Below are 105,556 nucleotides of genomic sequence, written 5' to 3' on the forward strand. Positions count from 1 at the left end.
CAAAAGGACAGGCTGACATTGCTTTCCACAGAGCCGCACTGCTAACACGGATAATATTCTCCCTGAAGCTATTTCAGTTTTCAATAAGAGTCTGCACGGTCAAAAGGGAAATGATTGTTTCTGAGCCCACTGACATCATGATCAAACATCAGGCATCATCACAGTCCAAATGGAAGTTAGTGTGTGTGTTTTGGGGGTTTTAGAGTGTACACATAATACTGAGGCGCTTTGGCAGCACAAACTCATCCATCCCTCACCTGTTGCTTTCATAGTTTCCCTCGCTGTGGATGCTGACTGTTGTGTTGCTGTAGCCGGCCACACTGTTTTCCACCCTGAGGTCAGGTCCTGCTCTCTCCGATAAAACAACAGTTGGTGTCTGCTGTGTGCTGCGTACTTCTCCAACGTGGTTCCCCTGAGACAGTATTTGGAAAGTGGAGTCAGCATCTGTTCATTTTTATTTCTTGATGAGGTTTGTGGTTTCAGAATAACGTTTTTAAATGGGAGAGCAGGTAAATTGATTTTGTTTATATCTCAATGCCCAAGACAGCAAAAAAAATCAAGATGATATACACAAATATAATGAATACCACATTTAGAATCTGAAGGAACTCCTGAGGAGGAATCAACATTTTTAAAGTGGAGCTAAATAACCGCTTCTGGACTGGATATATTACATGAGGAGCTAATGTACTGAAAACACTGAGCCAACTGTTGCCTTTGGTACAATACACTAATGTTACAGCTCATAACAGGAAGTAGAATCTAATATTGCATGATACAAAGATGCATAGCCATTAGAAAAGAGCCTCAAAGGATATAGACTCACTGCTTTATGTCTCGTGTATTCTACTGAAATACTGTATGATGCATCATTAATGAGTTCTTCAAGCTATTTCTGGATTTGGATTTGGAGTTAGACAGGATGAGGATCTAGTAAGATGATGTGAGTGTCTGGAATAAGCAGCCTGAGAAACAGATCTCATGAATGTGGAGTTGGAGGATGAAACTCACGGGAACAGCGGGGAGTCGGATGTGCTGCAGGAGAAAGGTGCTGTGGCAGCTGCAGCTTGGTGAAATTTGTAAAAGCAAAGGCCAGTCCATTCAGCATTTATGGCCAAAAATTATTCAGAGAAGGACATCTGGAGTTTCATTTTATTGTTTTCATTTCAATTCAATTCATGGGCTAATGATTCTTTTCATTTTGGACTAATCAGGTCGTTCAAATTAGGCAGCACCTATGTAGCAAATAGACTCTAACATAAAGAAACAAACAGAAAATGATGGATGGATCCCAAAGTAATACATTTCTGACCACATACAAATGAATAAATAAACACTAAAATTGGCCCATTATGAACTTCGGCCATTAACATTTTTTCTTCTGATCATTTCAGGGTTTTTTTTTTTTTTTTAAAGCTTTGCAACATAAAATAAATCCACATGCCCAATAAATATTTCTCTGTGCTGTTGCATACACCCTCCTGAGATATTTATTCTCTTTGGAGGAGCTTCACATTCCCAGTGTTGATGAATAAGAATTGAGAGGACCAATTTAAAACAGACAACATAGATTTTTAAAAATGATGCAGTGTTTGATTTTAATCCAATTATCCTACATTCTTCTCCCAATGATCACAGTTTCCACTGGTGTTCAATGCAGACGTAGCATGAAAAACAGGGAAATGAATTCTTGGCCAGGAGTCTAATAGGCAGCCCCTTCGCAGACTGAATCATTTAGCATCACCACGATTCACACACCAACGTGGAGGCAACTCAAGTCTTTTTATACATTATATATGCCACATACATTATATATGCCTCCCTGCAAGGCAAGCATCTTCACAGCAAGACAAGAGTGCTCCAGAATGGGGCCAGCCTCTTGATGAGGCCACTCACTGCACACCTTACAATGACAGGCAGTGCAGTATGTAGGCCAAGGCCTCACTAAATAAACTGACTGAATATATTCCTTCCCCTTCAATAATGAGTCATGGTGGACACGATGCATTCATAATGCACTGTTACTCTGGTCGAATCGTCACTGCTAAATATCACCAGGCTTCTTCTCTGAAGTAAGAACAGTACAGCAGAGCAACTACAATGACCTGCTAAATACTGGAGCATTGGTGCTCTACGACAGCAGTTCACAAACCGGGCATCCGACGTGAGGTGGCAGTTTATTTAAGTGTGTCTATTTACGGAGTCAAGGTTGGACATATTTATATCCACTGACAGAACAACACCTTCTCATTGTGAACATCTGGTGTTTAATACAAGTGTAGAGAGGATACATTATTAACACCGCCACAAAACTCATCGAAAACAACATAAACATGGGTTATTTGAAGCATCACTGCTTGATGAAGTCTATTTTAAAATCCGCACTTTAACTTTGACTCACGGCCAAATTTTGCAAGATTGTGTGAAACGATAGGTGTACACACTGCTTTGACAAATACAGTGTGCTACAAGTGATTTTCTGTTGAGCATCTCATCTAACCGGCTTCATGACCACAGTGGTAAAAAGGGAATCAACCACAATCTGGATATAACCACAAAACCCCTCCAATGTTTACCTGAGATGAAAGTCGCAAATACCAAATCAGTCAGGACTTGGTCTAATGATATGTTAAGCTGTTTAAGATTAGTAGACATAATGTTTACCATCAGCATACAGCTGAGAGACTATTAATGACTGAGTTGTTGAACTACTTCACTAGCCAAAAGTTTGGACAAACTTTTCCCATTGAAGAAGAGGGTTTGTCCAAACAAAAAGTTTTTTTTTATTTTGATTTTATTGACCTTTTCCTGTTACTATCTTTTTGAGAAGATTTCTACATAGGCAGAGTGCAGGATTATGATTCAGATTATTTGATGTTATAAGGATGAAACACTGACTTTGTGCTCATATGCTCCAAAACTAACCACTAAATATATTTTAGATGCAATGCCACATTCAATCTCCTACAGGACGGTCATCATTTGTTTCATTGAGCACTGATGATTTTTTTTTATTGGCTAACAGCACAATGAGTCATTGAGGACTTCACCATCATCTAAATTAATGCGCTTCTACTGCACAGGAATGTGTGTGTCTTGCGAAGCCTGAAATTTGTTTCTATGAGGTGGGTGTCTCCTCACCTCTTAATAGCATTGTTTGTTGGACGTTGTTATATAGTTTCTGTACAACTGTTATCACTTTTCGGGTTAATGATCAGTTAGAGTGAAACCTGGGTGCGCCAGAGGTAAACACCAATGGCCTATGAGTCAACAGCCGCAGGTAATGTGAGGTGGTGGGGGCACGGTGAGTAAGGCATGAGAATCGAAACCACGTGAGCCTAAGAGCCTATACTTGAAGGAAAAAAAAAACAAACAAACAAAAAAAACAACAACAACAAAAAACTAAAATGTTACATTATACACAGTAATACTGCTCTGGCTTTAGTCTTTATCATCTACCTGAAAAAATAAAAATGCAGAAATAACCACAAACCATGGGACTTCTAAGTCTTTGTGTCAGTGGTATAAACTTTGCATCAATAGGTTTTCAAGTAAAATGCAAACAAGCTCACTCCAAATCTTTACTTACTTTTAGCTGCCATCTATAACAGCTGACAAAACCATTCCTGGTCACTGCCTGTTAAAACCCAGAAGAGATAAATAAATATAAGAGACAGAAAATTGACTTACCCAGTCATGCATTTCGTGCCCCTCTGACGGCCTGAGCTGCTGCTGATCCCAGTAGATGTTAGCTTTGCCGTGGCGCCAAATCTTGCTACGAGTCTTGTAGGCATAGTAAGCAGACAGGGACAGAGCCAACACCACCAAAAGACCCAAGACTAATGCTACTGCCTTGGACAAGAAAATACATTATAGATCAGAGTGGGATAGAGCACATAAGAATAAAACAGAATAATCCAACTGACCTCCTCGGGGTCCATGTAGCAGTAGTGGTGCAGGTATTGGTTGTACATGGGGAACCCCCCCGGAAAACCGGCCCCTACACTGCCGCTGAGGCTGGGATTGCCCTGGATGTTCTGGCACAGCATCAGCATGGGGTTGTACAGCATACTCTGTGAACTCTGGGACATCGGATTCACCCCGATCACAAAGATAATGTCAATGATGCCCTAAGAAGAGAGATAGAGTCAGTTTATTTGGACTCGTGTAATCAATCAAGTATGTCAGGATAAACCAAAGATACCAAGTTAAGTGGAACGTCTGAACATTAAAGCTCTAATGAAATAGTGTTATTGTATCTCTATAATGTATGATAGTACGACAGCAGAGTGGCAAGTACTGTAACTTGAGTGATTTGATGGGATTGGCAGCAGGTTAGCATTGTTGATCAAATGATTTTGAATTTTCTGGCTGAGATTTCAGAAGATCTGTAAAGCCGATATGATGAGTTTTTGGAACAGAAAGTTTTCTGAGCCAGCCCATTGTTTTGCTTTTACAACCTCCCACTTGTCATGTTCAGCCCCAGAAGGCCACTGTTTTCAAAAAGGATGTGCTGAAACTGACAGCACGGTACCTTCCCGAGCACCAGGAAAAAAAATGCAGTGGCTAAATAACAACATCAGGTGAGCATGTAGCACCTGATAGATCCTTCAGGAGCCACATGCAGTGAAAGTTGAACTTAAAATCATCAAAAGACCAGAAAGTGGCAACTGTTGGAGAGCAAGTTTGCAAGGCCAATTGAAAAGTTTGGGATGCCAACTTTTAATTAAAAGAATAATTATGACATGATTTGATACGTGCACATTGTACACCTTTCCAGACTCACCTGAAGCACAGCTAAGATGATATCAGAGATGAACACAGCCAGGTAAAACCTACATCCCCTCATCATCTGGGAACGTGAGAAGCTCCCCACCAGGAAGCCCAGCGAAACCAGGAAGTTGATGGCTGCCATGGAGATCATAGCCGACTTGGCAGAATGTGGAGTCATGTATGAGCTGCCGTAGCCGTAGCTGCCTCCATAATATCCCGACCCTGTCCCCGCGACGCTCCCTGCAGCCCCAACACCATAACCATTGTACCCAAATCCATTCATGTCCCACACCAAAGTGGAAGCCACAAAGGCGAAGATGAGGAAACACATGAGCACAGTGACTCCCTGAAAGGTCTTGACAAAACCAGGAGGAGAAAACCAGCGGTAGAAGTGTTGCGGATTTCCCTCCCTGTAGTCTGCAGGGACATGGTAGGTGTAAGGGACATACTGGCTCTGAAGGGAATGGATGCTCCTTGGAGGATAGAAGTGGTGCGATGTGGTGCTGTAAGGCGGGCTGTACACGGGGGGATTATCATGCATAGCGGATGTTACTGCGAGCTCAACTGGAAAAAGAGATAAAAATAAGCAGAATGAATTCCCGTTCATGATACGATGGTGCAATGTCCCCATATCACTTCATATTGGTATTCAGGAAAATACTTGAAGGTGCCAAAGTGTCAAATTCTAACCAAGTAGTGTGAATCCCGATGCCTTGATTAGTATAATGATCTTAAAATGAAAAACATGAGTGCAGGAAATGAAATAATGTCACTCCAAATGAACGTCCTTTCAGCACCTTTGTCAGTTTGATGTAAGTCCGTCTGTGCCCTTCATTCACCTCAGCCCATCCCTGAACCCTCCAGCTGGTATTACTGACCTGCACCTCATCACTCCTGAGGAACTCAAGCCAGCGGCCTTCAATAATTCAGGCTGACAGCAGATAAGAGGCGAGCCGGGGCAGCCATGCGTGGTGTTTACTGCAGGGGAGAAAGGAGAGCAGTCCCCACCCCCACCCATCTCACCCCAGCTCCCTTTGCTGCATCCACAGCGAGCTTCCTGTGTGCACCTGCTGCATGTCGGGCCCCTGGGGGGGCAGCACAGGGGACTCCACATGGAGCCCAGTCAGCCACAGAGCAGCTGTCCTCTCTTTATTCATGTACCTCACCCACCCTGCTTCATCCATACGGCCAGAGAAAACACATTCAGCTAATCTCCAGCCAACCAAGTCTGACCACTTTGGCTGAAAACGTGTCAGGTCGTTCCCAGTTCAACTTAAAGTCCACTATTGATGCTTCGGGGTCTGTACAGGCTCAACAGCTGAGACAAGTCAAGAGCCCTGACAGGAAACGCTCCACAATATAGACACAGATCGCACAACTCACCCAGACTCTGAGGGCTCAGCCGCTCACGGGTCTCTGCCGACAGCCGCTTCAGAAGTCGTCGACGGTCGATGGACACTGTCCTCTGTCCTCACAGTGAGACGGAGGACAGCTGTGTGTCTCCGGGGACTCAGTCCACCTGCTGCTGCCTGCTGTCTGACCGCCGGCCGCTTTAAGAGCTGAAGCTGCAGCAGCAGCTCGACCTCAGAGCAAAGTCTCCTTATGAATACACATCAGATGGATGAGGACAGGTCATGCAGATTAACATGCATATATATTTCAGCTACAGAACTGACATGACCAACCGAGTAATAGATTGATAAAGCAAAAAAAAAAAAAAATCGTTATATGTATATTTTTATATACCAACATATTCTTTTTTCATTTGCATTGTTTTGTATTATTCAATGATGTGATCAAACAGAAAAATAAAGTTTCTAAGAATCTATCCGTTTCAGCTGGAAGGACATGCACTGAAGTGTCTGACAGAGAAATGCAGATTGGGTGGAGTTATGGACACGTATTAACATCAGAAGGTAAAAGCAAAACACATTGTCTGACTCTGAGCGCCTGTTTTGGGCTCCTCAGTCAGTGATAGACAGGCTCAACAGGCTCAAGGTCAACTGGGAGCTCACACACCAAGGAATGCTGTTCCTCAGTGTTCCTCAGTGTCTATAATACATTTTGCTCATATAAAGTTCACCTTATTCTGATGAACATTTTAAAGACTGTAAAAATATACAGACAAAAATAATAGTTTAGCAGCCCAGAGGAATGGACAGATTATAGTGTGGCAAAACAAAATAGGTAGCAATAACCCAACTCTCAGCACAGGGCCAGGAAGGAAAAGATAATATACAAATATTGGAAGCAAAAAAAAAACAACAACAAAACTTTATTGTACAAATGTTCACAACAGTGACAGATTTCAAACATCAAATCACCAGAGAGAGAGACAATATGGCAAGAACTGATTGTTTTCTGGCTGTTGATATGTTTCTGTCTGGCTTTCATGCTTCACCGTTTCCCGCAGCCTCCTGGTCGAAAGCACGGATTCTGTTTTTTATGTGGCTTAATTTGGCTTTCAAATAGTTACAGCGTTCCTTCTTCTTTAGAAAAGCAGGATCCTGTAAAACACAGACTGATTAGTGGCTGCAAACTCTTTCTTCTCTCTCTGTGCTCTGCTCAAACGCTGTTGTGTCTGATTCATTCTTTAATGTAACTGTGAAACGTTTCCAGACTTACCTACCTGCCACAATAAAACACTATCATTTCCATCCGTGGACAGATTTACTCGTTGGATATAAATATTGCCTGTGTGTAGGAACTATGACCTTGCTTTTTTAAAAAAGCCATCACTTACACTCTTTTTTTGCTGATACTGCTTCAAAATGCTTTCAATCCGTTGCTGTTCCTGAAGGAAGGAAGCACACAATTATCCAGGTGATTTGGGCACAAAAAGACAAAAAACATAGACTGGTCTGCACCATAATGCGTCATGGAGAAACCAAAATACAATCAGATCATTTTTCAGAAAAAAATGTGAAATAAACTATGACCTTTGGTTTCAAATTGTTTCCTGGAAGCATGGCATATAAACGGCTCGTAAAAAGTTTAAAGTTACTTATAAACCCATCTCACCTTTGGGCTTTTTCCATCTCCGAGGAGTCGTGCCATCACGGCATCTAGCTCTCTGAACTTAATGAGGGTGGTGCTGACGTCTCGGTGAAGGTCTTTGTATTCCTGATACTGGTCATTGAAAACAGCTTTGTATTTTTCCCGCTCTTCCACACAGCTGATCTCTGGATAGTTCCTGTAGTGACAAGTGGCATGGCATGCTGACAACAAACTGTCTCTCCTCAGTTGTCAAGTCTATGCACAGTGTATATACATAGAGAGTATAGCTTTAGAAATCTTCATGTGTTGCTTTAACGTTCACTCACTTGATGTAGTCGGCGACAATGTGTGCTTTGGGGAGGTATTCATTTGCTGCGTCTCTCTTCACACTTGCTGGTTTTTCATGGACTTCAGGGTTGAATGCATGTGGACTGATGTAATCTTTACTCTGAGACTTATCCATTTCATCCTTGAATGATATACATTTCTTTTTTGGGCGGGCTAGTGGGATGGACTGGTGAAACTCCTCATGAGACTGAAGGTCAAAGATAAAGACTGCTATTCAGAAAACATAATACTACCTATGAATAACTTGTGTGTGTATTCAAAACACACACATCACAGAAAACAACGTCTCAGCGTTGTTACACACACACACACACACAAAGGAATAGTAAGGTTACCATCATTTACATTTACAACATAAATTGTATTCCTCAGAATTCAGTATCAGCACCAGTGTCACTTTAATGTTTTACCTCTTAAGTCATATTAGCCATGATCCAACAGCCATACCTACATAAAAAAACATCACACACGGTAACAGAATAAAAATGCTTTCCTCACAATTAACTCAGCTATTCAGTTTTCGTTGCAGGAAAAGCGGCAGACACGTCCAACCTGTGAAGGTTCTCAGTCAGACCTTTCCCCCGCCCACTCTGGGTTCAATACCTGGGTTTCCCACACTGACCCTCAGAATTGAAGGCAAAAACGTCTTCAAACAAGATAAGAGGTCCAGTTGCTTCCCACTAAACATTCCAAGACAAAGAGGAACTTCCTACTTCTTCTATAGCCATTATTTATTGAATCAAGTCAAACTTCCTTTCCTGTATTCAAAAGGAGTACTTCCCATATCCAGCTGTATGTCCCCACTCTGACCTTAGAAATGAATTGTGTCATTGATCAAAAAATTCCCACCGTAATAATAAACCATACCTTGTTGTCAAAGTACTCCCTCTCTCTACGTGCAGCCTCGTGCCTCCACATCTTCAGACATACCAGGAAGCTTCCAAGATACATTGTCATATTGATGAAGATGAAAGCTGTTCCTGCCATTTGTCCTCCGTCAACCCGACACAGATTGGCCATGATGGGGTTAACGCCTATTGTCATGTAACATAGGCCCCCACGGTTCAAGTCATTCAAGTATACAATCCCTGCAGCCATGTAGAGCAGGAACATGGCCACATTGATGAAGCCCTCTGTCAGAGGCCACCAGGGGGAGTCAAGAAGGATGGTGCGATAATACATAGTCATTCCCATCACCAAGAGACAGAAGGTAATGATCCAGGAGACTCCAGCAACGGCCAGAATAAATGGAGTCATGGGGCCTCTGTAGCTGTATCCAGACATGCCAAGCCCATTGTTATATACTCCATTATAGAACCCGTAGCTGTTGGACCACTCACTGTCTTTCTGGATGTAGGCAATGATACAGGCAAAGACCATTCCCCCAAACAGGAGCTCAAGTCCAGCAAGAAGTCTAAGCAGGCCTGGCCAGGATTTCAAATATGAGTATTTCTGGTTATAGACCTCCAGTTTCTCTGCGTAGTACTCTGCAGGGTGGATGCTCGAGAGTAGAGACTCCTCTCCTGGGCCTTGATGAAACAACTCATCAGCGGGGCTTTCCCTTAACAAAGGCTTATGCCAGCTCAGTGAGTCCCCAAAGCTCTTGTGCTCAAGCAGGGGGCTTACAGGAGGGCTCACTCTGGTCCCATTGGGGAGGATCTGGAGCCTAGTCGTGCTGGGCTCAGAGTCATTAAAGCTGCCACTTTCTATTTTCCACTTATGAAGGACATCCCCCCAAGACTGAGGGATGAGCGATTTCAGTCTATCCTTCATGCTGCCTTTTTTGTCATCATCCTCCTTTTCTGCATACGGTGGAGTGCTGGATGTGCGAACTGTAGAGCTCCCATCGTCTGCCATGTTATCTGGTGTGGGTGTGTGAGTAACCCACACAGGAGCTGGTGGATCACTGACGGAGTTCCTGCTGCTGGAGGAGGATCCAGCTTCACCATCAGGCTCTTGCCTCTTGAATTTCCTGCTCCAGCTTTTCATGCTGCGTGCCGATTTTAGTAATTCATTAAGAAAGTAGTAATCACAGAATCCTTATGAGACGAGTGGGAGAAACTGTAAGAAATAAAAAAAAAGAAAATAGAAGAGTTTCTTCTTAGATATCCTGATCTTATGCTCTGATATCTATAATTCACCCACCTGCACGTCAGAAGTGTGTGTTATTCTTCTAAACTCACTTCTAATCTTTCTCATATTATTTAAATGAAAATACTTGTGTCCTCCATTAATCTCTGACTAACTAAACTTTTAGGTGGCATAATTGCCTTTGTGGGTTTTTGTTGTTGTCGTTGTTGTTGTTTTGTTTTGGGTTTTAGTTTGTTTTTTTTTTTACCTTCTGGGCAGCGACAAAAACTTCCACTTCTTCAGCTGATGAGGCAAACTAGCTACTATTTACAATCCATCAGATATGGACCAACATTCAAGGAAAGTTGTGTTTGTGTCCACCTTATCAGTATCAGGCCAATATTTCCTTTGTTCCACTTTTCACTGAGGGACCTCGTTGTTTTAACAAATAAATTCTCCACTGTGTTTACCAGATGGGGATTGCTGATAGATTGTGAGTCAGGATTTTATTGTCACTATGAAGAATTTTGGAAGGATTTGATCTGTTGTTAAAAAAGAAAACAATGATATCAGTACTTTTGTGGATACTCTCAGACAGGAAAGCTGTTTAAGTGCACATTGATTTCATCACTTTCAAATCTGAAAGGCAAACAATAATCCAAAGTTTTGTGAAACTTCGATGTTAAGCCTGTGCTGTTAGATTTGCGGTTCATGGCCCAAAACAAAGGAGAACCAACAGAGTGCTCCTTCAAACACATATTCCTAATGTTTGGAGCAACATCTGAGAAATGTCAGGCTGTCAGACCGGACCGCAGCCTGACTACAGCACAAATTAGACACAAATAATAACAGAGAAGTTTAAACTGAGCTATGACTCACAGGAAGCTGCTGCACAAGCTCGTAACACAAAGCCACAGTCGTGACATTGTCACGGCAAATCAAAGTGGAAACACAGTAACACATAATGTATTTTTTGAAGACAGTCCAAACCAACAGCTTACCTGTGTGACCTCAGCTTTTCTACGTGGATGTTGGCCTCAACTGTTTGTACTTATTAAGTGGGCAGGAATTGATACCAACTGTAAAATGGTTGCTGTGTCCACAGGGCCCACTCAGCTCACACTCCTCAGTCTCTCAGGTGACTCACTGCCGGCGCTGGGTGCTCAGGTCCAGATACGCAGGGCCATTGGCCAGTGTGTGTGTTGTGGGGGGAGTCAGAGCTTAAACATTAGACCTGAACCGCCCCTGACCGGCACTGCTAGGTTAATCTGTGGAGGAGAAAGACAGGGCGAGAGAGAGAGAGAGAGAGCGACAGAGGTGAAACTGTTGACATTCTCAAAACAGAAGGGAAGCGGTGGAGAGCCAGCCCAAAATGACACATGTGGCCCTCAGCCAGTGCTTAAAATGGGCCTGGGTAGCCATCAAGAGTCCAAATGCTGCATGAGAGACTCCTCAATACAGCCTCAGGGACTCTTGTGTACATGCACCAGCACAGCATTGTGTCGTGGTACTTCCCTTATTCAGGATATCAATTAAGACTATCTGAAACATCTCAGAGATTAAACTTATTTTCAAAGACAACGATGCGCTTGATATCTGCTCGAAGTGATCAATTACATCTCATATCTGAGATCTGGGAAATACTGCTTTATCATCACATCATTTATGAATAATTCATTCTCATCTCAGCTGTGTCATTTTGCTGTGGTTGAACAGAAGGGGCTGGAGCTTTTGGCACTAGAGGGCAGCACAGTCCTGTGCTTCTTACCAACACTCTGAGGGTTTGGTTCGCCTCTTCATCCCATTCACTCTCTTTCTGTCTCCCACTCACTGTAGAGTCTCTCTTTAATTGTTTCCATGCCTGGCCTGCATTTATGAACATCATCTAGACTCTGGGTTCCAACATCTTTCACCATTTCACCAACTACATTAAATTCAGACTAAATTAATGAGATACATTCCGGTATCAACAGACACAGCAATGACACAACAGCTAAGATGTTTTTCATATTCATATTTATAGTTGTTGATTCCAGCCAAGGGTTGAACCAGAAGACTGTGGTGTGAATATGAGCTTAAAGCTCTGTTAGTTATTCATCGTGTTTTTGGTGAATGGTTGGTTGTTGCATCAACAAACTTTCTGAATTGCTTCCAATAAAAACTATATGAATATGAAGAACAGTTTTGTACTTCTAATGGCCTGACTTTGAGTGAGCCTAACTTAGTCTCATTAAATGGTGCCATATTAGTTGATCACTAACAGGTGAGGCAGAGATGAGACAGTTCATTTGTAACTACTGAAAATGGCTTTTGATGTGATGATACCTCTGAATTTCTGGCCTTCTGGCCTGAAATGATCCTGTCAAATGGAGGACACATGCATGCATTATGTGTGTATGTGCAAATGTAGACACGCACATACACACATTAGGCGTATACTCACATGCACTTTCATGCTTGGCATCCTGACACATGACTTGAGGGCTCCGTACAGGACTTCTTTTATATTCCTCTGCAGCTAAATGAAGCAGGAAAGCTACGGCAGCCTCCAACAGACAAGCTCATTTATATCAGTTCAATTGGCCTCAGATCGCTCTGAGAGAGAACTGGACAGCTGAGCAGGAGATGAGGAGATGAGGAAAGATGAGGATAGAGGGATAGAAAAACAAAAGGAGAAAAAACACGTTGTAATAAATTGCTCTTGAAAAAAAAAAAAGCATAAGTAAAAAATAAAATTCATACCCACTCTCCACCACTACAGGACGGTGCATAAAACAACAAAACCCAAAAACCAAGATCAATACTCACATTCGCTCCGATTTCCCAAAGTGTAACCGCGATTGTGGTTTGGGCATCAAACATGATGCAGCCTCTAGCTGTTAGGCCCAGGACAGGCAGAAACCTGTTCACACCACTGGGCTGATCCCAAACGTTACAGGAAATCTGTAGTAATTTGATTTTAAACACAGGGAACAATGGCAGGTTTACCTACCCAGCTATCTGTAACTAACCTGGGTGTAGTTTTCCTTTTTTTTGTTTTTTTTTTTTTTTGGCTCTAGCTTGCAATCTTCAATAATATTTCATTCTGGTAATGCATGCTTGAAATCACAGGCAATCTTTATCAAAACACAGGATAACAACAATATTTAATGAAATGATTCTGTCCCCATGGGAGGAGAGAGCAGCAGAGGAGCTGTGCCCTATGTCTCTACTGCTGTGAGTCTTTGGGGTTGTGTAGCAACAACTACAGGGTGACTGACTCTGCCATTATTGCGGGATATCGGTCTGGTGCCAAGTCCCTCCTGGTTTGCCTGTAATTAACCAGGCTGAGCCTTGTTTGTGCTTGTGGACATGAATAGAAGCTTGTTATTTGACCATTAATGGCTGTGTGTGTGTGAGTGTAGATCCTGTGCAGCACATAGTTCACCTTGGAACAGCGCCCCAGCAGCTGTGTGTCCTCTGGAGCAATGTTTATGTGCACATCAATACGTCCTCCTGTAATCATGTTTTAGGACGTTCCTGCATCACCTCCTGTGCAGGGACGTGTAATGTCTGGGCCCGTCGACACACGACAGAGTCACAATTCACTCTGGCCGGCTGCCATTTTTCTCGTCCATCAGGTGGAGAGAAAAAAAAAAAAAAAAGGCGATCATGCAGGATTTTAGGGATCAGATTAGATCATTTTGTAGATTTAATAAAAAACTTAAATGCAGAAAGCTATTTTAAATTTCAGCTTTGTCTACAGCCTGCCAAAAAAAGACAAGAGCAATGGTCGTAGATGAAGATAGTCTTTAATGGTTTCACCTTGATGTCTCTCCTTGCTAGGACAAAAGTTCACCTGCAAAACGAAGGGACAGCGAACAGTATACAGAGTTGAACCCATTTGCCATCCTTTAAAAGTTGATTTATTCCAGTGCTACTACGTACATTATGCATCATGTGGCAGTGTATACAGAACAATGATGGGGTTACATTTCTGCACTTTTTGGGGTTTTTCACTCTTGTTATTGTTCAGTAGTTGTGTGTTCTGATGCCTGCTCTATGAGGAAAGCATACTTTTTCTGGATAATAAAAGACTCTGGGATGTGTTTATCACTTTGATTCATCTACTATTGTCAGAATAACACCATGAATGCCCCTCACTTCACTACAAATTGCTCTCTTTTTTTATTTCTAGTGGAGAAAATTGGGTCACTATTGAAAGTTGGAATGGTGTTTTGGCAGGTCTTTGTTGATGACAGGATAAGAACTGAAGAAAACTAACTTTTACAGCTGGATTAAAAAAAACAATAGACCCTGATCATACCTCCATCAGCAGAAGAAAAAAGAACTTCAAACCTTTCCTATCCTTTCTAGTATTTCTACTGCATACCTGCAACGTGCTGTGCATTGCACCTTTACCCCTGCAGTTCACCATTTGTCCCGTTCACATGGTGACATCTACAATGAGGTCATATTTACAGGACACCCACTCTGGCTGTTCACATTCCCCCCTGAGCCAAAACACACGTCTGTCAGTAAATGAGCTCCGACTGTCATCCATCTCTTTTTTTAATCGACTCTCCGTGCTGGCTGATGAAGGACGAAGTCCTTAACACCAGCACGGTTACTCTCTGGGGGGACACTCCAGCATCTGTGATCCCTCCTAGGGCAACTGAATAGCGCACCCTGAGTGCGACATGGAACACGACCCTGGGGTTGCCCTTCCTGTTTATTCCTTTCCATTAGTTTTTGGGTTGGTTTTTTTTTTGTTTGTTTTTTTTTTTTTTTTCATTTGAACCAAAGGCCATTTTTTTTTGCAGGCCATTGGGAAGCCTCTTTGTGTCGGGGGGGGGACTGGTGATGACAGGTGGCATACACGAGGCTAAAGCTCTGATGTAATGAAGAGGTGGAAACCTCAGATACAAACAGACAGGGGAGGTCGTAACCAAGCAGCTAGTCTTCCATTAGCCATTGTGACTCAGTGGAGGACACTGATTGAAACAGAGACTGTGATGGCATGATGGAGCCCCTCATATCAAAGGGGTGGAGTGTAGCACTGTACTAGAAGTGGCGAGAGGTGGGGGCAGTAAAGAGTCATGCTTCATCAACTCAAGTTGAAAGGAAAAAAGCTAATATTCATGCTTGATTAAGTTCCACTTGTAGCAAACTCACTATGATCTTAAATGAAGTGCTCTCTGGCCAGTGAAGAACCAGCGGGAGAGTGGACTCTCTGTCCCAAAGCAGCTTGGAAATAATTAAGGTCCAAGAAATAACAATGATCCTATTTGTCTGTAAGCTGAAGGGGCCAAAAATGATGATGATCTTCAGCACTAACATCTTTTTGAGACTCAGATTACCTACCATTCAAACTACAACAGCATGCTAGCCTGCTAACCCGCTGACTTCCTGATTTGCTTTCACATGTGCTTTTGAAAAAAACATTACTCATATTTCCTTTCCTTTTGAACTAGTCATCAAAACACTATGATACTTCAAACTCCATGCCCTTAAAATTGTCTACTTTGTAAGAGTGAATGCGTTTCGGTGTCATTTAGAGATACTCCTGACATTGGTCTCCTTCTGAAAAGATAATTCTGAAACTGCCTCTATCTTCTTAAAATGAAGGTTTAGTATTTTGAGAACTGCCCTGATTTGTTTTCTTGTTGAGTTAGATGTGAAGATTAATACATCTCTTGAAAATGTATAACAAATATAAAGCTGCTCCCAACAGCCAGCTAGCTTAGCAAAAAACTTGAACTTATTCAACCTGTCCAAAATTCAAAGGGTGCAACAAATTGTTGTTTGCATGAAGGGACTGTCTCCTGGAGTTTCATTGTCAACATGAAGTGATGCCACTTTTCTGTTTCAGCTATTATTAATAGTAATAGACTATATATTGCATTGATTTTGGACAGAGCCAAATTATCTGTTTCCTTGTTTCCAGTCTGTATGCTAAGTTAACTGGATGGGAGCAATAGCTTCATTTTTACCTCAGACATATGGCAATGATCTTGTTGTGTAAGTTTATACACATTAGCTCAAAGTTTGTCATACAGGTTGAAATTAATATTGAAAGGCCAAGAAAACAAAGTGAGTATTTTAGCTACTCCTTAAAGGAAGACAACACAAAATGGATTTCCATTGCATTTAGAAAATGTGTTCGCGTACAAGTACTTTTTTTCACATTACAAAAAAAAAAAAAAAAATCTATGTAGCTGAATTAGATTTGTAAACCACACGTTTTGAGTTGTCGTCCTTTATGACACATTGCCTGTGTGGTAAAAGATGTGCTGGATTTAGCAGTATCAGTAGCTGCATTGTCTGAATTGCAAGGAAGTTGTTCATTCATTCTTTCATTCATTAGTCGTTACATTGAGTTCACCGTTCACCAAAAGCCGTTAGCATGTTCATGCACTGTTTATCTTCTCAAATAACACTCAACTAGAAAATAAATGGGCTTCTCAAAAACGTGACCCTAATCCTTTAAACATGCTGAGGGAACAATTCACTATTCTGTAACCATCCAAGTTTCATCAGCATTTTTATTTTATCCTTTCAGGATTCTTTTGTTATATAGATTTTTTTCTTCACCTCATATTTTAAACAGGGAATGCATTACAGAATCACATTACTGCAACTCTCTAGTTTCTGCAACTCTAAAAATCCTAGGTATCTTAGTAAAAAAAAAAAAAAAAAAAAATTCTAACTTTAGTTAAAAAAATGTAAATAAAAGAAAGAAAGGCAACAAACAAACACAAGTATTCAAGATAAAATCAAACTCAAGAAAATCATCAAGCCAGATCGTGTGATTGTGAAAGTTGTGTTCCATTGTCATTCTTGCAAAGTACCATGCAAAAGGGCAGGTCGGTTTCTCAGTTCAGTCAGTGATGTGTGCCTGTGTGGCTGTATATACCAGCAGACCTCAAGCCATGCCATTATTCGAAGACCACAGGAAGCTCTAATTAGTGGTGGTGACGAAGGTAGGCTACTATTTCATATTTCATATGTCATTGTGGTGTGTATGAGTGTGCGGCATTGAGCTTAAAATGAACTCATTCTCTGACAAATAATAGAAATAATCTATTTGTCGCACTTTTGCTTACTCATATTTTTTTGTTTCCCACGGTGTTAGTAGAAAGAGAAAATAAAAGGTTTTTCAAAACATTTAGAGTTGCTATGTAATGGAGGCAATGTTATGCATTACATTAAGACATTTTCTTTAAATTTTTGGAAAGGAATGTATCTGAAAAAGGAATGCAATGCTGTATTCAGACTGTTAACATCGTAAAAAAGCTCTGAAATTAGTAATTAAATAACCCTCTACTATTTATACATTCAGGCACTGAAAAATCACATGTCAATATGTAACTAAAAAAGATAGTCGCTCTCATTTTCCCTTGGTAAGAACAAGGAAGCTGAAACCTCGAAGTTGGCAATTGTGTAAATTTTTCCTACCCAGTAGTAATGCCATATGCATCCCCTTTGCTCTTCTCTTGTGTGATAGTTTCCCATCCTGCTCAAGTGCATTTTCGAACACTGACCTGAAGACAAAGCTTTCATGGCCTCTCCTAAAGCTTTCACCCTAACCTATGGGAAAGAATCCATGACACTAGTCTTTTGAAGGGGAAATCCAATAGTTTGTCTTGCTCTCCTCACCGGACAGAAGTAGACGGACAGATGGGTGGACGGATGTCCTCCATGGCCTCTGAGGACCAGCAGGTGAGCCGAGGCCCTCAGCTCCACAGACCAACTTCCCCCCTTGTGGTTAAGGACTCTCCGGTGTGATAGCCAGCTCTCACCCCAGCGACCCTGAACTCAGTCATTTTTTTAACTATACAAGGGCTTTTACAAAAAAGCTAACTTGAACAGCCATACAATGGCTAAAACATAAACCATATCTCTACTTTATCTCAGATTTCAGTCATTTTTAATGTTTTTTCTATTTTTCTGTTTTTGGATGCATTTGTGTTTTTACTTGATTTAAGTCATTTGCCTTTCTTTGTTCTTTTGAAGTAGCTGATCCAGTCCTGTGCTGAGAGGCTCAGTCACAGAGAAATTGGTTGTTGGGATTAATGTTGGGATGGTGAAGGGAGAGAAGATGATAGGTGGGAGGGAATGTGTGGGGGCAAAGATAAGGTCAAGGGTCAAGATATGGGTTCTTTATTAGTCCACACATGGACTCTCCAGTGGTAACAGGGACAGGTTTGGATGGGACAGAGTGAAATGATTGTTGAATTGGGAAGGGTGGTGCTCAAAGGTGATAGCGGAGGATGTGTAAAGGTTATCCACTATCAGAGGAGGTGTGTGGTGCTGTGGAGGGTGAGCGCCGCCTACGGGCGGTGGAAGTCCAGGATCTCTCCGAGCGTTCAGATCGCTCTGAGGCTAGGGACGCAGGCCGAAAGCGATGAACAAAGCCGTCCAGGAAGTCCTGCTGCTGCTGGGTTATGGCTTGGGAGATGAGGCAGGGCAGCGCCTGCAGGCTGCCCGTCACCGAGTCCAGCTTGTCCTCCAGTGTGCCTATACGCTTATCCAGCTCCTCACTGCGCTCCTGCAGTTCTGACACCAGGTCGTACATCACATTCTGGGTCTAATGAAGGAGAGAAAGTAAATATGTTTGGGGAGATGCAAGACAGAGATGAGCAAAGGAGGAAAAGGAAGAAACAAGAGAAAGGAAAAATAAGTTCAATGCGGAGAGACATGCAAAGGGATATCCAATGAAGATACAATACATACAAACCCATTCACATAATAGGTCATCATACATTACACAGACAGTTTAAAGTTGATTAACACAATCTGACAAGAAATAATGACAGGAAGCAGTTTGCAAGGCAGTTGTACAGTTTCAGCAAGTCAGCACAGATTTTATCTTCCCAGCAATTTAACAACCAGCTCCTCCAGTCCATTTATAGTTGGAAAGCTTTTAATGCTTTAATGTACCTGCTTGACACAACTCATTCACATAATGAAAAGCGTCTCTATTATTTAGGCGTTTATTGTTCCAACTGTAGAGGCAGTGGGGCCATGTCAGTGTGATAACTATATTGGATTTTCTGTTTGCCCTATGAAAGTTCTATATTTTCCAAAATATAATGCAATATATTTAAATGGTAGCACGGTCACAACATTTCACACACACTTAGGGCCTTTCACATTTGAGCACCTCAAAAAGCAACTGATTTGTCTCTTTTTTATGGGACAGATATAAAAGGGATACTTCTCCATAGGGCTTGAAAAAGCGACATCGAGGTGTTGAACCACAGAAGGATATACAGATGGATCTGACCATCAAGCAGAGTAAGGGCAAGCAAACAGACATTAAAGGAGTTGGCATTACAACCTTTTAAAATACACACTGGAGTGCAAATGCCATCCACATCAAATGAGACTGCAGTCATGCACCTCCCTTTGAACTCCTCTCTGCTCTGCTCGACTGGGTCAGCTGACATCACTACAGTAGCATAGAGGCTGGATTTGTCCCCTTATAGCAACATACTGTTAGCTTACAGCTAAATCTGCTTTCCAAAGAGAGTCGCTAACATGGCACCAGTTCCTGGGCTCAGCTGGGCTCGTTTAGATGTTACAACATTTAGGATCAGCAATAAAAGACGCTGCCTCAGGTGATTTTTGGGCTTAAACAGGCCCCACCAAGAATAAGACCTTTGATCTACATGGAACATTAGGGCAACTTCAGACTTAAGTTTAAATGACTTGTGATTTAATAATCGGTTTTATCAGAATGGAGGATCCATATATCCAGCATTTAAGATACCTAAATCTTTAAAGGTCAAAGTTGCATGACAAGACAAATTTTCCTGAGTCATGCTGAGCTGGCACTGTTAGTTGCTCTGTTTGTTTTTTGTTGTAGGTAGTATATGAGCATACACATTAAGATAGAAGTGACAGTCTTGCTTATGATTTGCTGCTAGTTATGGTACCTCACCGGGAGATGTAGAAATGTGCTCACTGAGAGGATACATTCATTCATTCATCTTCTACCGCTTTTCAATCCCAGCTCACTCTGGGTGAGGGCGGGGTCACCCTGGACAGGTCACCAGTCCATCACAGGGCCAACACACAGAGACAGACAGAGACCAACAACCACTCACACTCAGACCTATTCACCAATTAACTTATACATGCATGTCTTTGGATGGTGGGAGGAAACCCAGGCAAGCACAGAAAGGCACCAGCCAACCAAACCAGCAACCTTCTTATTGTGAGGCAACAGTGCTACCCACTACGCGGCCAGTATTGTATTTTATTTTTATTTAATTTATTTAGTATGTTTTAAGTACCTGAAACCATCTGACTGTAGTTTTGCATCTCGTCTTTCAGGCTAGTCTCTGGAGCTCTAATAACAACAGGTCGCTGTGCCAACTGGCAGAAGAGACTGCCAATTACTCTATTCTGAGTGATCACTTAGTTTTTAAGTGATTCAATAAAGTATAGCAGATGTCAGATAAACATTAAGAGAAAGCACAAGCCTGGGGCCTGGATGAGTGTCGGGACTGCTCTGTTGCGGCATCACAAAAGTCACGATGTTGTGTTTTAAGACACAGATTCTGAATACAGGTTGTGGGCATTTCTCTGTGGACTGAGCATTTTGATACTTTTACAGTATCAACATAAAATCTAGACCTGCTTTATGATAAAATAAAAAACAACAACAACAAAAACAAGGCACATGGACATATACCTTTACCCCGCCCAAAAATGCACAACTTAACCATGTTTGAATACCATTTGGTAACTCCAGTGCCCAGTGGTTAGGAAGTTATTTTGTCTGATTAGTATAAGTAAATATAAGTATAAATGTACTGTATATAGTTGAGATTTAAAAGACTGACATATCCAGTTATATCTCATATACTTAGGAATAAGCCCAGCAAAAATGTTCTGGGAGTAAGTATCATACTAGACTGTAAGTAAGTTTTTATATTCTTTGAAGTACTTGAGAAGTCTTACCTTTGCCAGATCCACCAAGGTGTTGGCCTGATCATTGAGTTTCCTCTGCTCCATCTTCACACTGCGCAGTCTGGGTGGAGGCACAAGGAAGGGGAAAGAAGAGGAGAAGGGAAGGAGGTTGAAAAAGGAGGGGGGACAGAAAGCAAAGGAGAGTAGAAAAAGGCAAGAGGGGGAAGGGTGTGGGTTGCAGGAGTGGAGTATGAAGAGATAGGTTGTTTGGGACCATGAAGGGGCAGTAGAAGGAGGAAAAAACATATTTTATATCAGGAGTGCTTTCTCACTGATGGCACTGAAAAGAGACAGCCTGCATGCATTGTAAATGTATGTGGTTTATCAATATTTATACATATGTGTGTTTACACACACACACACACGCATACACTGATATAGACATCCATGTGGGTATATCTATATGTATACAGTACAGGCCAAAGGTTTGGACACACTGTCCTAATCATTTGAATGAGAAGGTGTGTCCAAACTTTTGGTCTGTACTGTATATACAAAGACACACACACAAACATTTCAGGTCATTTCAGGTCAATGAAAAACCACCCAAACATGCTAAATTGTGGAAGCATATTACACTCATCATCATAATAATAATAATAAATAAAAAATACAAGAACAGACTGTGTAGACAGCGTTTTATCAGGGTCTTTTTCTTGATATAACAAGATTTTTTTCTCATCGTCATTTGATAATTTTTTCCAGCAGAAATTTAACCATGAATATATTTCTGCGATGAGGAACAGTTTTGATACTGAAAGGTGATCTTGTTACAACCCAAAAAGCCTGTTTTTTGAATAAGGTGACCAAAATCCAACATCTCGAAATAACACCATGAAAATATAATATTTCTAAAGAAAACAAACAAAAACCAAAACAAAAACATTTGCACATTTCTCCAGCTAGAGTGCAATATGCTTCCATGCCAGAAAATCTCAAAATCTATGTTTGAAATGAACGTTTTCATTTCTTTCCACCCAAAAGTAGTAACTTAAAAAAGAAAAAAAGATGGCATGCCCTCAGTCATTCTTACACATAGCTCAGTGATAGGACTTTATATAGACATACTGGTCATTCAGTAAGCGTGCAGTGACTGTGAGTAACTTTGTGCACAATGAGGCATGAGTCTTTCATAGTGTTTGCATGTGAATGTGTGTGTGTGTGTGTGTCTGTGCATGGATGCCGCAGATAAACGATGAAACTTGCAAGAAATAAACTGTCTAATTAAGTTGTTAAACATCTTGGCACATAGACATTTTGAATAACTTGTGCAATGATACACTGGACATGTTTTGTGATGCCTCAACATTATGTCTCAGAACGTTGCGAATCAAATACATTATTGAACAGAAAGAACTGTGAAGGCTGATGTGAATAATGTGTCATTGTTAGCAGTGGCATCACACAGCCATCATCTGGATATGTGAGAGGAAGAATCTCCCTGTTCAGCAAATTATGAGACAGGATGACATTCAAGGGCATTTATTCATGTGCAAATCAGTATATCAGAGCGGACTGAGAGTGCTCGCTTACGGCTCTATCTGTGGGAAACCATTTCAGCCCGCATGTGTCTGTTTGCTCGGCTATATTATTCCTGGCTGTCAAAGAATTGGGACTAAAAGCTAAAAGATCATCTTATTAGTGTAACACATCATTGGCACAATTTGAATCTACAAAACCCCCGACCTACATGTTGTGTTGTGTCTTTTTGTGAGTCAGAAATGTCGTGTGAAAGTTTTTCTGTTGTCTCTTGTATGAAGAATTAAAACTGAACATTAATATTAATATAAAAGCACACGTTTCAACCTCGTTAGAGCCACAATATATTACAGTGTGTGTGTGTGTGTGTGTGTATGTGCGTGTGTGTGTGTTCATGTCATCACAAAACCATCAGGATGATTTCTGTCGATGCAGGTTAATATAGCCTCCAGAGCAGCTATATTAATCATGGGAAACATTATACAGTACATTGTAGATGATTATGGACCGCTGGCCAGGCCAACAAAGCTTCAGCTCATTCTGCGCAAGATGCTTTTTCTTTCACACATTTCTTTCACATCCAGACAACCCTCCACTATTAACACCAGTAGCAAAATGTTGATGCTTATTTTTGTTTCATTCCATATAAAGAAGGGATGGGAGGGAGGGGGAAGAAAATGGAACACTGAAGTAAAGAAAAACCAAAAATAATTCAGCATCCTGCATTTCTGATCTTTTTTTTTTTTTTTTTTTTGGCAACGGTTTTTTCATGCATGTCAAACGCAGACATGGAGAGAGGAGGAGTAGGAGGATGTTGAGGAAACAGCAGGAGGAGGATACATAGAAGACTCAACTTACTTCTGAGCTCTGCAGTGATAGAGCAAAACAAAGACAGAACACAGTACAGAGTTTTAACCTCACAACATTCACGAAACAAGTGAAACCATTACACTTCTCACTGTAAGCACGGGGTAAAAGGGGGGTCGGAGAAAGAGGGGAAGGTGAGGGGAATAGGAAGGACCATTACACTAGCTTGCAGTGTGTTTGTGTGAGAGAGAGAGAGTCTACATATGTAAAGCATAACAATCAGAGGAAATGGACGTCAGAGGACATTGTAATTAACCATTGAGGTGATGCTAGTTAAATACTCACACCTAAGGTTCCATTTTATGATTTTAATAGCAATAAAACTATTGATAATACAACCAAAACTATTTCGTACCATATTTCAATCATCTTAATGATTTTGAAACTATGTAATGGAGATTTTGTTTTTGGGCATGCTGAAAGATTCCCTTTAGTGGTTGGTGGTGAGCAAGCAAGTTATTTTACATTAGATTACACATAGAGAAGGCAGCACAGGACTTACTGGTGAATGGCTTGGAGAAACTTGCGCTGGTGTTTCCGCACCTTGGAATGATCTATCTTTTTGACCAACTTGGTGTGTTTATAGATGAGCCATGTTTCCCTGAGTACATTGGCAGCTGTGTTCTTTACCTGTGAAACAAGTGTTGAAAATGGCATTCATTGGTAATAGGACACTTTTGCTGGAAGGTAAAATGGACAGTTCCATCAGGTACAAAAAACGGTAGCAAAATGGCCAAAAATCTTGAGAATTAAGAAATAAAAAGGGATTAATAGAAAGCATTTGAACTTTTAAGTTATGAAAATACCAGAAAGTGTTTAAAAATGGGCTGCAACTCTCAGTGAGTTTCTTCTCTCACTGTCAGATTCACTATGTGATGCTGAGAGGAGTTCACAGGTTTAAAGTCACTATAATATAAGACAAAAGGATTAATATCAATAAAGTGGCTCAGTGTGCTGGAAGTCTGAAAGTGCAAATGATTTGTGGCTTGACACAAAAATATTTCTGCATCTATGTACCTTTTTTACATTTTATCTGGTTGTAGATTTTCTGAAGGACTCTGTTTCTTTTGGACTCCTGTATCTCTGGACTTTGTTAGCCCCTCTAAAAACTATTTGTTTTTCACAGTGAAAGGAAAAAACTTGTTACACCATGACTCTCCATGAAACCTTTCACGAGGGGCCCTTGTTCCCCCCCCCAAAAAAAAAAAGGACTACTGCAATGGCTCACTCGTTTGCAGAGTTGTGTGTCCATCATGAAGTTGTGGACGTGTTTCTCAGCCTTGGTCAGCTCCAGTTTCCTGGCCACCACTGCAACCACCAGCGCAGTGCAACCAGCGCCCTGTTGCAGAAAGATGGTGAAACAAACAGTGCAATATTTTCTTTTTGGGCTTTCACAATGCAATTTATTTGAGATGTAGATGGCAGCTCAGAGAAGACTACACAAATAATCTGCCTCATCATGACTCATATTAGTTTTTAATATTTTCACATTTATGTATTTCAGCTACCGTGGTCTGGTTGTGCAGCTCCAATTTTAACATACTGTCACTGAGTGTCAACTAAATATAGATAAAATCGAAATCACTTTAGAGACTTTAAATATAAGAAAAGGAAGATAAGTTCTACTTTTTGTTTCTTTTTGCAGCACATGGGAATGAAGGATGTGGAGCCGAGATTTGATTTTAAAACTATTGCAGTTCAATCCACCCTGGGATGGAGTTATATATTTGTTAGGTGAAGAAGAGAGGGACCTACCATAATCCCTGTAAGCAGACACACGCCTTTCCCACAGTACGTGTGTGGTACCATGTCCCCGTAGCCAATGGAGAGGAAGGTAATCGAGATGAGCCACATGGCTCCCAGGAAGTTACTGGTCACTTCCTGTTTGTCATGATACCTAAAGTGATGAAGATAAGCAGAAGTAGAAGACACACAGTGAGGAAAGCTGCACAAGGTCTCTGGAACGCAAGCATGCTGGAGAATGGCGTGGTGCTGTGTGAACCAAACAGGGGTGGCGGGTGGAGGAGGAGGAGGAAGAAATAATGGTGAGAGGTGTTACAATTGTTTTGTAAAGCCAGTTTGGCACACAGTCTAAAAAAATGTGCCCAAGTCTATTCTGAGCAACAAAAGTGAGAAACAATCTTGATTCAATGGATCTGAAATACTATTACTTATTTCTATTCTTGAAGTTGTTTCAGTTTAACAGTTTAATAGAGAAATGTGTTGAATGGGTAAGAAACCTAATCTCATGTGGGCTAGAAAAACGCAAATAGTGTCACTTTTGAAAGTATTTGATGGAAAGATGTCACAGTGAGAAGGGCATGTTCATGTTCACTTACTCATGCTGTGCATTAGCACAGACAGTGCATTTTAAGGAAACATGTTTCAAAAGACAAAGACATATGTTGCTGCTGTAAGTGACTGCTTTAAAAGTACCGCAGTTCAAACTTGATTGAATATGACATCCCAACAATTGTAATGTCAGTGCATCCGGAAATGCATACACTGCCACATTAAATCAACTAACAATTGGCTTATTGGTCAAAGTTTGCTGCAAATCTTCCTCCTTAGAGTTTATCCTGCCCCCTTAAAAAAAGGTTTGGCAATGCAAATCATCACATCAAACATGTTGTTTGCTGAAAATAGCTGACAGCCATGCTTGATTTGTCAGTCCAAGCCTGCAGTGAATTCACAAAGATACTTCTATCGAAAAGACACACTGTACAAAGCCAGATTGATGACGACATTCCCATACCTTTTGCAGCAAGACAAAAGTCCAGCATAGAGGCAAATCTGCCTTGTCAACCCACCCTCATTTAACTCGCCTGATTATTCCCAATGGGCTGTCTAGGAGGAGATCAGATCATAATTTAATTTTGGAGCTCAAATCAAATATGCACTAAACACATTCAGAAACATCTTCCTAACATCCTCCTGACAAAACAACAGAAACAAAGTCTAACTTCCTGGGATTTTGGTGAGGATTTTCTAAAGGGGATTCTCAAAAAGGCCAATGAAGGATTGTTAACAACTTTAAACTAACCAGCATGTGGAGTCATAATGGCTGGAACGACCCTCTCCTATTAGTGAACAAATAGAGTAGAGCACTTGGGGCCAGGTTATGAAGTTTTTCTTTCAAACCAGAAAAAAAAAAACAAAATTAATTTTGTAGAATTGCCTGCTCCTTTTCTCCCCCAAGACAGTTCACTGGTGTCATATATTGTAAATGGACTAATCATGCCCCCTGCAGTTCTTAAAACTGCCACGCTCAAGTTTCTAGTCATGCTCAAAGTTGCAGAGAGGTGGCAGGGGGCTGTGTCCACAAAAAAGTGTGCGGTATGTGGGATTCAGGCTTTTCGAATGACATGCAGAGAGGAGTCTGTACGACACCATGCAGGAATGAGAAAGATCTGGAACCTGCATGCTTCAGAGCCAGTATATTGAGAGCAGGAGAGCGATGGGTGAACCTGAGGTCCTGTTCAGAGGTAACACCACCTGACAAACACTGCGGTATCACTAGGTGGAAGGAGATTTTACGCCTTCTCAGGTGGGTTTTCATTTGTATACATTGGGGTAGAACTGGATGAGTAACAAAGGAAGAAGGTTATTGAATTTGACACCCCTGTCTCTTTTACCTGCATCCCAACACTGCAGCAGCTGCCCTTTGATTAGCTGCCAGGGGGCTAAACTTGATCAGCTGGCTAAATATTGTAATTACAAGTGACTAGTATGTTAATTTCATTTATCTTGTCATCAAGGCGTGCAGAGAGTGAGTCATGTCTTCAAGGCAGGCATAAATGTGCTGCACCTTTTAGCACAGCGAACAAAGGATTACAGTGTTTAAGGGGCCTTCTCTCCGTTTTAACCATAAAGCTTTGGACAACTCTCTTGGTTTTCAAAAGCAACACGGAAAGAGACAGAGGCTGAATGGGGAGCTAATCAATCACATTTTAAGGCTCTCAATATACTGTGTCAAGTTTTTGGAATAGCATGGAGAAGAGCTGGCACCACTTTCAACCTATTCCAGGACAAGAGGTATATAGTTTCTCAAGCAGACAGTTTTATTCCCCACTGTTAAATTCTCCCTGACAGAGACTCTGCAGCAAAGCATTATGCTGGCATCACTTCCTCAGATATTTCAGACATGACATTATTTATCCACTGCTGTATAAAATAATACAATAATTTAGTTCCAAAAGAGCTCTGAACTGTCTCCGTCTGTGGTGTGTTAGAGGAGCATATCATCGTTCACACAACACAGGATAAATAAGGATCAACCACGACTGGTAAAAGTGGCCTGTTTGCATTTGCTTCTTTATCGGTCTCTTCAAATCCCCATCAACAAATCTGGTCATCTCTGCATGTTAGGAAGATGTAAAACTGTTACCGGGATGTTTTTAAGAAACAGTATTCCAACATTTCATTTTTCAGCTGCCATGGTGTATAAGTGAGCTTATGATACACATAATGAGTCCCAAGAAACAGGAGCCAAAGCTGGCAACACAAACTCTTAACAGACAGAACAATCATGATGTGATACAGCCACACACATCCCTCTGCCAACACACACACACACACACACACAGAAGACCAAGAATATTTCAAACGTTCAATAGGCTATTTCTGTTTTCTGCTTCAAGACATAAGAAAGCACTTTGTACATGCAGCATTTGATAATTAACACCCTGAATGTGTCATATAACTTCAGTCTTGATGCTTTTCAGTGGAGGGTGTCAAATTCTTGTCAGCTATAATTTAAAAAGATTTAGGTGCATTTTACATGCCTTATCTACTGTAAGGTGAATCATCGATCACACACGAGTTCTGTGAAACCACCGACATGCTCGGCTTCAGAATGAGGATAATGAAGCATAGTCTGCTTATTAAGAAGAGACCTGATTAAGGCACACGTTATAAATGTGTTTCCCCCTTTGTTTATATAAATATAATTCGACATTATGATATATCCACAGGTCAGCTGTAATGGCAAAACAAAGGACTTCCTCACAATTCAAAACCTCCTGTTTACTACTCAGCAGTTATCACAACACTTCCCTTTGTCCGCCTACATTTTGGTTCTCATAGCAACAAAAATAAATGTAAAAGAATTTTCAACAAGTGCACATCTTGTTGATCGAAATGAGTTTGAGCAGTAGCTGAGATTACTTGGGGACACATATGTTGGGATGTTCCTCAGGGAGCGTGTTAGTTGCAGTAAACATGAGAAGAGTAAACTCAAAGTGATGATGACCTAATAAAAAAACACACACACACACACACACACACACAACACTGCAAACCTAACAGTGTTTTTACATCGCAGCCAATTTGCAAAGCAAGCAAGCAAGCAGGAGCGCAGTCAGAGTGCACTGTGTACAAATCATAAAATTTATGGACAATTATATGAATTGTGCATTCTAAAATATGTTTCCAAGTCTAAAACAAAGTATGTCCATCTTGTGGAAGAGTTAGATCAGTAGACTTCATCTTACTAAAAATATGTTTTATAATGTTGTACTTGCACAAAACTTTTACAATAAAATTATTTTGCATTATATTCAAACTAAAATATCAGGATTTCACATTTTAGCTTCAGTGTTGTTGAAGTTATAATGAGTCATGGTAACAACATAGCTCCAGCAGCAGCATTTACTCTTTTAAATGGATCAACATTAGATTTTGTACAAACATTCTAGCTGACTCCCTACAGGCGAAATCCTCTGACTAATTTGCGTGACCATGAGGTTTGTGGTTTGTGGTGAAATGTTTCAGCAAAGACTAAAAACAAATGAATTCTTTTTCCCCTACACAGGAGAAATTATATTAACAATAAAAAACCTTGACTTTTCATCCAACACCATCAGTAGGTCAAGTCATTATGATACTATCTCTTTGTTTTCTGTCTGTTGCCAATTTGAAGACATTCCTAAAAGCTAGCCTTTGACCTGATTAGCAAATGTTAGCACGCTTACACCAAGATGACGAACATAATTAACATACTTCCTTCTTCGTCTCAGCATGTAAACATTATCACTGATAGCATATTGGTGTGCTTACAACTAAATCAAGCTAAGAGCTGCTAGTGTGGCTGCAGCCTCTTGTTACAACTGTTAGAATCTGTAAAGACATGTTACGTAAACCTCTTTCTACCTTGGTTTCTTTCCGCGTGACTCTGCTCTAAGAAAGGCTTCATTATATTATATATCACATCTCTCTCTCTCTTTTTTTTTTTTTTTTTTTTTTTTTTTTTACATCACTTCAATTGAATGATGTATTCAGAAAGCAGCCATCTTTATGTCCTGGGTTAAAAACACAGTTTTCCAGCTGAGGGGCCCAATATTTCACATGGTGTGTTGTAATTGTACTTTAGCTAAGTAGTATGGAATATGAAAGAAGAGAGGCCTTTGCGGTAAGCATCTCTCTGCAGGCCTCTCACCTCTGTAGCATGATGCCACTCTCTGTGACAACAAATATATTATATTAGTATATTTGTAGCCAAGCATTCCGTTATTTTGTTGTACCAATGGCGATATGATTTCACTTTAATTATTATGTCTAATGTAATGCTGCCAGCCAGCTAAGATGTGATTCCAGAAGTGAAGAATGGCTTGGATTTGCTGACTTGCATTTCTGGCAGTGAGGCAGGCTTCAGTCGCACAAAATGATCGAGTATGTGTTTGTGAACCTCATCCAGACTAATTAAACTGCCTAAGAGTGCACTTTGGTGATATTATGAGTGAGATTTCCTGCAATTCACTGTATTACAAATGCTGGAGTAAAAGTTGCCAGGTTAATTCAGCCCCTGACACAGCCTTGCGGCAACACTCTTGCAAATGTTCATATTTAAACTGTGAAATTCAGTCAGGCCATCTTAATCTACAAGGACACCAGACAGGAAGTGTCGCTCATGAAACCCCTAATCTTAATGTTTCAAGGCTGGAGTGCGGTTATGTCTCTGAGGTGATCAGATAGCAAGTATTCTATTACAGATGCTCTACTGAATTTGGCTGGAGACACCGGGAAAAAAGTGTGGGGTAAGTAATGAGATCTGCTCCCTGCAATTCTGACCAATAAAGAGTACTGTAAACAAACCTGAGCTGGTGCTCAGTCTGAAAATACTTTCACATTAGGCCCAGCACATTTTTCCTTCCTGAAATATTACGCTCAATGGAATTTATCCAACACCCGATAGCGACGAAATTTACTTTGCTGAAAACCACCCTAGACCAACCTCCAGGGGCCACAGACAGATTTGAAACACCAGCACCTCAACATCTAACCACCTTCCATCATGTTCAGTCCTCCCAATGCACTGTGCACACATAAAACATTATTTAATGTCATTTGCTGCACGTCAGCCCACAACACCACAGCTGGCTTTGAAGTAACTTTACTAACCGCCTCCTTAATATAAACCTACATTTAAGTGCCCACTAACATCAACAGTTTAACCCTCTATGCTTTTTCTTTCCTTGGCTCAGCACTGTCTGATAAGCTGTTGGGTGAACTTGCATGGTTTGCTCAGATTAACTACCATAATCCAAAAGACAGACTCCTCAGACTCATGTTTGGTACATTTGGGATTTGGCCTGTTTGTGCATACAGACATGACAAAACAGTTCAATAATGTAAAAGGGTGGTGGAACCACTTTGATATGGTCATGTTATTCAGCGATTCAAGATTGTAGTTTGTTTTTTTACATTCATCATCTGCTATGGAATGAAAAGATTAGAAGAGCTCAACGCTTTATAATAGCTTTAATGTTAATTGATAACGGATTTGCAGTTAGCAGTTTACTTCCATGCATCGACACTAGACGTGTGGAGCTGTTTATTGTTTGGCCACATTTGCTTGGCAATAAACACATACACAATCCAACACATTTTCTTCCCTGACATGGCTCAAATTTTGCAAGAAAACAAATCTGGAGAGCATGGGGCTCAGCCTTAAATCGCTTTCTGCGGTGAGAGACCAACAGGAAAATCGTCAAAATATGACAAGTTTAGAAAATGCTTCAAAACTGAAAAAAAATGTTATCGCTTTCTATGAGTAGATGAGCATAAGTACCTACCAAGAAACTGAGACATTAGGCAGATTAGGCAGCATTTCACACTCACAGCAGCTACATAAGAGATATAATCCTTAAATGGGTAGCAGTAATGCTGCTATTTTCAGATTATTTTTTGCAACGATCAGACTGAATGTGATGCCAGGCGCCATGTGCACTTCCAAGACAAACTACAAACAATGGCAGAAATATGTAAAGAAACTTTTGACATAAAGCCACTATGTTTTTTTTTTTTAAGAAAGAACAGCACTGGTTCTGTTCATGATCCTCAGTGGATATTTTGATCATATCTTGGGACGTTTATCATTTCCACAATCCTTCTTATGCAAGCATCCTCTATGGGCTCTGCATACTTTGCCATAGGCATCAATCAATACTCTGCAGAGCGTGCACAGTTTAAAACACATTATCAGGTCAGGTCATCAAACCGTAGAGAAGCCACCTGTCCTTGAGCTCTTTGTGGAGGAGATGCTCATCATGTGAATGATTCGGCTGAGGTTAAAGTTTTATTAGAAACTTTGACAGTGTCCAAGATACGACATGTATGTTGACAGTTTATTTGGTTCTGCAATGTCTGACTTTTTTTTTTTTTTTTAATTTATGGACAGAGACTTAACTTCTTGGAATTAATGAACACATTTCAGTCTGGCTAGAAGAATCAAAGAGGTGATTTCTGTTTTCATTCAGAGTGTAATGTTGTTGCATGACATTCATTGTTTGAACCTACTGTAATAACAAACCAGAAGGAAGATCAACACCTTCAAATAGGTGCCTGTTCAGTGAGGGATGATTGTGTTCTCACACATCTACCTGAATATTTCATGTAAACCTGTTGCTGGTGTGAGAAAGTTCAGGTTGCACTGGTGTGCGTTTCTCTGGTTGGATGTTTGAATAGTCTGTTCTTGGCCGGCATGGTTTGTATCTCGTGGCTAAGCAATGACACAATCTGGATGTCACGGCTCGCGTGTGGGTGTAGCTGACTAGTTACTCAAGCCTGATAATCCGGTGCTGCGCTCTGAGGGAAAGTCAGATAAACTTTCTGAAAGCTTGTCTTTTACATAGCCTACGGGTCCTCACTGGAGAAAGCGAGGTGAGAAACAGCAGTCTCACATTGCCTTGAAATAAAGCATTTTTTTTCAGATAACAGAGTTAGAAGAGGGGAAGAAAAAAAATTAGATAACAGTTAAAGAGAAGAAGGAGCGAGAAACCAGGGAAGCAGGCAGGGCAGGCATGCAAGTGTGTAACTGAGTTCTGGCCAGATTTGGCCTGCTTCTTATGGATAAGGGAAGGCAAAGGGATAGGGGATCAGTAGTAAGGAGATGAGGGAAAAACTGTAAAGCATGCCACGTTAGATCAGTATAGTAACAGATCTGCAAAGGATCAGTCAGGAGTAAGAGAGGGAGGGAGCTGCTGGTGAGGGAGAAGTCAAAAAGCCTTTAGCTTAGTTAAGGAGCTTAGTTGAGGTAGTTTAGCTCTGAAGGTGGGCTGTATCAAGAACAAAGGGAAAAGGGGGACCAGTGGCCAGCCTTTAATCATTAGCAGTGCTCCCCTCACCACCCTCCCTCCACCCCTCCCTGATCCCCTGGTCATGTGTCTTTCATTCCCCCCATCTAGGCGTTTTCCAGAAAGACTCCGTGCTCGTCCAATCTCACATCGTATTGCCCCTCAATTGGCCCAGGTGTGTGGTCAATGTGACAGTTTAACGGCCCATTTAAAAGAAGATGCTAAATTCACACACAGCACTTTGTGAAACAAGCGCCTCTTCTTTTACCTCTTTTTATTTTGCTTGAAATGAAGGGATTGATCCGTGAACATGGAAATCCTCATGCTATTTCCATGTTTACAAGAGGAAGGGACAAAGGGGAATGAGGACGTCCGGTTCATGGATGTAAACAAAAACTGGAGACACTGTTTTCGGCACAGAACAAGCTCCTCCTACAAGAAACTATGCAACAATGGAAAGCAAAGCCCTAATTTCCCTCCACAGCTTTGAAGTGTCTAACATTAGTCATATATTGATTTGTGGTTGCTGGTGAAACTCATGCCCTACTTTGACAGTTAGCGAACTCAGCCCAAAATTAGATTAACAAATGCACAATGACTTAATATTTGCCCTCTGTTTGGATAGTAAAGACCGTTTTGGGAGATTATTTTGAGTACAAGATCTTAGCAGTAGAAGCCACAAAAGTCTGTGGAAAACACTGTTTAATTAAATTTGTGAAGGGAGACACATAATGGGATGGTAATGTGTGAACAGAAAGAATAGAAAGGCTTTTGCTCCTGTGCAAATCTTTGAAGTTGCTCTTAAAAAGATTTTTTGTGCAGTATAGATCTATAACAATTGCATAAGGAGAGAGAGAGAAAAATGAGAAGAGACAAATTGCCCTCTGGCAGACTCATGAAGGTGACTTGCAGGAGCTGCTCCATTTTAGTACAAATTTCCTCCTCCTCCTCCTCCTCCTCGTCCACCTCCTCCTCTAGTCCCTACTGGCCTAACACACACATCAGTTAGCAAAGAGACGCTTGCTTCAAAGTGCTGCTCACACCGTTGGTCTCCACTGTCCTCCTATAGCCACTAAAGCCTGTTTTCTTAGTACAATGATAATGCCACTTTCATGCCAACTGGAGGGCCTAACTATACCTCTTTTGGCATTTTGAGTTTGGAAAGGATAATCAGTTAATGGTTTTTGAGGGGCAGCCCCTTGTCCGCGCTATCACCCCCACCCCCGAAAACCCCATTCAGGACAGCAGTGGCGCCAGCTCAGTGCAAAAATGATAAGTTTGTTTTTTCCACGGCTAGAGAACGAGGACTCACATGGTATCCCTATGGAGCAGCATAGTGGGGAAATAGAAAGTACAACAAAACATTATACAAACACACACACACACACACACACACAAACACACCTACATGTGCATGCTTGCACCACTTCATAGTAACACACAAAGACATACGTCCTAAAATCCACACAGCTGAGCACACTTGTTATTCTGAAACTGAAACCAAAAGGCTGATGGCATGTACTGCTCATGGGAAGGTTTTGTCACAGAGTGCGCGAACACATGTGGGCAAACCAATCGACCGAGTCTCTGCCGGAGATTCTGTGGTTCTCACCTAATCAGCGATTTAAACTCAGATTTACAGATTGACACCAGCATGCTGTCAGACTGGATGTGTGCCATCTCAGAGGATCACTGTGCTACTACAGATCAAGCTATGGCAATCCTGTTCATTTTTGGATCATTCAAGCTATCTAATGATAGCATCTAAAGCAGGGAATAATAAACACAGATAGTGAAAGTAAGTACCAATAGCCATGGGCTGTACTGTAGGGGACGTACCTAATTGCATTCAACAGACCATTGTGTTGTTTTGAACAGAAGGAAATATCAAGTTAAGGTTGAACTTTGATGTCTATTACACCTCACTGTCCTGTCTCCAGTGGACATGGTCTTAAAGATCAGCTGAATGGATTCCCCCAGTAAAGTTCAAACCCACCAGCCAACAGTTAGAGGGGCTACAGGTCCAAAAGGAACCAGGGTCGGCCGTGCAAAGGGGGGATGGTTAGTGACAGGTGTTAACACAGGAGTGAGGAAGTTAAGAGGCGAGGCAGAGGAAGGGAGGGAAGGCACGTTGTAAAAGCAGGCGAGGCGAGCTGCAGGAGGACACTGAGCATCTGTAGTCAGGGCCCGGCTGAAAGCCTGAGAGCAAAGCCTTCCTCTGAGCTGAGGCTTAGCTTTTACACTGCAGCGCATTCACAGTATCATATTGGCCTTGACAAGAACGGCTGCTATAGATCTTCCATTCTCCACCCACCCTACTGAAGTCCCCCTTCCACTCAAACTATGCAAAAATGACTTTAAAACATCAAAGCTGGCATTAACGTCTCAGTTCCCTATGCAAATGCAAAACAAGAAAGGGGAAAAAAAAAAGCTTTTCATTTTTTTCCTGCCTCTTTCATTTTCAGAGAGAATCACTGCTGCCCCCTTGAGACGAAGCCCATGTGCAGTTTTGGGGGTAAAATGAGTTAGGGGATCCTGGGGGCTGCTCTGCATTACCAAAACAAACCATTCAGCAAACAAACAATTTGACACTCATGAATTATGGACAAGCAATCTAAAATAGCAATAAAACAAGGAGTGGGGAATCGTGGAGCATTTGCTGAGCTAATGGAACGTATGTCGGGGTGTTTTTAGACATTTAGGCAGCGGAGAAGTATGTGGGCATATCTGTGTATGCTTTCCTGTACACACGTGTACAGCTTTAACATGTAGCCTATCGTGGTGATTCCACACATCTGTGGACCAGTGCAGATGAGAGACAGAAGACTAGGTAACACTGAGAAGCGTGTGACAACACAGTGACCAGAATGAAGGAAAAAAAGTGTCTCGAATTCCACAACTTGTGATTGTGCATCAACCATTTTGTTTTTAAATTCGTTCATAATTTGGCCATTATTCACAATCGTGTGTTTACCTCTCACAGACGCGTACAGTCCATGCAGCAATGATCCAGGAGGATATACTGAACACCAGCAGAACAGTTCCTGGACAGATGGTCATGAGCGTCTTCATGACAAAGCGTGTGTTGAAGTTTATCTTGTTGAGGGCGCCAATGCTGCGAGACGAAGCGTCCGTGAAGAGCTTGCTGTGGAGTAACATGACCCTGCCAATTAGGTAGAGTCTCAGGAACATGGGGATGGAAAGGATGATGTCCACGTCAGCATCAGCCACCGATGGCGTGTAGGTAAAGGCCAGCCGAGCTGTCCAGGTGAACACGTACTGGCCCGGGATGGGATGGATGGCACACACCAGCAGTTCCAGCACAATGAAGAAGATCCGCTCATACGTCATGGCTATCCTCCAATCGTCCGCACCATTATCAACCATAAACAGCTGAATTCAAACAAACATACACCAAAAACTTCTATTAGTATCCTCCTTCATGTATGATTAGCCCTTAATTTTTAACTTTGCAGACAAATATTTGGCAACAAAAATGTTTATCTTTTCTAAAATTTAACAGGGATAAATTTTACACAACTTAGATCCAACATTACACTTAGCATGACATATAATATGAAAACAATTTGAACAAAAAAGAAAGAAAAGGTACTGTATTAAGAAAATAATATGATGAATCTGGTCTGAAAAAACGTTTGTGATACTGGACCAATTTTATGGAGTCATATTTTAAGTATGTTTTTAAACAAACATTTTACAAAATGTCCTGAACGTGTCACAGTGTTGCCACATTCATTCAAATAAGTTTATTTATATATCTGCAAACACATGTTAACATTAATCATCATCAATGCATTATTATATGCACACATTTATTTTTATAATAGTTCCTTGATGAGGCTCAGCTGCCATATCAGAGGTCTTCTTCCTCTTACTATTTTTATCATCATCATCACCTGATCCCAGACGGCATAATAAATAAAATGAGTACATTTTTTTTTATTGCAGACTCACCTGAATTTCCCGGGCATGGTACATTATTATAAGACCAAGCAATATAACAGTGGAAAGGCTGATAAGGCATTTCAGTGCAAATGAGTATGAAGATTCCTATGGTGGGAGAAGAAGAGAAAAGACAAATTAGACAGAGCCATATTAAACTGAAATAATTAACACATTTTATTACACTGAACAATCTAATATTATATACAATGAAAAATGTCATTGTCAACTGAACTAGTTTGCCTCAATAAATGGTAATATTGCCTGGTTACTGCAACAAGATGAAACAAAAAACTGCAACAAAATAGGTAGAATTCAAATGAAAGCTGAATTCCTCTTATGTGTTTTCAAATAAGCAGATACATACATACATAAATACACACAAGCGCATTCGCACAAAATCATAGATAGCTGCATACACACAACAGGACACACACAAAAGTGATCAACACACGAGATCATTTCTATGAAAACAGTGCAGTCAGAATGTTACTAAACAATGCAGCTGCAGGTGTGGGTATTAGAGAGCCTGTGTGTGTGTGTCTGTGTGTGTACATGGGGACCACAGATCGAGGATATGAGAACTTTAATAAATTGGAAAATGATAAATCAATTCAACAACCGTGATTTAAGAAAAACAGCTCTGTAGCAGGCTAATGATCATATGGTTAGTATAATAACAGCACCAGCAACCAAATGGAAAAAAGCAAATGCAGATCTTGTTCATAATTGTCAGAACAATGACAGAGAGCTGCACAACATTACTTTGTCTTTCTCTGGTCCATATTACAGAAAGTATTTTTAGCTGTCAACTAGATTGCTTTGCCCCTCAGGTCAGCTACATGTTCACGAGACATTCTAATGTCTGAAATTGTTTTGAGAAGTCCCTGGTGAAATAACATTGAGTAAACCAATTAATCCACCTGACAGAAGTTCAAGGATTTTTAAGTCCCAGTGCTCACTACCTCTTAAAGCATTTCTCTCCTTCAGGACTCAGAAATCCTTGTCAGAGCCTCGTGTGTCAGCTGTGTGCCGTGACAATCCCCTGCACATGGTACCAGCCTCATGTGAAAAAGGCGCTGTGCCGCTCAGAGATGGGAGGTCGTTTCCATTTCAGCTGAGCTTAACTTGATGAATGGACCGAACCCCACTCAGTAGCAGTCACAGACAAACCTATTGACTTTCTTAAAACCCCATAAATCATCATAGAGATTACCACAAAGATTCCCTATATTGTGCAGACACACACTCCCTAATGTGCAATCAAAAACACATTTGAAAATTCAAATATGCGTCATAGGAAACTGGGAGAAAAAAATCCACCAGTGGTTCTGCATGTTTCAGCCCACAGCTCGTATATATAAATCAATACTCACGGCTCCCTACAGCCTATGTCAGCAGAGATGTCAGCAGACAGCACATTTTTGTCAGTCTAGATTGTGAATTAAAAGCTTTTTAGCATAGCACTCAAACTTTGCATGTCAAAATACCAGTTTTGAAAATGGCCTCTTTTTCAGCTTCAGCAGCCTGAGTAACAAAACTGTAACCTTGACAGCAAAATGGGCAACTATATATACATCCCATAGACAATTCTGCTCACAAAAGAAATAGCCTGCCGAATTGTACTTATAAATTCAGAGACAAATCAACTAATAGTATGATTTTGTGCCCAACCTAACCCTAACCCTTTCAACTATCCCAACATTTTGTTTTTATGACCTGCAGCCATTAGCAAACAGCAATCTTAAAATCAAATTATATTCCTCAAATGTAGATCAAAAGGTAAAACAATTTTAGATTCAAATCTGTTTATATACTTGGATTTGGTAAATAAACTGAACTAGCGTCAGCAATTACTGACGCTGTGTTAACAGATAACTGTTTGCTAATATGTTAGCAATAAGCAGCCTCATCAATTGGGCTGAAATACAGAGATTGTGTAGTTAGCATGGTCGAACGTGACAAACCATCTATAAGTCTTCAGTAATGCTCAGTCTACCCACATACAGATTATGATGCTAAAAAGCTGAGAGGCGCCTGTTGCGTGGCCTGTCATATGCTGCAGTGCACTGCAATGTCAGCTCCTGAAAGCAAACAGTATGCGAACTACGGTGGTAGAAGCTGGATGATATTCTGTCATAAATACTCTGACACAGCACACCTGATTGACTGACACTAAAGGACAACTTCAGGTGAGGGGGTGATGACTTGGTCACTGTGACCATGAATACAAGCTGCCTGCTGATGTTCCTGCTACAGAGGTGCATTTGTTCTTGTTCCGACTAAAAGCAAGAGCGAAACATGTAGAACTTAATTCCAATCTTTTATTCATTTTCTCTTCCTCTGTACTTGTAAAGCTCTTTCCCTCTGTCTTTCTTTTGATTGGGTGTGATTTTCAAACGCCGACTGCGAAGGGAACGACGACCACGACTGTACCAGAAGGGAAAAAGTGTCCTGTGGGCAACTCTAATCTGTTACCAATCATGAAAATTCTCATCCACCAACAAAATCAGGCCCACTGTCAAGAAATGAATGATGAGAATATTTCAAAAAGATAAAGCTTTCGAGACCAAATCCAATTTTCAGACTATTAGTCATGATGCAGATCACATGACAGTCTTTTTATTTGTTTTGGTAATATTCAACACCTTTGTTAGATAATGTACGTCAGTGTCTGTACTAATAATCGCTCTTCATAAATCTGACAGCTGCCAACCCCACACAACTCAAAAACGAACAATGGCAATGACAACACACAAAGCTCCACTCACATTCACAGCCTACCTTAGTGTAAACCCCCCATGACAGTTCCGTCTCTGTCACCATGACGACGATCCCAAACATCCCGAAAATGAGTGCGTAGTCACTGAGCCGCTTCCGCTTTTCAAATAACGCCCTCCGGTGGCCAAGCTTGTAGCCAATGTCCCTGTTCTTCTTCTGCGGCGCCCTGCCTCCACCGCGCCCGCTGCCCTCCCTGACCAAGCTCTCGTTGGATGCCTTGCTGGGGTCTTCGCCGCCGTTGCCCTTGGACACCACCACCTCCAGGCCGGAGCTGTGCAGCGTCTGCAAGGGCTGCGTCTCCGAGTCTAGCTCCGCAAGGTTGCGGCGCGAGGACGCCAGGCTGCCCACTAGTGGTCTCACCACTCCACCATTGTACTTGCAGGTGTTCATGGCTATCTGAGGGAGTCGGCCGCTGCTCTCGGAGAGGGAGGGCTTGGATCCAGCATGGCTCAGCTTCTTCTGCTCGGTGGTGGCCTGCGAACGGGGAAGATAGAAGTAAATGCGACACCATCACAACAAAAAACAGGTGTCTGAAAACTGACAGGTGGCTGAAGAGAAACACACACAGGTGGACTTTAAATAGCGCATTGATGTGGGAGTTATATCTCTGTAGAGGGCAAAGAGAGGGGAGGATCTTGCAAAACACTTTTGGTTATGAAAGCAGACAGATTTAGTTCTCAGCAGGACATTTGGCCAACATACAGTATGAATCAAAAATATCGACAACTCTTGCCTAAACGTCCCAAACCCCGCATTCTCCTCAACAGCTTGTTGTGAGAGCTGGTAACAGAGAAGTGAAGAGGTTAAGTGAAGCGAAGGGTTAAGAATTATTTATACCTGTGTCAGTAAATAAAAATAATATCAAAATATTATAGTCACAGTTGTACAGTTACAACGGCAACTGCCAAGAAGTCACCCTGTGTTGTTATTTCATGTGAGCAAAGTTTTCCTTCAAGAAAGCTCTATCAAAACTAGATGGGTCAAACACGAATAAATAATACATGGACTTTGATGTATAAATAAAACCATATATCCAATAGTGGATCCAACAAAGTGCAGAAAATTGAATCTTTGCGTTGCACAAATTTAGATATGAATGATTAATGTTCGGTATGTCCCTGTTTCCTGTCAGAGAAACGCTCTTACCCAGTAGAGATGAGCCACAATCTTCCCAAACAAGAGCAGAAACGAGGAAAATATGGAGTCTCTCAACTCAGGCATGTCACTGAGACTAAATGTGAGATCCCAACTATTTTAGGAAGAAAAGCAAATGGGAACTGTATACTGTACGTGCATCTTTTTTAGAGTAAGGGCTGATTTAGGGCTGATGTTGGAGGAGACGTCTTGGCAATAGTATGGTCAGTGAATGAACTGTGCATTCTAAATATAATTTCCAATTTTGAATAATATGGGAGAGAATACATGAAACTGCACAATCGTTTTTCAGCCTGATGTCATGGCATTCTGCTCTCCTTGGCAGACAGGGGACAGTTTCTGACCCTGTTAGATGGATCTTCTATCCATGCAGAGGCCGTAGAGCAGTCGCCTCAGAGGCACCTATCAGCCTGTCTATCCACTGCCTTCCCAAGACTCAGTTAGATTATCATAATGGCTTATGAAAACTTCACATGGAACAGTGCTTTTTCCGAAACAAGTTGGGGGCCTGTGATAGCGCCATTGGCCCTTTTTATTCGCCTTGACAAAGCACGCCTAATGCCTTTAAATGTGCTGATGGGAATAAAGAAGGGCGGCCCTAATGGAAATTTACTAACTCCAGTCTTGTGATGCTATCGTCTTGCGCACACTGTGGCTCCATGAGAACAGGACTAAAGGTTAAGGATTAGTGCAGCCCTTAGTGTTTCTAATCCCCTTTTCTGTATTAAATTGCTTTTTAATCTGTGCCATTAGGACACTTTTGAAGACTGCAGTGAGTGAACTTTTGGTTTGAATGATGGGAAATACTATAGAAAAAGATATTAATATCCCAATTGTGGTCAAGATGATGTTCTTTGTAGGAGGGTAAAAATAGAACAGTGCTGAATATTTACATTTTAGTCGCAGTTCAGCAAATTAAAATAATAGCACCCTTCCAACTCAATAAGAAAGAAAACAAATGTAACTATGAGAATAAGTCACTTCATATTTCACTCTAAAATACAGCTTTTCTTAGCAGCAAGAAAAAACAGAAATATCACAAGCCTAACTCAGTATTAAAAAAAAAAAAAAAAATCAACTTAAGCACTCGTGCACAGGCAGAAAAACATATTATTGCAAAGTGTAGAAATATTGTTCAATTGAAGTCAAGTGCGTTGTTTATTTTTATAGGCTACTTTGATACATTTTGGTAAATGTTTTTGAAGTCTTTTCCGGTGCTTTCTTCCTGCATCAAGATTCACACTGGAACTGCTGTCAGCAGCGCTGACTGTAACAACATGATGTCATTCATTCTCAAAAGAGAAAATCCTCCTTTTGTGTAGGAAGTAAATAACTGTGATGTATTTTTAGCCTCAGTCAAACTTTCAGAGTGGTTCTGAGATGCTTGATATGCAAATATGGATCCTGAACTATAATATCTGGGAAACAATCCAACAGCTCCCTCAAACAAAGGTTGTGAATATTTATTAAAAAAAAAAACATTGGTTATATTATCTTTGCATTTATAGGAGTGTATTTTTTACTGTTGTTTTCTTGTCACACACAGTCACCAGATGCCGTTTGGGGTGCAGTACACTGCTCAAAGACCAGACTACCAACATTAGGCAAAGGCAAAGCGTAACAGGGACGACCACCTGACATAAAAACATACATTGTATGAGTTCTAACTGGACATTTGTCCAGTTTGTAATCAAACAAAGAGGCCAGAATGTTTGTAACCAGTGGCTGAAAAAGGCATACAATGTAGAACCCAAATGTGGTTTCCAATCACTAATTACATGGTGATAAATCAGCATAATATAGCCATGTTGTGACAAAGGACAAAGTATGAGCCGGAGATGTAAAAGGAGAACACACTGGGAAGTGTTCCTCCAATAAGGTAAATGAATAGGACTGATGAGGAAACTGTGGGTGAGCTGAGCTGTTGTTACAGCTCAGCTTTAGTTACCTGTTTATGGTGATCATTCGTCACTGAACCAGGTCACGACTGACCCAAATATGAGCAAATGTTCCATCAGTCAGTTTGTGTGGATGCACCTTTTGGCATTTCAACACATTAACGAAGGATTCGGTGGATTATCTAATAACAACAACAACAACAACAACAACAAAAAAAACAACTGTCAGAATACGGAAGGACAAACACCTTTTTCCTCCGTAAGAATGAGGACTCCTCACATCCTGATCCAAACCTGAAGCCACTCAGTCACTTCTATATTCTCACCGATTTAGTCAGCCACGCTCCCCTCTCTTTTCCCATTTCTCCTCCAACCTGACTCAACAGTGCAAGGGCACAGCAGACCAGCATTGCCCTTGTTGTCCTGTGATGCCCCTGCAGAGTAGACACAGGAAGGTTGCCCAACCAGTCAACCAACAGCTCACTTTCATTCCAAATGGTACGCTGCATCGTGACTCTATGAAATGGAGCCCCATAATCAAATTGAAAAAGCCCCAGTGCAGAACAGTTTAAATGAAGGCAACTTACTGTCTCACTCTTCTTTTTCTCTTTCTGTCTTTCTCTGCAGTCAGCCCAAATCTAATAGAAAATCCTCATTCTTCAGTCTTGTATGGGGCCACTGTGCTGCAGTTGTGAGGGCTTATAAATCCTAAAAATGGAATTGTGCCTTATAAACCAAATGCGTTCAATTCTGTGTGTCTGTTTGTGAGTTTGAGCATGTGGATGCCCGTCTGTTTAATAATGTGGTGTGTGTGGTGTGTGGTGTGTAGGTGGGTGGGACGTTGTGTGCATATGTGTGATAGTTGAACAAGCTGAGCCTCAGCCAGGCATTGGATTAGGTTGGACACTGATGCAGACAGTGTACAACAACAAAACAAGCGCAAGGAGGAATTGCTCTAGAGGATCCACGTGTATGTGTAAAATCTGAGAACGGTGGACAGATGCTGACAAGGCTGACAAAAAAGGAAGATCACAAGAGAGGAAAAAAGAAGAGGCAAAAGCAGCAAAATAAGGCAGAGATCTAAAAATTGAGGGAACACAAACAATAGAAGGGGTGAAAAAGAAAGCGACAAATGAAAGAAGAGGGAAGAAAGCTCCCTGTGGGTGTCTCTGCCAGCCCCGGGAATGATTGAGAGCTGCAGGCTATACTTTCCAGTTTGTCCCTGCACCCTAGACACTGTCACATTTCTCTGACAAGCTGGCAGGCATCAGGGCTCCTCCGTCCGTCCCTGACCAGCATGTGGATCATTACCCAGCAATTGTAAAGACAGAGGAAAACCAGAGGCTGTAGCCCCACACTAATAGAGGAAAATCCCCATCTGCACACTGCGATGATGGAAATAAATTGTGTGCCTTTAATGAAGAATCTTGTAATAGAATCAACTATTCAGAAATGCATACCATAATCCTACCAATTGCTTTTTTATGTCATCTTTATCAAAATACGATTTGTTCTCAAAAGCAGAAAGTGTGAGCGTCCAGTTTTATTAAGGGTATATTTATAAGGATATGTTCATTTACAATAGATTCGTGAGATATTATATTATGACTTAAAGCACTTTTACCCATGCAGTTCACAGTAGTATTTATATAAATTTATGTAACTAACCATCTCGCTCATTTAAATTTATAAATCGGACAGACATGATACAAATACCATCCATTATTGTCAAAATGTCTTACTTTCGAATTAATGATTACATGCATGGTCACGGATGGTTTTCAAAAGTTTGTGTGAATGCTTGCGATCTAGAGTAAATGAATCATCTGTAATGTAAGACATCTGTTTGTAACCTTCCCAGTAAAACTTTGGAGATCACCACTATCAGCTACCATTTAGTGAGAACGAGTAGTTGCAAGTGGAAGATCTGTGCTGTGTTATCAGTGGCCCCAATTAAATCCCTATGTTAAAAAAGAGAATAAAAAGAGTGATATCTACACATAACAAATTGTGGGCACATTATATATGTATAAAAATCAAGTTCAACACTACAATCGCCTCAGGGATGCTACAACCTTTACTGAAGCAAAGAACTAGCCTAGAGAAAATATGGGACAATGGAATTAACTGACAGAATAAAAAAGAGGAGATTCTCTTACTGTTAAGATTAGTGCTGGCGCCACTGAAAGATCGCATTCACTTATACTATGAATCATCTGAAACATGTTGTGTCCATAATTAGTTTGGCTTTAGTGCATTCACACAGCAGCAAAAATATACAACAATAAACAGAGATTTAAAAAACAGGCATACTGTTATGTGGAAATGAGATTAAAACAAGATTATAAAAAAGATTCTTTTCAAAATAAGGAAATAATAATATAAAAATATAAAAATGCAGTGTTGTCTTTACAACAGCAATCACGGATGTTAAGTCTCAAACACAAAAATGTGCTGATGCAGAAATTCAGTTTATGAATCATTGCCTGAACTTTCACTCGCTACACAAGCATTGTGGAAAATGATGGCAATTTGGTAAAAGAGACAATTATTTGTTTATTCTTTCATTCCGCAGTTAGCGATTTATAAGAAAAAAAAGCAGCCAAAAACAAAACAAGCCCTCTGTGGAGAAAAGGACACAGGTACATGCCTGTGGGAATGTGTTATTGTTACGACTAATAACATACTGTGTTCAAGCGAGACACATTGCTATTATAATTAGGACCCAACAAGGTTACTCCATGTGTGCTACTGTGAGTGTGTGTCGTATAAACTAGGTCCTGGGGAGATTGGGGTTAGAACGGAAGGGGGAGTTACTTTCCCTGTGGGACACCCCTGTCTCATTAGAAACAATTTTAATTTTCAGCAAATTAAAAGAGGGGGTTGTTAGAAACTTGATTTGTAGATCAGGGCCATAAAGGATGAGCCAATGCTGGTAAGATGGTTAACAAACTAAACCTTGACCTTGGTGATGTGTGAATCAGCCATTTCTAGTGTGTACAATACATAATAGTGTGATCAAAATGTATCATGTTAAACACATTTAAATAGACATGAAAAAGGCAGGTGTAAGGTGCAGGTTTTTCTTATCTCTTCCCTATCAATGTAATAAAGTGGCCGTTGTATCCACTGATATACTGCCAACAGAAGCTGCTTGCTTGTTATATGTTGTTGCCATAAAGTCTGCTTGGACAGTCAACAGTGCCTCCTGTTTTTCTTCCATCGGGTTGTCAGACTTCAGACCCATAAATAAAAACAACAACAACTGTGGTCTTGTTATGTAATATGATTTTTTGTTACATGTATTTTTACACAGTAAGACAAGATGAGAAAATGAGTATTCTTAATATCTGCACAACAAAAATTGGAGTATGTCTTTAATTGGTTGGAGAACGGAAGAAAGCAGAACTTGAAAATGTACAAGGATTATGGAAAATAATCACCTGTTCAATATCAATGTCAACTGAAAAATTCAGATGCGATATTCACAGTGTTGATGTTGATGCATGAATGCCTCCATAAAACCTTATCCTCTAGGTTTGACATTGTACATGGAAATGGTACAAGAAGAGCATTCCAATGTTGCACTAATCAACTCTCTAAAGCATCCTCTTTATTTTAGCTAATCAACAGTATTGCCCTATTCGCCTCCATAACTCCCATTACGGCTGATTGCTTGAATGATGCCAGATTTGTGCTGATAAACCCCTTGTGAAGAGGCAGACCCACTACTTGACATATTCCCACACAAACTCAAACTTCAGAGAGGAGGTTCAGGCAAGACATCTTCTCTCGTGCACCTCTGACATGCATTTAGCCGAGGACATTCTTTTAGAGCAGTGTGTCTCAGAGAGCAGAAGCTCAAGAACAAACAAAAGAATTCTGTACATACAGTAGATTGTGGGCTCTTACAAGATATGTTGAAAATGTCACGCTAAGTGTGACTACAGTTTAAAGAGTTTCAGGCATATTGGTTGTAACCCAAAACAAATGGTTTTACCTAAAAGGATGGCAAGCTATGGGTAAATTTAACTCATTTAAAAAGACATATATGACTAATGTTAGAGAAGTATATCCCCAGTCATCTCCCATTACTCCTCTCCCTGCGGCTTGTCCAGAGTAAAAACGTTGCACTATATTCTGCAATAGAAAAATAATAGATGGCACGATTGGGGGAGATATTTACTGTGTCGTTCAATGTGCTGAAAACAGAAATCATGACACATTGTCAAGTGACTAGTACAGTAATAGAATAGCAGTGCATGTGAATGACTACATTACTACCGTATGTAATATAACACAATAGTAGTGTAGTGTTTGTGTGACAAATGATAATGGTGTGTGTAAAAGACAGTTTATGTTGCATTATATGTTTCAGGACAAAAACCTATAAAAACGTTCATATAAAGTGTGATTGCAGTGGCTAGTGTAGATTAACGTCACATACTGTCCATTATCAGTTATTATGCTATATATTTTACAGTAGTGTCTGGGATGAGTATACTTATGTCTTTGAAAATAATGTGTGACTGCACACGTAAAGAGGGTACAGTAGTGTGTGGACAGGAAAGTACAGCGTAACAATATGTAATATTACGAGCCTGTACAGAACAAATATGAATTATGACCTAAATGGCCTCTCATACTTGTGTCATTTTTATCACCCATGAAAAGACCAATAATGCATGTGGCCAAAGATATACGATGCACACAAACACACTCAGAACATTTCGCACACACACACACACGCAACCACCAAAGCTTGAAATATAGTTTAGTCCATGGGACTCTGAAGACTAAACCATCTTCATTAGGTGACTGCTCCCCTGGCGGCTATTTGACATCCCAGCAGGACCACAGCGGCCATATATCCGTCACAAAGATTATCACCCTTAAGTGCTCCATAACCCACGCCACAATGCCACAGTCTTAACCTGCAATCAAGTCTGCATCCACTACTGGGAGAACAACAACGTCAATGTATAAATGCCACCACCTGACAACTTATATTTTCATTGCTAGGTGATTGTAAGTCATTTGAAAACGAGCCCTTGGTAAATTTAGGCCGAGGCAGTTTCTGTCTATTCCCAAGGCAAAAACATCAATAAAGGAGAGAGACGCCAGGACAACCTATAGCACAGGACAGATCGATCAGCCAACAAACTCAGTAAAGATTGACTGGAGAGTTGCCTGGAAACATCCTGCTTGAGATTTATGACGAGGGTAGGACACAAGCCAGCGGGAGAAACTGGAATACAAGACAGAGAGAAAAAGAGAGGCGGGGAAGCAGAGGAATTTTCATTCTGATTTCACCGATGTCTTCAGGAGAATATATAATTATATTAAGATATTGGTTTGCACTTGTGGGGACTTTCTTGTGGTAAAGAAACTAAAGAAACACTTGGACTTTTAATCTGAAAACCTTTCAGTTGCATTCCTTGTATTGTGTCTTTCATGTTTACAGGACCTACCTGTTAAAAAAAAGGAGGTGAAATCTCGTGAGTCAGCAGTATGCCTTTGACATTCCAAAGGGAAAATGACTGAAACAGTAACAAGATGAAATCAGAAGATACCAGGTTTCATTGCTCCTCCACTCCAACAGAGAGCTCTTACGTCCCTTATGTCACCGGCTCCAGGGTGCTCTTACTGGTGCAGCCGTCTTCTGTGGACTTGAGCTATTTGAATATTCTTATCTGGCTCTGAACCCCCTTCTTTTCTCTGGTCAAGTGAAACAGTGGCCAGTTGTAAAAGAAGTGCATTTATATTCACCCGCAGAGGCTTCTTGAAAAAAATAAAAAATAAAAAAAATAAAGTAACACACACACTGTATTTTTACTGCACTGCAGCTTGTTTTCAAGTAAGTGAACCTTAACCAGGCCACACACTGTACTGTAACTGGCCAAATATCTGACTTTAATACTAGTTTATTACAACTTATATGATAAAAGTTCTGGGCATTGTACAGCCTCCAGCTAGTTTCCTCTGTGATCTTTCTTTCTTTTTCTTTTTTTTTTTGGTTATGAAATTAAGGGCAGCAGTTTTCTAATGCCTCGAGGGCCCTTTAATGTAAATTGATTCTATTAAAAAAGAGGGAGAGCAAGAGAGAGAAAATAGATGGCTAGGAGCAAATGAATGATGATTGAAAATGGACCCTCAAAGAAAGAGGAGAGAACGAGGTGGAAGGCAGCTTTGTTGGTGAAAGGGTTAAAGAGAAAATAGCAGTGACAAAAGGGGAAGTGCAGGCCAGTGGCCCATTAATGGGTTAACAGTCCGAGGGAGGCTGATAATGGATGCTGGCTGGCACAGCTGTATAGGAACTACAACACAGAGAGCCAAACGCCATAGAAACCAAGAACATAAACCAGAGAAAAAGACAAGGAGATGGTCTCAGCAAGGAAAACAGGGCACTCCTCTTTTTTCGTGTCAGTGTGTCAGCATTGTGTGAACACTTGTGAACTAAATCGAAAGAATAAAAGTAGCGCTCATACACTGTGATAAAAACCTTTGCTTTCATCCACTCGCTTCTCAAAACAGTGCTGAATAAAACGTGCACTCTCATTAATACGTACGACACAGTTTGCCCTCTTTGTAAACATGACTGCCGATGCATAATTAAGCACAGAGACCAGATGCTGTGGCTCAAAAGCAGGAAATTGTTGGAGATGAAAACTCTGCAGTGACACAATGTGGGACTCCTGAAGAGGAGGCTCTTAAACCAGACGACAAGCTGTCATAGAGTAAATGTGGCCATCACCTTCTGTAGGCAAGACTGCAGCTTCTCCATGATAATGATATGCCGATGCTCTGCTCCCAGTTACTGTGTGTTTGCACATAAGAAATAACAGATCATGTGAATGTGCACAGACACACAAAACGAATATGGCAGCACATACACATAAATACCAGAAAAATACCCCATGGAGCAGATGTTTTTGTGCATCTTACAACGCCTCCAGTCAATCTCAGAAGACCAGCAATTGTGTTATCCATGAAAACTGTTTCATATTCTCCAGCTAGGTGATTTGAGGTAACGGGGGAGGGGACTAAGAACGCTGAAAGAAAACAGCTTCATTGAACTCGTTTTCGGTTCCGATATGTTAAGCATGTGTTGGAAAAGAGCCACTATGACTGGTAGCATAATTGCTCACAGACTAATTTGCATGTATTAGACACACAACCTGTATAGTAGACATACATGTACAAAGGCCCCCAGATTAGAGGCTGGCTAATGACTCAGAGGGCATTTTTGTTGCTACGAAAGTGTAAAAAAAAATAAATAAGTAAACCCTCAGATTTTCTATAAACAGCTGAAGACAGAGTAGATTTGACAAGAGGTAGATTTAACTAGACTTCCTATTCTTCACTAAATATTTGCCAGTGGACAGAAGAGCCTTTGATTGAGTTTTACAGGGGAATGGTGTATCATGCACTGTAAATGAAGCAGTGCTGCAGCTCAGGGGATCAAAAGACAAACTCTGACCTGAGGGGATAAAGACCTGATGAGAAAGGGGGGGTATCCAACGAGAGAGCACAGGCAGAGCCGGGTATCGAATACACACACATTTATTGACATGCAGCAGTGGCACAAGCACAAACACACACACACACACACACACACACTTTTACACAAAGCAAACACTAGCAGTATGAAATTTCGCAATGGCAGGAGCAGCTCTCCAAACTTACATTTTCAAGGGCAGGCTGCGAGCGAAGCATCAGCCGACTGTGTGAGCAAAGCATGATGAAATCACAACTCTCTCACATCTTGTTAATGCACTCTGCTCTCCCACCCAACACTGTGTTTAACAAACATTCGGAAACAGCCAGCAGGAATTTTGCAATGACTCAATGGGCTTACGCACTGACAGGGTAGGAAGCTAGAGAGGCACGCATATTCTCACTCATACAGTATGAAGCCGTCACTGTATATCTGAATCTCTTTCTAATGAATGGCAAATATCTGCTTAGAGCTGCATTACTCATACTCTCATCTCTTTGTGTTGCGATCATGCCCTTATGCAGGAACAGCCTCAGATCAATAACTTAATTAGCCATAAGGCATATGCATTGTGGTGATGTATTATATGTCTGACATCGCTTGGCGAGAACCTCGCAGGGATTACCATATAAATGAACTGTGGTCATTTATTAAGCTAAGAGCTGTGATGGGGGCTACAGAATAATGATAATAATAATATATAAAAAAAATATCAAACCTCCAACACACATTAGAGAAAGGAGACATCGTCAGAGGTTCAGCAGTCAAGTTAAACATTTTATCGACTGCTGGCAGAGCAAAAACATCTGCCATGCTGTGACTGTATCTGTGGAGTAAGTAACCACTGAGAAACCCCCCCCCCAGCCCGGAGCACGCTTTCTTTACACTCTTTGTGTTCAACTGGACTGCAAGTAATTCAATACACTTCTCCTTGTGCAGGCTCACTCAAATGAATCGCAAAGCGAATATTAAGTGGAGTCGTACACCACTTACAATAACATCACTGTTTGGGTGGGCTGCCCTACACTGTGTGTGTGTGTGTGTGCACGTGTGTGTGTTAAACACACGGGTAAAATAAATGTTAAATCCAAACGATAATCTTGTTCTGCACATGATTCTTTGACCAAACTCAATACCCCCGAGAGAGACAGATACACAATAGCAGGCTGATCTCTCCATAGCAACACACACGGTAACACAAATCTATTTCAGAGCAGCAGCGCAACCGTGCGCTTTAACACAGCAGATAACAAAAAAAAAAAAAAAGAAAAGAAAAATAAGGAAAACAGCAATCAATTTTTCTAAGAGCCTCATGTTCATACTTACTGCCTGTGTTTCCAGCTGCAGCCAAATCTAACAGGCTCCCAGCTCCGCAGCCTGCGGCCAGCCCTCTTCATACAATTGTGCGTGTTATCAGAGATCTGCAGCAGCGCCGCTCCTCCGTCATATGCAGAGGTTGTGAACTAGGATCTGCCCCTTGTCTGACATTTAATTGTTCAGCGGGGTGTGTGTTTGCTTTCAAGGTGTTGGCTGCCCTTCACGGACTCAAAAGCACAAGGCGGTGGAAACACGGGCGCCTAATGAGGGGAAAACAAACGGAGTCCCTGTACCAACAGCGCAGAGATGACCGATAGAGAGAGTTTACATCAACATAATGTTTCTCCTGGCATGGGCCTGTCTCCTAAATCATAACGCAGTAAGCAGATCTGTCGGCATCAATTGTTCCAGCTCCAGCATCCAGTGTTACCTCAGAGCCAACACAAACACACAGCTACTTTTTAAAGAGTCAGCAGCCCAATTACTGAAAGGGGTGGGGGAGCAGAAAGTATTCTCAAGTACTCTGGTTCTTTTCACTTAGAACAAATAGTCTCTGTCTTAATTAAAGGCAAACACCGAACACTTGAATGGGAAAACAGGATGATATTATTATATTATACAAATATTCCAAACTGTTTGGAAAAAGGCAGAAGATCTGTTTGATTGGCCCATTGCTGAAGCTACTGTTCCTTTTCCTGGAGGGACAAATTTCAGTCACAATCTATTCTTCAAAGCTTTTAAACATAACCAGCACTAAACATCCTACAGACAGCATCAAAGAGACACTAAGTTGGTTGCAAGTGCCACTTTGATATATACTGTGTTGACCTTTACTAGATCATATAGGGTGATTATACGCGTGTTGGACTGCACTTTGGCAGGAGCAGCACAAAAGGCTTTTCTGTAATAGCTTTCCTCCTTTTTCGAGCCATCCATTCTGCAATGACACATACAACCTTATGTTCTCCAGGAAGGTAGGCTGGCACTTGTCTGACACACACACACACAGTTAGAGCTGCAGGAGAGCAGCTTAGAGGCCCAGTGCACCCAGCAAACATGGGATGTGGCAGCAGGAGGAAGCCGTGGAACCAGGCTGTGAATATTTTTCTTATTGCTTTTAAGCCTCAATCTGATTGATTCCATTTGAATTGGCAACAAAATACTTGGTTGTTGTTATAACTATCAAATACTTGCCATAAAGCACACACTTTTTGAATGACCAAAAACCCATTAATCATTGAAAACCAAGCAAAATACCAAACCCAACGCTAACACTAACCCAATTGCAGCTTCTCAATTGAAATGGTTAATTTCTTTGTCTTGTATGATGAGACAGAAAAATTGATGGGAGAGAGATATTTAAAAAAAAAAATCTATTTAGCTTAGTGAAATTATTAAAGACATTTTTACATTTCTGACATTTTTAAAGATAATGATTAATACATTGATCAAAAATAATCAATCATAATTCTTTTAATTATCTGAAGACTTTCATCATCAACTATCCTGATAATTGTTCCGAATCTGCTCTGTAATTCTATATAATTAAAATGTTTAATTTTCTGGTTTTGAATAGTTGGATTAATCAAATGATCCATCTCAAAATGTTGACTTGACCCTACTTACAAAAATTATTCAAAAGCAATATAATCTTCAAATTGATTAATTGAATAATCTTTATTTGTCTGACAAATCAACATATTCATAAATAATAATTGAACTGTTTATTGTAGTTTTTATCTTGTGGAATAATTCACCAGTTTTGGGTTTCCACAAACAAGCGACAAAAGTCACATTAACATAATTCTAAAAAATATGAAGTCATAAATGTGAAAATTAAAGCACTTCCTATTTCTGGGACATCTCTTGTGTTTCCAAGTATTTCACTCACCCTCATTGGATCCTTTTTAGTTCATTCCTTGGACTGAATGAAATCTGACAAACATAGGTGGCCAATCATAGCTTGTTTTTTTTGGGTGGGGGGGGGGGACAACGTCTGTGTATCCTTAAAACTCTGCCTTGTCAAACCTGAGCAAATCCACCAGTGTTTATGTACTACAGTGACCTTGCAGGGGATATCACCAAAGCAGTAAGTGGCAGACATTATAGTACTTACACAGCCTATCACAATAGAAGCAGCAATGCACCTTTCAAAGCACAGTGTTATTGAGGCAGGACACAATATCGTACAACCTGCCTCCAGTCCAGTGGGCTAGCTATAGAGTTTCAGGCTGTGCTGTGGGATACTGTAATTGTATCCACTTTATCAAGCCGTTGTGTCACAAGTGTTTTGTTTAAGGGATTTCAAATGGAAGTCGGGGTTGGGGCTGTCTCATTAAGGCTGTGCCAATAAGATGTAACCACGATCCCGCAAATATCCGCAAACAGATAAGTATGTCTAGCTGTATCAAAAGACTTTTGCATGGTTGGATCTGAGCAAATGGAAAAGGTTTGATACTTAGGCAGAGTATGTCATGGGAGCACTTCTAAGATTTTTTTCCCTCAGATTTACTGTTTCATGACTGAAATGGGATAATATCATACTTGTGTAATAAATAGCTGTGTACAGTCCCACTACAAACTACTACTTTGGTTTACAGTGGAACAACTGTACTTACCACACACCCACATAACATGTGTTACAGTGCTATCTTTTGGTAATCTATCAGGAAACTAAGTGTCAGTTTTTCAGTTTCGTATTTCTGATAGTCATGCCGTGGATTTCTGTATGACGACCGCCTCACAAATACACCTTGTAATGTTCATATTTTATATTACAACCCATTTTCATATTAATGGAAACTTAATGACAGCAACAACAAAAGCAAAACAAAAGCAAAAAAAAAAAAAGTTTACTTTCCCCTCAATCATTCAGTCAGGCTGTTTTGTTCTGCTGATGCTCCAAAATCGAGCCAAGTTCAGAACAGTCATGTCAAGGTGGCTAGATGTACCACCCCTTACTACGGGTGCCAGCTCAGCCCCTGAAAACAGCACCAGCATTTTAAAGAGAAGTCTGGTGCTTTTATTTAAATGCTGCACCCTCATCAGTGCCTGCTGTTCTTTCCTCTCTCCTTCCCTGTGATAGAAAAACTTCACCTTGAGTAAATGCCAGGACAGGGAAAACAAAAAGAACGTTGGGCACTAAACAAGGGATCAGGTAATCAGGTAAAGCTTTAAGGAAAAAAAAAAAACAAACAACAAAACAAAACAATGTCTCAAACAATGTGAACGCCTGTATGATCAAAAATTAGCAGTGAAGGGGCTAACTCCTGACGGGAGATGATTTATCCCATCCTTTTGTCAGCCGACAAAAATGATTTGCAACAACTCACTTTTTTTATATCTTTAACCGGTTTGCCTTTCCTCTGAGCAGAAAGAAAAACCGTTTAACTCACTCATTTATCAACTCGATATTGAGCAAATATACAAATGATGATGAAAACTACTTTCCAAGATCAGTAACATTAACACCGCCAGTAAATCCACATCTTTAAATAATCAGAAAATAGATTTTACATCAGTTGGATGAAACTTATTTAAATGTTCCCTCAGAACAACCTTTTCTTCTTTGTGTCTCTTTCCTTTTTCCTTTCAAACATACATACACTTTCCCCTTGTAACCAGTTTTAAATAAACCTATGCTTTCGTTTTCTGCAGAAATATTTTATCTTGTTTAACAACCTTTGCTCCACAGCAGATCCCCAGCATGCTCCCATGTATGCAGTCATTTTCTCTGTCTGCCCAGTCAGCTCACTTATCCTATGGATTATCTTGTTCTAGCATGTTGGATGAGACGTAAAGAGCCCTTTATAGTTTATATCGTTTTTTCATTATTGCTGCAAACTGTCATTGTGCCAATGCTGTTGTTGGAATTATTAAAAAAAACGTTTACAGGAGTGTTGGACAGTTGTGCAGATCATACAGCACATGCTACTGTAGAAAGTGAGTTTGGGAGAGTGTTAAACAGCAGGCAGCAGCTGCTCTCCCCGACAACTACAGGCCTAATGATATAAAGCTATAACCATTATGTCAGAAACGGTGTCTGAAAACCAAACTATTAAAATTCCCCCGCTCCGACCAGCCTCTGTTCTGTGGAGACAACAGGCGCTTTGTTTCTGATTCAGCGGCCGCGGAGCGTCATTTGAATATTTTCAGTGAGCGACCCAAAACAACGCCGCAACACGGAACAGGTGTGTGTTCGAGCGCGCATTTGTGTGTGTGTGTGTGTGTGTGTGTGTGTGTGTGTGTGTGTGTGTGTGCGCCGCCGCGATGGCGTTTTTCGTGCGTGCACTCGCCTGCTCGTGTGACCAAATGAAAGCAGCAGGTTACATGGGAAATATTCCGGAGTGAGATGCCCGGCAGGTGCATAGGGGGCTTTTTTTTTTTTAAGGGGGAAAGCTGCCTAACATTGAATGACGACTCCAACACCCCACCTTCACATAGGCTACACACAAAGACATGCCGAGCGCGCACACAGCGCGCACACAGACAAATGTGTTTTATCCAAATCATATGACAGGCGTGGTCATTGAATAAAAAAAAGACAACCTTTAGACCACTTTGTTTTTGTGATCGGAGGGCAAATTAGCTGCGATGTCGCATGAGAAAATGGGAAGGGGAAAAAAATCCAGGCTACCTTATGGAGGTCGATGCGTATCCTCTCCTCTCCTTTATGCGGACTCTCCGGCCACAGGTGATAGCTGGAGCCGTAGTTGGGGCTGTCTTTGCTGCTATTGCTGCCGGTCGCAGATGAGTTCCCCGCGGACGCCTGCTGCGTTGCCGGGGGGGTTTCGCGGGAGTCGCGGGTTAGTAGCTGCACCTGGTCGCCCTGCGCGGCGGTCCTCCCAGACTTATTGCGGTCTTGTTCACAGTGCTGCGGACGCTGGGGACAGAGCCCCAGTGCGCCTTGCTGCTGCTGCCGCTGCTGCTGCTGCTGCTGCTGCTCTGGCTGTTGCAGCAGAGTAGCCTGGCGAGTCCTACATAGCTCTCCTGAGCCGCTGGCGCAGTAGTTGATAGGCAAGCTGCTCCCCACCAGGAGCTGTTGCTGCGCTCGTAATTGTGGGATCTGCTGTTTCTGCTGCTGCTGCAGGTCCTGAGTCTGAGACTCAAATGCTCTCCTGTTAGCTTCGGTTGACTCACATACATTTAAAGAGCGCCCTTTCTGCGAGTTTGCACGGATTCCTTCAGGGGAGGGGTTCCTCTGTTGGAGTCTTAAATGACTGTGCTGTTCATGCTGTTGATGCTGTTGATGCTGTTGCTGCAACAACTGCCTGTGGTCTCGGTGTCCTCCTGTTCCTCCTCCTCCCCTGCAGCGGTCCACGATGCTCGCCTGTTGGTGATTATTGGCACTCCTTCGGAGTCGATCCCCCCTCTTAGTTTCCCGGGAAAACAGCAGCGAGGAGGAGGACGACGTCGGTGGCGGCGGTAGTATAGGCGGCGGAAAAGGTGGGGAGGGCTGCGGTGGGAGAGAATCGACTGGATGGTGCTGATTTGGAGGAAGGCTCGCCTCCTGCTCGGAAAAGCTGCAGTGGCAGCTCGGAAAAACAGGCTGCTTCTGTGACTGCGGCGGCAGCGGCTGCTGCTGCTGGTGCTGGGAGCCGGCCGGGGCCCAGGGATCCCGCTGCAGGTGCGCCGGCTGCCCGGTGCCGGGTTCACAGCCCCGGAGTGAAGGTCGCTGGGCGGTGTCGTAGCTCGCCAGAGGTAGAGGGTCGCCGCTGTGGACGGGTCTCCGGGCGGGCTGGCTCAGACAGGGGAGCTCCTGGAGGCTCTGGCGGTGAGCGGCGGCGGTGGTCGAAGTGCGGTCTCGGTGGTGAGAAGAGGGCGGGGGCGGCAGGCTGAAGACGGGAGCGTCCGGGTCTCGGCTCTGGGCGCTGCTTCCTGGCTGTCCGTCGGGGATTTGGTGCTGATGGACAGCTCCCGCGTACCGATGCCGCATCCCCTTGATCGCCTCGTCTCGCTGTGGTTGCTCCTTTGCCGTGCAGAGCTCCGACACCCGTTCATTGCGATCAGTCCCAGCTGAATAGGACCGACTTGTATCATTGGTAGGTTTGACCAGGACCTGCCTTAAAACGTCACTGTACAGCCAAAACACCGCCTTCGACTGAATATCGGTCCATTGCCTGCTATGCACACAGGTTGCAGTGGATCGATCATTCCTTCAGGGTGTTAGGATATTACAAGAATGGGACTGTGGAGATGCATAAATGTATTTAAATCCGGCTCACATGGTCGATCACCTTGATCCACTGTGGAGCCGATAAATCGACTTTGTCAATGTTGCCATAACCGCCCTGCATAATCAGAAATCACTTTTACTGCTACGTCACCTCAACAGATCCACAGGCCTGTCAAACATTGTATTTAGCTGAGATACAGCTCGGTACCACTGTGGATCATTATGATCAACTCTGACTGATTTCCTTCCCTCCAAGTTAGATGTCCCCAAAGTGCCGGCATTTAAAAAACACGACAAGAAAAGGAGGCAAACCGTATCTATTTCCAAAACACATTTCCACTTGTTGCCCAACAGAGAACCATAAAGTGAACGGGGCTGTTAGGATTACCTCATGCCATACACACCGTGCCTTGTAGTGTGCTGTTTAATTATTTAGCAGAATATGCCTGGTTTTGTATTACCAGGCAGAAATATTAAGAACGGGTGCTGCATGCAGAGGCTGCAGTCGGCTGGCAGTGTGTATGTGTGAGCTGCTGCTCGCTGTAATAACATGGTAAAGGCTTTACTGCCACCGCAGTCATTCAGAAAAGCGGTTAGGTGGAGACAGAGGCGAAGCGCAGAGCGGTCTGAGCTGCAGGAGTCAGGGGCCGCATCGATCTTCTGTTGGCGTGTTAGATCCATAGTCCATCGGACGTCGATCTGCGAAATTGGGATCATTCATTTATTAACAGAGGACCCATACTGACAAAATACTACTTTTTAAATGTCGTTAGTAGCCTAAAATAATACTCACTAATAAAACTACACAAACCACCTCGCACCAGTACTGACCAGGCAGAAAGAACACAAAGTAGGATTTCCTCTCTTTCTTTCATCAGACAGTGTTTCTTGTACTGGAACTTCATTGAGTTAATCGAGATCTCTGAGCTCACATTTTGGTAAAAATTTGGGATTTAAGGGAAACACCAGGAAGGTAGATAGCTATGGAAGAGTATAACTAGGTAAGAAACCGCAGCATTACATTTAAATAATATCAAACCAACTTAAGTATTGTGGGGTTTTAAAGACTTAATTTTTTTTTCTTAAATATGGCATAGATTAAACTGAATAACTAAGTACCTTTCAATTAAGCTTAGGATCTCCAGGGTCTTGCTGTATTAGTATGAGAAATATAGCAGCTTGATAGATAAGCAGTCGCTTCAGATGTTTTGGTCCCGTTCCAGTGATCTATCCAGAAATCCATCAAATCATATTTAAAGTCAAACAGAAAATATTGTCTTGTTTTGTGTGCATTTTACTTGTTGATATATCCTCACTCCATAAGAGGCTGAGCAAATTATTTTTTAAGGAATAAACAACGTAAAACTCATAACTTTCTGGCAAAAGAGAGAGACAGAAGCTGAGGACGAGCCAAAGAAGCGGGAGGGGATGGAAATGGGGAGGAGGCCAACTTTTACATCATACATTCATCACACACAGCCATTCTTAATAAGTAATAATCCTTCCCTTAAAGCTGACTCAGCCATTTGCGAGTTTTGATGAGTCTAAAGACTGCAGCAGTGGCACACTTTGCCTAACCACTAGAAGAGAGCTGAGGTAAACTCTGTTTTATAGCTACATGAAGTTGTGCAGGAATCTGGAGTGGGGCTTTGCTCAGGGCTTCATCGGAAACCTGATCATTTTCATTAAGTAATTGGTCGCTGAGACCTGTGTGAGTTCTTTGAGGAGATGGAGTTTCATTTGCCTGTTTGGGAAGCAATGTTACAGCTTCCCCATAAATAATTAAATTCAACTTTACAACCCCTGGATACACACAAACACTAAGTCACCAACCAGACATACATGCCAGTTATTCTGTATCTGTACACCCCCAACCCCTCTTCAGCCCACACACTCACACACACACACACACACACACACGACCATAACATCAGTAACGGCATTATTTCATCACTACGCAAAAAAAATCCTCTCTCTAGCAAGAACTGAATTTCGTGCCTTCTAAATGCATGCAGCAGTCAAACCTAGCTTACGCCAATTATGACGAAAAGCATGTTGTCTGTCTCTATCCATTTTAGCCACCAAAAACAGAAGCAGCAGAAGATCTGTGGCACTAAAACGGTAGAGGAAAAATGGAGGAGGCCAATGGCTGCAGCATGTAACACAGACAGTAGATAAGGAGCCTGTAATTACAGAGAAAGAGAAAACCAACCAGGGAGAAGCAGAGGGATGTGTAAGTAGTCATGTGTATACGTGAGAGAGAGCGAGAAACTGATAGTCTGCACAGTTGTGTCGGTGTGCGTGTGTGCACGTGTGAGCAACACAGGACAGAGAGGGTTAGATATCTAAAAAGAGCAGGTGCAGCAACACAGAATGGATCAAAAGAGTTGAATTTAAAAGAAGAAGAAGACAGAAAACGTGTTGTAGTGTGAAGTAAAACAAAAATAATTACACAGGTAAAGAGATTAGCCTATTATCTTACCACTGAAAGATAAGTCAAATATCCTTCTCTAATCACTATTCCTACATACAGTGGTATATCGTTGTGTGGTTTTTTTAACATCATCTATCTGATGTGTCTATAATTTTATTTATTACTAACCTGAACAGTATGATTGCATGATTAAATCAAATGATGTGACGGAGAGACAATAATTTTTCTGCTCTTCTGTCTTGAAATACCAGGTAGGATGTGATTATGACATATGACATAGCTGTGCTCAACTAATAACTATCAGCAGCTCATATCTGTTACTCTGCATGCAGAAGCACATGTAGACAGAGCAAACCAAGTAAGAACAAAAAGAAGTATGCAAGGTTTTCAAAACCCCAAGTGCGATCTGCTGCAAAGTGACCCTCTGCATTGTTTTTCCTTGCCTTGTTATGTGATAGCCATGGAGTGGAAGGCTACCATCTTGAATTAGTTTGTCAATTCACTGCATGTCATGGCTATGACTGTCATCTCCCTCAGCTATGACTAACTGGAGAGATGCCTCAAGGATAGAGTGAGTTTGAGGCTCTAGAAGCAACATCGGACCTTGATACAGTGGTGTTAAGCCAGTGAATAATTTGACACATATTCTGCTGGACTGCGTAACCACTGATATACTCTACACATGATAAACAACCTGCGATGTCATAGATAAGAGACGAGTCGTGACTCAACCCGAGCTGCGGCATTGTGGCAAGCTCAGTGCAGCCGGTGTGAGATGATACCAAGGGAAAGCTTGAGACAGTGTGTCTGAGAGATACAGACTGCCAGCCACGGCTGTGACAGGGCCCTGCGGCCAATGGTGGAATTTATCTCTGACAGCTCAGATCATTAGTTAGATTTGCTCCAGCTTCTCAAATGACTAAGCAGCTTTGCCATCATTCAGGAAGAGGCAGGTACATGAGAAGTCATTGTTAAATGTCAGCTAATATGTTAGCATCCCAAAGTCCCACAAATGAGCAGAAAAGACCTGTGCACGACTGTGATGAAATGTTTTCTGTTTCCGCCACAACCAAAGCCAAGGTGCAAGGGATGATAAAGTGGCCCGTGTAGACAGCAGCTGTAATGTACAAGCACGCCAGGCAACGTCCAAGATGAGATGTGATGAGATTCCATTGAAAGAATAAGAGGAGATTCGAGAAGCATCCTGGGTAATCCTGACACACAGGAGCTTGGAGGGGCAGAGGAGGTGAGTGTTCTCATCCATCTCAGAGGATGAACAAGAGGGCAATTAGTCACCTTAGTCCACATAAAACGCCCCCTGCCCCACACACACACATACACACACACAACACAACCACCTCGATAGGGTTTAGATCTTTAGTCCCTTAGTGGCCAGGCTATCAAATGACACCTATGATAATTTATCATAATATTGCATTTTCTCTCAGATCGAGATAGTTAATGACAATACAAAGAAAATCTTACTTTTCCAAGAAGGGCAAAAATATTCAGTAAGAATACAACATTAATTCAGAAGAATAATATTTGCAAAATCTTCTCATTAAAACAACAAAAAAGATTCCCAATAGCTTTAAAGCTTATTCAAAGATTTGCTTTTTATTTGACGAGGCACTGTTTTAATTTAACTTGAAATAAGACATCATCTTACTAGCTTTCACCATTTATACGTCATGTTTCCTACCTTGAATTAAGGAGTAGCAGTGTTACTGTATAATGAGTCTCTGGTCTTTGTTTGCTGCTGGTTGGACATCATGTCTTCTTCCCCTCTGATGACAAACACCTGCCTTGTTTTCTAATATCGCCTTGGCCAGAGCACCGGACCATCAACCTTAACCTCACAGAGCACAACGATGTCACTACTTTACATGGAGTGGTTGATGATGCAGAGATCTGAAATGAGCAAAGAGATAGAGAACAAAAATCTGTGCCGAGTCCATTTATAATGCAGTATGCTGTGTGTGTGTGTGTGTGTGTGTGTGTATAAAACAACCAGAATGCCTGTGTGCCCCAGCATATACACAGTTATTATATGCTTATATGTGTGCCAAAACATGTGCCGCAGAGTGCGTTTTGTGCACCACTGTGTACACGTGAACACATACCTGCATGGGCGGATGGGACTGGCGTTTGACAAGAGAGGCTCAGCTCGCCCAGTTGTAAAATATGGTGATGAGAGAGATAAAGAGAGGAGAAAGCTCATTACTAATGCAAAGGTTCAAAGACTCAGTGCCTGTCTCATCATCAGAGCTGCAACCAACACAAAGGAGATGACCAACTGACCCCCTATATTCACCACCAGCAGGAGGAGATGGACTGAATGCTGGTCTATAAAAAGCATGTCTTATGAAACACCCTTTAGAAGTTTCAAGACTTTAATGTATTTCCATGTTAAATTGACAAGGACAGACGTGCAAATACTGTACATATTATCAGACTATTCGGATCTGCTGAATATCCCTTTATCTTAAAATAAACACCAGAAACATAAGAATGGCCAATTTTTGCTTCCTCCAGGTGTAGATAAGAACATTCAAGCCTAAAACAAAGTCATACACTGCTGCTGTTAGCTGTGAAAATGCAAATGAAGTGACCTATGAGGGTTATTAGCTACAGATTTTAGAGCCTGCAATTGCAATTTCATCAAGCAATCTTTTCATGGCGGTCTTCTTTAACCAAAACTGAATGAAAGGAGAATTGAACTGAAAAGGGAGTCAACAATGGAAGGAAAGGAAAGGAAAGGACATACCTTTTATCAGATGGAGCTTGAACGGGCTCTCTGCCTGTGGAAGACACATCAACAGTGATTATAAATGACAGAAGAATCAATATTCTCCTGCTAAGAATAAGGGCTCTCCCAGTCATTGCAGTCTCCTGTCGCTTGTAGCGTGGAATAACAGGGAACACATTTCTACCAACACCTGTTCAGCTTATTGTCACAGCTCCTGGCTGCCTCCTCCGCTTTTTCTGCTCCTCTTTGGATTTTCCTCCACCTGTTTATGTGCTGATAAAACCCACTCTTTCATATATATATATATATATATATATATATATAGTCTTTTTTTATTTTAGTTAAATTTCATTGCATTTTCTTTTTCCTTTTTTTTTTTTTTTTTTTGCTCGCTGTCCGCATTGAAATCTCATTTCCACCTCTGTGTCATGAAATTAATTATAGGAGGGGCGTTAAATGTGATTTACAGGCAATCGATACAATTTGGACGTTTATCAATTCAGGACGATAAAATAAAATCTGACACGGTGCGGGTCCCCCAGCAAAAAAAAAAAAAAAAAAAAGCTGATGGGAGCTGTGACAAATCAAGAAAAGCACTAGAGGGAGGTTTTATGACCTTGTGTGCGCCCTCCCCTCCCGCCGCTCCCCCTCCTTCCCCTCATCCCCCTCCCCGCTCCTCTGAATTGATGCGGGGATTCCTGCTGCTATTTTTAGCCTTCTGGTTGTCGAGAGCTGTGAGTGGGTGGAGGAGAGAAAGAGGAGAGAAAGAGGAGAGAAAGAGGAGGAGGAGTGGCAGGGGGGCTTGAAAAGGAGGGAGAGATGGAGGAGAGGGGAGTAAGACAGGAGAGGAAAAAGGTGGTGGTGGTTGGGGGGGGGGGTTCCCATGCGGACTTCAACTGCTGCAGCATCAACACAAAGCCCCCCCGCTGTGAGGGCTTTGAATCGTGACCGGACAGACGGGAAAACAGAAAAGGGAGCGCCGTGTCATTCTCTCCTCCAGGACGGTACTGCTGTCTTTGATTTAGCATGATTTTTTTTTCTTTACACCAATCTTACAGCACACAGCTCTTTCAATAAGATGGTGGAGGGAAACAATCATGCAGAATTATAGAGTATAATTATACTGTGGAATATGGAAGGATGCTGATCAAAGAGAGTGTTCAGCAAAAAACTACAGTAATAAACCTGTAATGGCATTTAGATTTATCATCCACTGCATTTTCACAGCTGTTACTGATGCAGGCCCAAAATACATCACAGCCCATCTATTTGTCATACAAAGGATTGCTTTTAGACGTTTAATATCCAAAAGAATTAAATTAAATTGAAATCACAATTAGGAAATGTAATGGCATGTTAATTTGTTAGAGGTGTGTGTTCCTAAGAAATGGATTTAAATCCATGGCTGTCTTTCCACATGTCTACAGTAATCATAATGCTTGTACTTGGCATTTTAAAATGTAAATTTATCAAAGTTTTGAGCCTTATTTTTCTAATCCTATTATAGCTTTACATGATATCCTTGGTTTGTAAGGAACTGCCAGTATTTTGTCATTAAAGGCAAACCAATCTACCGCAGACTGTTACAGCAGCCTGAGCACTGCCATGTCTTTACAATACAAAATTAAGTCATACGCTTAACAGCACAGACTGAAATCAGGATGTGGAGGGATGCTTGGCACATGGAGAGAGGTTTAATATTTATCACGAGCGGTCTATTTTTAGCTCATGCGTTCATGTTGGTGTCGAGGATTTCCAGGCACACAGAAAGCAGGTTTCCCCGTCACCTTTAGGTCACACAGTGGGGGGAGACCCAGGAATACTACACCCCAAGACATAGACATCAGAGAAGACTCCTCCAGCTGGCTGCATTACAGCCTGTTTGCTCCGGCACTTATTCAGATCCAGAAAATTTTTGAGAGAAGCACGAACAGAGAGAGATGACGCAGAGGCGACGCTGAATTCGGAGATGTAGGCGTCCACGTGATGAGAGAAACATGAAGGGAAAGTATGAAGCAAATCTTGAAGCTAATTTACATTTGAAGGTGCCAGACAAATAGCACCTGTAAACATATAGCAGTCAATGAAATAGGATATTACTGTGCCAAACTCCCATTGTGCAATAAATATTTTCAGCATTATTTCATAATAATAGCAATGCAATAAAAATGTTCAGTAAACACTTCATAGGGTTATTGCTTGTAGAAATATTATATTTAATGATTTTTAATGATTATGACCGTGCTAATTAAATGAATGAATGGTTTGATTGTTTTGTGTGCATCTATGCCAAGTTAGATACAATGAACAGGCCTACAAACTGTACGGTATCTGCTGTTTCATCACGGTTGCATCATTTCAAAAATTGCTTGAAATCCTAAATTGATGGCTTTGCATTTTAAACAGTTATGGTAGAGGTAACAGATCTTTTCTAGTGAGCTGATAACAGACAATGAGGCGTCAACCTTTCCTGGAAATAAATAGATAGTTTGTTGTATTTACACGAAAGAATTGCATTGAGCATCTTCCAGGAACAAGGATTAATCAAGTTCTCACCACAGAGAATTTAGGGCCACATTGGACTGAGAAACACAGCTGAAAGGACCTTGAAAACCTCTTAAATATGAGAGCGGAGAGAAGGGACAAAAGGAAAAGGGAATGCGTAAAATGAAAAGAAAAAAAAACAAGGTTGTCTGATTGAGTGGGAGATGGGGGAGGAGGAGACAGAGTGCATTAGAAATGATTGGCGGGGAGCGTGAAAGAGAGGGTTTAGTGGATGGGGGTAAATTCAGATGTTCAGGGTGATAATGCTTCCTTGTGTATTAATGAAAAAACAGATACTATCAGGCTGCTGGAACACGCTGAGCTTCGTTCCCTCTATTGCCTTTTCTATACTTGGAGTTAAGATACTTTCTCTGCTCTTGAAGGGGCCTCACTCACTCAACACAGCTGGCAGATTAGCTTTAGCTTGAGTTCTTCATTTGCTCTGCTCTAGGATTTCTCCTCACGTATTTATGGAAAAGTACTTTAAGAGGTAATTTTATGAGCCGTTATGATGATTAATTTTTGTTGCGTTTTAATGAGCCATTAAAATACATTTTCAAAACAAGAAGCATTCATTCAGCTCTCCTCAAGTACAAGTTTTCACCTTCCTTGACCCCTTGATTACCACAAATATAGTGTAGTGTACATACAGGAAGTTGGGCTGGAAAGATATTGTTCTAATTATGAAAAAATTCAGTCCACACAGACAGTCAGAAGGTGAAAATAAAGGAGTACAGTTTGTCTTGCTCTCTAAACTTCTCAGCACTATTCATTCATTCATCTTCTGCCACTTATCTGTTTCTGGGTCCTGGGAAGTGCCAGAGCCGATCCCAGCTAACACTGGTTGAGGGACGGGTACACCCTGGATAGGTCACCAGACCATCACAGGCCCAACACACAAAGACACACAATTTAGAGTTATCAATTAACCCAAACATGATGTCTTTGGACGGTGGGAGGAAACCCACACAGCCACAAGGACAACATGCAAACTACACACAGAAAGACCTGGGAACTGAACCCTAGATCTTCTTGTTGTGAGGAAACGGCACTAACCACTTTGCCGCCTTCTCAGCGCTAATCTTGTTTTCAATCATGTTACGCAATTAGGCCCATGTTTCATTAGATTCTGATGTGAGGTGTGATGTGAGGTGTTTGACTGACAGTAGCCATAAGAAAGGGGCGGGATCAATCCGACACTAACTAATACCAATTTCTGTTCCCATTTTCCATACTTTCTACCAAATTACCCAGCAACTCATTGGGGAAAACCACCTATTGATCCTCATTGACATCTGGATTTCATCCATCTGTCTTCTACATCAGTTTCATGTGCATGTCTTCCTACCTGTCCGTCTGTCTGGCCAGAAGCTTTTCCAGACTGGGCATTATTTGTATTCCATGTGAATCTCTGTGCTGGTCCAACTTTCCTCTGACTCCCTCCACAACAGCCTCCTTCTCTCTTACATCTGACTGCTGGTTGGCACCTTTTTTTTGCTGGATTTCTTTGGGTGTCTGTCCACTTTCTTTCCTCTTGGCCTTTACTCTGCTGAAAAAAAAAAGTGTAGGTTGAAGCTTCAGCCACTCCCAGAAGCAACAATAATTTGTTACGTACAATGTAATTTTTATGCTTTAAATTTACAGTTTGACTGCTCTGCTCGTGTAATTTTGGGTGACTGTGGCCAATTGAAATAAGGCTGAGGGAAACACAGAACAGTGACACAGATACACTTCTAATTAAGGAATTAAAGCAAAGTTTAATTTGTAACAAGGTCCGTACATCAGAGAATTTAACCACGTACCTTGAATTGGATGTTACAGGATGCAGATTCATTTCACTACTGACGTCATCATATTTAGTGGAACGACTATCATTAGCAACACTATTTTAACCTTCGAGGGCCACAATGACATTTTAAGTTCTGCTCTGTAATATTTTTTCCTTACGGCTGCAAAATATTTTTCGCAGTTGTAAAGATTAATTCTCTGGTTTCTTCTACTTCTCAATATCAAACCATGCAAACAAAATTAATGACTGGTATGAAATGATTTTAAACCTGCTCTCTTTGTGGGTTTATGTGTGTTCAATATTTAGTTATGGATAATTGGATATGGATAATTTTGTTTCACTTAATCAAAGTTACAGGCAGTTATTTCTGGGTCTTTGAGGCTAAAATGCTCTACAAAATCAAAATATAGTGTCCAAACATTTCATTAAAATTGACTATTTTATTTTGAGGAAACCACTTCTTTTTTTCATTTAGTATTTTCAGTGACCAAGAAACTAACTGTTAAGACTGAGCTGAAAACAGAGACAAACATAATACAGAAAGCTCAAATTTATCTTCAGCTGCTGTTTTATATCTGTGTTCTCTTCATGAAAATGGATTCATCCCAGTGAAAAACAGATTCAGGAATAATTTGATATTTTATATGGAATTTATCCAGAAAATGGGCAAACCAAGAGAAATGTTTAACAGTATCCAAAGTCATTGACTTAATATATTGTGCACTTCCTGGCCTGAGTACAAATTTTGCGCAAATTTCATGTGCAAACAAAATCAAAGTGCCGGACAATGAATCAACCTTAAACATTGAAATGGAAATAAAAGGAAGTCATGGCAATCTTTCTGTTTGATACTTTGGCTCAGCCTGAAAATTTTAAGCCCCTTGTTACCAATTTCACTAATTTTGTTACTTTTCCTGTGCAAGTGGTGCAAAACGTGTTTGATTTGTAAAACAAACTTGTTTTAATTACACTTAACATTATACAGAAATGTATGGCACCAAATGTTAGGTAGTCAAAACAATCTACTCTCCACATTATAGGCATCCCAGCAATCTGACTGGACTTAAAACTGTTGTGACCACTTGTTTTTTGTTCACTCAAATATAGAAGCCTCCTCTTCGCTACCATGTTTTGGGCCCGATGCTGTTTGTTGGTGATGGGCCAGACAGATGTACTCGCTATCCATCAGCCCACAACATCCTCCATGTGTCACTAACAGTCTATTTCCCCATGGTGCTGCCTCCCTTTAAAATGTGTCATTTTATTGTTCTGATTTCTCTGTCTTCTCTGGGGACTGGAATATGATTTCACAGAACATTAAGTGGATGGGATCTAAGGGAATAGTTGGGGGACTGGGAACAGGATGGAGGTGGCTGTGGCGCTGGTGGAGAGCAGCAGTGATCTGGCCTAATTATGCCTTCTCTCCATCTCCTTACGTTTCCTCCACCTTCACCCTTCCCCCCCAGCACCTACTACCCCCATGCTCTCCGATGGGATGGTGACTTTTACTGTAGAGTGTGAAGGGCGAAGGAGTATTCCTCAAATCATAATCTACCTGACTTTGGAGGAAAAAGGATTAGCCTAGCAGCAGCCTGAGCAGCCATGCGAAGTTACTTGCATCAGCTTCCTGTGTCTGTCTAACCCTATATGTCATCCATAAAGATTTCAAGAGAGTACAGCCACACATTATGGCATCAGAGTGGTACAGGTTGTACCTTCAGAGTAATGGCGGATTGAAATCATATTAACTAACAAATCAAAGCACTGTGCAGCTTCAAACCACTTTCAACTACTATTTAATGTCATTTTCCTGAGGTTGATACAATGCTCCTTCCTCAGCTATGCAGTTTTGGTTCATATGAAGGCATACACTTTGTGTTTTCTTCATTGCTCTGACCAAAGCATTAGCGCATGGGTCAGTGGTGCAAGCTGGGTCTAAACTAACCTTGTTTTACACAATGTGTGTGCATGTAACAGGCACGTACAATTACTAACCAATGATTGTCTTATTAAAGGTCCTGAGTACTCCACAATGCAGAGACAAAACGACAGATGTACAGAGGTCGTGCAAGGCCATACGCCCCAGATACAGAACGCATGCTTTAACCACACCATTCAAATGACGAATGCATGTGAGTGTTGGCGTCACCATCACACAGGCTGAGGAAGGGCAGGGGGAGGGAGTGCATGGTTGGAAGGAAGGAGGGAGTCCTGCAGCTACAGCACAGACCCCCTCCTGCACATCGGGCACTGGGCTTGGGCAAGCGTACAGTGATTGATAGTGGTGCCAAGACAACGTCTCGTCAGAGGCCCAGTGCACGAGGGTGCCTAGCAGAGCAATGATGGACGAGCCTGTAGACGCTACATAAAAATCGAAGCCATCATATATAACACATTCCCAGCTCCCTTTCTTAACCTGTAATGTATAGTGATAGAAATTTGTTTCGCAGTCTATTGCCATGGACAGTGATGGATGCCAAAGAAAGTGGGAAAGTGGAAGAGGGGAGAAAGGAGGTTGTGTGTGCGTGTGTGTGTGTTGTATGGGAACTAGTGAAAGTCGGTTTGTTGAATGTTATATGTTGCTTAGACACTTAATCACATGCATGTGGTCATGTGGAGGGAGCCAAGTGTGCAGCCATGCAGTTCCAGTGTGCAGTCATGTTTGCAATCTTGCCTCTTTGAAATCATTTGTGGCAACTTGTCTGAGAACATATATTGTTTGCTAAGACTGATACAAATCAAGTAGTGTCAACTTTGCTTTCTGTACTATGTTTGCATGTGTTTGGATTTTTCTGCGACTTTAAATTCCCTGATCTATGATACGTGTTAGTTTTATCACGCTTCTTACTATATGTCTATTAATATGAGCAAAGTGATAAAACAGCAAAATACCACTACCCTAGGTGTATTCATAAATAGTAAGTGATGTTGACATATGTGCACGAGAACACTTGGCAAACCATGTCCATTTCCATTTAAAACACTTTTCAGTGAGCCATCATCCCATGTCATATTCTTCCAAACACATACTGACACACCTTGAAAGAGTTGAGTGTGCCTTTGCAATTCACAGTTTTCAAATTGTGATAAATTATTTGCAAATTATTGGATCAAGTGATTAACCTAATTTGCATTTTGAAACCCTAATGAAAAGAAAATATCTTTTCTACTTGTTAAATGGTAATTGGGTGCTTTTATTGCTTTTAAATGTTGCATTGTTGATTTTTTAACCTCTCTGTAAGATATTTTAAAAAGTTGTTAATTAACTGACCTTTTATCCTGGTGCCACACACCAGCCTTCATGTACATTCCCTTCCATGCATGCACTGTTTATACATTGTTAATCTGTCTGCTGGTGCAACAATACCGACCACCTTGGTGCATCGTCGTCACCCATCTTCCAATAGCTGATGAATATTAGATGTGGGTGGATAATACCTCCGACAGAGGAGGCCTCCCCCCACCACGGCAAGAGAGGCTGCACACTCAGCAGTCGAGCGCTGCCAACTGAGACCAAATGTAGGCTACTGAAAGATTCCCCTGCAGTTGTGAACAGGATCCTGTATAATTGTGGGTGGATTTCATGTAACTCGTGTTAAACAAAAAGAAGTGTGTCTGTGTGTGAGTCTGTCTCCATGTTGGTGTATTTATATGGCAGGCAGAAAAGAATAAGGATGATGGAGAGTGGTATGCATCTATGTCTATCTCCATAAATCTCCATTTGGATTTTACAGCAGTTGCTTCTTCATCATGAACTGCTATGGATTGTGTTCCAAAGTCACAGCTCTAAGAGGAGGATTTCAGGGCTTATGGTTTTTGTTTTGTTTTTTTTTTTTTAGTTACGTGTGAGACTAACAAGGAGGTGAGAAGAGCGATGCAGCAGAGATTTTGTGTACGCATAAGTATGCATGATTTTACGTATGGTGTTGGTTGTTTAAATGCGTGCAGATTCAGACGTACACATGAGAATGAGCAAATGAATAAATAATTACTCAGCATATATTCATCAAAGCTCAAGAGTTTCTTTCTTGGTTTTGCCAATTTCTTAAACCCACAATCTGTGGTACAAATGGGAACAAATAACGCAACAACAAAATAAAGGAAAGAAAAGACTGGATTCCTATCAACCTCAAACTGATTGAAATACATTTTTAATTAAACTCTAAAGCATAAATAAATCTGTAATAGGCGTGATTTCACAAGAAAGATATGCTAAAATTGTTAAACAAAACCGTATTCAAATCAGCAATGAAACATAAAGTGTTGATTTTTCATCTATAACCCATCAATAATATGGAAATTATGTAACTTCCTCAGTGAATACAGAAAATACAGAAAATAACGGATGGGGACTTTAAGAAAAAAGATTAAAAATTTAAGTTGTTTTGACAATGTTACCATTACATCAAATCAAAATTTTCTGTTTTTTTTTTTTTGAAACACTAAAGGAACTAGCTGGAGATAAGCCAAACTGAGAAGGGAAACAGTGAGAAAACATTAATTGAAACAGAATCCACATACGCACTTTTATTTATTTAACACAAAATTGTTAAATTTTGATTTGTTTACAACATTGCTTTAATTAACACCAAGATTAGGTAGATAGTTGGATTTGAGTAACTGATGTTTACACATTACAACAATGTATTTATTTATTTTTTAATCGGATGTGCGCTAATCTTTAGTCATAACTAACTATACTAACTACATATATATATATATGTGCACACAAAGCTCAAAGCTCACACATCTGTAGCATTGCCTTTTAATGAAGAGGTTCACAATGGAGTCTTTTTTATACAGTATCAACTAAATTCATAATGAAATCAAACTGTGATATTAGATAAGTGCAAATACTCTGTTGTAAATAGAAAAAATTGCCCCAACCTAATTAGCATATCGATGGATCTACCAAACAGATGGTCGTGGATTATATTCAAGACTTTGCACAAGATACTGCAATGGAAATGTCTGACACATGGAATGCCTCTCTGCATGCTCATGGCTACTGGATCCATCTTATAATCATGAATAAACTCTTACATGATCTCAAGAAATTGTTTTCTTTGTGCTGGCTCCAGTCAAGGTACACAAATAATGAAATTGTAGTAGTTTTATATTTTGTTGTAAAGAATAATTTCAATGTTTTACATAGTGAATGTTGCTTTCAGTGCTCCAGAGTGACTTGTGACAACACCAAAAATTCTCTATACCTTTATACAGTCCAGACATTTGGAGCTAGTCTATCATGCCAGCTATGGCTGAGCGAGTGGGTACATTACCAGTCTAAATCATGTAAAGCCTTAAAGATGGTGGGCCAGTGGTACAGTAGCTGCTGGAAAATGCATTAGCTGATAAAATGGACAGCCTACTATAATAGTAATAAAACAGTGTATTGGCTAACAAGGTAGCATCCATCACTTTTAATGGTTACAGTGAGGAGAGTTATCCTTATAGCAAATGTGGAAAGTCACAATAAAGGAAACTTCACCTGCTGGGGAATGAAAAGGTGATTGACTTTGACTAGCTAACCAGCCAATCTAACATGGACCACCAAATGCAGGGAGATAAAACTTATATCAATGGTTCATGAAAAAACTATGTAACTCAACCAAAAATGTTCAAGTAACAAGCTGTTTGTGGGTTAGAACCTGTAATTTAAATACAGGGGAAGAGGGAAGTCCGATACTTCAAACTCATTAACATGGAATTGGTCGGACCCCAAACATCAACTTGTGTAATGCTGGAAGAGAAATACACTGGGCGATGGGGTACCTACATTGTGTATTGATGAGCGTGACTGGATAGAATGACAGCACAAAGTGAAACCAGAGACCTGTCACAGAATTAGGCCGGCAGGGAGGCGATGACAGTGGTGGCTGTGGTGGTGTGATTTAGCATTTTAACATTATCACTTAACAAGACAGGCCTGGCACTCATCCACAGTGTAGGCCTAAGGAGAGCTGAAGGTAAGGTAAGGAGAGAGGGCAGTTTAAGACAAGGAAAAGCAGAGAGGTTCAGTGCTCCCTGGCCATTCTTACATTTCTAATTCACAAAGAGCATAAAGGAAGTAAAAATTACACTAAGACAAATGGAAGAAGAGAAAACTAAGAGAGTGGGATGGTGGGGAGGGGGCACTTCCACTAGAAACTTAATTATGCATGGCAGGGCAGTTGGAGCAAAAGGGAGGAGGAGAGATGGAAGGAGAGCAAGAGAAGAGAGTAGCCACCTACGCAAAGGACTGAGGTAGCAGGTGGAGAGGAGGGAGAGTAAGAAGGGCATAGGAGATAAAAATGAGCATGAGATGGTTTTGGTTGAGGGGCTGTTGCTGTCATGCTCAGGCCTTTGTATGGGCTGAGCTGCATGTGAATTTTCAATAAGGGTTCATCACATCAAAAAAAGAACAAGGCCGTCAATGCGAAAATGAAAATGTTTCATTGTTCTTTCCTTCAATTAAGTCCTTTCTACTAAGACCTGTATAATTATGTTCTGTAATATAGAATACAATGGAAATCAACATTGATTCATTGCTGATTGCAGACTTGTACTGAAACGAGTAAATCTTCAGCCTCATTAGTTTAGCTTTTTAGGCACTTGCTTGCTAAATGGTAAATGCTAAGACTAGCAAAAGTCACAAAAACAATTTTGACATATTTAAGTTGAGCAGGTATGTTTATCATGATTACAGTCTAAGTTTAAATTGTTGTAATGTTCATATTTCATCATTCAGGCAAAACACAATGTACAGTAAAGGCTGATTGAAAAGCTGATGGGAAAGCCATTATTTGACCCCAGATGGCACCAGACGAAGATTTTCTGAGGGAGAAAATAATGCCAATCACATTTTACTGCAATCTATTTTATAATTAAGGAGCCTATTTTTTGTCGTTTTGGTCTGTTTTACATCCTCAAAGGGGGAAATATAAATGAAAACATTCATAAATCTTCCTCTATGGCAGCCTCCCTCAAAACTGATTCATTTGAAATTGTATAGAGTTACAAAATTCTTCAACATGAATGTACAGAAATATCTTATCATGTCAGTTTTCCACTTCAGGTTTCCTCATTTGACACTTAGCATGTAAGTACAATGTGTAGCATATTTTATATTATAACTTAATTTATGTAAATAATTTACTCATTGTGTTTGTCACATTCCTTATTTCTTATAATTAGTAGGGAACACATTTCCGACATCCTGCTTTAAGTATCTTTTACTGCTACATATCAAAACACAAGCTAAACGTATTCAAAAAACATGTGGAAAATATCAAAACCCACCTTAAACAGATCGAAATACACGATATCAAAACACACATTAAACATATTAAAACACAAACTCGTCAAAACAGACGCTAAATACATCAACGCGCCGCCGCAGAGGACGGAATTAAGCTAGCTGCTCCGGCAGTCCATCAGTGAAGGATTTCAACATTAAAACAACTGCCCCAAAACATTCAAAACACGGGTAGTGTACACAAAACTCACACAAAAAAAGTTACACAAAACTTTCTTAAATTCAAGAACATACCTGAAAAGCGGAAACATAAATGGCACCGCTCGGACACCGTACTTCCTCTGCGGTGGCTCCACCGGGACCGGCAGCTCTCCTTTCCGACCCATGCAGGCAAAACTAATCAATCCCGATCGTCTTTTAAGGTTCAACAGGTGGATCACAGATCAGCTGCTTAGACAGGTATACTCATAACTCATAACCGTTTTTAAACCTTGTTTTTCACCATTTTATCCTCTTTACATAGTTAATTTTAAATATTTTTAGAGTTAAAGAGTTTTCTTTTCAGTCTTTTTCCAATGACTGAATTTCTTACATTTTTAATGACTGTTTTCACTGCTGTATCAATTAACAGCCTTTTCAACTAACAGCTTTTTAATAAACTTTGTCACATCTGCACTGAAAATGTTGCACAAATTAAATATCTACCAACATCTAAGTCAAACCCTAACTTGGGAAGCGGGAGAGAAAAACGCTGTTTGTCATCTGGAGGCTGTATCTTGTCTTTGTCTTTTTTTGCAGGCTTCATTTTTTATATTTAAATCTTTGATGGGCACTTGGCAAAAGCCAAACAGTTTAGGGCGAAATCAGTTCATGGATACCTAATATTTAGGATATCTAAAGGTTGCTGAGGGAAAGTCTGAGGTCCAGAATACTATCAGTGGTAAACTGTACCAGGAGAAACATTACCATAAAGGTAACAGGGAATATGGTGTTTAAACAATTAAAAGGGCTACATGTCTGTGTACACTTTTAGACTGATTAGGTCAATATATTGAGAATCCTCACTCATAAACCAAACCCAGCAATATAACATTTTGTCAAATACACACAGTGAAGGGCAGAGCAAGTGGTTGAGTAGTTAGCATGCAAGCCACGCAGCATCCTGGGTTCACTTCCGGCTTGGCACCAATGCTACAGGGCCGTTCTCTGCAGAGTTTGCATGTTCTTCCCCTGCCTGCATGGGTTTCCTCCAGGTACTCCGGTTTCCTCCCCCTGTCCAAAGACATGTTTAGGTTAATTGGTGTCTTTACATTGTCCGTAGGTCTGAGTGTGAGTGGTTGTTGGTCTCTGTCTATCTCTTTGTGTTGGCCCTGTGATGGACTGGTGACCTGTCCAGGGTGACCCCGCCTTCTTCCAGTGTGAGTTAGGACCAGAAATGGATAAGCGGTAGAAGATGAATGAATGAAAAATGAATTTGAGCCTCTATATAAAGGCTAACCTTATTAAACTCTACCCATCTGCGTATTGTTTTCACAGTGCTGACCTTGTAGTAGTTGGGGGGGGGGGGCATAGTAAAAACTAAAAGCTAAATATGAAACAAAACACCACCTGTAGAGCAGGAAAAACGAGACACCCAACAGGTGTCCCCCACTGCCTTCCTCTTTTGCACCTTTCAGGTTCAAACCACTAAGCCTCTGGATTCATTAATGGCTCCAATTACTGGAAGTGACAGAGAAGCAGCTTTTCAATTTCCTAAAAAGCTGCCTCACTGTTCGAAGATACTGTTCCTGCTGTTGCTCTGCTCCTTTGGGCTTAAGTATCCCGCTGAGCCTCTTTCTCTCTCACAGACAGAGAGAGGCAAACAAAGTCAGAAGTGTACAACACACAACGGATGCACACACATTTTCAAACACACACACATCCACAGCTTGCCAGGAAACCCATGCACTCTCATTGTGTCCTCATCACACATCTTAATGGGGTGGAGAACCTGAAGATACACAAGCAGCTTAGAGCTCTGATTAGGTAAAGTATACCGAATGGCCATGTTTTAACAGGAGCTTTCCTCTGACATGAACCCAGCTGATAACAGTGGCAGTTATATTGAGGGAGGCAAACAAACAAAATGCAATGGGTGTGTGTCTACATATGCAGGCAGGAACATGATCTTACTTTGCAATGTGGGGATGTTTTGTTATGAGCGCCATTCACTATATAAATAAAATATTGCTATGCATGTGTACTGAAATACATATAAGTAAGGACTTTAGCAATAAAGGTAATGAGTCATTCACTACATTATTTAACTCTCACCATGTTTTATTATCACATCATCTTTAAGGTGTTCATCTCATATGTGCCACACAGCCTAAATACTCCCATTCAGGAGTATTTTGTCAATAATACGTCAGCCACAAACAGCCCAGTCACACATGAGTGTATGGACGGATGAGATGGAGGGAGTGATGGATGGAGAAAAAGAGGTGCAATGGAGCAATTGGGAGCAGCTGTGAAGGAGCAGCTGGAGTAATCGTTTTTCTGGGCCTGCCCACTGCTGTCTCTGCCTGTCTCATTTTTCTCCTCTTACCCTTTCATATTCACTCCGTCACTCTCACACTCACAAACACACACATGCAGTTTCCATCTTTATCAATTCCCCTTTTTTAACATCCCTGGAATAAGATGAGATTATCTTTTGTCATGATTGTGTTAATGAAAACTGATATTAAGTATACTTAGCAAGAACAGAACTGACATCTTTAAACAATAACTCTAACTAAATCCCCAAAAATCACTGGCAATTAAAATATAGCACTATTTTCTTTTCTCTATATTTTGACATAATGAAGGCAGTCTAAGATAAGGCATCTAGTAACTCCTCCGTCCAGGTCAACACTAACACCATTACAGTATCAACAGGTTTCTGGGACAGGGCAGAACTTTATAAAGGACAGTCTTATTACAGGCTCCTATTCCAGGGCCATTAGTCAGGTTTTTCTTTGTCTCAATATATTCAGGTTTGTATTATCAAAGAGGAGGTTAAGATTACAACAGAGATGTTGTAAAAGTGAATTGCTTTGGATGTTGCTATATGCCATATGTATGACAGTAAATCAAAATTATATTAATTTCATCAATTATGTTGTAATGTTATGATATTCCTCATACAGTCTTTTTTGAATCTTAGTTTTCATTTTGTTTTGTTTTGTTTTGTTTTTTCACTTTGTTTATCCGAAAATCAATTAAGAGGGATTTTGTTTGAAAAAGGTTTTCTAACATTTAACTTAAAAGCTCATCTTTGGTCTTGTAACATTAAATAGCATATTTGTCTGCAGACCAGCCATTTCCGGCTGATGTGAGTACATATGAGTAATTTAAGCAATCTTAACTTTTTCCTCTCTGACAAAATAACAAAATTACCAATGGAATATTAATTGTAGTGGTAATGAGAACAACTCAGGAACATGTCCACTGCCAGGGTCCTAAACTTTCAGGAAAAGTGTCTCCCTGAACAACATAGCTGAGTGGTCTTGGGTAGACTGTTAAAACACAGTGACTGGTCTGAAGTCAAAGGAAATCCTGCTCTCCTCCTTCAGCAACACTATCATGCTGTATTCCACAACAAAAACATAGAACCCACCAGTGTGTCTTGGCAAATGATTCTTCTGAGGTTGCTTCTGCTATTCATCATGAAGGTTAAACGGAGGAAGCAGAACAAATACACCTGAGGGGACGGAGCCATTCACAACCGCCAGTCACTGTTGCTCCTTTTCAAGTTTGCCTGCCAGACAACTACCTCTTCGCTTACTCCAATGTGAAAACATATTTTCCTGGCTTCAGGTTTTAGGTACAATTGTTTCCTTTGGCTCTGATTGGATATTAACTTTGAATTTTGAGCAGTTGAAACTTTATTTTATGCAGCAGTAGTTAGGAGCCAGCCCTTTCTGCTGGCCCATTCAAATGCAATGTCAGCTGCAGGCAAATGAGTGTAAGGATGGAGTAAAGGGTGAGCTGCACGATGTTTAGAACAGCTCAGACAACTCGGGGCTCAATCAAGCAGTAGATTAAGAGAGGGAAAGGGTACAAGGGCTTGTTGAATTTAAAAGCGTCTGTGAGAGTCAACAGGAAGAACCCAACACGCACACTTTCACCTTTCCAGACTAAAATGGCTATGAATTATGGGATAGTTTACTGAAGGTTATCGACCTATACACTCTGGTTGTTATTTGCACACCGATGTGATTGTGTTTAATACAGAGTGACTCACCTGCACTTTGGAAATGTGTCATTGCAGCAATTTTAATAATTATTCAAAGTAATTGATTTATTCTATTTAACGTCATTTTATTGTTTAACCATTTGTTTATATTAAAGCTGAGCAGACTGTATACATGTAGCTATAAGTAAATGCACCATAATATATTATCAGGATATCTATTTTTAATCATATAAAAACAGTAAAATGATATGGATGTGGATATGGTTAGATGCAATAGATTCTCAGTTATTGAATGGTGCCATCACATTTGGCTGTAAGCAGCTATGCAGAGCATCGCATTACGTGTGCTGCTCCGTGGCATTCATCTCTGCAGCTGCAGAAACCCGCCTGCAGTTGGATCAGCGGATGCTGCTGCCACACTGCCCTCTACCAGCTCAGCTCTATTAGTTCTGCTTCACCACCTCCCAGTGGCCCCAAGGTTGTGACAAACTGGTAGTTAATTTCTGTGTGTGTGTGTGTGTGTGTGTGTGTGTGTGTGCGGTGTTTGCTGTATGTGCTTCTATTCTTATACTGGACAAAACAGAATTAAACAGAATGACAGACTGTATCGGTGAGAAAGTAATTAAGAGGGGGAAAAAAAGTTGAAGGAATAATTGGCTTTAGTTCAGAGGCCACCGGCTATGAAAATAAAAGTTTGGGACATTTGACTTTTAGAAGAATAAAATATAAAACTACCACTATGACCTGGAGACAACTGACAAAATATTCACAAACAGTCAAAATAACAGAATATTTCAACTGATGAGAAAGGATGAAACCCCTGACAGAGCAACGCTGATACTGCCCTGTGACCATCTGTCTCTCTCTCTCTTCACAAAGCTAAACACTGTAAATCCTTTTCATTGACTAAAGAAAACTATTTTTTTTACACAGCTGAGTTTTCCCTTAATGTGTCCCTACAATGAAGGTGGTAACCTGTGATTTATTAGATTATATACTTTGTGTTTATAATAACGACTCTGTTTTGGAAACCATTTGAATCACGACATGCAGATTTCAATGTATTAGACCGTATAGAGCAGGTACTACTTTACTACTGTTTTCCCTGGGGGATAATAAGAGTGCTTTGCAATATCTAATACACACTGCTAAAGATACTGAGGCACAAATTCCAGCCATGCAGCTGCAAAGATGACAGGAGATCAGAGAGAGCACAGAAGACAACAGGAGAGCTCCTTTTGGAAGTCCTGTCTTCTTCTGTCCCCTGGGAGCCGTGTCTGAACACACAGCGCAACTGAAGCTGTCACTGCTGCTCAGGCCATCTAATGTCGTAAAGCACAGAGGAAGACAGACCCGTCACGTCACAGTAGGAGATAGCGGATGGTGCAGATGGGAAAGTAACTAAGTTGCACAATATGTGGGATGATGTTAGGAGACATGAATTATAGACATGGGTCCTGACTGAAGAGCATGCAGCAGCAGCAGCAGCTCTCAACTGAGCCCTCAGGCCATTCAGTGAATGGTGTAGTCACTGGTTATCAAGTCAAAATGGCCTCATCATGAGTGCAAATTTGATTATGTGACGCTCTGGACGTGAGCTTTAGTAACACAAACTGAAAAGTGGTGGCAAAACCAGGATTTGACGTAAAGATTTTGGATTGCAGATTACAGAATAATATGCAGTGCTCCCATCAGATGAAGGGACTTTTCACAAACTTTGAATTGAAATGCTGTTCCTGCCAACAGATTATTCCTCATCTGTTGGGAATTCATGTGTGTTTAAGTAGCTATTATATACAAATGTAAAAAGTTCACATCTCAGCTTTAACTTTCCAGTCAAGACTGATCCACAGCGCAGGACAAAGACAAGGGCCGCACTAGTGGCGACTCGTTTGACAGAACATCTGACAGTTTATGTTATGCAGAAGGAGCGCTGACAATAATGGACACACACAAACAGACATTGCACTGGCTTCTGTTCTATGCACATGTGCTCACGGATTACAAAATAAAATAACGAAGTAACCAAATAACGAATGACGAAGATTTGATGGATAAGTTCTGATGGGTTTCCTGGTCTTTAACACCAACACACATATGTCGAGCACATGTTCACAGAATGTGCAAACATGAAACACATGAAGAATAACTACACAAGTACACTGATTTTGGCATCCTTAGCCGTGACACTTTTACGGAAACAAGAGCACTGGGAGCTACTTCATTTGGATGCAAAGTGACACCCACCACACACACAGGCTTGTGTGATTCCCATGTGAGTGTTAATGTAGGTGTGTGAGCTGCACTGCTGGCGCTCAATGAAGGTGCTGTTCCGTCCTGCTGCTTTTCCCACAAACTGGAACTACACACAAAGACATAGATAAAAAGACTGACAGGGAAAGAGAAGCTCAGATTTCATTGTCATTATGTGGTTTAGCAGCTTTTCAGCTGGAAAAATAGGCAGGAGGAGAAGCCCGTCAGAGACACAGCATGCAGCCATGTTTTTGTCATCTCTTCTTGGTGCTGAATAATGATGGGCTGAGACCTAGATTGGTTTTCTGATCAGATTTCTCCTCTTATATCTCCCCTCCACTCCCAGAAATGTAACTGAAAGGACTGGCCTTGATAAAGTAATGTTAAAATTAAAAACTTTCTTCCCTGACTTGGCAGAATGAGGCAGCTCACCGGTGTCTTTCTGTCAGAGAGACAGCAGTGGAGAAACGACATAATTTCAAATCAGATATCTGTCACTCTCTGCTGGTTAACATGAGACACTGCATAAAAAAAGCTACGCCTCCTGTCCTCTTCGGCTCTTCCTTCAAATTTACATTTAGTATTATTTCAAAGTGGATGTACATTACTTACTTATTACTAGTAAAAGTCTTCTTGAAATATAATATATTAATGTTTTATAATTATTACAGTTATTTAATTTAAACACTATTTTTATCAAGTTTCTGGAGAATAGTAAGAATTTTTGCATTTCACGTTTTCCATGCATAGTTGATTTTCAGAAGAATCCCCTTGAGACAATTGCTCCAAATAAACCATATATATTCATATATAATATTTCTTTTTTTATTATTATTATTAATCCTCTTTATTTTTACTTTATTATTATTGGTATTAGTGTTGTTACTATTAACATTTTCTGAAGAACATTTTCCCAACACAATGGAAATAAATATTCACAAATCACCTCTGAGATCTCTAAGTGACTGAGTTGGTTATACTTCCTCGGTTAGGCTGAAAATAAATAATAAAATATGGATGGCTGATAGGTAATGCATTGGTACCAAATTTACAACATGTAAGCAAAAAATAAACAAATGGATAAAAACAAGGTTCATGTTACAGTTCAAGCTCCTTGTCCCTAAATACACAAATTAATTAATTTGAATGTGCCAACAATTTCATGACTGCGTACATTTTCCCTGTAGCTGGTACCAAGAAACATTCAGAAGTAAAACTACAGATTTGTGGAATAAAGTATGACATTTTATTTTTATTTTTATTTTATTTTATTTTAATTATTTTCAAATACATAATTTATTTAATTTATAATTTAATTTGTGTTCTCGTAAAACTTGGTTGATTGTCTTAAAAGAGTGTGTATAACTGTTTCAAACATTAGCAGACTGGTTCCTTCTCTTCGTTTCTCTAATTAAAAACCTTCCGATACCTTCCGATATATATAACAGTCATCTCTGGGCATTTTGTCACGTAGGACAAGAAATAAAACCAGATTTACAAAAACCAATTGTACACAAAGCAAAATCTATCTCTCTCCAAATAAAACCAATTAACCAATCAGTCCCCATAGGCTAATTTCATCTGCTATTGGGAGTCATTTATGTCTGTAGTATAGAGTGGCAGATAATTAGAAGCATATTTGCTTATCCATTGAGAGAATTATACACCCATCAGTGTGAGGAACTGGCTGAGTTACAGAGATTATTTCTGTTGTTACGGAGCTGAATGGCTCAGCCAGTGGCCTCAATCTGATTTAGAGCTATGAGAGAGAGCACCAGTGCTGTAATGAACTGCGCTCATACCGTCATTACTGAAATGTATGTTTTATGGTTATTTGCATCAATGTTCCTCAAAGTGAGTAATTGATAATGTAATTCAATTTTATTCATTTACTTTCAAAAGTATTAATGTTTACTTTTACAGTCATTTTTTATATTGTCCATGTTGTTGAGAGTAACAGTCATAAGAAGATGAAACAGTCAGCAGATAAAATTTGATGAATAATCATCAAAAGCTTTATTATTTCTTATTTGAAGATTCAAATAAACGACTGAATACAAAAAACAACTGCTTCTATTTGACAGTCTTCTTTGTCTTCCGCTTTGTTATGTAACAGTAATTTACTGAGTATGATCAGTTATTAATAATTACTGATGTACAGTGTTTTTCTACGTAATACATTTCTGGAAATACATTAAAATAATTTTCTGTGATTTCTCAAGCATGAGGCAACTTGGCCATATTTGCTTGAAATGACCACAAACCAACCAAGACCTTAAAACAGCATTGTACAGTCTAACAGAACTGTATCAGCTCTCTCAGGCTGCATCCTTTCTCACAGCAAACATCAGATATTTTCCCAGCAGCTCGTCGGATCCGAGAGGAAAGGGGGGACCAGTGGGAAGCCAAGGAGAAGACATCTTCCCTCTCTTTGGGCTCTGAAGTAATGTGCTCTGTCTGTGTGGACCTGAACTCCTCTGTGGAGACATCATGGCTCCCTGTGAAGAAGCAGAGGAAACATACGGATAATATAGAGTGAGTGACTAGAAAAAGTGATTTCTTACTCAGAAACTTCTGATGAAAATGCAAGGGAGAAAAAAAAGCTTGGGCTTTTTTTTTTTTTTTTTTTTTTTGAGCAAAGTAATTGGTAGATAGGTGTAGTGAAAATAATCCATGAGCCTGTGTGATCGATCAAAACATTCAGTTATTTATTCTACAAAAAGCAATCTCTGCAGAGCAGCAGACTCCGTGGCTTTAAATGTGTAAAATGTAAAATAATCGCATCCATCTGTGATGATGCTGCACAAAGATGCTCTCAACCAATGCACGTGGTGTTTAAAAACAGAACATGAAGTACTTACAGAGAGGCGTGAGCTGATGTTGGCCCGGTTCTTCGTACGGGATGCTTCTCCTCAGCCTTGAGTTCCCACAGGATGAGACGGCCAGACGTATCAGTTCTCTCCCGCAAATCTTAATCCTCTCCTGTGCATCAACCAAACTTGCTGCAGCCACAAGCACCACCATCGCACTCAGCAAACACTTAGCAGCAGCCATTGTATGATGTGTTGCTGCTCCCCAGCCAGTCAGCAGAACTGAACGATGAGAGGTGAGCGCGGGTCTGCGGAGAGCGGTGACTTATGAGGTTAAGTTGAGGGGGTTTATATATTCATTGTGCGTTATCCACAGTTGCAGTTTCAAAAATGCTGAGGCCACAGGTTGTTGGAAACATGCATTCAGCCTTGGCGAGGGAAAAGCATGTCCTGATCTGGAGTTCAGGATGATAGTGAGCCAAAGTCTCCTCAAGGTTGAAACTTTCATTAACACTTTCTTTAAAGATGTCTTATCATGAGCTACAACTCAGTTTGAAACCATTATAGCTTTAATTGGCCTTCTCTGTGTAAAAGCATTAAAACCAAGGATATCAAGCAGTTCAAATCCTAATCATAACTGTTTACAAGGCTTCTGTCTTACTTCCTTCATAAGCTCCCATTTTGCTGACAGCATTTACGTATTTTTGTTCACTTGCCAGATCATCATAATTCATGTTATTACGTTGAATCATTTTCCTTGAATGTGAGTTGCTTTTCCATCTTATCTTGACACATCTTGAGGGATGGAAGCTAATTGGAACAGAGTGCGACTGGCAAAAAAATGTCAAGGATATTGACGCAACTGTTCACACATGTGGTCACCCCGGGCCACACTGTTGTTTCATAAATATGCTAGAAATGAATGTCTCATATTTTCAGTGCTGATGAAAAACAAGGTGGCACTTTAATATCTTGAATGTACTTCTGGCTATGCTTGGCATTTTAACCTCTAATGATGATATGACTGGGAAGTGTTGGCTGTCAGCTTGTGCGCTGAGCTCTACAAAGACTCTCTGTCCTTCCCCCCTGTAGAAGGCAAGTGACACTGTTTATTAAAGGCATTAAGTTGGTTCACCAACATATTTTCTACTAATGCTGAGGTAACTACAATTTATTTAGCTCTTCATATTACTCGCCAGTTTCTTTTCTGTTTTGTGCATTGAGTTTTTTTCTGAAATGTCAACTATAAATATACTACAAAATCCTCCATGCTGCTCCTGAACAAAAGGCAAAGTCTCTTTTCATTTTCTGTCTTTTAAAGATGTGTTCTTCTACATCAAGTGAGCATCTGTGATGTGTCTTTGTGTCTTTAGGTCTGTTACTTTTGGTTCTAAAGTCTATAACCTTGAAGTCTGAGTGCAATCTCACTGCTTTCATCAACCGTGCTTGCAGCGGCGGACAGGTGTTTTCTATTCTGATGAAATGACTTCGTGCCATCTTCCCAGCCATGAACAGCAGACGGACACTGATAGCAACCTGCTGGTACATCCATTGGTTAGCAGCAGTTAGCCGCTTAAGTGTCGACCAGAGCCAGTAGAATTTGGCAGAGACGCAAATATAGCTAGGTGTTGCAGCATTGACTTTACTGCTTCAAGGTCAATGAAAGTTTCATGTCTATAAATCTGCCTATCAGCTGATGTGTGTTTGTTACAGTTCACCTGTGGATACCTCAGTGTCTTACTCTGGATACAGTATATAAATACAGCGGGGGGCCGACTCCATTAAGTGACAATTTTAATGTCAGTTGTTTTATACAATAGTTTTGTCAAATGGTTGTTCATCTGTTCAGAAAGATGTGAAGCTGTCTTCCTGTCATTTTCTGACCTTCTCCTGTTGTCCCTTTTAACTGCATCTATTTCTGTCCACTCAGTCTAGCCTGGGTCCCTCAGTACTCGTGAATTTTAATTGATGCTGACGACACTATTAAACCACTGGCAACTCTCCCAATATCTTATCCTGTAATACTATTAGACAGGACCATCCTCCCCAAGACAATGAAAGTGTCTATTAATAGACATACACTTCAGATCTCTTGTATTTAACGGAGAATAATCATACGGGGGCACTGCAGGTAGAGATTTTTTATTTCAGCAAGAACTCCCTTTTTTCCACTTCTGATAGGTATTGAGAGGTTCATATTTTAATAGACAAGAAAATCTGTGTGTGATGCAGTTTCTAGTCTGAATTGCAATGGTAACTATCCTTCATGATTTTTTATGCACAGGAAAGGAAAAATAATAACACATTTTACATTCACTCAGTAAATTCACTGTAGCCCCAAAAAAGGAGGGAACTGATGAACTTGCTTGAAATGCCTGCAAGATATCATAAAATGTGCTTTTGTCTCTGGCTTTTTAACCAACACAGTTTTTATGACTTCCATACACACAGTACACACACAGTCAAAAGCTTGGGCACACTTTCCTATTAAAAGTGTGTCCAAACTTTTGACCAGTACTGTATAATTGTTGGTGCACAAAATTTCGAAAATTGAACAACGTTCAACCAGTGACTCCCGTAATAAAACCTCTGGTTTAGTGTTGTGTCAGGAAGAACAGATGAACAGAAACTTGACAAAGTATTTTTGTATTTGCAGAAAACTCACGTGAAAAAAAGAATGTTAGACTGAACTGTTAAACTGAAACATACTGTCCCAAATGTTTTTTTGAGCGATCAGGATTAAGTCTAATACTACATAGATTGCTGCTTTGTAGATAAGTGAATAAAATATATTTGGGATGAGATAACGTATTTGCTGACAAGAGGCTTGTCAGCGTTGAATTGGATATGGCTTGTCCTGCACACCTTGTCACATTTTCTGCACAACCAAAGTAGCCCTGGACATGTTCAACTTTTGTTCTTGAACATACAGGAGAAGCAAGAGGAGAGCCTGATAACTCTCGAGAACAAAACTATACCCATGCTCCTAATAGCTACTGACATACAACCTGCTGCACTGCTCCTCACGCAGAAATACAGCCAAAAGCATCCAGTGACTGGACAGAAGAAAAAGATTCACTCCTCACAGGAACGTCCCTTTGCTGACACATGATGGGAGAGAATTAATTACAGGTGCACATAGTGGAAATCTGACAGATTTTCATTGTTTGTATATTTGTATTACCTCAGTCTAAAAAACTAGAAGACAATGACTGAAATCAAAGTTATACTGTCTGTTGTGCACAGAATCACCAAGGTAAATTAAACTAAAAGCGACCATACAACTTTTGAATGTCCAACTCTTCACAGGCATCCTGCTCCCTTCAAAGTGATCAGTGGAGCATTGCTTCATAAATAATGTTACTAGCTGACCTCCTTATGTCAAACATCTATTTCAGTTCAGCCAGAACAAGGTCTGGCCAGGTGCTATTTGTGCAGACAGACAACAAGTTGTCCAGCAGGGCCATCTTGCCTATTCGCCTGAGGAATCATCACTCATTGCGTGCAAGAAGCAACCGCTATAAAGCTGAGGCTTAAAGCTTATCTCAACTTGCTGCTGCCTCATTTGCACCCCATAGTCTTAAATCACACGGACCCAGAGTTCAGAGGCAGATGGAGCCTTATACTTTCTACACCCGCGGGTGATAAGGCCATTTAGGGTTAGTGTCTTCCCAGCTAGGAAGCTTCTCTCAATCCTCGCCCTCGTGGATAGTTTGCCTTCCGCTGGGCCGATAATGTGTCTCATCATCAGAGTCGTCTGGCTGCGGTTCAAAGCAGCTGTCGAACTTATGCTTCAGACGTTTTTTGAGCTGGAAAGTGCGCTCTGTGTTTGAAAACGTGTATTCCTGTTCCTTCAGCTTGGCATAGTAGTCAGAGAACTTGTTGAACAAAATGGAGATGGGCATGCCATTAAGGATGATCCCGAATGAGATGCAGCCAAATGCAACACAGCGGCCAAGATAGGAGATGGGAACGACATCCCCATAACCCACAGTGGAGATGCTCACCTGTAGGAAGACAAGAGGAGCATGAGTCATCTTACATGCATCATGGGAAGTGTACGACTGGTTTTATTGTTGCTTTTTTAAATTGGCTGCCTATTTAAGATGTTTGGATGTTTTTGTATTTAACGTCAAACAATTTGGAACATGGTGAAAAAAGAGTCGCAGGATTTCTCTTTTCCGCCAAAGAGCGAGTGATCATCCAATGGCGCTTTTCATCCGACCCCAAAATGCCCTCTGGCCATGACTTTATTGAAAAAATCCAGTGATTACAGTTACTAATATTCTGATGTGTTGCACATTGGAATGGAGCAAGATCAATAAAAACCTCCAGGAACGTACTGGAACACTTTCCATCTTTGGAAAGCAATCACTGTGTCTGGCCACAAACAACACGCATTACAGCGCATTATAGAGGATTAGACACATTTAAGTTAACAGCTGCCACCAGATAAATAAAAAATAAATGCCCATAAATGAGAGAGGAAAAATCTCGGAGAAACCGAGAAATGCTGCTACATGAAATAGTTTTTAAAATGTGAAAATGTGATTTTTCTGACCATTAACAATGTGCTGAGGAACGTCAGAGAAATTTGACCTCTTTCCAACCCATGGCCCATACACACACACCCACAGCCAGATAGCCAGTCACTGTCAGTCATGTGTCAGTCACTAGAATGAAAATGTTGCATCTCATGTTTTCCTGCTCCTCCATATCAAAGATGGTTCAGCCAGCAAAAAAAGATTACTCAGCGGGGGCTTTTATACAATCTCCATTGCTCAGAGGAGCTACGGAAATAGCACTGCCCTGATATGCACACTTCTGTCTTGGTCCAACTAGACAGGTAGTGCAAATCCCAGAAGACTTAATCCTTGACACCTGAAATGCACTGTGCTGCTTGATCATACTGACACACCCCCTACTGATCTTCTCTTCAGTCTCTTCAGTACAGTCAGAGGAACAGCTTAGTGATGGACTGAACCAAGTTAACTGATCCGGAAGAATCTAAGTGCCACAAGAGCTAAATCCTTTAAATGACAGAGACAACTTCAGTAATAATAAAAAGATAAGGGACAATTCATATTTTACCGGGCATCACATGACAATGCAGCCAAGTGTAACTTCAGATACATTTTGCTGCGTTCTATCATGGCTTGGTCTTGTTTCATTGTTTATTCATTAAACACTCAATGAAGATTTTAAGAAAGGGGAAAAAAAATAAATTACTACAACATTTTAATCCAACCAAGTTTTTTGCAAAGTAAATAAAATGAAGCAGGACTTGTAATGAAATCCTGCTATTGATCCTACTCACTGCAGCCCACCACCAGGCGTCTGGTATGCTGCTGAAAGGTGTTCCGGGCTGATCCACTTCCACAGAGTGCATCAGAGCAGAGAAGGTGAAGATGCCCATTGCAATGAATAGAAACAGACAGCACACCTATTTAATGACAGAGGAGTACATGTCAACAGCACGACCGAAATTTTGGCCCACCAATCAGGTCACATGTTTATGTTCCTATTATTTTACTTGTTGTGGCTCACCTAGAGTACCTACATATTTCTGTGTAGCTATCCATACAGTATTTTCTACCTAATTGTTCCGCATACAGTAGTTTCCTACATTCTTGTACATTCTTGTTTAGTATGTCTTATATCTGAGATGGTGACATCACTAAGGAGAGTACCACCTCTGGTTGGAGAAAGAAAAGAGGAGCATCTTGAATTCTTCTGCTAGCTATGTAAAATTTATTAGCTGATTATGATCACTTGGAGATACTAAAACCTGCATTTTGAGCTACTGAATGCTCCACTATCTTTATCAGCTTGCTATTAAAGTACTAGCTTTTAAATTTAAAACAGTTCACTTATGTTGCTGGGGAAAGTGCAGATAAACAGTGAGACTACATAAAAAGGTTGAACAAGTAGAAGCTGCAAGCACAGGTAATGAAGTTAAAAAAACATTGTGATTATAGCCACTTCCCTCATCTTAATGAAAGCTGCATGTGCACTCCATTATTTTACACCCCAGTTGTACATTTTGTGTTCCTGTTAGGATTTTCTAAATAATGATATCTCTCCATACCTGCTCGGAGCACTGACGGATGGTGAAGCCAAATGCTCTCATGCCTGTGGAATGGCGAGCAAGCTTCAAGATACGGAAGATGCGCATCAGCTTGACGACCTTGAGCACCTTGCTGACTTTGCTGACCCTCGCCATGGCCTTCAAATCTTCCTGTGCACTGACATCTTCTGTATCTATAACAAATGCCTCAAAAAGGATCTGGATGAAGTAGGGCATGACAGCCACCATGTCAACAAAGTTGAGGGCACTCTTCACAAAATGTTTGATGTTGGATGTGGTGACTAAGCGCAGAAAGTATTCTGAGGTGAAGAAAAGGATGGAGCCGATCTCTATCCACTCCATGTAGGTTTTGCCAGCGAGTTTGTACTCCCTGAGTTCCTTCACTGTGTTCATTGTCATGGCAACAATAGAAATAAGAACAAAGAGACTGGAGAAGACAGCAAAAGCTTTTGCTGACAGTGAGGAGTAGGGATTCTCCATCAGGTCCCAGAGAGCCTTTCGGAAGTCTCCAAGAAACATGGTCTTGTATCCCTCGTCATCCTGGTGAGGTTTAATCTCATCAATCAGCTCCTGGTTGACCTTCAGCTGGTCTCTGATGTCATCCACTTTTTCTTCAAACAGAATACGACAGCACCTGAGTAGAAGAAGAAAACGTTTAATACCAAATTTTCCAAAAACAAGTGATCACATTCACGTTTGAGATAAAAAAAATAATAATAATAAGAGGCCAACCAACATAATAGACAAAGTGAGTAGGTATCAAGTATCTGCAGCACACCTTGGAGTGTCCCTCAGTTTCAGCCCCCAGAATGACATCTCTTCCTCAAAGTTGACAGGACAAAGGCTGTCCATAACCCACAGGACATTACTGCAGTAAAAGTGGAAAATGTAGTGGAAAAACATGGGGTCCCTATCAAAAAAGAACTCGTTGTTCTGAACATTGTAGTCATCACAGAGTGTCAAACGTTTGACTGGATCATTGCAGAGGGCAAGGACACCGATTCTGGTCTTTGGGTGTCGGAGGACCAAATGTTTGGGGATGTGAAACACCTTTCCGCCCACGTTGAGGATGACGATGTTTGATTGCCTTGGGTTTGGTGCGTCTTTGTTCTGTTCTTTGGTTGAACTTTTTTCCTCATTAGGAGTGTCAAGGTTGTCCATAGATGTCCATGGTTTCACCGAGCTGTCTTGTGAAAAAGGGAATTCGTGCTCCTGGTCTTCAATACTCTGTGAAAAACTAACCTCTCGTTTTATGGTTGCAAAAAGACTAGAGCGCCGCTTTTTCAGCACTTTTAATTTTGGCTTCATCGTCTCCATTGTGACAGCACCTTCAAAGACCGGCCAACAGAAAAACTGAGCACCAAGTTCAGATCAAGTCAGAGAAATGACAATAATATTCCACAAGTCCATTTAAGCAAGGGGGTGTCCTTTAAAAAATTCCACTTATAGGCTGAAATCAAGATAAAGTAAGCACTCGCATGCATGTCTCACAGTGTGCAAGAAGATCAGCTGCACGAGTTAGGGATTCAGCTTCCTCCCTGATTCTCTAATCCTATTGCTGTTCTTTCTGTCAAACACAAGTTAAAAATACTGTTCACAGGGATTAGTGCTGTGATTTAAGGCTTTGAGTCCTGAAAGAGAAGGAAAGGCAGAGGGAGTGATGTGTTGGCAGTATTGCATTGCTAACAAGGATACAGAAAGCTCTCTTACAGGAAGTCCATTCAAATGTAGGTAAATTACACAAGCCACCTTGAGCTGTGCTTCCTATGCATGTCTGCTGAATAGTAAAAATAGGCCTTAATGTCACGTAACAGAATTGAATCATAATTATAATGAGAGGAAGAAGAAGAAGAATGCATTGCTATACAAAACAACAAATATTAACATCATGACCAAAGAGAAAGAAATCAATGAGCAAAACAGATAAATAAAATAAACTCTCATCTAAAGGTAAAAACAGGGAAAATTCAAACTTAAAGAATTTCTTGAAAGGTAAGTTTTATTGTACATTTGGTATAAGCTCTTCTCAGTATTCTCTATAAAAAGAGAATATCTTTCACTTTTTATTCTTTAGGGTTAAATCTGCAATTAGACTATGGTGTAAATATGTACATTTAAAAATAAAGACCAGGAAAAAGACAGTATACCTTTGATTAAATAATATGGAAAAAAAGAAACAGAAATGAGTGTATAGCTTTATTTATGAATAGGTTTCTGAATGGGAAAAAAAGTGGAAAAAAAAATATCTAGGCAAATGAGAATATGTATCGACACTCTGATGGTTGAATGGGAATCATGGGAAAACATGCTGACTTCTGTGCAGTGTGCATGTAGTCAGTTTTGGGTTTTGTTTTCTTTTTTGTTGTTGTTTGTTTATTTGTTTGTTTTGTTTTGGTGCGGGGCTTGGGTTTTTGTTTTTTCACAGATGAGTGACAAATTACAGCGAAACAAAAAAAATGGGCTTCCATTTGGTGACTGCCAAGGAGCATTTCATATTCATTATACCATTCAGTGACCCTCCCTCCATCATTGTCTATAGATGAGGGGATTTTGTTTCTCCAGTGTATCAAATTATTTCAGGCTTTCTTTTACTTCCTCTGTATCTTAGAAAGTTGCTATTGAATCTGCATGTGGTTTGTTGTTGATGTGCAAGTCAAACAACTGAATACTTTTATAGATACTGCAAGAATTTAACATGAAACATAAATGTTAGCAAACTATATGGATATATGTACAACAGACTACACAAAGACAATTTACCTGGGTCTGTTGCTTCGCATTTTAAGGTTTTATTTGTAATGGTCATGCAGAGAATGATGGTATGTTCCACATTGCCACACAAGGAAGACTGAGTGAATGGTATCGCCCAATCTACCGGAAAAGGAATCAGAAACATAAAATACATTTTAGATTTTTTTATGTAACCATTTTTCTACATTTATATACCAACCCATATGCTTAAAATAGCATTTTATTCAACTACACTGATATAAAAAATTTTAAAGTTACTAAAATAAAAGAGTACAGTTTGGATATATGCTGTCCGCGCACCACGTGACTTCCTTTCCGGTCTAACCTGACAACATGGACGCCAGCCGCGTGCAGCCGATCAAGCTCGCAAGAGTAAGAAAACGTTTAATATGGAGGAAATAAAGGCAATTTGACAGATAGGCGGCTACAGAAACATCATGTTTAGCTTACGGTAGCAAAACATCGAAGTAAAGGGAGCGTTTGGTGAAAGATTATCGTCCGGCAGCTCCGCTCTCGGTCCTCCATCATGGAGGCCTGTTGGTGCTGCAGTCTGCCGCTCACTCCGGTCCGGAGCGGGTCAGCTCTCTCTCACTAACACTGGCTCCTCAGGCTCTAATCTACATTTATTTTTCTGTTTTCAGGTCACTAAGGTGCTCGGAAGAACTGGTTCCCAGGGACAGTGTACACAGGTATGCTAACGGGGTCAGACTGAACACGAGATCACTGAAAATGTGTGCTGTAACTTTTTCTTTGCATGTTATCGACATGTCGTCTTATTGTTATTTGCAAAGGTTCTGAAATCTGAAAACGATCTGAAGTAATAAAAAACATAGTTGTTTTTTTTTTGTATGTTTAGTACTCAGAACTTTGGCCATCTGGAGGTTTGCTCCAATAGCCTTTCATTTTACGTGGAAAGAGACAGTCATCCTATGTAGCATAATTTCATGTTGCATATTGAGTGGGGAAAAAAAGATTTAGACCCTGAAAATTGGGCCATCAGTTACTGCATCTATGCTGTGGTGTGGCTCTTGTAACAGTTCAAAAGCATTGGGAATAATCAGCATCCACATCAGAGAATCAAAATGTCTTAAATGTCAGGAAAAGTAGTGTGCTTACCAAAGTCGCACATCTTCCCTTTTGGTTTGGCATTGATAGTCACTTTTGAAGGCATCATTTTTAACTTAATTCATGCATTCTTTGACTGAAAAGTTCTCCCTGGACAAAACATGTAGTTGAGTTCTTTGATGCTGTAGGACTGTAATTGACCCACCAGCTCTCATCAGACAGTTCTCCACTACATGATTTAGGAGTCCTCTTAAAACTCAGAATTTGAGTCCTAAACTCAAACCGATCTGTTCATTTAAACATGAAAAAGCAAAGTGTTAGAAGGAAGAACTTAAAATTGTAGAATTTGGGGCAAATCTTTGAGACTTTTTGCCTCAGAAACATAAATATTAAACAATGATACATGTCTATTTGACAATAGTATTTTCTTGGCTCATTAATAAATGTGGTAAGTTCATATTAGTCAGTACATAAAATCAAAGCCACTCAGTACTTGTGTAAACGTATATGCTGACATTGTGTGAACCTGTGAAAATCTTTGCTTATTTTGTGATATTATTGTAATGTGTGTGTACTCGCAGGTCCGTGTTGAGTTCATGGATGACAGCAACCGCTCAATCATCAGGAATGTGAAGGGCCCAGTCAGAGAGGGAGATGTGCTGACACTCCTCGAGTCTGAAAGAGAAGCCAGGAGGCTGCGATAGGTCAGAGGTCACTTGATGTCAGACGATACTATCAAACTCAACATGTCAATCCAGCAGTTGGAAGTTTGTAACTGAACTGAAGTTGCTGAGATAAAAATGCAGTTAACTGCAGATGTTATCACAGTGACCATGAAGGACATTATGAACCCTGGTGCACAAAGATCCAAACATTGGTGGAGCTTTGAACTGTACTGTGACGTTCTGGCATTCACAACACACGACACTGTGTGTGACAGATGAAATGGGAGGCTGTACTGGGTTTCATCCATTTCAATGTGTTGGGTTAGTTCTGCACTCCTTTCTCTCCTAATAGAAAGAAAGGTGTTGGAGACAGAACAGAGAGGAAGATCTTAAATGTCATACTTGATAAACAAAAACTAACTTACCTCAAATTGGAGTCAATAAAATTTGCCTTCATTTTGTTAGGAACAAGTTCACTCTGAAGCGTTGAGTATCGTTTTTGTCAGCAGTGTTGAATCAGTATTTTTGAGAAGGTATGATGAGTTGATGTCTTGTCTTTGCAGTGCCAGCTGAACCTGTGAGGTGCCGATCCAGCGCCGGGGAACAGATGACATCAGTTTCACTCGCAATGGCCTTCATCTCATTTGTTCAGATGTTTTTGAAATAAACTTGGTCATTAAGGTGTACATGTTGAAATCCTGTTTTTTTTTATTATTTTTTAATAGTTTTTTGTCCTCGCTGTGATTAACAGATATTTCCTAAAACTAATGACAAGGTTTATCACAAGTTTTATGTAGTTTATTGCAGACGACTTTACAACATTGCATGGTCTGACACAAAGACCAGAGTTTTATTTCCTGGTAATTTGCCTGTAGTGGTGTTTACAAGCAATATATGTGCAAAGACCTGCGGCCTGAGCCCGGATAAGCAGGTGAAGATGGATGGATGTGTGCAAAGAGAGGTGTAAACAAACTGGATACTGAGACCAAGTGACAAGGTTATAGAAGTGGCATCAGCCTATTAAATTTAAAGTGCATTCCTATGGTTAAAATAAAAGATCTGACCCAGAGTCTCTTGTTTAAAAATATCTGTGAAATTAGTTCATTTAATTTTGTTAATCTCTGGGAAATAAACCCACTATAGAAAAAATGTCTAATGTATCTTAATGAAATTAGAGCAGATTATTTAAACAACCAAATGTCATGGCCGTGTTAATAGAAGTGAAATCTGCTGCACTGTTGTGAGTTTTTGTTAGGCCGCTGATGTCATTCTTGCAAATGTATTCCCACAAATATAATATACCAACATAATGAGGGATAGTGTTGGGGACAATTTTATTCCAAGGTCCAGATTGAACAGTTAACTTTCTGTCCAACAGAGGGCAGCATTTATCCGAGTTATTTTTAAAAATGTTGCTCTTTTCACTCATTTCATGGAACAAGATTGATGAATAATCCAAGACCATCTTTGTTTCACAGTAACTAGATAAACTAGCCCATCTGCTCTGTTTTACTAACACATTAACAGTTTTTTTCTCTCTCTCTCTTCTCTCTTAGGTCACTATCAACCTAAGACCAATGATTGAGCCCCCGGTTTAGTACAGGTTAAATTTGGTGGTTCATGGTGTAGCAACCAAATTATGTTATGTAACATGCAAATGAATATAAAATGTCATATTTCCATGGAAATAAATAGTCTTACAAATCGCAGTGAAGTTCTTTTCAGACATCTAAAGATAAAGATTTTTATGCGACAGTTGTTTTTCAGTGTTTGTTTGCACAGGAAAGCAGGTCAGTTTGTGTTGCGATGCTGCTGTATGTACGTATACTGTAGGTTTAATGATTTTTCATTTTCCAGCTTATCTTGACCTACTTTAAACAAGACTTTGAACTGACCTGGTGGTGGAGAAAAAAAAAAAGATATTTTTAGCAGGAAAAATTATCAGTGTATCGTATGATCAGTGTCAGACACAGCCAAACCCAACTAAACACAACACATCATTCGATCTGTTTCACTGTCGCAAATTAAAGGAAGATAAAGAAAATGTTTAACAGCAATAGCAAGACCCAACCCTGGATGGATGGATGGAGAAAGATTCTAACATGCTTAAACAGCATATCTGAGGTTTGCAAAGTTTATTGCTGTTCAGCAAGGCATCAATCAGTGACACTAAGGCAAACAGGAAAACTGACACCAAGCCACAAATTAAATTCTGGCAGCTATTCATTAAGTTAAAGAAATACATACAAGTAGAGCATGCTGGCACTTGACAACAGGATTCAGTGAACCAGAGAGAGAGACAATAAGACAGAGACAGAAGCAACAGTGCAAGAAAGGAAAACTTTTCCAAATACAAAGCCGTCAAAAATGATGATATGAAGCTCGCCTAACAGTATTTATATTGCTGAAAGCCAGAGCCTATGTGCACAGTGCACCTCCAGAGCTGCACAAGAGCATAAACAAATGAGCAAGTTGTTCAGCAGTTTGTGTATCATGTTGCATCATGAGTCAAATCAAAGAGCTGTTTACCAAATCCGACAGCCAGGAGGTGATACTTGATCACCAAGACTTGCACTGGCTTCATTTGTTTTTTTCGTAGAAAACAGAAGAAAAAAGATTTAAAGTAAAAGAAGGTGGGATACCAAATCTGTTATTTAGCAAGCTTCACAGTCAACAGCAACTGTGCTTGAAACCTAACCCTACAGGTGGCATTTGTTTACCATCTCTCCATAACCGCAGTCTCCCACCCTCTCTATCTCAAGGCCACTCCCTGTTTGTCTGCATGCCACCAAGGTCTAACTCAGCCTGGGGCAATACAGTAACAGTCAACATGTCTGTCTGTAGTATCAGAGATCGACAACATCAACCAGACACGCAACTATCAAGGACACTTTCAGGATTTTGTGTTTTTCAATTTACTTAACTAGTATAAGTTTGGACACACTTTTTCATTCAAATGAATAGGAAAGTGTGTCCAAACTTTTGACTAGTAGTGTAATAACCAACAAACTTTCACTATAATGAGCGTTTGACTGAAAAAAACAAACAAACCAAAAAAATAAAACAACAACTTTACTTTAATGTTAAGCGACAGCAGGTGTTTGACAAAACAGATTCAAGACTGACTGCGCACTACCTGCTCAGGACCCACCATCAGGCTGGCACAGGCAGCCACTTGCCAGTGGATATAGTGGAGCGTTTAGCAGCTGAAGAGTCCGGCGTTGATGTAAAACAAAGCAGAGCTCAAATCAGATTAAACATTTCAACTTACGTTGAAACATGAAATATGAAAATAGTGTTCAGCTTCAAGGTTGACAACAGGTCAGTGTACAGTGTCGGTGTCAGTGTTTCCAACTTTTGTCTGCTGTGCTGCAGTGGCTAAAGTAAGTATTTTTGGCAGGTTTAAACGAGAATAATAAAAACATATCCAGAGTATTCATCAAAGTGCCTTTTTGGAAGTGTCTGACAACCTTTTATATGACTGAGTTGAATTTACATTTCTAAGATTCTGCTGCTCAGATGAATTAAGATTCCTGTCACACAGTTACTACAAAATCACACAAGTGCAGACTATCTTGTGGGCTCGCTGGAATTGAAGGAACTTGGCTGAAGGCCTTGGGGCTTTATTTCTCCCATGCTGGTTAACAGGATGTGCAGCAGGGAGGTCATGGAAGATCCAGGGGGGATAGAGGCCTCTGATTTACACACTCTGATTCCGGCTATGACCTGGGTCATGGCCTTTCAAATTTACAAATGAGGCCCATAGGACCCAAGGAGGGGATGTCAAGAAGACAATCACCCCAGAGTTAACTAGAGGATGTTCCCTGCCCCTCTCCTGCTTGTTTCTCACAGCGTTCTTACAGGTTCACTCTTACTGAACTGTAGTACACCCTGCCACCCCGAGGTTTCACTTGTTCCCTGCCTTTAAGTACAAAAGGTGATGCTGCTCTAATTAGGTTGTGAGGGTCAAGCCAAGAGAGAGGCTTTGGAAACAAACTCACTGTCACATTGTTGGTTGTTTGTCAGGAAATCAGGCTGGATATAAAGATTGGATAGAAAACCTTTCCATGCAGAGCAAAGCTTTCTCTTTAACAAGCATCTTTGTGACAAGAACCAAGAACGGTGTAAAATTAACATGCAAAACGAGAGAAGGCAAAAGGGAGACATCTTGAAGGATGACAAATAAAAGCCACGCACAGCATGGACATTGTTGATTTACTTTTATGTAAGTGAAAGTGCAAAAGGTGGAGACTTCATTGTGCGAAGGTCAGAAAAACAAGCCAGCCATTTATTTTTTGAAGGCTCCATCCCCCACAATGAATATGACTTACAATTCTCTGCACAACAGTGTCACAGCACAATCAGAAGGTACGCAGATAGACAGGCGAAGCAACGTGCTGAAATACAGGGCTGCTGTACTAATAGAGCCTATTGTGGAGGGACGGTGATGGCGGGGGGGGTCAAGAAAGGGCAGCTATGCAGCACATGTTCTTTAGAAAACATTATGAAAACAACGTTTTTCAGACTCTGTCCTCTGGTCCCACATGAATGCTGGCACATACACACCCAGGTGTTGTTCCAGGAGGAGTGCGTATTTTGCATTGAGGGAAAGGCTGATGGGAACAGGCTTGTTTTGCAGCTATGAAATATGAAGCCAGCATTTTTGAATGGACATGTATTCAGGTTTAACTTCACCTGAGAGAACCATTTTTCTCACAGCTTACACCACGACTGAGACTTCATGTCTTAATGTGTACACCATGAGGCAAACTGGCAACCTGTGGCACCCGAGTCTACATGGATAAGCAGATCACCACGAAAGGACAGATGAAGATGTGCACACACACAAACACACACAATGGCACACTGCATTAATGTAAGTTTCCAGTTTTAAATTATGTTGCTGGAAGAATTCGGCACAATATTGCAGAAATTGTAATTTAAAATTTTCTGTCGACAAAACCCTGAGCTGCTGACACTAATGAGAGATCGGGATACGAGCAGGAGACACACAAGCAGGAGCAGGAGACAGGAGTCAACATTTAGCAGGAACCTGGTGGTTGTTTGCACGGCACTGCAGGTCAGTTTGTTTTTCCTCTCGCAAACAAACAGAAAAGAAAAATTGGCAGGTTACAATCCAGATTTTCCAAGTCTTTTAGGAACAAGTTGCTCTAACTTGCTGAAGTTTCATCATTTATGTGGGCAGAGTAGGACAAATGGGATGTTGTCATGATAGTTCAGATGTGATGGGGCCGTCAACACTCATTTCCAAAAATAAAGGAGAACTAAATATGCAACAGGTCATTTTTTTGTGAACCAACAATAACATCAAAGCAATAAACTGCAGTCACAACAGCATCCCAAACTTAATTTGGAAAATATACAGAAACATACAAAGCTGAAAGCATTTTCTGGGTGCACTCAATTTCAATTAGTTTTCAGGATTTAAGATTAATCTGGCTCAGGGAGCAGTCATAAGAGATTATATAGGGTTTAATGGAGTCACTCAACAGATGGTTAGTAGTCACAGTCATAATTCTTTAAGTGCTTTTCCATTAAATGTCTTGCTTTAAAGATCCCTTTTTCTCTCTGGTATTGACGCACATGACAAAAACCAAGGCAATCGACAACACCCTTCACAAAAGGTAACATTAAAAGCACTATGCGCTTCTGGATAAATTATTGCATGTGTCCAGGAAACATGAAACTGTCACCAGCAGTCAGTTTGCTTCACTTAGCATAGAATCTGGTGGAGAAAATGACCTCAACACACCAGCATCTTTACATTTCACTCCCAGCAAATGATGTTGTCACAACGAGCTTGACAGGTCACAATACAATAATGACAAGAAGGTGAGGTGCTTCCAAACAAATGTGCAGTATATTGTTGTTTCTGGATTAGAAATAAAAGGCATACGAGCAAAAATGTGAGTGCTGCTACAGAGAACACAGCTGCTGTGGTACAGTCACAGGTCAGGGCCCCCCTGTTCTGGAAGAACACTTTGTAATTCAAGCCCTCTTTCCTTTTCCTTCTCCAAACCACCAGCTGCTTTGCACTTGACAGTAAGAGGCTGTCTGCCAATACCCACATCTCTCCCAGAACAGGCCTCATTCACAGTTAGAGCCCTCTTCAGTTCAAGTGTCTCCTCCATCTGACCTGCTTCAAACTCCACTTCTGCTGAGGGAAATTAATGGGCCAATGAATTAGTATCATTGTGATCAGGATCCTAAACCCAGCAACCTCAAGAGCCTAGTACATAGTATACATGCTGGAATGTTTTGAACGTTATACAAGGGGCCAATTAGTTCATGGGAATCAGGCTTGGTAACTCAGGAACCCACTGCCAAGGGGCTAATTATTGGACAAAGATGCATCCTCTTAAACTCTGGGGAGACTAAACAGCCTCTGCTTTTCACGTCCAAGGCTTTAGGTCCCTTAAATATAAAACAGGAGTTCTGGAGAACTAATTTTGCATACGTAGATGCGGCCACTTGAGCAGAATTCCCAGACAATTTAAATGTGTCCTCAAGTTATTTACAGTAAGTGCACTTAGCCCCAACCTTGGTAACCTGTTGTGCTCTCCAGTGGGCTTCATATGATCCCGCAGCAGGGAAACAGGATTCAGACCACATACATTGCACTTTTGCTTGAGCCACAAGTATTTTTATTTTATTTTATTGCATTAAATTATTACTAACTTATAGTATTAAAGGAAGGTTTTTGATATTACAGAAATATTTTGATTCACTATTTGATAACACTCTCACACTCGCGTGTTAACAAAGTTTCAGCCATGAGACAGTCACTCAGCTTCACATAGTTACTGGGAAAAAGCAGAATAACAAACAGTTTTCACAGATAATGTGGTGGTGAGGGAAGAGGGAAAAACAGCTGACCTGCATATTTACAAAGTTTAGCAGATCATCTTCTATATTTGATCTGTGCTGAGGGGAAAAACACACATGGCTATCTATTTCCCTATTTCTGCTGTTGGTCAGCTAGGCCAACCATCTATTGGTTGCCTTTTCAACGGGCAGTTAAAGGACTGCTGTCACTACGCTGCTGTAACTCTCTGCAAGAAAGCAACTTCCCTTTTGGTGGAAAGTCGCACAATGATTTCAACCAGTTGTGGTTCTCTGGGACAGCCTATTCAGTCACCAGCCTGCATGGCATCACACATGAGAAACAGACTCAGCAATTTAAGGGGCTGGGGCTTTGTTGTACAGTAGTTGTTTAACTCTGGAAGTAAAGACAGATCAAAGCAAAAAGGAAAATTCTCTGATACGTTCAGCCAAACTGCTTTAAGTTTTCACTCAAGTTTTTTTTTCTTTTTCTTCACTATCCCAAACACCAAGTCAACAATGAAGTGTGCAAACTTACTGGGGCAGCACTTGTTTGTGTACTGACACTGGTTTACAGTGTTTTTAAGTGAGTCTACTAAAACATTGTAAATTGGTGTGGAGAGAAAGAACTGACAGCGTAAACAGGTTCTGTGGTCCAGTGCAGTCTCTCTCTACATATTTACATTATGAAGACTGGGATATGCGTACATTCTGTACTTTTCTGCTTCCTGCTGACCAGGACACTCATTCAGTCCATGAGCGCCTGTGGAAATAAGCCACATCTTTCAACAGGAGTTTGTTCTTCACAAAAATTTATGACAAGCAAAAGCATCTAGCAACCAAATACTTCCCCATTTAAGTGGGAACAGTGACAAAAGCACATTCATTTGTTTCTGAAAGCGTAAAATGAGATGCAGGCTTAGGAATGTAAAGAGAGACCACTGTGTCTGTGTGTGTGTTTGTTAATTTGTGTGCATCAAAGCATGCAAGGAAGATACATGTGTGGGTGAAATGTGCATGTGCTCATTAAAGTCTTTGGTCTGCTGCACACAAATAGGGAGCACATCGACAGCAGTTCCTCTTTTTAAACATAACTTTTGCTAGGTCACGCAGTGTTGGAGCTCAAGGAGGAGAAACCATTATATTATATGAGCTATTCAGTTTATGGGTTGTTACTAAGGCAAACCAAATGTAGATATTAAAAGCTTCAAAAAAGGCAGAAGTCCAACTTCTTGATGGGAATTGACAGTGAGTAAATGCTGTTGCAACATGGGGACTATCCTTGTCCAAGCAGAGTATGAGTCTGTACAGGAAACCTGTTACATCCTCTCAGCATGCCCCCCCCCTGCCTGGGCCTGTTTGTGATGAACCAAATCAGAGGAGAAATGAGCCACACCTTCATTGGCTTCCGTGCCCTACGCAGCTGTGGGGGCAACACCAGTACAGCAGTCACCAAAGGGTAAAGAATAAATATACGAGCATAGGTCAAGTCTGAACAAACAAGAACGCAATGCTCTCATTTTCCACCACTTGGGAGCAGTAGTCTGTTTCACCTGGCTGCTCTCATCTCACCACAGAGGGGCAATAGGAGAAAGGATCCAAAGCAAACGTTCCCCTCTGCACGTTCTGTGTGTGTGAATGACAGCACGTGTATCAGTCAGCAGGTTTGTCTGTTGTCACTGATTTGTTTGCTTTATGGCTGAAAAAAATGTTGTTATCTCATGTCACTGAGATGAAAGGCAGCTTTTCCCTGAAATATTTGAAATCTGTCTCAAACTGATTAACGGATTGTTTCTATATTGAAGTACAAGTGTACCTATCAAAAATAAAGGCCTATAGACTGATTTATGTTATATCTGATTATGGCGTCTACAAAGCCTACAAGCTTCAGGTCCAATCCGACTGACCTTTCCCCTGAAGCATCGTTCGCTAAACCCTGCTCCTCAGATAAAAGGTCACAACAGGTCTGTTATTCATGAATGAATAATTCTAATGATTAAGGGATGGATGACATCTGTCAAGCTGTGCTGACTCAGAGTCTTGATGTCAGCAGGCACACGTCAAGATACGGTATGTTTTATAGCACATGAGTCAAACGTAGTATCTTTGATGATGTTTGATATGAAGACTTTTTTTGGATAGTCCCATTGTGGAATCTTTGGTGTGAACAGATGAAAATTTATGTCGTTTCTTTTCCTCAAAATTTCCTTCATCCCTTCTTTTTCAAAACGACTCTATTCTATAAGTTCTGATATTTATTCCTGCCAATTCCTACAAGTGGAAAAATAAATAAATATAAAAGTTCTAATAGAATCATTAAAAAGATCACAGATCACTGTCTGTCCATGGGAACCAGAAGATTACTGCCGACAGGCTCCAGCACCTGTTTTTGCTTTCTTTTTCCTTCTTTCCATCCTCTTCAGCATGACCAAGTCTGGGGGCTGCACTGGGCTTTACAGATGTTCTGTGTTTGGAATCTGGGTAAAAGGTCAGCATGCCGGCCAGAGATGGGAGCGGCCATTTTGGGAAATTGAATAAGCAGCTGCGGTGAATCGTGGATCTGGTGATATTCAGTAACACAGGATGGTGTGGCTTTGTCAGCTACACTGACAGGATACACAGGAGGCAAATGCATCGCGCATCACTGAACAATTACACTAATGTTTATTCATTTCTTTCGTCTGTCTTATATCAAACAGATTTCCCTCTTAAATCTGACGATTTGTCTACTGACTCTTGTTTGAACTGGTTTAAGCTCTCTTTGGATGAGATCCAGTGGTGGAAAGTTACTGAATATACTGAACTGCGGAACTTCAGTTCTCATCCACATTTTGAATTTTACATTACATTACATTTCATATAGACTAGCACTAGTTTCCAGTTGCTTTGCTCATGAAAATGTCTGTACTCCCGTGTTATTTATGAACACAGTTTTACTGTTGCAGATGAATCATCCCAACAGTACGATAATGAAACGTTTTTTGTTTGGTTTTTTTACTGAAACGTTTTTTGGTTGTTTTTTTTACTACTTTCCAAAGAAATGCACATCCACCTTTGATAAAATCAGAAGGATTTGAAATGCTGACGATATTGTTGAATTTTTATACAATTCTGCGTGGAAGGTCATGTCTGAAGCAACCATGAATCATGTCACTACTACTGTTATCAAGAAAAACTGGATCACTCCTGTTTGAGCCAGCATATTCAGCCAGCATTATATATGAACATCAGATGGGTCTTTAATGTTCTTTTAAAGGAAATTAATTCTCTGTATGCCTGAGACAACATGTAACATGCAACGACCTATAGGCCTCCAGTTCCTCTTTCACATCCTACCAACTTCTGTAATGTGGCTGAAAAATTCCAACAAATGCAATGAAGCATGTATGTTCTTTGCGTGTACCGTCATGATGCTTGTTTACCAGAAAGTCATCAAGTTCAGCTATCACTATGTTCTTCTTTGTATCTGCTTAAAACACCTGCTTTCCAAACACTAGGTTTTTTATTCAGCCAATTCATTTTTTTTTGTTGCAATAATTTACAGATAGCGAACTTTAGCTGAGAGTTTATAAATCCTGGCCACAGTTGCTACACAACTTTGAACAAACAAAAGCATATCTATTTGTCATGACTTCTGGGCTCTGATGAAATGATTACCAAGAACTGAATGAAAATAATCTCTTTTACCCAGGACACAGCCGCTTTTGATGATTCTAGTAAAAAAAAAAGAAAAAAACCCTCTCTGCCAAAGCTTTGGGATGTAAATAATGCTCATAATGTTTGTTACATTCCAGACACGTAAATGAGGGCTGTAATTCCTCTGCACTGTTTCCCCTCTGAGCACCGTCAGCAGTCTCCCAGTTACCTTTCACCTACTTAGTCTGAACTGCAGACATGAGAGGGTTAAACTGGCTCCTTCTTTGTGGTCTGGCCCCCGATCACTTATGGCCTGTGATCTCTGTACAAAAAAAAACCCTCTGTTGCCTGTAATATGGGTATTCTCATGTTGTGAACTTTCCCCTAATTCTCACAGTCCTCAAATCTTTGCTGAGGCAGCTCAGGCCACATCGTTGGCATGTTTCTCTGCTGCCTGTGACTGATTCATTCACTCCTCACAAGAAATCTTGATGTGCATCCTCTATAATACCGTTTCCTCTGGACTTTTTAAAATGTTACTTTAATTTCATCTATTACCATTTTCTGTTTGGCGCTTTAGAGAACTATTTACACTTTAAAGGTTTCTGGAATTGCTGTTAT

General features: G+C 40.7%; 6 protein-coding genes across 9 annotated transcripts in view; 1 reads left to right on the plus strand and 5 right to left on the minus strand.

Moving 5' to 3' along the window:
- The window catches only part of LOC115058208 (occludin), a 7,026-nt gene extending 1,712 nt beyond the window's left edge, over positions 1-5,314 (minus strand). The window contains exons 1-4 of the mRNA XM_029525519.1: positions 4,787-5,314; positions 3,927-4,130; positions 3,691-3,852; positions 258-412 (exon numbers count right to left, since the gene is read on the minus strand). Coding sequence (XP_029381379.1) covers positions 258-412; positions 3,691-3,852; positions 3,927-4,130; positions 4,787-5,314 — 1,049 coding nt within the window. The remainder of the gene's footprint in view (positions 1-257; positions 413-3,690; positions 3,853-3,926; positions 4,131-4,786) is intronic.
- A 1,841-nt stretch (positions 5,315-7,155) lies between these two features.
- On the minus strand, positions 7,156-10,107 carry LOC115058184 (MARVEL domain-containing protein 2-like). Its single transcript, XM_029525512.1, has 5 exons — positions 8,986-10,107; positions 8,097-8,296; positions 7,795-7,966; positions 7,517-7,567; positions 7,156-7,280 (listed from the first exon to the last, which is right to left on the minus strand). The coding sequence occupies exons 1-5, from the start codon at positions 10,105-10,107 to the stop codon at positions 7,164-7,166; spliced, it is 1,662 nt and encodes a 553-aa protein (XP_029381372.1). The 3' UTR covers positions 7,156-7,163.
- A 3,890-nt stretch (positions 10,108-13,997) lies between these two features.
- kcnn1a (potassium intermediate/small conductance calcium-activated channel, subfamily N, member 1a) lies at positions 13,998-67,021 on the minus strand. 4 transcript variants are annotated; one of them, XM_029525528.1, is made up of 10 exons: positions 66,928-67,021; positions 63,054-63,087; positions 39,813-40,283; positions 37,041-37,136; positions 36,040-36,458; positions 25,249-25,390; positions 24,722-24,832; positions 23,996-24,123; positions 21,139-21,208; positions 13,998-18,757 (listed from the first exon to the last, which is right to left on the minus strand). In XM_029525528.1, exons 3-10 carry the CDS (start codon positions 40,197-40,199, stop codon positions 18,452-18,454), a joined length of 1,659 nt encoding a protein of 552 aa, XP_029381388.1. In that variant the 5' UTR covers positions 40,200-40,283; positions 63,054-63,087; positions 66,928-67,021; the 3' UTR covers positions 13,998-18,451. The 4 variants fall into 4 exon arrangements, with proteins under 4 accessions (XP_029381388.1, XP_029381389.1, XP_029381390.1 ...); XM_029525529.1 differs by lacking the exons at positions 63,054-63,087; positions 66,928-67,021 and adding an exon at positions 61,989-62,059; XM_029525530.1 differs by lacking the exons at positions 63,054-63,087; positions 66,928-67,021 and adding an exon at positions 56,314-56,579.
- Positions 67,022-83,372: 16,351 nt separating this feature from the next.
- On the minus strand, positions 83,373-84,101 carry insl3 (insulin-like 3 (Leydig cell)). The gene is made up of 2 exons (XM_029524738.1): positions 83,939-84,101; positions 83,373-83,575 (listed from the first exon to the last, which is right to left on the minus strand). Exons 1-2 carry the CDS (start codon positions 84,099-84,101, stop codon positions 83,373-83,375), a joined length of 366 nt encoding a protein of 121 aa, XP_029380598.1.
- A 3,475-nt stretch (positions 84,102-87,576) lies between these two features.
- Positions 87,577-91,292, minus strand: LOC115057585 (potassium voltage-gated channel subfamily V member 2). The gene is made up of 4 exons (XM_029524741.1): positions 90,754-91,292; positions 89,976-90,609; positions 89,205-89,330; positions 87,577-87,894 (listed from the first exon to the last, which is right to left on the minus strand). Exons 1-4 carry the CDS (start codon positions 91,290-91,292, stop codon positions 87,577-87,579), a joined length of 1,617 nt encoding a protein of 538 aa, XP_029380601.1.
- A 1,734-nt stretch (positions 91,293-93,026) lies between these two features.
- rps28 (ribosomal protein S28) lies at positions 93,027-95,142 on the plus strand. The gene is made up of 4 exons (XM_029525210.1): positions 93,027-93,098; positions 93,368-93,415; positions 94,373-94,495; positions 95,020-95,142. The coding sequence occupies exons 1-3, from the start codon at positions 93,060-93,062 to the stop codon at positions 94,493-94,495; spliced, it is 210 nt and encodes a 69-aa protein (XP_029381070.1). The 5' UTR covers positions 93,027-93,059; the 3' UTR covers positions 95,020-95,142.
- Positions 95,143-105,556: the final 10,414 nt, after the last annotated feature.

The sequence above is a fragment of the Echeneis naucrates genome, chromosome 17, assembly GCF_900963305.1.
Source record: "Echeneis naucrates chromosome 17, fEcheNa1.1, whole genome shotgun sequence".
In the NCBI taxonomy this organism is placed as follows: Eukaryota; Metazoa; Chordata; class Actinopteri; order Carangiformes; family Echeneidae; genus Echeneis; species Echeneis naucrates.

Coding starts and splice junctions, on each gene's coding strand:
- rps28 (XM_029525210.1), top strand. CDS start 93,060: ATGGACGCCAGCCGCGTGCAGCCGATCAAGCTCGCAAGA. Junction 93,099..93,367: donor AGCCGATCAAGCTCGCAAGA/GTAAGAAAACGT, acceptor TTCTGTTTTCAG/GTCACTAAGGTGCTCGGAAG. Junction 93,416..94,372: donor CCCAGGGACAGTGTACACAG/GTATGCTAACGG, acceptor GTGTACTCGCAG/GTCCGTGTTGAGTTCATGGA.
- insl3 (XM_029524738.1), bottom strand. CDS start 84,101: ATGGTGGTGCTTGTGGCTGCAGCAAGTTTGGTTGATGCACAGGAGAGG. Junction 83,576..83,938: donor ACATCAGCTCACGCCTCTCT/GTAAGTACTTCA, acceptor GCTTCTTCACAG/GGAGCCATGATGTCTCCACA.
- LOC115057585 (XM_029524741.1), bottom strand. CDS start 91,292: ATGGAGACGATGAAGCCAAAATTAAAAGTGCTGAAAAAGCGGCGCTCT. Junction 90,610..90,753: donor AAACTGAGGGACACTCCAAG/GTGTGCTGCAGA, acceptor TCTTCTACTCAG/GTGCTGTCGTATTCTGTTTG. Junction 87,895..89,204: donor ACGCCTGGTGGTGGGCTGCA/GTGAGTAGGATC, acceptor GTCTTCCTACAG/GTGAGCATCTCCACTGTGGG.
- kcnn1a (XM_029525528.1), bottom strand. CDS start 40,199: ATGAACACCTGCAAGTACAATGGTGGAGTGGTGAGACCACTAGTGGGC. Junction 37,137..39,812: donor CATGGGGGGTTTACACTAAG/GTAGGCTGTGAA, acceptor CTCCCACCATAG/GAATCTTCATACTCATTTGC. Junction 24,833..25,248: donor GTCTGCTTACAGGGATTATG/GTAGGTCCCTCT, acceptor TTTCTGCAACAG/GGCGCTGGTTGCACTGCGCT.
- LOC115058184 (XM_029525512.1), bottom strand. CDS start 10,107: ATGAAAAGCTGGAGCAGGAAATTCAAGAGGCAAGAGCCTGATGGTGAA. Junction 8,297..8,985: donor GGGAGTACTTTGACAACAAG/GTATGGTTTATT, acceptor CAGTCTCATGAG/GAGTTTCACCAGTCCATCCC. Junction 7,281..7,516: donor AGTATCAGCAAAAAAAGAGT/GTAAGTGATGGC, acceptor TGTGTTTTACAG/GATCCTGCTTTTCTAAAGAA.